Raw genomic sequence first — 144,179 nt, forward strand, 5'->3', positions numbered from 1 at the left:
TAAAAGGCCACAAAAAGTGGGTGGTCTGAAAGTAGAGGTTCTCTACATATGGCAAACAGTAGTTTCATTTCTGCCTTTATTTGCACTCCATATCTGCTATCAAGGAATCAAAAGTCCAATATTTATTGCAGAGTAAGCATTGTGAACACTGTCATGAATCCAAGTTCCTGCTGAAAATTAAAGACAACCTGTCACCATGAGGTGCATGCAGCAGGGTACAGAGCAGACTGATATATAGTCTGTATAACATGTCATTTATACATTTATATCTCTGCTCTTTCTGATCCCCGTTGCCCATGTGGCTGGTCTGATCGCTGATGGACAGCCATCTATGTATACACACTTAGACAGGGATGGACTCCTAAGCAAGTTTTACTGACTCCTGCTGCTCTACCGTACAACATGCTGCCTGTAGACTGCACTGCATTTCATGATTACAGCTTCTCTTTAACCCTTTCAAGGCCAAGTGATTTTCAGTTTTTTCTGTTTTCATTTTTTACTCCCAGCCCTCCCAAAGCCATAACTTTTTACATTTTTCAAAGTGTCACCTTTTCTCCTGGGTGTTAATCCACACCCTGTTAGCAGTTCGGCATCATCAAGTTCATAGGCGGCCTGTTTGCCTTTAGAGGGGCCTGAGTCCTCCAGCCCGGTTCAAACCTCAAATCCCAGCACAGCCCACTTTCAGAGGGAGGTAAATCCACCACAACTGGCAGTGCTGGCTGTTTTTTATGCCTGGCAAAACCCGGCCTGGAACATGGGGGGGGGGGGGGGGGTAGTCACCCACCCAGCACTTTGACTACTCCCAGTAAGAGCCGCCCCGGATCATCTATGACAGCCATGCTAACTCTCAAGGTGTCAATTAGCAATAGCTGCTGCTGACACATAAAATACCGGCTCTTACTTCTCCGAGGCCAGGAACCTCGGTGACACATACCTTCCATCCACGATGATTCCAGGTACCTTCTTACAAAGGGTAAATTAGCAAATAGTATACTTTATTCTGAACAGTTATTTGGACAACTTTTTTCCCCGCTGGACAACCCCTTTAAATCAGTTAAAAAATAGACTGATCTTCTTCACTAGGCTATAAAAAGGTATATATGGAATATATTTGATCCCTTTTTTGCAGCTCACCCATTCTCCGTAAAAAAAAAAATCCAATTTCAAAACCCAGTGTAGATGTATAATGATACAACAGCATTCCTAGCACAGAAGGTAAAATAGTAAACTAAGGCCTCTTGCACACGAACGTATATTCTTTCCGTGTCTGTTCCGTTTTTTTTGCTGACCGTATACAGAGCCATTCATTTTAATGGGTCCGCAAAAAAAATGGAAGTTACTCCTGTGTGCATTCCATTTCCGTGAGTCCGTATTTCCGTTCTGCAAAAAAATAGAACCCGTCCTATTATTGTCCGCATTACTGACAAGGATAGTACTGTTCTTTTAGGGGCCAGCTGTTCCGTTCCGCAAAATACGGAATGCAAACAGACGTCATCCGTATTTTTTGCGGATCCGTTATTTGCAGACCGCAAAATACATACGGTCGTGTGCATAAGGCCTTATCCAGGTTTTTTTGGGGCGGAGGACTTCTCCAATTAAAGCTTCAGTGACAATGTGTTAAGAAAGACAAGGAAAACAGGATCTTTTCTCGCCGTTCAGTAGTGATCTGTCACACACTTGTCTGGGGGACGCCCATTTATTGTGGCATGACGTGTCGTAAGTAAAAACTGCACACACCTGATTATGCAAACAGCACATCCCTATTGTGCAGCAGTCATTTATCTCCACGTTGTACAGCCGGTCACCCACGTGTTACAGCACATCCAACCAAGCCGAAATCCTGCTCGTCCTGCCCTAAGACACCTCTGGCAGTAAACACTAGAAGTACAAGCTCATGACCTTGATCCCTTGTCCTTCTTTTTTAGGCAGCATTCACACTGCTGTGTTTTCTGGTTCTAGAATCTACATCTTTCCAAACAGGTGTGGAACTCATAAGACAAAACCTATCTATTTGGATCTCACACTGATCAAAACTACAGCCATGTCTTGGTACAGCTGCATACATAGCCGTGTAAGACTACTTTCACGTGTCCGCAGTGAATTCCGCAGGCTGTTCTGGCAGAGAACAGCCTGCCGGAATCCTCCTCATCCGGCACTGCTGGATACATTAGGTATAATGGGGTCTGGCGGAGATCCGTACGTTCTTTGGGCAGACAAGCGGAGAGTCAGCCGGACACAAAGAGCTGCATGCTGCGGTTTGTGTCCGGACGATTCTCCGTTTGTCTGCTAGAACAGTGTGCCGGAAGGCTCCTGCGCAGGCAATGTGCCAGTGTGTATACGTTCTTATCTCATGGGTGAGTGTCCAGGATAGGTCATCAATAGCAGATTGGGGAAGTAGGTGAAGGGGGTCCCCACTGATCTGCTGTTTTGGGCAGCAGCCCGTGCTGGAATCTATATAGTGTAAGGACTTGGAAGCAGAAGGCTCCATACACTGTGTAGTGGCGGCTCAGTGAATGAAAGGTGAGCTGCACTGGAAACGTCAGTGGATGGAGCCCTCTGCTCCTCTTCTGACACTTCCCGAGTGTCCTGCTGCTCTCTATTTCCTTCTTGCTGCAGAAACGTGTCCATGAAGCCAATCACTGACCGCTGCAGGTAATGAATGGCTATGGTCACTATTGACCATGTTGAGAGTGTTCAGGAAGAAAAGACCAGAGAGGTATCTGGGAAACGTCAGAACGGGAGCAGCGGTGGATCAGTGAGATGAGTAACAAAAAAAAATTAATTACTCGGACCGGACCTCCATAAAAAAAAAAAAAAGGAAAATATAAAATTTTACTAGCTGGGCTTGTAAAATTGTCCAGCACATGGGTTGTATGAAGTGAATAAAATGAACCTGAACTGCAATATCACACACAACCTGTGGACAGGTGTGGTGCTGTTTTTGGAAAAATGCAGGCATATTTGTCTGATCCTGGACAACCCCTTTAAAGGGTTTCTGTCAGCAGGAAAATGGGTATTAACCTGGCTGACATTAGTGATGTACTAATGTCAGCTGAACATAACTATATTAGTGCTATCTCACTGCGTGTCGGCGTTATTGAGAAAACAAAACTTTTATAATATCCAAATGAGCCTCTAGGAGGGGGCGTTGATCCTGCTCCTAGAGGCTCCGTTCTCCCACCTCTGGCCACGCTCTGCTACACTTGATTGACAGGGCTAGGCAGCGTTGGTCTCCTACCTCCGGCCCTGTCTACTGTGGAAGTCTCACGCCTGTGCCGTCCCGTTCAGTATTCGGCGCAGGCGCAGTGAGTAAAGGACGCTCGCTGGCTGCCGGCTTCACTCACTGCGCCTGCGCCCAATACTGAACGCCGCGAGATTTCCACAGCAGACAGAGCCGGTAGGAGGAGAACAACGCTGCCTAGTCTTGTCAATCTAGTGTAGCAGAGCGTGGCCAGAGGTGGGAGAACAGAGTCTCTAGGAGCAGGAGCAACCCTTTAAATATATTCAATATACAGTATATACCACATGACTGTATGACACTGAATCCGTTCAGGAAAGTCTGCTGATTCAGGCTCACTAATTCTTAAAGGGCATCTGTCAGCAGATTTATCCCTATGACACCTGTTACATGTGCACTTGGCAGCTGAAGGCATCTGTGTTGGTCCCATGCTCCTATGAGCCCGCATTGCTGAGAAAAATTATGTTTTATTATATGCAAATGAGCCTCTAGGTGCAATGGGGGCGTTTACGTTACACCTAGAGGCTCTGCTCTCGCTGCAACTGCCCCGCCCTCTGCAGTGAAAATATCATCACTCCTGCCCTGTCAATCAAAGTGCAGAGGGTGTGGTAGTTACAGAGAGCTGAGCCCCTAGGTGTAACAGCAACGCCCCCATTGCCTTTAGAGGCTCATTTGCATATACCAAAACCTCATTTTTCTCAGCAGTGCGGACACATATGAACATGGAACCAACACAGACGTCTTCAGCTGCCAAGAGCTCATGCAGATGCCCTTTAAAAGTGTATCTTGGCTCACTTTTCAGGTGATCTTTGGCATGTCTCAGAGACATTTCCGCTAAAGCAATGCAAGTCCACCATGCAAATCAGATAAAAGGAATATGACAGTCACTGCGTGAAGCTATTTACAAGCCGGCACGTGAACAGAATTGAATTACTTAGTACATTTCACTTTCAATATTCTTTACTTTATATTTTACCTTGTGTTAAACGGATTAAGAGTGGCGTGCTTATTTGCCCACTGTCCCACTGCGGAGCACCAATGTGTATGATCTACAATTAATGGAAGTGCTTCAGACAGATGTGAGATCACTTCACTACCATTTCAGGAAACAGCTTCCTTTGTGTACGCAGGTTTCCTTACCGCACGGGGGTCCGCTGATTGAATTCCGACTAGCGAGCTCCGTAGTGTTAGGGAGAAGTGAGGAAATTAGATTACAAACTATTAGAAGAGGGCAATCAAAGCGAACAACTACAGGCAAAATGTAATTAAAAAGTTTACAATAGTCGTATTAAAAGTAAAGTGACTAAGGGGGTCATTCATTATATACAAACTGAAAAGAATGGCGTGGTATTAAACAGGCAGGAGGTGCTCAAACCCACATGCAGTCGTGCAGATATACAGGGGAGCAAATCCTGCACTTGTGGCCCATTGCTAATGGCGATCCCCAGCAAAATGCATACAGTGGAGGATGCCCGCGGCGAACCAGAAGTAGCACAATAGACATCTCACACAAGGTAACAAGTGCGGATGTAATAATCAATATAACAATATAACAAAACAACAACAAATACAGGTGCACTCTGCGGTCTCACTAAACCCTCAAACTGATTTTAAAATTGAGAGATTAGTCAACATGTCCTACGGTGTAGGACATGTCTGAGCCCGAGCACCGCGCCAAGGTTTCTCAAGTAGCTCGGGACCTAACACTCACCTACCTGAGCCGTATGGGCGATACCAGGAGCCAGTGGGCAAATTACAGGAGCATGAGGCCGACTCACAAACAACTCACCAGTTACCTCCAGCATGTAACTATGCTAGTAATGGGAGGAGGGAGGAGTCCGCGAGTCTCACGCCAGACTGGCTGATATGGCCCAGGCCTCACAGGTGCACCTAAATGTAGCCTGTGGATGGAATTACCTCCAGGCATCTCTATATACAAACTGAAAAAAATGGCGTGGTATTAAACAGGCAGGAAGTGCTCAAACCCACATGCAGTTGTGCATATATTTAGGGGAGCAAATCCTGCACTTGTGGCCCGTTGCTAATGACGATCCCCAGCAAAAATGCATACATCTACAGGCTACATTTAGGTGCACCTGTGAGGCCTGGGCCATATCAGCCAGTCTTGAGTGGGACTCGCAGACTCCTCCCTCCTCCCATTGGCTGATTTTAATTAGTGTGAGTATATAGTCTGGCCTGCTCCCCCTCACTCACTGAAGCCATTTGGCACCAGGAGTGAGATAGTTTGTGGACTCTCACTGCAGTCTTTGGTGGCCATTTGGCGCCGGGGGTATTGTGGAATGGGCCTGCATGCATGTTGGTACCTGCACTCATTTGATACAGTGGAGGCCATTTTGGCACCCAAAATGACAGTTATTGAAGCAGACCCAGCATGCATGTGGAACCTACACTCCCTGAAGTGTATGGTAGCCGTCATGGCACTTAACAGGTAGAATTTAGTGTTAGGAACCCGTCTTACAGAGATCGCCTTGACGTGCGGCAGACGGGCTCAAATAATTTTATACAAAACGATTTGCCAAGTATCTCTAACTTATAGTGTAGCACTTGTAATTATTATGCAATTATGTACGGTGTATGTGCAGTGAGTTGTCGCATTGCATGTTTTGTCTTTTAATGTTGTTCCCTGCCATAGCAATGTGCTCCTGCGGTTTGGTATGTGCTGACTGACCCCCTTTTTGTCTTTCTTTGTAGAATGGTTACATGCTGGAGGTAACTGGTGAGTTGTTTGTGAGTCGGCCTCATGCTCCTGTAATTTGCCCACTGGCCCTTGGTATTGCCCACATGGCTCAGGTAGGTGAGTGTTAGGTCCCGAGCTACTTGAGAAACCTTGGCGCGGTGCTCGAGCTCAGACATGTCCTACACCGTAGGATATGTTGGCTAATCCCTCAATTTTAAAATCAATTTGAGGGTTTAGTAAGACCGCAGAGTGCACCTGTCCTTGCTATTATTTTGTTATATGGTCATTCATTATTAGATCATGTGACCGTTTGTCATGATGTAAATGGAGCCGGTCACCTCTGCAGCGATGTCTAACCGAAGGAGCCCAGGGGAGCACTTCAGGCCTGGAGGAAAAGGAGCGTTGGGAAGGAGGTAAGTCATCTTTCTTTCACAGGTCCATTAAAGTGGGAGGTTTGGGTACCTCCCCTCACTCTTGCACAACCCTTTAAAGGGAATCTTTCAACACAATTCAATAATCCATACAGCAGTAGTAGAAGTCCAGATCACCATTTTTTATTGTCCTCCTGCCTTCTGTTACCTCACAGGGAGCATTCGAAGCAGCAGTGAAATACACAGTCCGGACTGCTGTGCTACGCTAACACAACGGAGAGGACTCCTGTGCGCAGGGCATGGCAGTATTTCAGCGCAGCTCTAAACACTGGCAGCAGACGAGCGAGGGGCAGAAAATATAAAATAGCAATCTAGGCTCCTTATCTACTACTGCTCATGTACTCCTGCAGTTAATAGTCCAGCATAGTGGTGGCACATTCCCTTTAATAATACCGCGCTGCTGCGATTAAAGGCAAACAGCAGAAGTTTACTTTAGACAAGATCCCAGCCCCTAACATCCATGCTGTCATAGCTCCACATTCCTACAATCTTTGACCTTAGTACATTGACTTGGCAGCAACACTTGGCCTGACATATGGTCAATACTGGAGCTGGCACTGGCCTGATTCCGCGGTATGTTTGTCACCACTCTACCGCAAGACATATGGATAGATCCCAGCACCGCACAGGAGTCCAGAGAAAGCACTCCAGTACATCGTCAATGCATATGCGGAATACACAGTATAGATGGCTCCGCGTTTCTGCAGAACACCTTCCTCAAAGTTAGCCTTGGCACACTCAGCCATCCTGGACACCGTGAATGGGAAAACCATAGTTTGCTCTAGGGGTTTTCACTTGTCATCATGATGTCTGGTGCCATTGCTCTCACTGGCAGGTTTCTGAATGATGTAATATAGGGCAATGCCAGCACCACGGTATAACAACAGATCAGGAATGTACTGGGTGACAACTTAATCTCCTCCAGGCTGTTTCCTGTAGATGATGTAACACTGTTACCGGCCAATTATATTGGCTGCTCACTGTGGTGGGTGGCGTTTACACATTGCCCATGCAGGCATGCTGCTGCACAAGGCACAGTCTGCTGCCTCTCCTGTGCATTAGCCCTGCACATGTGTTTCTCCAACATCCATGTATGATCTACAGTATACACTGCTAGGTTTTCTTCTATAGATGTGATCTTGTGATGCCTCACCAAGCCGTCATGGGAAAGAGATACTGCCTTTAAATGGTGGTTTCTACATATCGGACAGAAACTGGATTCTTCTTTAAAAACCTAAAGGCAGCGATATTCCTAAGTCACACTAGACTAGCCTGCATGCTGGAAAGAGCTAAGGGCTCCAGTTATATCATGAATGACCAGAGTGAACCCACCGTTTATAGAAATCAAGGATGAATTCAAGCATTTTTTCTAGAATTTTGACATTCCATGAAAAGACTCAACTGCTGAGGCATTGTCACGGACTTACCAAGACATACGGATGTCCCCGCGACAGTGGGTGACAGAAGATCTGTGAGACTGGCAACACGTGCTTTGATCTGACAGGTTTCCTTGTGGATCAATAGGCGTCTGTGTTGTTTCTGATGCTGGCCGCACCTCTAACCTCCAGGTTGTTATTGTGATCATTTAACTTATAGTTGCTTCTCCCGCAATGCTGTGCGGTTTATAGCTTCAGTTGTATCTGTGGTTTGCTGGTGTTTGGTTCTCGGCTGAGTTCCTGTTGCTGCCATAACTACTGGAAAGTTAAAGTGTAACTGTCATATTTCTTTTTATTAGAGCTAGGCATGTATACCTGAGTTAGTCTGTCAATGTTTGTCAAAAGATCTGTAATTACCTTATAATAACATTAATGTCCTCTGTCCCTTTCCACTGCCTCATTAAAAGACCGTTGCTAGGGCTTGTCTGTCTTCCTTTTAGTATAAACAGAAGAAAGAGGGGCGGTCCTCCACACTGCATGCCTACATTAGGCTTCAGAGTGAGGAGGCGTGTCTCTCAGTAATGCAATCTGATTGGCTGGCAGGGAGCTACTGGCTACAGCAAGTGTGTATGGGAAGTGTCACGACCCTTGGTCATGGTCGTGACTCTTGTGGCCGCATGCAGTTGCCTGCGGTCTTGGTGTTGTGTTCAATCACAGGTGAGGGCTATTGTATGTTGCCTCACCTGTGGTTGCCGCTGGCAACATTGGGTATGTGGCAGCAGAGCAGCCTGAGCGGTGTTAGGCAGCTTGCTGCAGTAGGCATGCGGTTGCACCTGGCAACCTCTCCTTATAGGTGTGCCTTTTATCAGTGTGCACGGGGTGTTATATGTGTTGTGTGCACTTCCCCTTTAAGTAGATGTTTTCCCTTCCCTGGTGTTGGAAGGGTTAACTTCCTTCCTAGTGTGTGTGTGCACTGGGTGTGTCTGACTGTGGGTGTGGCTACTTGGCCCTATATAGCCTCAGTGGAAGGCAGTAGTCAGAGAGGGTGCTTCAGCCATGCTTGCTGGAGACATCCTCCTGGTTACTTTACCATCTGCCAGTGGGGGGCCTCCCTTCTGGTCATAAAATATTGTTTCACGGTGTTAGCAAGGTTTGGGTGGGGTTTCCTTATCATTGCAGCTTATGGTCCTGGGTTCCTGTGTGATGTCTGGTGTGTGCTGTGTTTGTTGGTGATCTGAACTGCAGCACCTGCACATGGGTTCCAGGCTTTGTTGTCTGTGGCAGGTGAGTGATGTGTTGGTTGCATTTGCCTGTCACTGCCATAAGTTGTTTCTGTTTCCCCTTGTAGCTTGGCCAAGTTAGACTCCTGTTTCTCGGTGTCCAGGAGGAACGGGCTGTCTACTCAGCTCCTAGCTCAGGGTCCGACGGAGGGTCAGTAGGGATCCAAGGTTCCCGAGTATGGGCCCTCTACCTTTAAGGGCGGCCCATGCAGCTAGGAGTCAGGGTCGGATTAGGGAAGCGCTAGGAGGTGACCTGCTCCCTAATTCTGTGGTTTTGGCCAAGTGGCAACCCTACCATCTCCTGGCACCGCACGGCTGAGGGTTTTCCCCATCCTCAGCCGTGACAGGAAGTGAGGGATGTTAAAAGGAAATATTAATTATTATTATATTTTGGTTAAAATCAATAATTCAAATTCATAAATTGGTGTGCGTCATCTATTGATAACTCCGCCTATTTATACTATAGAATACTAATCTAACTAACTTCCTTCTTGTTGCACTTACTTTGAACTGAACTACTTGCGCTATGTTACTACTACGGTAGCGACTACTACAATAAATGACTATACGCTGTACTATGAACAAATAACGTTTCATGGGCGTCCTACGGCAGCACAAAATACATATGGGTTTTATTCCCCTAGGTACAACCAGAAGAGACAGGTTAACAAGCTTAATTAAAAAACTAAATTAATCAAGCAATCACATGCCAGGTCCACCCCTAAAACCCTGACACCAGGGAAGCCTCCTGTCACGGATGGTGTAACAGAAAACAAGAAGTTACAAATAAGGATCCGACTGGCTTGATCCGAAACTAAGGAACAAAAGCGTGACCCCTATTTAAGCCCTGAAACTCTCCCTGTCTTCTCAGCCCATGCAAAGATCTCTATGATAGAAAGTTGCATGCCCTCGTGCCTCGACTGTATGACACCTGAACACCCTATAATAGTGAGGGGACATGACCACCGTCTCCCTACACTTAATACGGAGGGAGTCAGGGTCACCTAAGATCAAGCAAACAGGAAAACACAAATAAATGAACTGACTTATCTGTAGAAGCATAAGTTTTAGCATCCAGCATGTAAACACTCCAGGAAGTTGTATAAACCGCAAAGTGATGCAGTATGGGAGGGGATTTAAAGGGATGCAATCAGTGCAACTAGATGACAGCGGAGAGAGGGAAAGGAGATGACAAAACGAAAGCAAAACAAAAGAACCTCAAGCAGGAGGTTCTTAAAAACGTCTGTCAGAGCTTCTCAGATGTCTGGCTGTGACAGTACCCCTCCTTCCATAAGTGGACTCCGGACACTCAGAGCCCACCTTCTCAGTATGGGACCTATAGAAAGCCCTGATGAGACGAGTGGCCTTAATGTCCGTCACTGGGACCCACATCCTCTCCTTAGGACCATAACCCTCCCAATGAACGAGGTACTGGAGAGAACCGCGGACAACACGAGAATCCACAATCCTAGAGACCTGAAATTCAAGATTACCATCAACCACAATCGGAGGAGGAGGAGGCAAAGAGGAGGGTACAATGGGTTGGACATAAGGTTTTAATAGGGACTTATGAAAAACATTATGGATCTTCCAAGTCTGAGGAAGATCAAGACGGTAGGCAACAGGATTGATGACGGACAAGATTTTGTAAGGCCCAAAAAACTTAGGACCCAACTTCCAGGAGGGAACCTTTAATTTGATATTCTTAGTAGACAACCACACCAGATCACTAACATTCAGGTCCCGACCAGGCACACGTCTCTTATCCGCCACACGCTTATATCTCTCACTCATGCTCTTTAGATTATCCTGAATCTTTTGCCAAATAAATGACAAAGACGAGGAGAATCTCTCCTCATCAGGTAAACCAGAAGACCCCTCTCCAGAGAATGTCCCAAACTGCGGATGAATCCCATATGCACCAAAAAATGGTGACTTATCAGAGGACTTCTGACAACGGTTATTTAAAGCAAACTCAGCAAGGGACAAAAAAGAACACCAATCCTCCTGATTCTCCGCCACAAAACAGCGCAGATATGTCTCCAGATTCTGATTGACGTGCTCTGTCTGGCCATTCGACTGCGGGTGGAAAGCAGAAGAGAATGACAACCGAACCCCCAAGCGAGAACAGAAAGCCTTCCAGAATCTGGAAACAAACTGCGTGCCCCTATCAGAGACTATGTCTGAAGGAATACCATGCAATTTGACAATGTGATCAATAAATGCCTGCGCCAGCGTCTTAGCATTGGGCAACCCAGGAAAAGAAATAAAATGCGCCATTTTGCTAAAACGACCACCAGAATCACAGTCTTCCCCGAGGAACGAGGCAGGTCCGTAATGAAGTCCATGGACAGATGTGTCCAAGGACGGGAAGGAATGGGTAATGGAAGAAGAGGACCTGATGGCCGTGAATGAGGGACTTTGGCACGAGCGCAGGTCTCGCAGGCTGCCACAAAACCCTCAACCGACTTACGAAGCGCCGGCCACCAGAATCTCTGAGCGATGAGATCCACTGTGGCTCTACCCCCCGGGTGCCCAGCAAGGACAGTATCGTGGTGCTCCTTAAAAACCTTGTGTCTTAAAGCGAGAGGCAAAAACAATCTCCCAGGAGGACAAAGATCAGGAGACTCTGCCTGGACTGCCTGAACCTCTGCCTCCAATTCAGAATAAAGAGCAGAGACCACCACACCTTCAGCCAGAATGGGACCCGGGTCTTCAAAATTCCCACCTCCCAGAAAACAACGTGACAGGGCATCCACCTTCACATTCTTAACCCCAGGGCGGAACGTGACAATAAAATTAAACCTTGAAAAGAACAAAGACCATCTGGCCTGTCTCGGGTTCAGACGCTTGGCTGACTCCAAGTAGGCCAGATTCTTATGGTCGGTAAACACGGTAATAGGGTGTCTGGCTCCCTCTAGCCAATGGCGCCATTCCTCAAAAGCTAACTTGATGGCCAACAACTCCCTATCTCCCACATCGTAATTTCTCTCTGCGGAGGAGAGTTTCTTCGAAAAAAAGGCACACGGTCGCCATTTGGCAGGAGAGAGACCCTGAGACAAGACCACACCCACTCCCACCTCAGAAACGTCCACCTCAACTATGAAGGGCAGAGAGATATCAGGTTGTACCAAGATGGGAGCGGAAGCAAAACTCTCCTTGATACTAAAAAAGGCCTTACACGCCTCTACCGACCAGGAGGAAAAATCTACCCCCTTTCTAGTCATATCAGTGAGTGGTTTAACAACAGAGGAATAATTCAAAATAAACTTCCTGTAATAATTGGCAAAACCCAAAAAACGCATCAGCGCCTTCTGATTCTCAGGAAGCTCCCACTCAAGCACAGCGCGGACCTTCTCGGGGTCCATGCGAAAACCAGAAGTGGAGAGAAGAAACCACAGAAATTGAATTTCTGGAACCGCAAACACACATTTTTCCAGTTTAGCGTACAATTTATTCTCCCTCAGGATGAGCAAGACCTGACGTAGGTGGTCCTTATGAGTTTTGAAATCAGGAGAAAAAAATCAAAATGTCATCTAGATACACTAGTACAAATCTCCCCATTAAATGATAAAAAATGCTGTTCACAAAATGCTAAAAGACGGCTGGAGCATTCATCAAACCAAAAGGCATAACCAAATTCTCAAAATGGCCCTCAGGGGTATTGAAGGCCATCTTCCATTCGTCTCCTTCTCTGACCCTGACCAGGTTGTATGCCCCTCTTAGATCCAACTTGGAAAAAACTTTAGCCCCAACAACCTGGCTAAACAGGTCCAGGATCAGAGGAAGCGGATAAGGGTCACGAATTGTGATACTGTTCAGCTCCCTGAAATCCAGACAAGGTCTTAAAGAACCATCTTTTTTCTTAACAAAGAAAAAACCAGCGGCAACAGGTGACTTCGAGAGTCGTATGTGTCCCTTTCTCAGGCTCTCAGAGATATAAGTACGCATAGCGACCCTTTCAGGTTGGGAGAGATTGTATAAACGAGATTTAGGCAGCTTGGCGTCTGGGATGAGATTAATAGGGCAATCATACTCCCTGTGAGGGGGCAGCTCCTGAACACCACTCTCAGAAAACACATCCGAAAATTCAGAGAGAAAAGATGGTACAGTCTTAGTAGAAACCTCTGAAACAGATGTCGTGAGGCAATTCTCTCTGCAAAAGTCACTCCAACCATTTATTTGCCTCGCTTGCCAATCAATGGTGGGTTTATGTTTAGTGAGCCAGGGTAGCCCCAACACTAGAGGAGTAGGCAACCCACTTAGGACGAAACATGACACATGCTCAACATGAGTATCACTCACAATCAAACGGATATTGTGAACTATGCCCTTTAACGATTTCTGAGAAAGTGAAGCGGAATCAATAGCAAAAACAGGTATATCCTTTCCCAAAGTGCCTACCTGGAACCCATGTGTTATAGCAAATTGATTATCAATGAGATTGACAGCTGCTCCACTATCTACACAAATCTCACAAAAATGTTCTTGCACTTTAGCGCCACCCTGGCAGGTAGGACAAAACGGGAATTACAAGCAAACGGAAAACCTTCAATTTCCGCATCAACCTTGCCAATAGTAACAGATGGAACGAAATTCTGAACAGTATATCTCTGCGGACTGTTTACCCTGGCATAAAAGACGTAGTCTAGACTCAGCCAGAGCAATACGATCCGGATCATCATATATCTGACCCAGGGCTAAAAAAAAAATTCATCCACTGAACGGAGGGGCCGTGCCCCGACCGGCAGCGAAAAGGCCCAAGACTGAGCGTTATCCCTGAGCAGCGAGATGATGATCCCCACCCTCTGCTCCTCATCACCAGAGAAATGGGGAAGTAGGCGAAAATTGAGTTTGCAAGCCTCTCTAAAACAAACAAAATTCTCACTACCCCCGGAGAACGTATCCGGGAGCGAGATCTTAGGCTCAGAACAACGCAAGCTGAACCGGTCACCTGAAACTGAGATACAGTTTTACGGAGATCTGCTACCTCCAATGAAAGACCCCGCATGTGTTCAGTCAAAAGTGAAACCGGATCCATGCTTGAGACGGTTTTGGCGGTTTATAATGTCACGGATGGTGTAACAGAAAACAAGAAGTTACAAATAAGGATCCGACTGGCTTGATCCGAAACTAAGGAACAAAAGGGTGACCCCTATTTAAGCCCTGAAACTCTCCCTGTCTTCTTAGCCCATGCAAAGATCTCTATGATAGAAAATTGCATGCCCTCGTGCCTCGACTGTATGACACCTGAACACCCTATAATAGTGAGGGGACACGACCACCGGCTCCCTACACTTAATACGGAGGGAGTCAGGGTCACCTAAGATCAAGCAAACAGGAAAACACAAATAAATGAACTGACTTGTCAGTAGAAGCATAAGTTGTAGCATCCAGCATGTACACACTCCAGGAAGTTGTATAAACCGCAAAGTGATTCAGTATGGGAGGGGATTTAAAGGGATGCAATCAGTGCAACTAGATGACAGCTGAGAGAGGGAAACGAGATGACAAAACAAAAGAACCTCAAGCAGGAGGTTCTGAAGAACGTCTGTCAGAGCTTCTCAGATGTCTGGCTGTGACACCTCCTTGTATTTTCTTTTTTCTCTTAGGTTCAGAAGAGACAGATGTTGTATCCTGGAGGGATATAAAACTTTCCAAGCTGTATACAGGGAGCGTGTACTAAGCATGAAGGTGTACTAAGATGGCGCCTTTCCCTTGGTGGTAATCAACCGCACATCTTTTACACAGGGCATGTCCCTTGCCGCACTGCGCTATCACTAACCTCCTCCTCGGTGTATGAGGCACCATAGTTTGTGCACACATGCCAGACTGAGAACGGGCATTACCCGGCAAGTGCAGGGACGCTGGTGCATGCGCTGTTTGGCTGTGGGGAGCCAGGACTAATAGAGATGGCCAGGCATGGAAGCCCAGCGGTCATGTGACAGGAAGTGTGGAGTAAATCCTCCCGGCAGATTCAAGCTGCAGATGCACTCTGCCAGACCACTCAACCCTAAGTATGGCCACCGGCCTGTGATGGCTTGTCTCAAGTCTTATTGCCCTGCTGTCCTGACTGTCTGCAGGTACTTCTCAGGGGTTAACCCTTTGCAAGGTGCTGTTTTCTGCCTCCTTACTGAGCCTTTCTGCTGGAATTGAAGCTGTCAGTATTATGTGTGCTTATAGAGCACAAGCTCCATTGCTGTTTGCAGAGTTATACCTGAAGAATTAACTCCTTCCTGTCTAGCATTATATGTCTGCTTATAGAGCTCAAACACCAAGGCTATTTGCAGAATTAAGGGGTATGCAGACTTAACTACTACATATTTTTGAACGATTAACTCCTTTTCTGTCTGTACTTTTGCGGCCCCATTGAAGTGAATGGGTCCGCATCTGAGCCGCAAAAACTACAGTCGTGTGCATGAGGCCTTAGACTCAGATGACCCAGAGGAGTTGTTTCTTCTTCAGAAGGACACATTACATCAACTTTTTTAAGCTGTCAAAAATAAAAAAAGTCCAAGTATTCTATTTTCCTCCTACTCAAGGCAGCTTCAGAATTCCTCTATGATGCCCCTTTTAGAATGTGAGAGGTTCTGCTCCAGGGCTGTGGCCCTGTCCCACTCTCAGATGTTCTTTATGGATCAAACAATGGCCTGGGGATATTTTATAAAAATAAATAAATACATAAAATTTCTGGAACCTGCCCTTTCATCGAGGGCACAGGTTCGGTCCACAGTTGGACTAGATATTGGAAGCCCTGAATGAGAGAAAAGGAGCTAAATTTCCAGATTTAAAAAGGTTTTTAGATTTTCCAACAACAAAGAAGATTTAGATACAAAAGAAAAGGCTCACCATTCAAGAAAAGGGGCAGCAATAAAAAAATCGGCTGATCTATGACGCCAATCCTCTAGGGCCTCCTGAAGGCCCGGTCTACAAAAATTCTGGTTCCAGTGGGCAGCCACTTCCTCAGACACCTGGGTGGTTTCCACACTACAAGAAAGCTAAGCACTAGAGTTCATTTCTCCTCCTCAGGACAAGTTCACAATAATAAGGATTAAGTCGCTGGTGGTGCCCAGACTATTCTTACAATGCGTTCAAAAGTCAGCCTAAAAGAAAGTTTTGCCATCAGAAAGAGTAAAAGGAGTAGACTCCAAGGTGTTCCTAGTGCCCAAGCCAGTAAAACAAATGGATGCTCATAATAGATCTTACCTACCTGAACAGATTTCTGGTCAGACAAAAGTTCAAGATGGAGACAATCAGTTCAGGGATGCCTCTATTATACAATAGAGATTATCTTGTAACAATACACCAAATGGATGTGTATCTACACATACCAATACTTTCCCAGCATCTCAAATATCTTCAGATAGCTCTACACTCAAGAACAGGTCTGCAACAGCTCCAATTCATATGTCTACCTTTTGGGATTGTGGTACCCCAAGAGTGGTGACTCTATCAGCAGTCCTGAGATTAAGAGCAGTTACTATGGCTTCCTACCCAGATAATTGGTTACTGAGAGCATCTTCTGCAACTCTACTGTTGCAGGATCTGCACAGATACAAGTTTTACAAGAACACGGTTTTCTGATAGATTTCAAGAAATCACACCTGATCCCAACACAGAACATCAGGGTTTTGGGCTTCATGCAGAACTCTCACACTATGTCTGTGAAACTTTCAGTAAAAATAAGATGGAAGATTGTACGAGAAATCGCTCACCTCTCCACTTGCCACACGATCTCCATCAGAAAAGCAATGAGAGTGCTATGGCTCCTTATATTATCAATCGATGCAGTTCCATGGGCCAAGGCTCACATGAGATAATCTCCAGAGCAACATCTTGGCATCATGGAATGGTGCTCACAAAGACCTGGACAATACGGTGTCCATTCATTCCTCGACCTGTTAAGACCTTCAGTGGTGGTTAATTCTGTCTCATCTCCAGAAATGTCATTATCTGTTTTCTCAGCCCTAGATTCTCCTCACCAAGGATACCTCATCATGGAGTCAGAGTGCCCATGTTGGCAATCATTGGGTAAAGAGCATTGCAAACAAGCCCTTATCCTTAAAGATGAAGTTAAGAGCAGTAACTTTAGCTGCGAAGCATTTTCGTTATCACTTGCAGGGAAATCATGTTCAAGTTCAATCAGACACCCTTACGACTGTCTTCTATATAAACAAACGGGGGTACTGGGAGTCCCCTACTGTCTTTGGAATGCAAATAACCCCCCGGGGAATGTAGTCTGAACTCTGAGGTCTTCAATTAATCTGTCCAGGAGATGGAAATGTCAGACTTGGATACCGTGGCATCAATGGAGTATGCAAAGCTACAACAGTTCTGCTCTCTCCATCAGGAGAAGCAAGCATTGGCTGCAGATGGTCTCTCTATCTGCTGGATGGGAAAACTGATATGTTTTTTTTCTCCTCTTCCTCTAATCCCCAAGATCCTGAGGAAAATATTAGAAGAAAAGACAGAAGCAATAACAGTACTCCCATTCTGGCTGTGCAGAACGTGGTTTTCTCTGGCATTGATGATGTCGTGAGGGATCTTCTGGAAGCTCCCACTGCGGCCTAATCTTCTATCCTAGAGAGGGATCCTTCATCCCAATCTGAAGATGCTCCATCTTATTAGTTAGTCCTCTCCTCTGAGGTTGTCAGCACAATTCTAGCCTCCAGAAGACCTACAACCATTAAAACCTAAATATAGAGTCTGGAAGATCTTGAAGTCATGGTGTACCAGGCAATCTTGGTATCCTAAAGCTATAACCACCATTCTTCAGTTCTTGCAAGAGGGTGTCACTAAAGGCCTCAAATTCAAGAATCTGAAGTTACAGTTTACAGCCATAAACACTCACCTTTAGGGATTATTCTCCAATATCTACCTGTTAAAGTCGTTCTTCAGAGCCCTAAAGATCGCTAATCCAGCAGTTCATTCTCTGCTTCCTTCCTAGGAACTTTCTCTTGTTTTGTTGGTGCTCTCCAACTTACCTTTTGAGCCTTTACAGCAAGCATTTATGCATTTGATGACCTTAAAGACATTCTTTATTTCTTTTTTTTATTTTTTTTATTCTTTATTTCTACATTTCAAAAATATGACAAAAATTGAAATATATTGATTCATATTTAGCAGAAAGGTAAAGTCGGAGCCAAGCCGACAAATAGACATGGATAACATGCTATCATCTACACAGCAAGGTCTGTGCGTACGTATTACATGAAATCCATAGTAGTACATGAATAACACGACGTATATAGTATGTAGAAAACAAAACCAAGAAGGCCAAACATAATGCGGCCTCAGCATCAGCATAAAAATAATAATAAGACTAAAGACAGCTAGAGGGGAAGACAGGACAAAACCACAAAGGGAAGGTAAGGATACAAAGGAATAAGTGTGCAAAGGAGATAGATTAAACAGACGAAGATGCTAAAGATGACTTTGTTAGGCCAGCAAAGATTGGTACTCCGGTGAATCTTGAAAGACAAACCAAGGGGTCCAGGTAGTAACAAAGGTTCTGTTATTACTCTTTAGGGATACTGTATGACATTCTTTATTTCTTGTGGCCGTAACATCAGCCAGAAGAATAAGTAAGCTCCAACCTGTCTATCCGGGATCCATAGCTCAGAGACCTGGGTCACTGTCTGGTTCTTCAAACAATGCCTGGATCCCTTCCAAAGGTGGCTTCCAGTAATAATATTATAAATCAAGACATCACCTTACCTGGGCTATGTCCAGATCCTGTTGGAGAAGAACAGGCATTACTTTATCTGTTAGATATAAGAAGAGCTTTCTTGTGTTATCTAGAGAAGACAGAACAGTTTAGATCAGCGGATAATCTGTTCATACAGCATCATGGTCCAAATAAGGGTAACAGAGCGAGCAAGGCCACTCTTGCCAGATGGATACACAATACAGTAGAAAGATGGAAGGAAGTTCAGTGTCGCCTTATGAAGGTCACTCAACCAGATCAACGACAACTTCATGGTCTGAGTTAGCGCAGGTGTCCCTTCACCAGATCTGCTTGGCGGCAACCTGTTCCTCGAATTTCATCTTCATGAAACATTATCAACTGGAGCTGATACAGGCAGAGGGCTCTACTTTTGGGAAAAGAGTGCTGGAGTTAGCATCTTCTATACCCCCCCATTAATTATTATTATTTTTTGCTTAATTATAATACAAGGAGGCTTCACTAGTGTCAGGGTTTTAGGGGTGGACCTGGCGTGTGACTGGTTGACAGCAGTGGCGTACCGCCCATAGAGGCAGACCACGCCACTGCTATGGGGCCCGCGGCACTGGGGGGCCCGTAGCGCAGAGGAAGCCCCGCCCATCCTATTTGGCCCCGCCCACTCATGACCGGCTGCTTTTCTCAACTCATCTTATCTTCTGCACAGAGTACAGACACCCCCCCGGGCCCCCCCTTGACCTGAGACTGTCTCAGACGTGACCTGACCCTCCTCCTGACCCGGCGCTCGAGCCGCTGGCCAATCAGCACAAGGCAACTCTCTGTTGAGGCAACTGCTGATTGGCCAGTGGGCGGCGCAAGGGGGCGGGCGGGAGAATCGACTCGAAATTCGCCGACGGCGACGGCTGTCACCCCACCAGAGTCAGTGCCTGCCCTGCCCCCTGAGCTGAGGAGAGACGAGCTGAGTGCTGACTGAGCCAGAAGGAGAGGGAGGAAGTACGGAAGATTCTGAATCTGAAGTGACTTGAGGAGGGTGACTGAGCAGTGTGCACCGTCCGTGTCCCTGGCTGGCTGGCCTGAAGAAGTAAGTCACAGTCTGGGGGGGGGGGCCCCCTCTATGTTTGGGGGTCTCCTCTGGCTCCGCTCCGCCTCCTTCCCTTTCTATCTGTCCACTCCAGGCACTGTAGGAGGAAAGCACACTGTCCTCTATGAGCCCCCTCCCCTGAGTCCTCTATGAGCCCCCAACTCCTAATGCCCCCCAAAATGCCAGGGGGAGAGGAGTAGAAGGAAAGCACACTGTCCTGAGCATTTTGGGGGGCATTAAGGGTTTGGGGGCTCATAGAGGACAGTCTGCTTTCCTCCTACTCTGTCCTGTATGAGCCTCCCCCCCCCCCTGAATCCTCTATGAGCCCCCCTTATGCCCCCATTACCCCAAAATGCCCAGGGGGAAGGAGGAGTAGGAGACAAGCACACTGTTCTGAGTCTCTCCGCCCCCCCCTGAGTCCTCTATGAGCCTCCTGCCTCCCAACCCCTAATGCCCCCATTACAGCAAAATGCCCAGGGGGGAGATGAGTAGAAGGAAAGCACACTGTCCTGAGCATTTTGGGGGGCATTAAGGGTTTGGGGGGCTCATAGTGGACAGTGTGCTCTCCTACTCCTCCCCCCGGGCATTTTGGGGGGCATTAGGGATTCTTTAATGGGGGTGTGGCATGGGAGGAGCCAGGACAGGAGGTGGGACGGGCCAGGGGTGGGTAATGGGCGGGGTTAGGGGGCCCAATTCAGATGCTTGCTATGGGGCCCAGTGATTTCTATGTACGCCCCTGGTTGACAGGGCTGTGGAGTCGGTAGATAAATACTCCGACTCATCAGTTTTTGGTACTTCCGACTCCGACTCCTCTGTATTTAATATGCAAATGTGTTTTATTCATTCCTTGAAGGAAAGAAAGGCAGCATACATGTCATTACCACAGAACTACTGGCTAGGAAGCTGCTGCCTTCTCCTTTGTGTCCTGATCTTCTGCTGAAGATAGGGCAGTGGGAGGATCCAGGAAGGGGCAGGGGAAGGGGCATTTATTATAAAACATGATTTCCCTAGTAGAATCCCATAGTCATGTTTAAAGTTTAAGCTAACAATCTGAGTTTACAAGTTTTTATAGCCTTAGCTGAATGACAGTTTTTCAAATGGTTTACAGCTTCAGTCTTGAACTATTGACTATCCATTCCTGTCACTTATACAAGTGTCTCTAGTCCTGCAAAAAAAATTATTACTTAATCAGTTATCAGTGAGAGGCTAGGTTAACCATGGGCGTTGCGTTCCCTGTAACAGCGGAACACAACACAATGGAAAGTATAAGTATTGCCACTCCTTGACTGTGCGTCGCTTGCCATATAGTGAAGCATATGAAAAGCATGCTTCTTCATGGTCACTTAACGTGTTCGTTTTGCGGTAACGTGACGCACTGCATGCATTGGCCTTTATTCTTACAGTAGAGAAGTACCGTATTTTTCGCAAAAGTGGGGGAAAAATAGCAGTGAGTCTTATGGGGTGAATGCTGCGACCGTCCGGTGAATAGGCTGAGAGGGAGGAGGGGCTGGGGGCCGGTTTCTGTAATGGCAGCGGGGCCCTGTGCAGTCACTGTATTCTACTACACCGGGCCCCGCTCACTGTAGTATACGGTAATCATATCTAACTTGTGGGTATTGTTAAAGTATTCCAATCATCTTAAATCTAGCGCTGTACTACTTACTACTAACTTCTTGGCAGTCATGAGGCCGGGCGGGCGCTCGTAGCATAGCTCACTACGTCACGCGCCTGCTCCGCCCACTTTATGAATGAAGCAGGCACCGGGCCCCGCTGCCATTACAGAAACAGATGCCGGCCCCCATTCACTACACAGGGACACTGTTATGGGGGGGGGGGGGATCTGTGGATGACACATAAGATAAGATGCTGTATATGTGTCACCTGCAGATGCCCCCATAACAGTGCAATCCACAGTTGCCCCCACAATGATCCCCCATAACAGTGCCATTCACAGATGCCCCCATAACAGTGCCATCCACAGATCACCATTAGTTCAAAAGCACACCTTTTGGTTAAAAATATTTTTTTTCTTATTTTCCTCCTCAAAAACCTAGGTGCGTCTTATAGGGCGAAAAATACGGTAACAAATTATAACTTTTTGTAAATTGGGACACACAAATCGGGGGGGAGGGAGGGGAGGGTTTTTCTAAATGTTATGAAAAGACGAGTTGAATATATTTATATTTATATATAATTAGTTGGGTCACTAAGAATTGAGAGATTTTAAAAACTTTTTATTGCAAATGTTTTGTAGTTTTCCCAATAAATTTTTTTTGAAAGCAAAAAAAAAAAAAACTTTCTTTTTTTTAAATTTTTATTCCAATTTAAATCTAGTAGGAGTCGGAGTTGGTTCATTTATTTGCCGACTCCAAGCCCAGAGTCGGGTCTATAATTGTCAGGCTTGGTTCTGGATCTTTAAACCGGGTGATCGGGTTTTGGTTCTGGTGCCGACCATGGACAGTAAGTTCCTGGCTAGGTGGCAGGGGCCCTACAAGGTACTCAAGAAAATTGGAGATGTAAACTACAAGGTACACAAGCCAGGGCGGCGAAAGCTGAAGCAGGTTTACCATGTGAATTTACTCAAACCGTGGAAAGATAGGGAAACCTGTATTGATAACAGCCCGCGGACGGGTTTTCTAGGGGAAGAGGTTCCGGCCCCTCTGTCTGATGCAAGAGAAGCGGCTGCCACAGTAAAAATTGCTGACATCCTTTCCTCTAAACAGACTCAGGAGGCCAGTGAGGGCGTTAGTCGGAACACTGATGTGTTCTCGGACCTCCCTGGACGCACTTCCATAATCCAGCATAAAATTGTCACTAAGCCTCAGGCAAAAGTCCGGTTAAAATCATACCGTGTACCCGAAGCTCGGCGACAAGCCATCTCGGAGGAGGTGCAGCTAATGTTGCAGCTAGATGTCATTGAGGAGTCAAAAAGTGAGTGGGCCAGTCCTATAGTATTGATACCGAAGCCGGACGGGACGTTGCGGTTTTGTAAGGACTTTTGTAAACTTAACGATATTACTTGACGCGTATTCCATGCCCCGGGTGGATGAGCTAGTCGAGAGGTTAGGATAAGCACGGTACTTATGGATCGTCCCCTCCTCACCTTGACTGACATTATAGCAATGAGCCAGACAACAAACTTAACAATAGTACTAATAAATTATAGTAATAATGCAAGTTAATATAAGTTAATAAAACCTAGTTATATAGGCCTAAAAATAAAAATGAGTCAAAAAGTATTTGACGTATCAGATTTGTATGCAGCTTGAGGAAGGCCTGTGAGCCGAAACGTCGCTATAATGAGCTTTTGCGCTCCTCCACTGAACAATTTATCAGGTGGTGCCTTGGACCCTTCTTGTACTATATGTTGGACTTTTATGATGTCTCTTAGGCTGGGTTCACACGGGCGAGATTTCCGCACTGTGGCTCCTACAGGCTACCTAGTCCTGTAATCTAGGGTCTGCTGGTAGAAATCATTTCATGCAGTATTCATCAAACTAGCAGATTTTTTTATTTTTGCTTTTGATTATTTCGTTCACCGTCTTCTTAATTCCTTTCCATGCAGTACGTTTCCGAAGTGGTTATCGGAGCGCCATATTCCGTCACTTCTGATCTTCTGGATCATTTCAAGTCATACATCACCGCGCACAAGATTTGATCTTCAATCAAAATGGCAGAGACCGTTGCAAGCAAATTGATGAGGTAAGTATGATTTATTTTTATTTTTACCACCATTCAGGGAAAATTTATTTGTTACCACTAAGCACGAAAAAATTTGGCTTTGAGGTGAATCGACTTTTCACTGAAACTTGGATTGATTCGCTCTATAACCAATTCATAAAAGAAATATGAGTTTTCAGAAAAAATATCGCTATGGCCTCATGCACACGACCGTTGTTTCATTCCGTGTCCGTTGTGCCGTTTTTCGTGATTTTCTGAAAACTCAGCTAATGCACCGTTTGTCATCTGTGTCCGTGATCCGTGGTTCTAGTCCGTCAAAAAAATATAACCTGTCCTATTTTTTCATGGAAAACGGTTCGCGGACCCATTCAAGTCAATGGGACCGTGAAAAAACGCGGAGGCACACATGATTGTCCTCCGCGTCCGTTTTTTTCCTATCATTTGCATGGCAAACTTGACTTAGACTTTTTTTTTACTTTACTTCATGTCTGGTGATCCTCCAAAAATAAAGGAAGACACACAGAAACAAAAACGGATCACGGAACAACGGAACCCTATTTTGCGGAACGGAACACAACAACGTGCTTGGTATCGTGCTCAGACCCATTCGCTTCTATAGGGCTGAGTTGCTCTTAGGCCACGTGTCTTTACACTGCCTAGGAAAAGCTGAGAGAATGCCACGCCGCAAATGCGAGCACCGCTGCCTTCTCAAACAGCTGATCCGACAGGGTCCCGGGTATGGGACCCCCACCGATCAGATACTTATGACCTATCCACAGTATAGGTCATCAGTAGTAAAAGCTCAGAAAACCCCTTTAAATGTATAACACATTGTCATCAAGGCCTCATTCACATGGGGCTCCATACTACAGAGCTGCAAGGACTCCATACAACGCTCTGTATGGAGACAATGGAACAGGCCACGATTGCTTTGCGGCCACATACCTGAGCCCAAACAAGAATCTTTTCTTTAGAAAAAAATGAATTCCAGAAAAAGTCCCCTCCTCCCCCCCAAACACATACACACTGTGTTAAAGAGAAGCTGTCCTCTCCCCTGACGTGTCTGTATTGGTAAATAATTCGGGAGGATTTATTCTTAGGACTCTTTATGTTCTGCTGTTCCTCTATTATTCCTGCTAGAAGTTTATGAATGGTCCAATCAGAGCTTCCAGTGGTACTGGTTCCCCGAACTGGTAATGCCTAGTTGTATATTTATTCATCAACTTCCAGCAGGGATAATAGAGGAAGGGCACAACATTATGGTTATTACAAGGGGAATGCAGGTGGTTACTGAAACTGACGTGTCAGGGGATGTGACAGCTCCTCTTCAAATGATAAAGCTGACAAGGAAGTTTTGTAACTTTTTTTCATCATTTTAAGAAACGCCTCGCTAGTTCTTTGGGACAGGAACATTTGCTGATTGTTATCTAGGCCAATATCGATTAGATTTGTAACTGCCCAGTGTGTAGAAGAATGAGGAAAGAAAAGCAATGTCCCCACATGTCAGTACGGGCCGCTAGATATCCATGTTCCACAAGGCCTTTTATATGTTGCATAGGATAGAAATAATGAGATTGTGTGTTTTTGGCAACACCCTTTTCTCCTATAAAAATAGCACTCACTAAGGGCTCATGCACATGGCCGTACTGCGGCCGTGTGCACCCCGTATCACGGGTACGGACCCATTCACTTGAATAGGTCCGCCATCCTGGAGATGCAGTGCGGAACGGAAGCACGGATCGGAACCCCACGGAAGCACTACGGAATGCTTCAGTGGTGTTTCTGTCCGTGCCTCCGTACCGCCAAAAAATAGAACATGTTCTATTTCTTTTTTTACGGTGCGGACGGATCACGGACCCATTCAAGTTGAATAGGTCTTAATCCGTCCCGGCGGCCGCACAGATGTTGCCCGTGCATTGGGGACTGCAAATAGTGGTCCCCAATGCACGGAACGGCCGCATGCATGAGGCCTAACAGGCATAAAGATTTAGCAATAGATCCTTCTGTCTGATTTGTTATCCACGTGGAGAGACACTGTGTGGTGATACAGTGTATCCAACCGTGTAGATGACGGTATTTGTGTGGGACAGAAAGGTGGCTACTTCATGAATGTTTACAACAGATGGTCGCCACTTTCCTGCACTCAGCCTGAATGGATTATTTTGGCAAGAAGCCACATTTTAATGATAACAGAAGAAATAAAAGAGTTTTTAAGCGTTCCTTTTCAGGCAGTAAGTTAACACCCTTCCCTCCTAGCCAGACACTATAGGAAAAATTGCTAGCCTCCCTGGTGGCCGGGACAGCGGGCATGCAGAGAGGACAGCGCCTTTTCTTATAGTGTTCCAGCACGTCCACTGCTGCTGGATTGCAGGGTGGTCGTAACCATGGAAACGAGAAGTGTATAATTCAATGGAAAAATGAATGAAGCCAGCAAAAGAGGCAACTTGGATAACAATACATTAGTAAGTGCCTTGAATTAACTTAGTCTACATGTTAAATGCCTTTTGTTGAAATGAAACAACCCCTTTAAGTGCACTGAGGGAGGGTCCAAGCAACTCTGTGCACCCTTGCGTCTCTGCCAACCTCTCCTAATTGATTGGCAGGGCATACCTAGTCACCTCGCCTGGCACTGTCAGTTCACTCCAATGGGGGCAGCACTGCAGAAACCAGCTCCCTTCACTACACAATGAACAGGGCTGTGTAGTTCTGGCGCTGACTTCTGGTGCTGGAGCTACTGCAGAACAGGTGACTGGCAAGGCTGCGAGGTGTCGAACCCCCACCAATTAGATACTGATGGGTTGTCTTAAAGATAGACAATTACTTAAAGTGTAAAACATGCCCCCCAATTCCCGGGCCCCTCATATAGATTATACTTAACCCCCTCCCCGGCACCTGCATCGATCCCGATCCTCGCACGGCCACCGCTGCATCCCTAGCGTCACCCATGATGCTAGGGAGGTTCGTCCCCATCAGAGGATGCTTTGATCTGCGCGACGAGGAGATGCAGCGGTGGCCGTGCAGGGATCAGGAGCGACGTGGGTGCCGGGAAGCGGGGTAATTATACTCTATATGAGGGGCCTGGGAATTGGGGGACATGTTTTAGACTTTGGATAACCCCTTTAATAAAAGTTGGACAATCTGTTTTGTGATGTAGCCTCCTAGTCTGAGGCTCCAGTAAAAAACTGGTGGCCATTAAAACGTAAAAAAACTGTCTCAAGATGTAAGAAAGAGATTAAGAAACCACTGGTGTGTTGAAAGCAAGTAGCAAAAATCATTCCTATGGGTATTGCTGCACGGTTTAAACTGGCAGTTCCACTTATGTTTCGGCTTCCTTTTCTTTTATGCACTTAGGAGACTTAGAAAATGTACTGGTATTTTTTGGACCACATGCTTCTTAATAGCTAGTATACTGGGAATTCAAATCACTGCCACACCGGCTTAAAACCCAGCTCTCCGCTGACTACAGATCCCACACGGCAGTCTCTGGGCTCCATGGACAGCACGCACATCCTGTGTGTGTACTCAGATGTCTGAGGGGGCCTTTTTTGCACACTGTTGGACTGAAGGAAAACCACGAGGGCATGCGCTACTGTGGTCTGTTTTGCGGAGAGAATACACCCGTGAAAACCACAGACGGCACATGGAGGCCATCTACAGTATGTGTGGTCCATCTTTCACTCATCTGTTGCTTTCACTTAAGTTACTTTTTTTTTTTGCATCTGAAAAAAAACACTGGCACAGGTTCTGAACTCGGCCCTCTGTGGATCAAAAACGGTCCGGGTTTTTACTTCTGCTAAACAGACACAGACAGAATAAGCCCTAAGGCTCTATTTATAGCAATACTAACATTTTCCATTCTTCTGCTCCGTTATAGGAGCAGAAGGAAAAAACGGAAGTCCCGGATTCGGCACATAACTGACATGAACGCAACCTAACTGATCCCATAGATTATAATAGGATCCGTTTGGTTTCCGTTTGGGAGAGTGTTTTTTTAGCGGAGAAGAAAGTCTTGCATGCAGAACTTTTCTCTCCGCTATTCTTGACTAACTCTTTAATGGAGCCTTCAACGCAGATGTGAACACAGCCTTAGGCCTCATGCACATGGCCGTTGTTTGGGTCCGCATCCGAGCCGCCGTTTTGGCGGCTCAGATGCGGACCCGTTCACTTCAATGGGGCCGCAAAAGATGCAGACAGCACTCCTTGTGCTGTCCGCATCCGTTTGCTCCGTTCCGTGGCCCCGCTAAAAAAATATAACATAACGCTTTGCGGACAAGAATAGGCATTTATATTAAATGGCTGTCCGTGCCGCTCTGCAAATTGCGGAATGTGCACAGACGCCATCCGTGTTTTGCGGATCCGCGATTTGCTGACAGCAAAACACCCCACGGTCGTGTGCATGAGACCTTTGGCCTGTATTGGACCAGCAGATGAGGCTGACCATTGTCGGGAAGGAAGTGTTTCTTCCCGACAATCGCCTGCTCGTTAGTGGAGGAGACTGCAACTAATACATGCAGCAGTCTCCTCCGTGGTATGGGAGGAGCAATCGCTGTAGCCATCACTCATCCCCATACAGAATTATTACTTGCTGGCAGCAGAATATGATTAGGCGGCACGACTTGCTGCCTGCAAGTTGTGCCTCCATGTGCCGTCTTTTTTAGTCTGATTAAAAACTGTAATTGCCTAATGAACGAGAGTTTGCTTGTAGATCGGTAATCAGTGGCCTGAGGAAAAAACATCCAACTTGCATTGAACATGGAAAAATTGTTGGTGCTCTGCTCTCGTCCTGTTGGAAACTCTGCAGATTTCTTTCTACAAATCCAATGGTGCCTGGTTGCCCATCCACCACAGAATAGATGAGGTTTTTTTTTACCGCTTTCAAAATTTTCTTTGCATCACCATAACTTTCTTTTTAATATTTCTGTCTATAGAGCTGTATGAAGGCTTATTTTGTGTGGGAAGAAAAGATTTTATTGGTACCACTTATGCGACTTTTTGATCACGGTTATAAAAAAAAAAAATAATCTGTGGGGGAGGAAAGTGAGTACAAAAAAGTTGTTTACATTTTTTTTTTTCCCCATTAGGGCATTAACTGTGCAGGAAAAATATTTTTATATTTTAATAGTCCAGACAGTTTCGGACATGGCGATACCTGTCATGTTTTTTTTTTATATGTAAAATTGGGAAAGGGGGTGATTAATATTTTTATGTTACTTTTTATATAGGCCTTAAGAGGCTAGAACCTAGGATCTTCTAATCTCTGCCTGGCTTCAGGGTTCATGCACAAGACCGTAGTTTCTATCCTCATCCGATCTGCATTTTTTGTGGATCGATGCGGATCCATTCATTTCAAAGGGGCCGCAAAAGATGCGGCCAGCACACAGTGTGCTGTGCTGTCTGTATCCGCACGTCTAGTCCGCTGCCCCACAAAAAAAAACTCCTGTTCCTTTCCATTTTGCAGTCAAGGATAGGTGATTTATACAGAAGTTAAAAACCAAATGGTGTCATGCACTTGGCCGGAATCTGTGTTTTGCGGATCCGCGATTTGCCCTCACAGGCAGTTAACCATGAGAGGTACCATTATTAGGCCCCAGGCTGTCATGGTAGTCCGCGCCCTCTGCCTGACTCCACAGATGCTGCTATCGATATCGACCGCAGTATCTGAGGGGTTAAATGACCAGGTTCAGTGTCATCGCCAATATCCGTCATTGCGGCCAGGTGCCGTATTATGCTGCTGTGCTAGGCTGTGCTCCATACATTTCCTCCAGGTACGTCTTGTGGCTGAAGGGGTTCCTACAGGTACGTCTTGTGGCTGAAGGGGTTAAATAGGTCTAGAGCTGTTGCTGCAGTTTTTATTCTAAAGGTCATATTTCTTAGAAATGGTGTAAACCTACTTCCTTGGCTAACCACTCCTACTTTCATACTCACTTTTCAAAAGTGGCAAGAGCGGTGTAGAATCACAAAAAGTAACAATTTTTGTGCAGAATTTCCATGTGCCAAAATCAGGAGACATCTTCATCAGGATTTGAACCCCAGACTTTCCGTAAAGGTTACCATTACACTATATAACTTCCCTTTTGAAAGGGCTGGATTTTCTGCGCTTAAAAAACTATTGTGACGAACTAAGACACTTGTACATGACAATATTCCTGCTTAATGCTGAGTTGTACAGTATTGGTTGTGAGGTGTGGTTTATGACCTCAGATTTCTTCTGAGACTGGGCAAGGCAGTGGAGGATTACGGGATGGCTGGGCACTATATTGCTTTTGTTCGAAGAGGATGAAGATGACACCAGACGGATCCGCTCCAAACGCAAGTGTGAAAGTAGCCTAACTTGTATGCACAAAGTTAAATGCTATGTACACCTTCAGAGACAATTTTTTTATGATTGCATTTTACTCATTTTGGGCTAAAAATTCATTTTTTTTCAATTAGTCTTTATTAAAAATATTGGCTGTTGTGTCACAAAGGATTGTTTCTCTAGCTGTGTGACTGGTACTTTCACTTTGTGCCTGTTATCTAGTAACCCTTATCTCTAAATTACTAAAAGGTGCTAAACACTTATTTAAGCCACATTCTTATCAGTAAGGTAGGAATTGGGCTTTAATGAGTGCTTATAAGGTCCAATATCAGAGATAAGGAGCCCATCAGCTCCCTGCCTGACTGAGCAGAGAGAAAATACAGATCCTACTAATAGAAAAACTGAAGGCTGTGCAGGATAAACGGCTCATCACTTTTAATAAAGAACATTTGAAAAAATTATTTTTAGCTCAAAATGAGTACAATGCAATAATTACAAAAAATTGTCACCAAAGTGTTCATAGTCTTTAAATTATATTAAACCGTTTAATAGCTGTTGTCCTGTTGACGGAACCTCTTTATATTTAGTATTGTAATCTAATGTGTGTACAGCGGTGTATTGGCTGGGCTGCAGTTGCGGTGCTGTAGGTGGGATAGTCCTAGCAGATAAGGATGTGGTCCTATAGGATAGAGTACTATATCCGGTTCTGTGTAGCCTGGGGTATTCTGGGGACAGCCTTCTATATCAGCCCACAGGGAAGCGAGCATAGGAACTTATCCGAGGGGTGAGTCGGGAAAGGTGGTATTTGGCATAGCGTGCCGTGACAGCTATATTCTTCACAGGCATAATACTAAATAAATTGTATATTATTGAAATGAAAGGTATAAAAATTTACTTTAATGGTTTTTGTTTTGTTCTTTTTTTTTAGTAATAATAACTTTGCAGAAAACAGTAATCTTTAGAAGAAAAAAGCTGGAAAGTAAAAAATTTTATAGAATTTTTATTTTATTTTACAGGTCTCAGTGAAATTTGAACCCCAGACCTTCTGTACAGTAAATGGCTGCCTATTTCAGGTACTTTCACACTTGCGGCAAAGGATTCCGACAGGCAGTTCCGTCGCCAGAACTGCCTGCCGGATCTGTCAAAACATATGCAAACTGATGGCATTTGACAGACGTATCAAGATCCTGATCCGTATGACAAATGCATTGAAATGCCGGATCCGTCTCTCCGGTGTCATCCGTAAAAACGGATCCGGCATTTTTTTTTCACATTTTTTGCAGTCTGAGCATGCTCAGACCGCAATGCCGGATCCGTTTAGCTGGAACACTCGGGGCCAGATCCAGCATTAATGCATTTCAATGGGAAAAATGCCAGATCCGGCATTCCAGCAAGTGTTCCGGAATTTTGGACAGAGATAAAACCGCAACATGCTGCGGTATTATCCTTGTCCTGAAAAGGCAAAATACTTGAACTGAAGACATCCTGATGCATCCCGAGTGGATTGCTCTCCATTCAGAATGCATTAGGATAAAGCTGATCAGTTATTTTCCGGTATTGAGCCCCTAGGACGGAACTCAATGTCGGAAAAGAATTACGCTAGTGTGAAAGTACCCTTACTCCACTCTATAGAAAAGTTCTGTAAAGATGGGATTTTTTTTATGCCCTATAGTAGTGTTGGCAAACCTATGGCACGGGTGCCAGAGGCAGCACTCTGAGCCCTCTCTGTGGGCACCCGTGCCCTGGAAAAAGTCTATGGTGTACCAATATGACTTCGATTTTTCCTGCCCTTCATCAGACAGGGCGCACTATGAACAGCACAGGCAGCGCATTGAATGTAGGCAGGCTATTATAGCTAAGTCATAAAGTATATAGAAGATATATATGTATTGGTATTCAGGTTACATTGTTGGGTTGGCACTTGGTGATAACTGGGCTTTGGGTTGCAGTTTGGGCACTCAGTCTCTAAAAGGTTCACCATCACTGCCCTATAGTATTACCGTTCTTTATTAAATATAATAAATAGTATTTGTTATTCCTGTAATCATAATTACCCGTACTATATATTTTTGGTGGTTTATAAAGTTATGGCTATTAATGTGAGAAGAGCTGAGCGGAGGTGGTGAGGGCAATCCAGCATTTATACAAGAAGCTGATTAACAATTAGCAGCAGCCATGCAACTGCACGCAGAGCAAGGAGAGGATGGGAGTTGTGGTGATGGCAAAAATGGGAGTAGTAATTCAACAAATAATGTTCCAATAAGAAGTAGTGGGGATGTGACAGACATGGGCTGCTGACGTAACATTTTCTTTGCATGGAAGGGATTAACAAGAGCAAATTGCAATGTATCTTGACTGTGAGATTCAGGTGTTTGTCTCATGGGAGCTGCTGCCCACCTACTGAAAGGAAAAAATGTCCTCCAGATAAGTAAGTAAGGCCTCATGCACACGACCATTCCATTTTTTGCGGTCTGGAACGGAACGGGCGGACCATTGTAGAAATGCCTACTCTTGTTCGCATCTTTTGTGGCCCCATTGAAGTGAATAGGTCCGCATCCGAGCCGCAAAAAAGGTGACTCGGATGCGGACCAAAACAACGGTCGTGTGCATGAGGCCTAAAAGAGTTTTCAATTCCTGGGATAAGCTTTTAATATCTCAGAGGTTTCTCCATTTGAAGTTGAGTAAATGCATGTGTTTGGAGGCTACAAAGGTTGAACGAACAGTGTCCTTTAAGTCTATCTCTAGAGAGAATTACTATTTCCAAGAGAAATCTCACCGGTTGTGTTTTTAGAAAGAATCCTTTCTGTTTTAGAAATATGCAGAGTGGTTGAATGTTTAAAACTGGTTTTAATGACACATCAGGCTTGAATATTGGAAATATGTAGTTTATCCAGCCCTTCTGTCCTGGACTGGTGTCTGAAATGTTCCCTGCAAGCAACGCCTCATGGTCTAGCCTCTCGTCTATCTTGAAGAAAGGCTACCTTCTTTGGGAAATTTTTCTAATGGCAGGTTTAGAGCAATTTTTATTATATTTAACTCCTTGCCGACCACCCGTTCACGCTATATGTCTGGGTCATTACATTATTGGTACATACAATACCTTTGCAAGGACATTTGAAACATGTCTGAGCAGAGACTGCAATGCTGCCTCGTGCTCTGGTCCCAGCAGTCATGTGATCGCCAGGGCCCAGAGTCTCTAGGATCAACAGAAGCTCTACTTCTGATAAAGTAACGGATAAGAGGCTCCGAAAATGATTTGTGAGCCCGATTCCTTTTCTTCATCTATTGCATGAACTCTGGTCCAAACATGTTTATCTTTTCCAAATTCAGATATTCATAGCACTTAGGTGCTTAGTCTGAAGTTTCTCATCATCTGGTCTGTGGTGTTGTCTGCTATTGGGGTGTCTCTAATTGACAGCAAGGCCAAGTCAATTCTGGGTGCCTGTGAGTCTGGGACAGCAATATTTATTTTACGCACTTATATAGCGCTGACATATTCTGCAGCGCCTCACAGACATTAGCATCAAGCTGTCCCCAATGGGGCTCACAATCTAAGGTCCCGACCAGTAAGTCTTTGGAGTGTGGGAGGAAACCGGAGAACCCAGAGGAAATCCACGGGGAGAACATACAAACTCCATGCAAATGGTGACCTTGGTCAGATTAGATGTTTCCTCAGAATATAGTACAGTGGATTTGTAAAGTCTTTGGAATCACTTTTTCACATTTTGCTATGTTGCGGCCTTGTGCTAAAATAAAAAAATAAATAATAAATAAAGTTTTCCCCATCGATTTCCACTCAGTACCCCATAATGGGAAAATGAGAAAAGAATTTTAGAAATTTTTGCAAATGTATTTAATATAAAAAAGGAAAAACTAAAATTGTGCATGGACATAAGTACTCAGACCCTTTGCTATGACACTTGACATTTAGCTCTGGGGGCCTCCCATTCCTTTTGATTATCTTTTGAGATGTTTGTATGCCTTACATCCAGCAATTGAGGATAGGTTTTTAATAAGTGGGTCAACGAAACAGTACAGAGTCCAGCTAGAGAATCAACCCTTCTATATAACAGTTACTTAAATATTTTACTTTATTAAACATCTCAATACACATACTGAATGTCCATGGTGGGTACCATCACTTCGTGAAAACTCAGCTCTGAAAAAGCTTTTATGCAGACGGATCTTCAGATCCGTCTGTATGAAAGTAGCCTACGGCCACGGATCACAGAGGCGGATGCCAATCTTGTGTGCATCCTTGTTCTTTCACGGCCCCATTGACTTGAATGGGTCCGTGAACCGTTGTCCGTCCAAAAAATAGGACAGGTCCTATTTTTTTGACGGACAGGAAACACGGATCACGGCCGCTGATGAACAACGGTGCATTTTCCAAGTTTTCAACTGACCCATTGAAAGTCAATGGGTCCGCAGAAAATCACGGAAAACGGAACAACGGCCACGGATGCACACAACGGTCGTGTGCATGAGGCCTAAAGCGAATGGTGTAATTTTTACATTGCTGACACTGATATATTGTCGGCCTCTATGCTGCACAGTGAGGTCTGCGATGTATCAGAGCTCTATCACGAAGGCTGGGGTGAGGGGCTGGAGGCCGGCAACTGCTGTTGCACTCGCGGTGGGGCCCGGTGCAGTCACTGTACTCCATTACACTGGGCCCTCTCACAGCAGTCTTCATATATAAAGTCTAATCATGTAATCCGGTGGCTCTGCTTTGTTAAACTACGGTAATCGTCTGTAGTAGTACTCACTAGCAAGCTAGCAGGCAGGCCGGCAGCGTAACACTCTCTCCGTCATGCTCCTCCGACTTCATTAATGAAGCTGGCGGAGCCGGAGCGTGACAGAGTGAGCAAGTGACGTAGCTGCCTGCTAGTTTGATAGTAAGTACTACTACAGACGATTACCCTAGTTTAACAAAGCAGAGCCACCGGATTACATGACTAGACTTTACATATGAAGACTGCTGTGAGCGGGCCCAGTGTAATGGAGTACAGTGACTGCACCGGGCCCCACCGCGAGTGCAACAGCAGTTGCCGGCCTCCAGCCCTCGCTCCCACCCCGCGATGGATAGGGCTTGTTTCTTCTGGTCGCGCAAAATTTCAGGTTATATAAGAAGGGTGCGCTCGGAATAATGCATTCTAGATTATCAGATACCACAAGAAACACGCCTTTAGGCTACATTCACATGACCGTATGTGTTTTGCGGTCGGCAAATTGCGGATCAGCAAAACACTGATACCGGCCGTGTGAATGTAGCCGGCCCTATGATAGAAATAACGATTCTTGTCTGCGATTGCGGACAAGGATATGACATGCTCTATCTTTTTTGCGGGGCCGCGGAACGGATCTACGGATGCGGACAGCACATTGTGTGCTGTCCGCATCTTTTGCAGCCCCATTGAAATGAACAGGTCCGCACCCGTTCTGCAGAATTGCGTAACAGATGCAGAGCCAAAAATACGGTTGTGTAAATGTAGCCTTATTGAAAAGTTCTCAGTTATATTAGAGTGGTGTGCTGGGAGCAAGTAAAGGATTATTAATTTTCTGGATTATCAGTTGGCAGATTAACAAATACTACAAAAAACACCCCTTTATTGAAAAGTTCTCAGTTATATTGGAGTTGTGTGTAGGGAGTACTACACAGACAAGCGGGGTCCGGTGTAATGGGGGTCACTATTTACACAGGGACATGAGAAGACAAAGAGGGGACCAACATAAGATGCTATATACCGGTATGTGTCATCCACAGATCCCCCCATAACAGTGTCATCCACAGATCCCCCCATAACAGTGTCATCCACAGATCCCCCCATAACAGTGTCATCCACAGATCCCCCATAACAGTGTCATCCACAGATCCCCCATAACAGTGTCATCCACAGATCCCCCATAACAGTGTGTCATCCACAGATCCCCATAACAGTGTCATCCACAGATCTCCATAAAAGTCTTATCCACAGATCCCTCATAACAGTATCATCCACAGATCCCCCCATAACAGTGTCATCCACAGATCCCCCATAACAGTGTCATCCATAGATCCCCCATAACAGTGTCATCCACAGAGCCCCATAACAGGGTCATCCAGAGATCCCCATAACAGTGTCATCTACAGATCCCCATAAAAGTGTCATCCACAGATCCTCCATAACAGTGTCATCCACAGATACCCCATAACAGTGTCATCCACAGATCCCCATAAAAGTGTCATCCACAGATCCTCCATAACAGTGTCATCCACAGATACCCCATAACAGTGTCATCCACAGATACCCATAACAGTGTCATCCACAGATCCCCCATAACAGTGTCCTTCACAGATCCCCATAACAGTGTCCTCCACAGATCCCCATAACAGTTCATGTACAGATCCCCATAACAGTGTCATCTACAGATCCCCATACAAGTGTCATCCACAGATCCCTCATAACAGTATCATCCACAGATCCTCCATAACAGTGTCATCCACAGATCCCCTAAAACAGTGTCATCCACAGATCCCTCATAACAGTATCATCCACAGATCCCCCATAATAGTGTCATCCACAGATCCCCCATAATAGTGTCATCTACAGATCCCCCATAATAGTGTCATCTACAGATCCCCCATAACAGTATCATCCACAGATCCTTCATAACAGTGTCAGCCACAGATCCCCCATAATAGTGTCATCCACAGATCCCCCATAATAGTGTCATCCACAGATCCCCCATAATAGTGTCATCCACAGACCACCATTAGTTCAAAAGCACACCTTTTGGTTCAAAATATTTTTTTCTTATTTTCCTCCTCAAAAACTAGCTGCGTCTTATAAAGTGAAAAATACTGTACCTGCTTTTCTCAAAGGGAGTGAGACTGAAGGAAGGTCTTTTCTCCACTGGAGTGGAGTGTGTTCCAGCCACGAGAGAAGGAGATGGTGCCTGAAGCTCTGAGAGAGTGCGAAACTCAGAACCTGCTAAAATCCTATAACCAGGGATCCCCTGCAGCCCTTGGCCAAGGAAGGACTCACTGAGAGGCCCTGGAGGGAATAATGGATTATAAAATAAAAAGGATTAGTCGGCTAAATAGCCTTGACAATATTGTTTCTTGTACTAACCTATTCCAGAGGTGTAATGTGATCTGTGCCGAAGAGGTGACTTGAGGTCTTTTGGGGGACTGTACCCAAGCAAGTGTTTAAAAAAAATGATTGTTCCAATAACACCCATTGTTTGACATGAGCTCTATAATGATAATCAAGGAGGTAGAATAGGTATACATCTATATGGTTAGAGAACACCCCTTTACCTAAATGTATAAAGTTTATTAAAACCTACTTTAAATGCTCTAAAATAATTTGTTTTCTTGTTTTCCAAGCAATATGGGCAACTGACATTTGGGTACCTATGCCTTTCAGCAATATGTACTCTGTGCACTGCAGTTTATGGGAGCGTTGTACGCTGCTCCTGTCTGTACCAGCGCTGCTTTCCTAAAGCCGGGCAAAGTTGTCCTATGCCGGGCTTTAGCAGAGTGGCCAGCGTGCCAGGCTGCCCTGCGCCCAATCTGCTAGACTGTACAGCATGCAAGGCTGTAGCGAAGCGGCATGAGCAGGGCAGGCGCTCACACAGCACATGACTCCTCTACCTGTGCCTGGCATAGGACATCTATCAAGGAAACAGGAACAAGGGTGGCACCAAATTACCAGATAGGTGGGCTAGATATTGGGCATATATAAGAATATAAGGAGCGTAATCTTGTCCTAAGATATACACTGCAGCTGCACAGCCGCAAGAAAAAAGATCTGGTTAAGGCCTCTTTCACACGACTGTCTATTTTTTTTTCCGTTTACGGGCTGTTTCTTGCGTTCCGTATACGGAACCATTCATTTCAATGGTTCCACAAAAAAAACTGAATGTGCTCCATATGCATTCTGTTTCCGCATTTCCATTCAAAGATAGAACATGTCCTATTATTGCCCGCAAATCACGTTCCGTAGCTCCATTCAAGTCAATGGGTCCACCATAAAAACGGAACACATACGGAAATGCATTCGTATGTCCTCCGTATCCGTTCCGTTTTTGCGGAACCATCTATTGAAAATGTTATGCCCAGCCCAATTTTTTCTATGCAATTACTGTATACTGTATATGCCATACAGAAAAACGGAAACACAACGGAAACAAAAAATGGAACAAAGGAGCCGTGAAAAACAGACCGCATAACACAAAAAGCCATAGTGTTGTGTGAAAGAGGCCTAAGGCATATCACCTACTAGGGGTGGACTGGGAACTTAAAGTGGCCCTGTCAAAAAACCTAAGGCCCCTTTCACACGGGCGAGTTTTCCCGCGCGGGTGCAATGCGTGATGCAAACCGCCCGCACGGAATCGGGACCTATTCATTTCAATGGGGCTGTGTACATATGCGTTAGTTTTCACGCATCACTTGTGCGTTGAGTGTAAATCGCAGCATGTTCTATATTCTGCGATTTTAAAGGGTTTCTACCACTTAGGTGTCACATATTTAGCTGTCAGACACTAGCGATCCGCTAGTGTCTGCTCTGGCCAACCATCCTAATATAATTGCTTTTGGGGCGGTGGTTTAAAAAAACTACTTTTATTAATATGCTAATGAGCCTCTAGGTGCTATGGGGGCGTCATTAGCACCTAGAGGCTCCGTCTACCTTCAGAAACTGCCGCCGCCCAGCGCGTCCCTCCAGCCCGCCCATCTCCTCCTGAATGCGATCCTCCTTGTGAGCGCCTGTATTCGGCGCATGCGCAGTAAATGTCTGACAGCTTCCCTGCTCAGACATCTCCACTGCGCCTGTTCCTCGGAGCACTATGGCGTCATCGCGCAGGCGCAGTGGAGATGTCTGAGCAAGGAAGCGGTCAGACATTCACTGCGCATGCGCAGAATACATACGGAGGATCGCATTCAGGAGGAGATGGGCGGGCTGGAGGGACGCGCTCGGCGGCGGCAGTTTCTGAAGGTAGACGGAGCCTCTAGGTGCTAATGACGCCCCCATAGCACCTAGAGGCTCATTAGCATATTAATAAAAGTAGTTTTTTTAGCCAAACCACCGCCCCAAAAGCAATTATATTAGGATGGTTGGGCAGAGAAGACACTAGCGGATCGCTAGTGTCTGACAGCTAAATATGTGACACCGAAGTGGTAGAAACCCTTTAACGCAACGCTGGCCCCATAGAAGTGACTGGAGCTGCGTAAAAATTGCATCGCATCCGCAAGCAAGTGCGAATGCGATGCCTTTTTCACAGATGGTTGCTAAGAGATGTTGTTTGTAAACATTCCGTTTTTTATCACGCGTGTGCAAAACGCATTAAATTTGCATTGCACCCGCTCGATAAAAACTGAACGCGATCGCAAACAAAACTAAATGGACTTTCTTGGGAACGAATCCGGACACGCTCGTCTGCAAGGGCCCACCTTGGCAGCAAAAAAGTGTGACACATCTGGTATCGCCGTACTCAGGAGAAGTTGGGGAATGTGTTTTGGGGTGTCATTTTACATATACCCATGCTGGGTGAGAGAAATATCTTGGCAAAAGACAACTTTTCCCATTTTTTTATACAAAGTTGGCATTTGACCAAGATATTTTTCTCACCCAGCATGGGTATATGTAAAATGACACCCCAAAACACATTCCCCAACTTCTCCTGAGTACGGCGATACCAGATGTGTCACACTTTTTTGCAGCCTAGATGCGCAAAGGGGCCCAAATTCCTTTTAGGAGGGCATTTTTAGACATTTGGATCCCAGACTTCTTCTCACACTTTCAGGCCCCTAAAAAGCCAGGGCAGTATAAATACCCCACATGTGACCCCATTTTGGAAAGAAGACACCCCAAGGTATTCAATGAGGGGCCTGGCGAGTTCATAGAATTTTTTTTTTTTTTTTGCATAAGTTAGCGGAAATTGATTTTTTTTTTTTTTTTCTCACAAAGTCTCACTTTCCGCTAACTTAGGACAAAAATTTCAATCTTTCATGGACTCAATATGCCCCTCACGGAATACCTTGGGGTGTCTTCTTTCCGAAATGGGGTCCCATGTGGGGTATTTATACTGCCCTGGCTTTTTAGGGGCCCTAAAGCGTGAGAAGAAGTCTGGAATATAAATGTCTAAAAAATGTTACGCATTTGGATTCCGTGAGGGGTATGGTGAGTTCATGTGAGATTTTATTTTTTGACACAAGTTAGTGGAATATGAGACTTTGTAAGAAAAAACAAACAAAAAAAATATATATTTCCGCTAACTTGGGCCAAAAAAATGTCTGAATGGAGCCTTACAGGGGGGGTGATCAATGACAGGGGGGTGATCAATGACAGGGGGGTGATCACCCATATACAATCCCTGATCACCCCCTGTCATTGATCACCCCCCCGGTAAGGCTCCATTCAGACGTCCGTATGATTTTTTATACATGGATCGGATCCGCAAAACACATGCGGACGTCTGAATGGAGCCTTACAGGGGGGTGATCAATGACAGAGGGTGATCAGGGAGTGTATATGGGTGATCACCCCCCTGTCATTGATCACCCCACTGTAAGGCTCCATTCAGACGTCCGTATGATTTTTACGGATCCATGGATACATGGATCGGATCCGCAAAACACATGCGGACGTCTGAATGGAGCCTTACAGGGGGGTGATCAATGACAGGGGGTGATCAGGGAGTGTATATGGGTGATCACCCCCCTGTCATTGATCACCCCCCTGTAAGGCTCCATTCAGACGTCTGTATGATTTTTACGGATACATGGATCGGATCCGCAAAACACATGCAGACGTCTGAATGGAGCCTTACAGGGGGGTGATCAATGACAGGGGGTGATCAGGGAGTGTATATGGGTGATCACCCCCCTGTCATTGATCACCCCCCTGTAAGGCTCCATTCAGACGTCCGAATGATTTTTACGGATCCATGGATCGGATCCGCAAAACACATGCAGACGTCTGAATGGAGCCTTACAGGGGGGTGATCAATGACAGGGGGTGATCAGGGAGTGTATATGGGTGATCACCCCCCTGTAAGGCTCCATTCAGACGTCCGAATGATTTTTACGGATCCATGGATACATGGATCGGATCCGCAAAACACATGCGGACGTCTGAATGGAGCCTTACAGGGGGGTGATCAATGACAGGGGGGTGATCAATGACAGGGGGTGATCAGGGAGTGTATATGGGTGATCACCCCCCTGTAAGGCTCCATTCAGACGTCCGAATGATTTTTACGGATCCATGGATACATGGATCGGATCCGCAAAACACATGCGGACATCTGAATGGAGCCTTACAGGGGGGTGATCAATGACAGGGGGGTGATCAATGACAGGGGGTGATCAGGGAGTGTATATGGGTGATCACCCCTCTGTAAGGCTCCATTCAGACGTCCGAATGATTTTTACGGATCCATGGATACATGGATCGGATCCGCAAAACACATGCGGACGTCTGAATGGAGCCTTACAGGGGGGTGATCAATGACAGGGGGGTGATCAATGACAGGGGGTGATCAGGGAGTGTATATGGGTGATCACCCCCCTGTAAGGCTCCATTCAGACGTCCGAATGATTTTTACGGATCCATGGATCGGATCCGCAAAACACATGCAGACGTCTGAATGGAGCCTTACAGGGGGGTGATCAATGACAGGGGGTGATCAGGGAGTGTATATGGGTGATCACCCCCCTGTAAGGCTCCATTCAGACGTCCGAATGATTTTTACGGATCCATGGATACATGGATCGGATCCGCAAAACACATGCGGACGTCTGAATGGAGCCTTAAAGGGGGGTGATCAATGACAGCCCCCCATTGTCCGATAGGTGCAGATCCCTCCTACACCGAGAACAGAGCGGAGAAGGTGGTGGCTAGACGACCCCAGGTCCGGCCACCACCAAACGCTCTCCCCATAGTAGCGAATGGGAGCTCACCGAGCTTGCGCGGCCACCGCTCCCATTAATTTCTATGGGGCGGCCCTATAGAAATGAATGGAGGGAAGCTACGCATGAGCGGTGCGCCCTCTTTCGCTTTGCCGGCTGCATCTAGAGGTGGGACCTGCACCTATCAGACAATGGGTGCATATCCTAGCGATATTCGACCATCGTCTGAGATGGGAAAACCCCTTTAAGTATAATGGGGTCTGGTGGAGATCCGTACGCATTCTGACAGACAAGAGGAGAAGCGGCCGGACACAAACCACTGCATGCTGCTGTTTCTATCCGGCCAATCCTCCTCTTGTCTCCTGGAATTTCACACCGGAGGTGCAAAAGTAGCCTAAGTCGTCATGAAATCCTCCTCCCAGATACTGATGCCAGGATATTTAAAGTAACTGATACTTGTTGATTTATATTGCTGCTTTTATTCCTCCTGATGAAAGGGGTTATGGTAGAACCACGAGACGCATTGAGAACCAATAAAGAACTACACCGTCCTCACTGAGAGTCTCTATTGCGTCCTGGGCCCAGGGAGAGTTCATCCATACAGCAGACTCGGCGCAAGAGGCAAAGATATCAGGTGACTTGAGCTTATCCTGTTTACCTGCCCCTTGGGTGAAGGGAGCACCATAATTGCTTAAAGGGGTTTTCCAGGAATTAAGAAAATGAAAATAAGTAAATATTACATTACTATAAATATATTCCCAAATACCTTACATTAGTTATAATGTCTCATTTTGTCTGGGGAGCAATCATTAGGAGAAATAAAATGGCCACTGTCCTATTAGTACACACAAAACCTGTCCTGATCACACATGACGACAAGTTACTTCAGAACACTGAGCTAAAGAGCTGCCTCATCCTCCTCTGCGTGTCAAGGATTATGATCCTGAATACAGCTGATAAGATCTTCAACTGAATCTCTGTAGGAATGGAGATCATGAGGAGACATGAAGTACAGAGAGGACGGACAAGACAGACTGTGGTAATGTGGGGCTCTGGTAATAGAGACTGCGTACAAGAGCTGCTGCTCATTAGCCATATCCCCACCATCCTCTCTGTACTTCATGTCTCCTCATGAACTCCATTCCTACAGAGATTTATCATATCAGCCGTATTCAGGATCATAATCCCTGAAAAGCAGAGCAGAGAGGAGGATGAGGCAGCTCTTTAGCTCAGTGTTGTGAAGTAACTTGTCCTCCTGTGTGATTAGGACAGGTTTTGTGTGTACTAACAGGACAGCGGCCAAAATTAGCCAATATAACTAGGGCTGCAACGATTAATTGACTTTATCGATAATATTCGATAACGGGATTCGTTGTCGACAAATCCTGTTATCGAATAATCGCCGATTCATTGCTATGCGGGCGGTCGGTTTACTTTAAATCAGCGCATCTTTATTTTACCTTACAATGAAGCTCTAGTAACAGGCAGAGCGGGCGGCGGCGTAACGTCACTTACTCACATGACGCGCCTGCTCCGCCTGCTTCATTCATAAAGTGGACGGAGCAGGAGCGTCATGTGAGTGACGTTACGCCGCCGCCCGCTCTGCCTGTTACTGGAGCTTCATTGTAGGGTAATAAAGATGCCCTGATTTAAAGTTCAAGTAAAAGTTTGTGCCAGAATAGTCTACTGCTGTGAGCGGCAGGGCCGGGGCTGTTATTGGGAGGCGGATCTGTGCACTGTTATGGGGAGGGGGATCAGTGGATGGCATAAGATGCTATATAGTGTCATCCATAGATCCCCCCATAGCAGTGTCATCCACAGATCCCCCTCCCCATAACAGTGTCATCCGCTGATCCCCCTCCCCATAACAGTGCACAGATCCCCCTCCCCATAACAGTGCCATCCACAGATCCCCCCCAATAACAGTGTCATCCAGATTCCCTCCATAACAGTGCTATCCACAGATCCACTCCATAACAGTGCCATCCACAGATCCCCTCCATAATAGTGCCATCCACAGATCCTTTCCATAACAGTGTCATCCACAGATTCAACCCCCGATAACGGTGTCATCCACAGATCCCCCCATAACAACACCATCCACAGATCCCCCATAATAGTGTCATCCACAGATCCCCCATAATAGTGTAATTCACAGATCCTCCATAACAGTGCCATACACAGATCCCCCATAATAGTGTAATTCAAAGATCCTCCATAACAGTGCCATCCACAATTTGTTTTAATATGGCCTTTGAACATAATTTTAAACCCCTTTTTTGGTCATTTTGGTGTTTTTTCCCGATTAATCGATGAAATTATTGACAACTAATCGATTATTCAAATAATCGTTAGCTGCAGCCCTAATTATAACTAATGAAAGGTATTTGAGAATATATTTATAATAAAGTAATATGTAAGTATTTTCATTTTTTTTTTATTCCCAGAGAACCCCTTTAGAGAGGACCTGTCATCAAAAAATGCAATTTGAAAGCAGCAGCTTATAGAGCAGGAGAAGCCGAGCGGATTGATATATATATATTTTTGTGGGAAAAGATTCCGTAAAACTTGTAGTTTATACATTTACTGTATTTTTCGCCCATGAGACGCAGGTTTTAGAGGAGAAGAATAAGAAAAAAATATTTTCCATTACACCTCAGGTCATACCAGCAATCAGACCCCCAAAGTTAATTGGACCTCAGCTTACAGCCCCAATCAGACCCCCAATGTCAATCAGACCTCAGATCAAACCCCAACCTTCAGCCATCTATTAGCCCCCATATTTAAGCCAGCAGCCCCATGTCAGCCATCAGCCACATATATTCAGCCATCAGCCCCATATATCAGCCCCTATATGTCAGCCATCATCCCTATATGTAAGCCAGCAGCCCCCATATGTCAGCCATTAGCCCCATATATTCAGCCATCAGCCCCATATATCAACCCCTATGTCAGCCATCGGCCCCATATATTCAACCCCTATATGTCAGCCATCAGCCCTATACATCAACCCCTATGTCAGCCATCAGCCCCCATATCTCAGCCATCAGCCCCATATATCAGCCCCTATGTCAGCCATCAGCCCCCATATCTCAGCCATCAGCCCCATATGTAAGCCAGCCAGCCCTATGTCAGCCATCAGCCCCTGTATGTCAGCCATTAGCCCCATATATTCAGCCCCTATATGTCAGCCATCAGCCCTATACATCAACCCCTATGTCAGCCATCAGCCCCCATATCTCAGCCATCAGCCCCATATATCAGCCCCTATGTCAGCCATCAGCCCCCGTATCTCAGCCATCAGCCCCATATGTAAGCCAGCAGCCCTATGTCAGCCATCAGCCCCTGTATGTCAGCCATTAGCCCCATATATTCAGACATCAGCCCCAAATATTCAGCCATCAGCCCCATATGTCAGTCATCAGCCCCTATATGTCAGCCATCAGCCCCATATATGTCAGCCATTATCCCCATCAATCAGCCCCTATATGTCAGCCATCAGCCCCATATATCAGCCCCTATATGTCAGCCATCAGCCCCATATATGTCAGCCATCAGCCCCCATATGTCAGCCATCAGCCCCATATATTAGCCATCAGCCCCATATATCAGCCATTAGCCCCCATGTCAGCTTTAGCCCCCATATGTCAGCCCCTATATGTCAGCCATCAGCCCCATATATCAGCCCCTATATGTCAGCCATCAGCCCCCATGTCAGCCAAAAGCCCCATATATATCAGCCCCTATATGTCAGCCATCATATGTCAGCCATCAGCCCCATGTCAAATAAAATTAAAAAAACTCACTAACCTCTCCTGCTCCTGGACGCCACTACGATCCTCTTCATCCTGCGTTCGGCTGTGTATCACGGCGCACAGTGTGAGGTCACAGAGCGCCCTCACACTGTGCGCAGCCCTGCACAGCCGATAGCCGAGCCTCCGGTACTAATGAAGCACTTCTGTAATGGAAGAGCTTCATTAGTATTTGACCCATAAGACGCAGGGGCATTTCCCCCCCACTTTGGGGGGAAAAAGTGCGTCTTATGGGGCGAAAAATACTGTATATCTGTAGCCCTTTGAAGAGCTATGGGTACAGGGAGGAGGGGTTATCAATGACTGACAGCTATCTCTCTATGTATACTTATATACACAATGCTGCCAATCACCGATAACTCCTCCCTCCTGTACCGATAGCTCTTCACAGGAGGTAGAAACAGCAGAGATGTAAATCTATAAATTACAGGTTTTCCTGAATCTTTTGCCACAAAAACGTACATCAATCTGTAAAATGCTACTTTCAGATTGCATTGCTTTTTTTGGTTCTCTATAAAATAATTAATCCCCTGCACCTGTTTTTATTACATTTTTAACATGTATTAAAATAAGGGGAGATCTAATAACTATGTATAAATACATCAGGGGTCAGAGATCTCTCCCATCATCTATTTATCCCCAGGACTGTGACGAGGGGACATCCTCTGCGTCTGGAGGAAAGAAGGTTTGTACACAAACATAGAAGAGGATTCTTTACTGTAAGAGCAGTGAGACTATGGAACTCTCTGCCTGAGGAGGTGGTGATGGTGAGTACAATAAAGGAATTCAAGAGGGGCCTGGATGTATTTCTGGAGTGTAATAATATTACAGGCTATAGCTACTAGAGAGGGGCCGATGATCCAGGGAGTTATTCTGATTCCTGATTGGAGTCGGGAAGGAATTTTTTATTCCCCTAAAGTGGGGAAAATTGGCTTCTACCTCACAGGGGTTTTTTGCCTTCCTCTGGATCAACTTGCAGGATAACAGGCCGAACAGGATGGACAGATGTCTTTTTTCGTCATTATGTACTATGTTACTAATATTGTTACTCCGATAAGTGTCAGAACCTATACTTATCCCAACTAGCGCGTTTAGTTGGTCACATCTATGCCAGGCTTTAGCAGGGCAGCACTAGCACAGAAATGCGCAGCAAAGTGCTATGAAGCTCCTGCCTGGACAGCGCAGCTGCAGGGGAATCTGTATACCAGTGGTCAGCAATCTCCAGTTGTGTTGAAAACTACAACTCCCAATTCTGTGGGAGTTCTGAGAGGAGCATGCTGGGAGTCGTAGTTTCACCGCAGCTGGAGGTACCTGAAGTAGGTGCCAATATTGCATGGAAAACAAAAATAAATAAAGTTCATTAGAAAAAAAGGAGGTGGGGGGGGGGAACCCTTATTTTAGGGCATTTACAGTAGGTTTCAATAAACTTTATTTAAAAGTTTGGAAACACTTTAGTAAATATTCTCCCATGGCGGCACCTACTACCTATGACGTGTCAAGGAGAGTGAGGGCTTTGGGGTGTATGCGCCCCGAGTCACGTCCGTCCAGGAGGGAGGGGAGACTCCGCAGCAACAAGTCGCGGGCGCAGCATTCCCCGGGACGCGCAGTTAGTTACCTCACAAGCTCGTCCTAGTCCTATGATTGACAAGCCGCTCAGCCAATCACAGATCTTCCCGCCTCCCGCATGCGACGTCCTGTCCAGCGGCCCAGTCAGAACGCACCACGAGCAGCTGAGCCGGTGATATAAAGCGCATGCGCGGAGAGCGGCCCTCACAGCGCCACGTCCTGTACACCGGAGCCGTCATGGTGCCTTCTGCAGTCCTCGTAGCGCTCTCCGCCCTGCTCGGCGCCTTTCTCGTGCGGGCCGACATCCCCGAAGAAAACGACGTATTGGTATTGACGAAGGGCACGTTTGACAAGGCGCTGGAAAACGACTACTTGTTGGTGGAGTTCTGTGAGTGAGCTGGGGCGGGGGGGGCGCGGGAGCTCATTCGGGTGTGAGCCCCGCCGTCACTTCTATCGGCAGAGCCCCCCACATTAATTCGGGTACACCTGGGCGGGATACGGCATCTCTACGTCCTGGCGGTGACTGACAGCGGTGTCAGCCAATCAGGGAGCGCGGTATGCAGTGGGGGGTGGGGCGTGAAGTTTGGTTGACGTGTACTTAGTGTAGGAGACATGTCATCCCTTTGCGTGGAGAGTGACGTCTGGGCTGCAGAGCTGACACTCTAGAGCTGCTCCAGTGATGTGTGATCCTCTTCTAGGCCCGTAGGTGCCAGTGTTGGGGCATTTCTGTGCCCTTTGTGCTGGTGTGGGGCCCTTGCATTCCCATGACTGGTGCAGGAATAGCCCTGACGTTACATGCTTCAGCTTGGTGTGTGTATATGGGTGATTGCTGTGTAAGCGTGATCACCCTGCCAAGGTGCGGCAAGTGGAAAGGGTTAAAATTTAACCAGTGAAATCTCATCTGCGGGGAGAGGGGGGGGGGGGGGGTCTGATAGCTTTATGTATCTAGAGGTCTACAGAACTGGGCCGCCTGAGTATTTAGGGTATGGGACTCCTTGTGCCACCCTCTTCCCTATAGAAGTCAGTGGAAATTGTTCTCTTGTGCATGACTTGGCTGTGTGTGCCTATCTTGTGCTGCATCAGGTTTGATGCCACTTGTGGGTTCCCTAGTCAGCCCCTCGATATGGAGTTGGTGATGTTGCTATCTGACAGGCTTTTTTTGTTTTGCGGCCATATACCTCCTATCTGTTCTCTGGAGGAGATGGCCGCCTTCCCCTCTGGAGTAGACTTTGCCTGCTTCTTGCTCGGACCTTGCGTAGATTGTCCGGATCTCCTCCCGTCGGGGGTGTTTATTGCCACCTGGGGCTGCATCAGGGACTGTAGCACAAGGGATGAGCCGTAGCCATGTAGAGTTAGGCTACTTTCACACTTGCGGCTGAGTGATCCGGCAAGCAGTTCCCTCGCCGGAACTGTCTGCTGGATTCGGCAAAGGGACAGCATTTGTAGATGGATCCGGATGCATATCAGTCTCACAAATGCATTGCAAGAACGGATCAGTTTCTAGCTTAAAAAAAATATATAAGAATTCCGGTCTGCGCAGACCAGAAGGACGGATCCGGTAAGTGTTCCGGAATTTTGGATGGAGATAAAACCGCAGCATGCTGCGGTATTATCTGTCCTGAAAAGACAAATGCTGAACTGAAGACATCCTGAACGGATTACTCCATTCAGAATGTATGGGGATGTAACTGCTCAGTTCTCTTCCGGTATTGAGCCCCTAGGACGAAACTCTATGCCGGAAAAGAATAACGCTAGTGTGAAAGTGCCCTTACTCCTGTGCGTGTCAGCGGTGTCATATTGCAAGATGCCTCTGGGCATAGTCTCGCTGTCCCCTGGCTCGTTCTGTATGAGTGCTGCCAGATCACTTCCTTGTGTCACAGATCACAGGATCTACTCCGCCCCCACGTCTGGTATACATAATGTACAGTCTACACTTCCGCACGTACTAGATGCCCAACTGCAGTCTCCAGCCTATGACTCTCCATCAGTTGAACTACAACCCCCAGCATGTTAAGGGGACAGTGCCTGCATAGCAGCACATGGAATAGTGTGGTTATATGGATGTATGGTGTCTTCTGCAAGGGTAGAATACCTCAATATGGCGCCTGGTTCTGTAGGAGTCCGCAAGAAAACCTGCCACAATGGTGGTGGTGCATTAGGGCACATACACTTCTGTGGGTACTGTTACTGCACAGGGTTACACATGGGGCGAGCCTGCCAGGTATTGCATACAGCCTCCGGTGTAAGGCCTCATGCAGGTTCTGCTGGTGGCCGTGGGCACAGCTGACACATCAGGTGGCTTGTCATGAGAGCCATGGCTTTCAGCTACCTTACTTCAGTAAATGCCTATTTCATGGTGAATACAAGCGTTCTGGAGCATCTTAGCGCTGTGCTGTTCCTTTGTTATTAAAGCGGAAAGTTTAGGAATAAATTAACTGGATGCAACGATATTGTCTTATCTGAGGGGTGTATTACTGTATAATCTTGCATTGTCTGTATAAGGACCCCCCTCCTTCCTCTCCCAAATGTCAGTTTGCCCATGGGTTTCTAGGAGGAATGTTCATCATGCCATTTAAATGGGGGGGGGGGGGGCAGACTCCAGTTATCAGCGGTTGAACCTCCCGCCTGTTAGACATTTATCCCCTGTCCTGTAGATACAGGATAACCCCTTTGTGACTGGCTGACCTTGCTGGGCGGATACGCTGGGCTGCACCCAAAATATATCACCTGGTCATGGTGACACAGCCATGCTCCTGCTGCACCCTCTGGTATTGGATTCCACATTTTAGATGCTACAGTCACTATTGACTTCTGCATCAAAGGTGTTTGAGGCTCAAAATCTGAGCCCCTACAAAATGGGCTGCAGTTCTGGTGTTCTTGATGTATAGCTGTCAGGTCAGACACTAGGCTCTGAACCAATTGCTAATGCTCTGGCCCTTGCAGCGTGAGCACTATTTGTGGTGTAGTGATCTGTGGTATGCCCCTTCCCTGAGGAATACACAAACTTGTTGCGCACAGCTGTCCTGCCTTTTTTTAGGACGAGGCATTAAAATAAAGCCATCTTCAGCAATGTCCGCTCTACGTAATGCTCCTAATGAGTGTTTAATGTGGGCACTCCTGCCCAGGCTCTGGTTGTCTGCCATGGCAGCTTTAACTTAACCACTCATGGGATTATCTGCACGATGTGGATACCAGCTCATCCTGTGACCCTGATGGCAGCGGTGTCCGGTGGGGATTAACGTTCACAATTGCATAGATTACTGATCTCTGACTTCTTCTTTCAGATGCTCCCTGGTGTGGACATTGCAAGGCTCTCACTCCAGAATATGAGAAGGCCGCCAAGAAACTAAAAGAGGAAGGCTCTAAAATCCGGTTGGCCAAGGTAGACGCTACTGAAGAAGCAGATTTGGCGCAACAGTTTGGTGTTCGTGGATATCCAACTATCAAATTCTTTAAAAATGGAGATAAATCTTCACCTAAAGAATATTCAGGTAACATTTTTGCTTGGTGACCTGTATGGGTATGCTCACATAAGGAAGCAAAATCTTGTTGCGCATTTTGGCTCATGCATTGTGAAGGGTCAAATAATTGACGTGCTGCAGCTTTACGCTCCAATTATACAAACTGAAAAGAATGGCGTGGTATTAAACGGGCAGGAAGTGCTCAAACCCACATGCAGTTGTGCATATATACAGGGGCTGCCTTTACACACAAGAAATAGCAACCCCATTCAGATAAAAGGAACTGATTTTTCAACTCTGCAGTGTCTCAATATTAATGAGTATATAACATCTGTCCTCACAGCTGGTAGGGAGGCAGCAGACTTCATTAATTGGCTGAAGAAGCGAACTGGTCCGGCCGCTGCCACCCTGGCTGACGATGCCGCTGTTGCTGCTCTAGTTGAGTCCAGTGAAGTTGCGGTTGTTGGTTTCTTTAAGGTAAGCTTAGCCTCCTCCTGGTCTCGTAAGACGGATGGGTTTACCTGCTTTTACGGGTTCCATTTGTAGGTGCAGAGTATTTGTCTGAATGTCCTCCCTCCTGCAAACTAGTCTTCATCTACAAACTGTACATGGCTCAGGAGCCCGTCCATCCCTAGGCGCAGCTCCTAGTCTCTCCCATTGAAGTGAATGGGAGTGCACCGCGTATGCGCAGCCACCATTCAAATTCATTTCTATGGGGCAGACGGAAATGGCTGAGCCAGCACTCAGCTATTTCCGACGGCTCCATAGAAATGAATGGAGGGCGGCTGAGCAGTGCGCCCTCAACTTTCTCCTGTTATCCTTGTAGGTGCGGGTCCTACCTCTATCCGACAATGGGGGCATATCCTAGCGATATGCCCCCATTGTCTAAGATGGGATAACCCCTTTAAAGGAATTCTGTCATCTGGATTTTGCCTATAGAGCTGCGGACATGCGCTGCTAGAACGTCCGCAATATACATTCCCCATGGCTGTGAGTGCTTTTATTTAGGAAAAAACATTTGAGGCAAGTAAGGAGCTGTTGCTAACTTTTCTGGAGCCCAGCATCGCCCGCATCCTCCAAATCTCCTCCTTGCTCCACAAGTTAGAGCACCGTAATCTCATGCCACGTACTCGCACATGCACGTCAGTAACAGCCCCTTGTGCTCCTTACTTCATTTACATATGTTTTTTGCCTAAATAAAAGCACTCACAGCTATGGGGAATGTATATTGTGGATGTGTTAGCGGCACATGTCCGCAGCTCTATCGGCAGAATCCCTTTAAATGACCAGTGCTTGGTTACTGGTATCTAGCAAAACATAAATGTTGATTAGAGGACCTGTTGTGAAGTCTAGAAATTAAGACTCGCAGTAAAAGTCACTAGTATACATATCTGTAGAAATGAAGACTGCCTCTTGTCTTTACTTCTGCCATCCTCCGGATTGAGATTTCTTTACTCGCCTACAACCCCACACACCATAGCTATGGACCTTAAGTGTTTGGTGTGTCCTCTGACAGACTGGTTTGGTTTGCCACCGGAGTGCCAACCACTGCTTTTTCTTTAGCTAGCATCAGCATCACCTACCATGTCAAAGTGGGCAGCCTTTGAGTGATGCAGAAGTCCAGTGTGATCTAATTCTGGGATTCGCTGCCGGGGAGCAGCGGTACCTTCAGCTCCTTGGTGATGCTGCCGTCAAGCTGGGCTTCTGCATCACTCGGCTGTGACTGGACAGAGTCAGAGCTATGCTGTAGTCCCCACCTAGAGAAGAGGTGGCTGATGGCACTCATTTGGCAACTAGAGTCCCAAATGCTTTCAGGGGCCATATCTATGGAATGTGGTTTCATGGGAGAACAAAGCACCATCCTTGCTGTGGGGATAAGGATTTCTATGCAGTTTAATTTGTGCAGTCTCTCCCTGAAGGCTATTAGGAGAGATTGTTAAACAAGCCTTGTATACAGCAAATTATCTGTAGTTAGAGAAACATTGTGTTCCTAGGGAACTTGTGTCCCCCTGGAGAGTACAGTGTGGTGACATTACCCAGACATTAGATGGTATATTGTCTCCCAGGAGAAAAGGGGTGCAGTGCACTTTGGTTATGAATACAAAGCCTAGTTAGTGGCATAATGGATTGCAGATGGGAACCCTTTAACTTTTTAACAATATAAAGTGTTGCATTACAGCAGCAGAATTGAATTTTTCCTGGAACCACAAAATGTGGCTTCTGAATTTTACTTGGAGAGATTTATCTACCTGTGCCACTTTGACATAAGTCACAAGCCTTGTGTTTGACGTTTTAGACGTCACTTGTGACATTGAAAGTGGTTTCTGCACTACATGTGCCACTTTCTTGAAAAGGAGCAGGACCAGGTGGCCTGGCACTTATCTTCACCTATGCCAGTTTTCCAGCAGGAAAGACTGAACTACAGAAGCGCTGAGCAGCCGTAGATTTCATTCTGGCTCGTGGCTGGCCTGACTTATGATGAGGCCTGCGCCTTGTTATAAATTAGTCCCATCTTCCAGGAATGCTGGAGACTTGAAAGACAGATGTAAAACACTATTCTCCTCCCTTAAGTCATGACTCTTAATGGAGAACATACTACTATTGTTCATGAGCAAGAATAGGGAGGTGCTCTGGCTCCATTCTGGTGGACTGAATGGCAGCAATGTAGCACTGGAGGATGAAATGCCTGGCTGTCACCACAAGCTGCAGCCAGTTAGCGGCTTTCTGAAAGCAGGTCCTTTGGCAGTCAGCTGATTTGCTGTGTTGACTGCATTTTGAAATGGAGGTTCTTATGGCAGAATGTCCTTTAAGGGGTAATACTGCACAGTAATATGGAAAGCGTGACTTATTTTTCTCTCCTCCATCCACAGGACCCAGAGTCTGAATTCGCCAAAGTGTTCCTGCAGGCAGCAGAGGCCGTGGATGAATTGCCATTTGGGATCACTTCTAGTGATGCTGCTTTTTCAAAGTATGAAGTTGAGAAGGACAACGTTGTCCTCTTCAAGAAGGTGAGGAGCTCATGTAATGTGGAGTACGACACATAGTTGGCCACCAGACTAGTGCATTCCTGAAGAGGTGTCCATATCTGCTGGTAATGGCTTCTGTACTTAGAACATGTGGTACATACACTGACTGCCTAAAATTGTCTCAGGCCTAGCTCACTTGATGCTTTAGGTTGACTTCTGGGAACTTACTAGGAAATATGGGAACTGGTCTGCAACCCTTCCTAACTACTCACCTGGCTCATGTGCCTGCCACGTCTGCATATTCTAGCAGGAAGTTGGGCAATCCTCTGGCACAGTTTGGCTTCTGATCTAATTTGCCCTTTTGTAACTAGGTGACATATGCAGTTGGCATATTGAAGTTTTCAGGCAGCATTTGTCTTTAAAATAAATGTGCCATCAGAAAATGACTGACTTGGTTAAATTAAGTGTTTATCACACATTTAATTGGTTGTAATTACAATTTTGTATGTTCCAATTTATATTGGAAAACCCCCCAAAGTCTTGTAATTTTTCCACTGAACCTCATGATGATGATATCTTCTCAGCAGTCATCACAGGCAGGATTACAATGACTGGTATCATGTGGGTCTATAGGTGGCACAGGATCCACAATTCATGATGGTTTATCACAGCTCGCCTCCTCACTGGCAATAACATGGGTCATAGATCTCGTTTAGAAACTTCTACCATAGAAGTCAGAGGTGCCCTCTAGTCTATGGTGTCAGAGCTTAATATGGTATATGCAATATATTTGACTTTAAAGGGGTTGTTCACCCTTTTTTGGGTGTGTTCCTTGCAACCCCACTCCTCCTGGGGAAACCTGGTTCCTGGCATCTTTACTCCCCAGCCTCAACTGTTCTGTTGGGCTCCCTGGATGTAACCTTCCTGTTGCTGTGGCTAATAGCTGGCTGCAGTGGTGATCTGCTCCCCTTGCGTCATGTCAATTGGTCACAAGGGGAGCAGGTCACTGCTGCAGTTAGTGACTTGCTTTGGAGGTGTCAAAGCTTACATCCAGGGAGCCCAGCAAAGCGGCCAGGAAGCAGGTAATGTACTTCACAGGTCTGCCCAGGAGGGGGTGTTTCTCCCTCTAAGACTATAGGTACCTTTTAATAAAATAAAAAAAAAGCCCCAAGGTAACTGGTTTTATTGGCATTGCCTGCCTCTCCATAGCTGCTTGATTAACTGGTCCCTTTAGAAATTGCTTATTTTCCTACACATTTAGTTATTTTGCTGCATGTGAGAACTATAATGGGTGCTTCTCATCTTTAGTTTGATGAAGGAAGGAACAACTATGATGGGGAGGTGACAAAGGAACAAGTCTTGAACTTCATAAAATCCAACCAGCTACCTCTGGTCATCGAGTTCACTGAGCAGGTAAGAGATGTCTCCTAAACTGTATGCCGAATGGCCACAGTAATATAAAAGATGTTAAGTCATGTAAAACATCTCGGGATTAGGGATGAGCGAGTTTACTTTGATTTGCATAAAGCTAAATTTGAATACTGTACAGAGCGAGCGCTCTAACGTATCGCATGTATTTGCTCTGAGCTGAAGTTATTAGTTCAGTCTAACGAGACTTCGGGTAATAACTTCTTAAATTTTTACTGTAAAAAATCTTGGTACCAAACTCTGGTTCAGTTCCAAGGTACCACCTCAAACTGTACCAGTGTTCAGTACAAAGATTTTTTTACAGTAGAAATTAATTTACAAAGTTATTACCTGAAGTCTCATGAGACTTCCAAAGTAATTTTGGCTCACTGGAGCTAATACACTCTAATACTGTACCAGAGCACTTGCTCTGTACAGTATTCAAACAAAGTTTTATGCAAATGGACTTCAGATGAAGCATCCATAGTAGATTCGCTCATCCGTACTCAGGATACTAGTCTCATCCCAGGCATAAGACTACCTCTGATTATATAAAACGTCCTGTTTTGTAGACTGCACCAAAGATCTTCGGTGGGGAGATTAAGACTCACATTCTGTTGTTCCTGCCAAAGAGCGCATCTGACTACCAAGTGAAACTGGACAACTTTAAGAAAGCCGCTGCAGACTTCAAGGGAAAGGTTAGCATGGGTGCAGATGTGGACGCAGCTACAGTAACCTTGTTCTATCGGAGCGTTGGGTTTTAATGGTTGCCGTTTCTTTTCCAGATCCTTTTCATCTTCATTGATAGCGATCACACAGACAACCAACGTATTCTGGAGTTCTTTGGATTGAAAAAGGAAGAATGCCCTTCTGTTAGATTGATCACCCTGGAGGAGGAGATGACCAAGTACAAGCCAGAGAGCGATGACCTCTCTGCTGAAGCAATCAAGGATTTCTGTGACCGTTTCTTGGATGGCAAAGTTAAGGTAAGATCTATTGCTTTGGGTCAGTGTAGTAGCTTAAATGGGTTTTTGAAGAACAAAATATTGACCTGTCCTTCAGTATCTGAACTGTCTGATGTCCCTGCCAAACCACTTTCTGGTACTCTCCACACAAAGCCCATGTGAAGTAACAGGCAGGGGCTTCAGTGCTCACCTGAGAAATGACAGTAATCTGGCATTGCTCAACAATTGGATATTGAAGGCCTCTTCTGATTATAGGTCATGGATATCTAAGTTCTGTTTAATGCTGATACTGTGTGGGTGAAGTTTTGGGCTAAATAGTCTTTATAGAATGTAGCAACTTCAGGTGACTCTTCTTCCCTACATAGCCCCATCTTATGAGCCAGGAGGTCCCTGATGACTGGGACAAGAGCCCAGTGAAGGTGTTGGTCGGGAAGAACTTTGAGGAAGTGGTCTTTGATGAGGAGAAGAATGTATTTGTTGAGTTCTGTGAGTATAGGCTGAGTCTGATCCTGCAAAACTCTGGCTTAAATACCTAAAATGACAGACTCCTCTCCTTCAGATGCTCCCTGGTGTGGACACTGCAAGCAGCTGGCACCAATCTGGGACCAATTGGGGGAAAAGTTCAAGGACCAAAACGACATTGTCATTGCAAAAATGGATTCCACAGCCAACGAAATTGAAGCTGTAAAGATCCACAGCTTCCCCACCCTGAAATACTTCCCAGCTGGACCAGGAAAGAAGGTTGGTCATTAACCCTGTAACACCCTTGTGTTCAGTGGGCACATCTGAGTCTACATGGTTTGGCTAATGAACCTTATCCTTCCAGGTTGTCGATTACAGTGGGGAGAGAACATTAGAAGGATTTTCAAAGTTCCTGACAAGTGGAGGGCAAGATGGAGGTGCTGAGGTGAGACTTGCCTGTCTATTCCCATGTTTGGGTATTCAGCATGTTATCACAATGTTAATTCCTCTTGTGCTGTTTTGCAGGACCTGGAGGATCTAGATGAGGCTGATGAGCCAGATTTGGAGGAGGATGAAGATGACCAGCACAAGAAGGATGAATTATAAGGACCATAAAGTAAAAACTGCAACAACCAGAATACACTAAGAGTGGAGGGGGATTAAAAATGTCTACAAGTGTTTCACATTGTCTGAGCTCTGAAAAATCCAGGGAAATGCTTCACCCCAGTCTGTACATTAGGGTCTTTACTTTGGGAGGGGGGGAAATTAAGGGAGTTTTGTCTTGTGTTTTTTTTTATATATTTTTTGTTTATGGTGAGCAGAGTTTTTTTACACTGAGCTTTTATTTTTAACACTGTAATTTTGCCCTAATGTAAGTTTGGCACTTGTTGCTTTTTTGTGTTGTCATATATAATTTTTATTTTCTTTAATTTTGAATGTTTTGTCGATGGAACGAATGCAAATCTGCATGGCTGACTCAAAGGGCTGTCCTACCCCCCCCCCATTTCAGCCACTCTTAGATTAGAAGTGGGACCCCATAACAAGAGCTGTTATATGCAGTAATGTCTCCCCCACTTCAGCTCCTTTTCATGCTGCCCTTCAGTGGCCTGTGGGTGTCTGTGGCAGCTTTCAGTATTTGCAGTATGAAGTGCCCCCTGGTAAAAGGCTCCCAGTGGATGCTGCCCCTCCACCGGTACGTTTAACACATTTAATGCCATTTGTGTTTCTTGTCCTGTCCTTGCAGGACCCCAAACTTTTGAGATTGCTACACAACACTTTTTTTTTTATTTTTTTTATTTTTTGTCACTAGAGGTCTGATTCTGAAAGCATTCCATCATATTTAAGTTGGGGCGTGTTGGCCAAATAAAATAAATTTTAATACAACCACTTGGGTCTTATTTTCTCCACTCTGGCCATTATGGCAGCTTGGTTGGTGCCAGAGTAGGCTCTCTAGACCTGTGCCTTAAACTCTCAATATTTGCTTCTTATCCAGGATACTGATGGGTTCTTGATGGACTGGAGGAGTAGGTACTACTCCATTGACACAGTAGCGCTGACTGTCCTGTTTCTTCAGGAACACATGCCAGTAGTTTTCTGGTGGCAATTGCCTTAGGATTGGTAAACTGGTAGTCTGGTCCAGCAGAGGAACGGACTTCAGGGGTTAATGTATCTGGCATAACTGGCTACCGTTCTAGTCAGTGGGGATGTGGTGGTCTGGGCCTCTGCTGTAGGACTACTGGATTACCTCTAGCAAAGATGTGACCATTAGCCTTGGTTTATAGTAGATGTGCTCTCTAGCTCATTATGTAATAAAGCTGCACACCATGGATGTCTTGTGTCGGGATGGTGAAGACAATCGCTCATACTTCACATTGACTAAACTGCAGACAGTAGCACACACTAATGTGGATGGGATCCTCCATCAGCAGCCATGTAAACATGAATTAGCTGTTCTCTGCACGTGTGCAGCTAGTAATATAGACTAGCCTACCAATTTTACAAGGGCACCTGTTGCTGCTAGTCTGGTTTTGTAACTATCTTACACTATTGCATTCTGATGCTGTGCCTGCACAAACCAGCAGGGAAATGCACTGAGGACCCCTCACCACTATGTGCATGAGCTCAGGTGTCCTTGCAATGCATCTCACTGCTGGTTTGTGGGAGCAGTGTCAGAATGCAAGGGACTAAAGCTACGTAACATAGGTGCACTCACCACCCCTTGTGCTATACACTTACCCTAGTTTGGGGGATGTGTTAGAGCTAGCACGTCCTCTTTAAGTAAGTGATTAAAATCTGACTGTCCACTAGTGTTTAAAGGGAGTCTTTCACCATTATAGAACACTAACATCAGGATCTCCATTACATTCCACCTATTAGAATCCTACCTTCCATATAGCTGTCCATTGCCAATTTTCTCAGAAAAAACACTTGGCTAATATGTTAGCTTTAGAGATCCTGATGTTACTGTTCTAGAATGGTGATTTTAGGTGAGACTCCCTTTAAAGGCTATTTACACATTTTTGGGGGCAATATTTTGTAATAGTCTATTGTACTCATTTTGAGCTAAAATATATTTTAAATTGTTCTTTATTACAAATATGGAGGCTTCCCCCTGTACAGTACTGAGATGCTCTAATAGAGGTATCTGAATGTTCTCTCCGGTCAGGGCTTCTTATCACTGCTCTGATGTTAAGTACTCTATTATAGCACAGTTCTTATCTTACTGATTGTGGCTTAAATACATATTTGTGCCCTCATCTAATAACCCTATCTCTAATTTACAAAGAGGTTATAAAGTGGAAGTAAAAAGTACTAGTCACATGGCTAGATTAACCATTTAACAAAATGGTCTTTATTAAAAAAAATTGAGCTAATTGAAAAAACTACTTTTATCCCAAAATTGGTAAAATGAAAAAGGCCTCCAAAGGTGTACATAGCCTTTAAGTGCAGTCTTCTCTTGCTGTTTGCCCTTCTGGGACAGGAACTGGCTGTTATCTCAGACATAGTGGTTTTTATGGCTACCTACTACAGACATTAAAAGGATTCTGTCACCAGATTTAACTCTATTCAGCTAGCAGACATTCACAATGTGCTAATGTCAGCTAAACCTAACTAGCCTACTCCTATCTATGCCCCTGTTATGCCAGATATCTGACTTTTATATTATGCTAGTCTCTAGGGGTGGGGAGCGTTGTTCCTGCTCATAGAGGCTCTGGTCTCCCATCTTTGTTGCCTCCCTCCAAGTCCTGACTGACAGGGCCAGGCAGCGCTCGCATCCGTCTGCCACCCCTGTGCTCTGGTGAAATCTCGTGCCGGTCAGCATTCTGCGCAGGCGGGGTGAGGGAAAGACGCTCGCAGGTTGAGAGCTGCCTCACCGTGCCTGCGCCAAATACTGAACGGCGCAAGATTTCACCAGAGCACAGGGGTGGCAGACATGTGAGAGCTGCCTGCCCCTGTCAATCACGACTTGGAGGGAGGCGACAAGGTGGGAGAACAGAGCCTCTAGGAGCAGGAACAACGCTCGCCCCTAGAGGCTAATTGGCATAATATAAAAGTAGGAATAGGCTAGTTAGGTTTAGCTGACATTAGCACATTGTGAATGTCTGCTAGCTGAATAGGGTTAAATCTGGTGACCGAAACCCTTTAAGAGAACCCATAAGTGACCAGACTTTTAGAACCAGAACAAGCAGGATTTCTCATTTTCTTGAATCTGCTCCCAATTTTGGGCTAGTAAAATGTGTGGAAAATACTGGGGAGAGCCTATGAAAGGCTCTTTAAGGGGTTGTCTGTGGGGATACTTTTTTTTTTTTAGAAAATTGGACAGAATGGGTTAAAATTCAATATACTCCAGTTCCAATGTGTTTTTTTTTTAAATATATACCTGCGGTGGTTTTCTGTAGCAGTATAAGGCTACTTTCACACTAGCGTTCGATCGGATCCGTTCTGAACGGATCCGATCATAATAATGCAGACTGAGGCTCCGTTCAGAACGGATCCGTCTGCATTATTTTTAGCATATAACAGCTAATGTGAAAATAGCCTCGTACGGATCCGTCCAGACTTTCAATGTAAAGTCAATGGGGGACGTATCCGCCTAAAGATTGAGCCATATTGTGGCATCTTCAAACGGATCCGTCCCCATTGACTTACATTGTAAGTCTGGACAGATCCGCACAGCCAGGCGGACACCCGAACGCTGCAAGCAGCGTTCAGCTGTCCGCCTGTCCGTGCGGAGGCTGAACGCCGCCAGACTGATGCAGTCTGAGCGGATCCGCTCCATTCAGACTGCATCAGGGCTGGACGGCTGCGTTCGGGTCCGCTCGTGAGCCCCTTCAAACGGAGCTCACGAGCGGACACCCGAACGCTAGTGTGAAAGTAGCCTAAATCACGTCTGTGACTCAGTTTGTTACTTTTTGCTTTCTTAGGCCCCTTTCACACGGGCGAGAATTCCGTGCGGGTGCAATGCGTGAGGTGAACGCATTGCACCCGCACGGAATCCAGACCCATTCACTTCAATGGGACTGTGCACATGAGCGGTAATTTTCACACATCACTTGTGTGTTGCGTGAAAATCACAGCATGTTCTAAATTCTGCGTTTTTAATGCAACGCAGGCCCCATAGAAATGAATGGGGATGCGTGAAAATCGCAAGCAAGTGCGCATGCAATGCGATTTTCACGCATGGTTGCTAAGGAGATGAGGAATGAGTTACCCGGGAACCCATTTACTTTATTATTTTCCATTATAACATGGTTATAATTGGAAATAATAGCATTCTTTAATACAGAATGCTAAGTAAAAGGTCCATTGTGAGTAAAATAATGTAACTCACCTCATCCACTTGATCGTGCAGCAGGGCTCGTCTTCTTCTTGCAGGACCTGGCTGGAAAAGGACCTTCGGTGATGTCATCGAGCGCGATGATGTCAGTGCAGGTCCTGCTGAATGAAGATAGAAGAATTCAGAACGCAATCGCAGTCAAAACTGACTGGAATTGCGTACCTACTCGCACGATTTTTCGAGCGACCCATCCGGACACGCTCGTCTGCAAGGGCCCTTAAACATTTTCCTACTCAGCGGATTGAGGCTTCATGCCCATGACAACTGTATTTTGCATCTGATCAACTTTTTTTTGTGGCTTGCTCACAGGCCCATTCATTTCTATGGGTCTGCAGAAGGGAAAGAAAAAAAAAACCACGGATGTCATCTGTGTTCTGTTTGCATGTCCGTTCTAGAAAGTGTCCTATTCTTGTCTGTTTTGCAGGTCATAATAGCCGGGAGTGAGAAAAACGCGGGCTGCACGTAGAAAGCATCCGTATTTTACAGACTGCAATAGGGACTCAGTCGTGTGCATGAGGCTTAAGACTAAACCTTCCTTTTGGGCTATACCTTGCTTGCAAAGGTCATCTGAGACACTCCAGTCAGTTGGCAATGGTTGACCCTGACATCAGAAAGTATGTGCAGAATTTATCTAGATGCCTCATAAGGTCAAGCAAAAATTAGCGAAAGGGTGAAACCATTGGAGTCCACAGCGAAGTCATGTCCATAACCAGTTCTAATAAAAGCAAAAGATATATAATTGATGATTCAGACGGCCATTTAGGACAAGGACCTGAAGACCCCCAGGAACAATTGTGTTCAGTGGTGTCCATGAAACGCAGACCATTGTAGCGCATAATGGAGGTGTAAATCGCACCATTGTCTTCTATGGATCCGTGCGCCTGCCAATAGAAATATGGCCTCAGGAACAAATGAGGATGAAGACTGTGGTGATATGTAGCTGTACATAAGCTTTTAGCTCACATTTTTGACTATGAACCAGAAACAAAACCTCATGAAAAATGCATTAAGACAAAAAAATAAGTCAGTATAAAATAAAGCAATGTATCTGAAAAGTTAATCAAGTTTTTATGTAGATTTAAACTGCCTACAACAGTTTAAAGATGAATGACCCGCCATCCGCTGTTTTATAGCCTATTTTTATTTCTAAAAGCTTTTGTCATGTGACTGCATCGATATAGAGAATTTGTGTGCGTTTTATATTGTGGCTTATTCATTCTTGCAATGGATTGAAAGATTTTTTTTAAACATAAAATACAAACATGTTAAGACACAACGAGGGTCATTTATCAAGAGCCTGCGTTTTACAGGCCTAATTTTTACGTCAAGGTGAAAGCCTCATCATAAATTTAGGCGAATCCTCATGCCGTCCATGTGACTAGGTCAGTGATGGCTAACCTACGGCTGTGGTGAAACTACGACTCCCAGCATGCTCACAGCCAAGCAAGTGTGCATTTTAGGAGTTGTAGTTTTACCACAGCTGGAGGTTGGCCATCACGGCTAGGTTGAAATCTACTCCATTCCCTGTCTAGAGTACATTTCCATTGCCATTTTCCTAATTTCACATTAGGGAAATTGCCAGGGCTTATGGCCCCTGCCCAGCCCCCACCACTCCCCAATGTTGAGTATATTTAACCAGTTGCAAAAAGGGGTCTTGTGACTTTTTTTTACGTCTAAACTTGGCATGTCTTAGTAAATGACCCCCAACTTGTATGCTAGTAAACAATAGGGACGTGCTGTACAGTGTGCAGGCAGGAGGTGAGCGACCTTACCAAACTGAGAATGACCTGGACGCTGGGGTCACATTTCTCAGAGGGGGCAGACGCCAGACTTAAAGATTTGGGTTTTAAATACCAAACATGCGGCATCTGAAGCCTAGAGAATCTATCAGTTCGTGTATCACCCTGTAGGATCTGTGGCACGTATAATGGAGATGCTCTGTATAGGAGGATCTTTAGCTGCATGAAAAAGAAGAGTAGTCTGTAGGAACTGCTTAAGGCCTCCTGCACACGACCTTTTTTTTTCCGTTTACGGTCCGTTTTTTGCGTTCCTAATATCCATTCATTTCAATGGTTCCGCAAAAAAAAACGGAATGTAATCCGTATGCATTCCGTTCCGTTGAAAGATAGAACATGTCCTATTATTGACCGCAAATCATGTTCCGTGGCTTCATTCAAGTCAATAGGTCCGCAAAAAAAACTGAACACATACGGAATGTACTCCGTATCCGTTCTGTTTTTTGTGGAAACATCTATTGAAAATGTTATTCCCAGCCCAATTTCTTCAATGTAATTATGGTATACTGTATATGCCATACGGAAAAACGGAACGGAAACATAAAACGGAACAACGGATCTGTGAAAAATGGACCGAAAAACACTGAAAAAGCCATATACAGTCGTGTGCAGGAGGCCTAAGGAATAGGACAAGGAAAACCAACATGTATACCAGTAAGGCCCCATATTTCTGGTCCGCAACCGATCCGCATTTTTTGCGAACAGTACACCATGTACTATCTGTATGGCCATTCCACCAGCCGACGAAAAAGATAGAAAGTGTCCTATTCTTGTCCATCCATTTCTACAGGGGTAAAAAAATTGCGACATGCACAAGGCTGGTATGTGCGGTTTGCAGACCGCAAAACACATCCGGTCGTGTAAATGGGGCCTTACCGTGGAGAATAACGGAATGGCTGCCCCTGTACAGTGAAAGTGTGTATGATGGGAGTTCGTGACCTAAAGGGTATGAATGTACAGTCGTTGCGAAAAGTTGTGAGAATGACACAAATATTAGTTTTCACAAAGTCTGCTGCTAAACTGCTTTTAGATCTTTGTTTCAGTTGTTTCTGTGATGTAGTGAAATATAATTACACACACTTCATACGTTTCAAAGGCTTTTATCGACAATTACATGACATTTATGCAAATGTCAGTATTTGCAGTGTTGGCCCTTCTTTTTCAGGACCTCTGCAATTCGACTGGGCATGCTCTCAATCAACTTCTGGGCCAATTCCTGACTGATAGCAACCCATTCTTCCATAATCACTTCTTGGAGTTTGTCAGAATTAGTGGGTTTTTGTTTGTCCACCCGCCTCTTGAGGATTGACCACAAGTTCTCAATGGGAATAAGATCTGGGGAGTTTCCAGGCCATGGACCCAAAATGTCAACGTTTTGGTCCCCGAGTCACTTAGTTATCACTTTTGCCTTATGGCACGGTGCTCCATCGTGCTGGAAAATGCATTGTTCTTCACCAAACTGTTGTTGGATTGTTGGAAAAAGTTGCTGTTGGAGGGTGTTTTGGTACCATTCTTTATTCATGGCTATGTTTTTGGGCAAAATTGTGAGTGAGCCCACTCCCTTGGATGAGAAGCAACCCCACACATGAATGGTCTCAGGATGCTTTACTGTTGGCATGACACAGGACTGATGGTAGCGCTCACCTTTTCTTCTCCGGACAAGCCTTTTTCCTGATGTCCCAAACAATCGGAAAGAGGCTTCATCAGAGAATATGACTTTGCCCCAGCCTCAGCAGTCCATTCACCAAATTTTCTGCAGAAGATCAATCTGTCCCTGATGGGTTTTTTTGGAGAGAAGTGACTTCTTTGCTGCCCTTCTTGACACCAGGCCATCTTCCAAAAGTCTAAGCCTCCCTGTGCGTGCAGATGCGCTCACACCTGCCTGCTGCCATTCCTGAGCAAGCTCTGCACTGGTGGCACTCCGATCCCGCAGCTGAATCCTCTTTAGGAGATGATCCTGGCGCTTGCTGGACTTTCTTGGACGCACTGAAGCCTTCTTAACAAGAATTGAACCTCTTTCCTTGAAGTTCTTGATGATCCTATAAATTGTTGATTGAGGTGCAATCTTAGTAGCCACAATATCCTTGCCTGTGAAGCCATTTTTATGCAACGCAATGATGGCTGCACGCGTTTCTTTGCAGGTCACCATGGTTAACAATGGAAGAACAATGATTTCAAGCATCTCCCTCCTTTTAACAGGTCAAGTCTGCCATTTTAACCCAATCAGCCTGACATAATGATCTCCAGCCTTGTGCTCGTCAACATTCTCACCTGAGTTAACAAGACGATTACTGAAATGATCTCAGCGGGTTCTTTAATGACAGCAATGAAATGCAGTGGAAAAGTTTTTGGGGGGATTAAGTAAATTTTCATGTTTTCATGGCAAAGAAGGACTATGCAATTCATCTGATCACTCTTCATAACATTCTGGAGTATATGCAAATTGCTATTATAAAAACCTAAGCAGCAACTTTTCCAATATTTATGTAATTCTCAAAACTTTGGCCACAACTGTACTTAAAGTAAATGACTATGGATAGGTCACCAATATAAGATTAGTGATGATCTACTTTCCAGCACTGGCACCGGTCACCTAGATCAGGGATCAGGAACCTCCAGCACTCCAACTGTTCTGAAACTACAACTCCCAGCATCCTCCTTTCAATTCTATGGGGGTTACAAACCAGTGGAGTAAGTGTCCATGCTGGGAGTTGTAGTTTCACAGCAGCTAGAGTGCCAAAGGTTGCTGACCATTGATGCGTAGATGAAGGTGCTGGGTTTCTCCAACTTCCCTTCATTATTTACTGTGCACAGCGCCCATATATTTAGGAGTGGCTGGGGCTGGTATTGCAGCTCTGTCCCAATCACTTCAGTAGGACAGAACTGCAGTACCTAACACAGCCACTACAAAATGTATGGCGCTGCTCGTCTAAGCGTAGCTACCACTTTAACCAGCTGCTTGTGTGGGTGTCAGCAGTTGAATCTTCACTGATTTAATATTGATGGCTAAATTTAAAGGGAACCTGTCACCATGAAAATAATCTGCAGGCAGCATGTCATAGACTGATATGTAGTTTTGTGGGAAAATATTCAGTTTAAGGGCTCATGCACACGAGCGTATTTTCGTTCTGTGTCCGTTCCGTATTTTTTGCGGACCGTATGCGGAACCATTTATTTCAATGGGTCTGCAAAAAAAACTGAAGGTACTCCGTGTGCTTTCGTTTCCGTATTTCTGTTCCGCAAAAATTAGAACATGTCCTATTATTGTCCGCATTACGGACAAGGATAGGACTGTTCTATTGGGGGCCAGCTGTTCTGTTCCACTAAATACAGAATGCACACGTCATCCGTATTTTTTGTGGACCACAAAATACATACGGTCGTGTGCATGAGGCCTAACTTGTATTTCATTCATCTAAATCCCTGCTCCTTCTGGGCTGTGAAGTCCAGGAGGCGGTCCTATCAGTGATTGACAGCCTTCCCTCTATGACTGTGTATACAGAGATAGCTGTCAATCACTGATAGGACCGCCTCCTGGACTTCACAGCCCAGAAGGAGCAGGGATTTAAATGTACATGTATGTAATTTTTCTGAATCTTTTCCCATAAATCTATATATCAATCTGCTCAGCTCCTCCTGCTCTATAGGTGTTCAATCAATCATTGCTAAGTCACTCTGTGTTTTGTTCAGTGACATACCATTATCTGTACGTACTGTCAGAATGAAGATCAAATACTGATGTCCACATCTTAAAAAATAAAAAAATACTATATGGGGGGGGGGATTCAAACTTTTTTACATTACTGTAGATTCTACCGGAAAAAGGCAAAGTACATAAAAAATAGTATACATGTACTAGTTCCATGTGTATTACTAACTACCAGGTTTGTGGCCTGGAAAATGTCTGCTGGTCCTATCAGCTCTGCAATGGCCGTGGCTTTGGAAAGTAGTTATCATCACTCAGATCCTGAGCACAAGAGTCAAGGTCCATGCTGCTCTCTGCTCAGCATTTGTGTTATACAGCTAGAGGCGGTTGAGGCCAATGATTGGCTGCAGCGGTCACATGTGGTATACGGCCGGTCACTGCTGCAGCCCAGCAGGGAGGACTGAGCGGTGGCGCTGGAACAGAGGAGGTTCAGGACAGCTAGTATAACATTTTTAAAATTATTTTAATAGGGTTCCTGCCGTTTAAAAGAATTACTCCCCCTAGGAACCCTAATTTCCTTGTGTAAAATTGAGCAAACTAGCATTTAAAGGTCTCCTTGTTAGGGCAGGTTCACACGTGGCATTCCTTGGTTGATATATCAGAAAATTATATTTTTAATTCTTTTTTAAAAAAAAAAAGCAAAAACATTACAAAATTACAATTATTTGTATCTAGAAGGATGAGTCAAAAATGGTCTGCACTCCGGCTGTAGAATTTATTTTAATAAACTTTCAGAAAAGACAAATACATAATTTTCATATACACTTTGTCCATAAAAAATTTGTTTTGGCGCTCATACACAAGGCCGTTGTGCTGGCGTTCCGTGCATTGGGGACCCCAATGCACGGGCAACATCCGTGCGGCGGCCAGGACGGATCACGGACCCATTCAACTTGAATGGGTCTGTGATCCGTCTGCACTGTAAAAAAAATATAGAACATGTTCTATTTTTTTGTGGTGCGGAGGCACGGACATAAACACCACGGAAGCATTCCGCAGTGCTTCGGTGGGCTTCCGATCCATTCTTCCATTCCGCATCACATGAATGGGTTCGCATCTGCGATGCGTGGTGCACACGGCCGGTGCCCATGTACTGCAGACCCGCTGTAAGCGGGCCGCAATACTGCCACGGCTGGGCAACGTCCGTGTGCATGAGCCCTTATGCTGAGCTGTAAGCCATAAATGCAACGCTGTGTTCTCCTCTTCATCAGATGTGAATCTTCATCCTTGTAGGAATTTTATGGGGGATCTGCCACATAATCCATTGTCATAGTAACATAGTTTATAAGGCTGATAAAAGACATCTTTCTATCCAGCCTGTTATCGTGCAAAGTTGATCTAGAAAAAGGCAAAAAAAAAAACTGGGAGGTAGAAGCCAATTTTCCTCACTTTAGGGGAAAAAAATCCTTTCCGACTCCAATCAGGCAACAGAATTAATTCTAATAAAAATCATTTTTGAAAGAGTAACTCCCTGGATCAACGACCCCTCTCTAGTAGCTATAGCCTGTAATATTATTACACTCCAGAAATACATCCAGGCCCCTCCTGAATTCCTTTATTGTACTCACCATCACCACCTCCTCAGGCAGAGAGTTCCATAGTCTCACTGCTCTTACCGTAAAGAATCCTCTTCTATGTTTGTGTACAAACCTTCTTTCCTCCAGACGCAGAGGATGTCCCCTCGTCACAGTCACAGTCCTGGGGATAAATAGATGATGGGAGAGATCTCTGTACTGACCCCTGATATATTTATACATAGTAATTAGATCTTCCCTTAGTCTTCTTTTTTCTAAAGTGAATAATCCTAATTCTGATAATCTTTCAGGGTACTGTAGTTGCCCCATTCCAGTTATTACTTTAGTTTCCCTCCTCTGGACCCTCTCCAGCTCTACTATGTCTGCCTTGTTCACAGGAGCCCAGAACTATACACAGTACTCCATGTGTGGTCTGACTAGTGATTTGTAAAGTGGTAGGACTATGTCCTCATCACGGGCATCTATGCCCCTTTTGATGCAACCCATTATCTTATTGGCCTTGGCAGCAGCTGCCTGACACTGGTTTTTACTGCTTAGTTTGCTGTTGACTAAAATTCCTAGATCCTTTTCCATGTCAGTGTTACTGAGTGTTATACCATTTAGTATGTACAGGTGACTTGCATTATTCCTTCCCATGTGCATAACCTTACATTTGTTAATCCTCATCTGCCACTTCTCTGCCCAAGTCTCCAATCTATCCAGATCCCTCTGTAGCAGTATAGTGTCCTCTGTAGTATATATATATATTTATATATACACACAATATACTGCCTTCTGTAGTATATATATATATACACAGTATACTGTCCTTTTCTGTGTTAATTGCTTTCCACAGTTTAGTCTCATCTGCAAAAATTGATATTTTACTGTGCAAGCCTTCTACAAGATAATTAATAAATAATATATTGAAGAGAATAGGGCCCAATACGGACCCCTGAGGTACCCCACTAGTGACAGTGACCCAATCTGAGTGTGTACCGTTAATAACCACCCTCTGTTTTCTATCACTGAGCCAGTTACTTACCCACATACAGACATTTTCTCCCAGTCCGAGCATTCTCATTTTATATACTAACCTTTTATGTGGTACAGTGTCAAATGCTTTGGAGAAGTCCAGATATACGACATCCATTGATTCGCCGCTGTCAAGTCTAGAACTTACCTCCTCATAGAAACTGATTACATTAGTTTGACATGACTGATCCCTCATGAAGCCATGTCACTTGTCTATCCAACAAAACCAGTTTACATGCACTCTCAATATTGTCATCAATCGTGGACGGGCGTCTGGCTCCTTCTTTATGGCTTAAACTTGTAGGACCTTCCTTCTACTTCCCTACCCAGTCATACACACTTCTTGACGACAAAGCCCTTTCTCCATACTGTGCACTGTATCATTGATAACTATCAGCACCAGACACACCTTCAGACGAATCAGTGTGTGCTGTTCTTTGTGCAAGTCACAAGTGGGGCAGCCATTGTTTCACGCAGTCACAAATGTCATGACATAACACGTTCAAACCTGCACAGCAGCGACTGCGGAGATTGTGTCGAAAAATGATTTTATCTTTTCTGAAAGTAAAAAAAAAAAATTGGACTGCCAAGTGCGGGTAATTTTTGACTCACCCTCGTAGTATGCACAGTGGAAGAAAGAAGTTGGGGCCCATGTAGGCCTGGAGCCAGCCCTGACTGAAATGTCTCCACTTTCCTTACTGATGACCTATAGGATAGGTCATCAATATCAGTTTGGCAGGGTCCAACTCTTAGCTTGTGAAAACAGCTGATTAGCAAGGGGTGCCAACCCAAGATCCTGCAGCTGAAGGCATCTGTGTGGGTCCCATGTTCATATGTGCCCGCATTGCTGAGAAAAGTTAAGTTTTAATATATGCAAATGAGAATTGGCGTTACACCTAGAGGCTCTGCTCTCTCTGCAACTGCCGCGCCCTCTATTGTATCCCCTGCACCTTGATGGACAGGGCCAAGCGTAATGATGTTTTCACTGCCTGTTCCTGTCAAAGTGGAGAGGGCACAGCAGTTGCAGAGAGAGCAGAGCCTCTAGGTGTAACGGCAACACCCCCATTGCTCCTAGAGGCTCATTTGCATATATTAAAACTTAATTTTACTCAGCAATGCGGGCACATATGAACATGGGACCAACACAGATGACTTCAGCTGCCAAGCTCACATGTAACAGGTCAGCCAGTGTCATAGGTACAAAACTGCTGACAGAAGCCCTTTAAGAAAGTGTGAGTTTTGCTAGGGGGCAACATATTGTCACCATGGTAGTTTTATCAATGAAAGAGTTTGGGACCAGGACTTGCATTTCCGTGATGCAACCTGTCCATGGGTCATCATCAACAGGTGCTCAATCAAGCAAGCAGGTCAGATGTCACTGCGGCTGTTGATTTCAGGTTTTTTCTTTACCAAATTTTTTGGCTATCGATCCCACTACTCCTGGTCGATTCGAAGCGCTTCAATATATATTTAGTCTCATGGGGTTATCCTTCACCAGACGCGTTTCGGAGTTAACTGGACTCCTTCCTCAGTGGTACCACCTGGTATAAATAAAATTACTGTCTAGAAAACTCTCCTATGTGTTCAAATCAACCAGGAGTAGTGGGATCGATATCCCAAAAATTTGGTAAAGAAAAAACCTGAAATCAACAGCCGCAGTGACATCTGACCTGCTTGCTTGATTGAGCACCTGTGCAGGAACTAAACCACACAAAACCACTGAAACGGCACTCCTACAATTGATTGCTGCAGATCCCTGAATCTATCTCCTGGAAGTTACATCGCAGCCTGTAAGCGTACTATACGCGGGATGCCACGTTAACCGCAGTACAGCCGGCTCAAACCTACAGAACTATAAGTAAAACCAATGCCGTATGAATGTATACACAGGCAGAGTGATTGGATGTATTGCTAAACTTGTGGCAAAAGAAATGTGAATGACTCAACCACACATCCTCACTTCGGCTACATTGAAACTAACCTGTGAACTTTCTAGAATCCTGATTACTACGGACTACGTCCAAACAGTGTGGATATCAGGTCCACTGGACAATTAATGTAACACGGACATTCAGAGTAATAGAAAGGAACAAAAAAATCTGAGATTCTAATAGGACATTTCCTCCCTAGGATTTGCTACTTAATTTTATATTTTAGTGTTGCTTTTTATGGATGGTTGCAATTTTAATCAATTTTAAAGCGATTATAAGTCTATATAGCATGCAAATATATGTTTAATATTTGATGTATTACTATATTTCTGGTATAAATAAAATTACTGTCTAGAAAACTCTCCTATGTGTATCTGAATGTAGGTGTGCCCTACTCCTTCAATTTATCTATACAATTCTCTTGAAGATTGGGTGTAACCTTCTTTGTAGGTGCACCCACTCCATTTTTTGTCTAGGAGGTGAGCCTTCTCTAATTACATTTTAAATTTTGACTTAAAGTTACTTTTATTCAACCAGCGAGTCATTTTTTGACGGGAAATAACATAGGTGTCTCCCAATAGATAATAAGACAATGTACAAGAGGCATTATTGTGGACAAAAAAAAACATTTCTCAGCTTTTATTTACATTTGAGCAAAAAATACAAGATGTTCCGCACTGCGGAAAATCTCAGAGGACGTGGTCAGAAGCCAAAAGTGACACCTGTGCTGTCCAGGAGGATAGTTAGAGAGGTGAAAAAGAATCCAAGGATCACCACCAAGGCCATCCTGGTGAATCTGGCTCTGCTGGTGGCAATGTCTCAAGACAGACAATCCAACGGACACTGCACACTGCTGGGTTCCACTTCTCCAGATAAGGCACACAAAAGCTCGCTTGGCCTTTGCAAAAGCTCATCTGGACAAAGAAGACTTCTGGTCTTCTGTGTTATGGTCAGATGAAACAAAAATTGAATTGTTTAGTCACAATGATGTTTCCTTCATTTGGCGTAAAAAAAAGAGAAGCCTTCAACCCAATGAACACCATCCCCACTGTCAAACATGGTGGTGGGAACCTAATGCTTTGTGGGTGTTTTTCAGTCAATGGACCAGGGAACCTAATCACAGTAAACGGCACCATGAAAAAAGAGCAATACATAAGGATTCTCAACAACAACATCAGGCAGTCTGCAGAGAAACTTGGCCTTGGGCACCAGTGGACATTTCAGCATGACAATGACCCAAAACACACAGCAAAAGTGGTGAAGAAATGGTTAGCAGACAACAACATTAACGTTTTGGAGTGGCCCAGCCAGAGTCCAGACTTGAATCCAATTGAGAATCTGTGGAGGGAGCTAAAGATCAGGGTGATGGCAAGTTGACCCTCCAACCTGAAAGATTTGGAGGTCATTGCTAAAGCTGAATGGGCAAAAATACCTGTGGAGACATGCAAAAAGCTGGTCTGCAATTATAGGAAGCGTTCGATTGCTGTAATAGCCAATAAAGGCTTTTCTATTGATTATTGAGAAGGGTATGAATAATTTTGGACTGGACACTTTTTGCTCAAATGTAAATAAAAGCTGAGAAATGTTTTTTCCCCACAATAATGCCTCTTGTACATCGTCTTATTATCCTTTGGGAGACACCTATGTCATTTCCCGTCAAAAAATTACTTGCTGGTCTAATAAAAGTAACTTTAAGTCAAAATTTGCCAGGGGTATGAATAATTATGGGCAGCACTGTACATTAGGATAATCAACATCCTCTTAGCGAATATCTTTCCATAGGAGTTTTAAGCTTTTGGTTCTCTACCAAAATGTATTTGTAGAAAACTCTGACTAACTTAGGCTCCATTCAGACGTCCGCAAATGGGTCCACATCTGTTCTGCAATATCGGCCCAATCATTCTCAATGGGGCAGAACGGGATGAGGAGAGCACAATATGTGCTACCCGCATTTCCGGAGCGCGGCCCCGAATTTCTGGGCTTCGGCCCCGGAAAAAAATAGAACATGTCCTATTCTTGTCCGCAATAGCGGACAAGAATTGGCAGTTCTATGGGGGGTGCAGGCCGGGTGTATTGCGGATCCGCAATACACCATGGACGTGTGAATAGACCCTAAGGCTACTTTCACACTAGCGTTTTTTGCGGATCCGTCATGGATCAGCAAAAACTCTTCCATTACAATAATACAACCTCATGCATCCGTCATGAACGGATCCGGTTGTATTATGTCTTATATAGCCAAGACGGGTCCGTCATGAACTCTATTGAAAGTCAATGGGGGACGGATCCATTTTCTATTGTGTCAGTTCCTGTTGACTTACATTGTGTGCCAGGACGGATCCGTCTCGCTTCGCATCCCAGGACGCACAGAAGCGGAATGGAGACAGAACGGAGGCAAACTGATGCATTCTGAGTGGATCCTTTTCCATTCAGAATGCATTAGGGAAAAACTGATCAGTTTTGGACCGCTTGTGAGAGCCCTGAACGGATCTCACAAACGGAAAGCCAAAACGCCAGTGTGAAAGTACTGTAGCCTTAAAATGTTACAGCTCTAAGGCGGCCAAACTGCACTTAACTTTCTCTGCCGTCAGCACAGTTTTAGGCTGTGTTCATATCACATTTAGAGCCTACACGTCATAAGGAGCTCGTATAAGATAGATTGGTTGCTAGGGAAGAGTTGTAGCAACCGTTTCCATGATGTAGTTCAGCATTACATCATTAGCAACCAGCCTGGTACAGATTAGTCATCTCTCCAGCAGAAGGACAACCTGGTACTGAAACAAAACCAGCAAAAGGGTAAAGACTCTCGTCAGTACTGAAACTGTAAAAAAATAAAAGTAGCTGAGAGCTTTAAATGTAAATACCAGTCTATGAGTTTCTTCTACAACTTCCCAGATACGTCGTCCACTTGTCACTTTAGTCCCATTGCCGAGTTCACCGAGTTAAAATACCTCCAACAGCGGGTGGACTTGCTCTCGAAACGGCTTGTGCCTCGTTTTGTAATGCCGTCCTTTCAAGTCATACGCATTAAAGGCTTCTAATTCTTTTCTTAATCTGTCTTGCAATTTAAACCGTGCACCATTTGTCAGCGGGGAGATTTAGTTTTTGGCACGAGGGGAGCCATTTTGCTTCGGCATTAAACCTTCGCTTTGCACTTCGTTGTTACGTGCATCGTTCCGGCCGGCCCTGGCTAGACAGATTGACCTAGCTTTACTGACCCCTGTTTAGTGAGCCACCTTCTAAGTTCCTTACCTCGTGGGTGGACAGATAACTGTCTGATCATGTCTGCCCGTACTGTCACTGATTACCGTGGTAGCACTCTCCCCACCCTAAACTTGCAGCCAATTTTTTGTATCTTGCTTGTGACCCAGCGAAGCTCTGAGTAGCAGCTGCTCTCACGATCAGTTGACCTGGTAAGATGAGCCTCTCTTGAACTGCAGTGGGCGTCTGCGCTGGTCGTTTGCCTTACAGTGCGATGAGATGAGAGTCCCTTAAATAGATGGGAAGGCAGAGCTATAAAAAGGGGGGTTTTGTGTGCCGCTGCTCTATGCGTGGAATTGGTAATCAGCCTTTGGATCTGTCTTGCACACTTTCCATCCCCAAAAGTGGCTCCCCGATTTTTGTCGGAAAGGAAATCAACCTGATTCTGCTGAAGTGGAAATAACTTCATTGACAGCGCTGGCGCTAAGTTCACCTTCCGCGGCCCCCGATCACGGCATCCTCAAGAAGATGAGGTACTACCCTTCCCATAGGACTTCACGCAGCCTGAGGTCGGCGCGGACGGTGCGTTTTCCAAACGACGTGCTTTTTCTGGATCATATCCGACAGGGTGACCTGGAGCAAGTCGGGAGGTTTATACGAGCTCGCAAGGTGACGTTGGATACAATCTACTTAACAGGTGAGGGGGTTACAGAGAAATATACTACATTTCACTTTTTTGAGCAAGTAAGGAAACGGTGTACCCATGAGTAAAAATAGCCGGAGGTGTTATGCACCATGGCTACCCGTCACCTGGGACTTGTCCTGACTTGGGTATATTGGCTAGGGCTTCTTCACCAATGACATCTTTGACATATGTGACAGTTGTTTATTTGCTGTTTTTGACTTGAACTCCTACGAGCTAACCTTACACTGAAATTTATTGAAAGTCCTGTGGTCTAATTCAGATTTCCAACAATCTGGGTACAGAAGATAAAGTGTCCTTCTAGTAATATGAGCAGAATGATCCATTCTGCAGTTGTAGACTCCATTTTTAGTGTGTTATTTAGTACTGTTTACTATTGAGACCTTATACCTCCAGAATGTTGGTACTCATCAATATAGCCTCCGGCATCTACCATGTAACTGTGGTGCATAAAAGGCCTTTCCCCAGGACCCAGCAAACCCACCTTAATTACTCACAATCTCACCTGCAGAATAGAGTTTCTAATTTACGTACCTTCTCGAAGTTGAGTAGAATGATTGGCTGATCGTGACGCTCCTCTAAGGCCTCTTTCACACTACCATTTTTTATTTTTTTCCGCTTACGGGTCGTTTTTTCCATTCCATACATGGTATGCATACGGAACACATTCCATTTTTTTTGCAGAACCATTAAAGTGTTCCGTATGCATTCTGTTTCTGTATTTTCTTTTTTTCCGTTCAAAGATAGAACATGTCCTAATATTGCCCGCAAATCACGTGGCTCTATTCAAGTCAATGGGTCTGCAAAAAAATGGAACACATACAGAAATGCATCCGTATGTCTTCCGTATCCGTTCTGTTTTTGTGGAACCATCTATTGAAAATGTTGTGCCCAGACCAATTTTTTCTATGTAATTACTGTATACTGTATATGCCATATGGAAAAACGGAACAGAAACGGAAACACAACAGAAACAAAAAAAAACAGGACAACAGATCCGTTAAAAAAAACGGAACACAAAACACTGAAAAAGCCATACGGTCGTGTGAAAGAGGTCTAAACAAGATGAAAATGAACAGGACTTCCCTCTTTTATAGCTATCCAGAGAGGCGCCACATTTTCCTGCTGCATCTACCGATACATGGTTGATAAAGGTCCCTAAAGGAGCGAAACGTCCATTCATTCTGTATGGTGTCTGGTTTCTACAAATCAGATTCCCAAAAAGTTGGGACACTAAACAAATTGTGAATAAAAACTGAATGCAATGATGTGGAGATGGCAAATGTCAATATTTTATTTGTAATAGAACGTAGATGACAGATCAAACGTTTAATCCGAGTAAATGTATCATTTTAAAGGAAAAATACGTTGATTCAAATTCCCACAGTGTCAACAAATCCCCAAAAAGTTGGGACAAGTAGCAATAAGAGGCTGGAAAAAGTAAATTTGAGCATAACGAAGAGCTGGAAGACCAATTAACACTAATTAGGTCAATTGGCAACATGCTTGGGTATAAAAAGAGCTTCTCAGAGTGGCAGTGTCTCTCAGAAGCCAAGATGGGTAGAGGATCACCAATTCCCACAATGTTGCGCAGAAAGATAGTGGAGCAATATCAGAAAGGTGTTACCCAGCGAAAAATTGCAAAGACTTTGCATCTGTCATCATCAACTGTGCATAACATCATCCGAAGATTCAGAGAATCTGGAACAATCTCTATGCGTAAGGGTCATGGCCGTAAACCATACTGGATGCCCGTGATCTCCGGGCCCTTAAACGACACTGCACCACAAACAGGAATGCTACTGTGAAGGAAATCACAGAATGGGCTCAGGAATACTCCATAAACCATTGTCAGTGAACACGATCCACCGTGCCATCCGCCGTTGCCAGCTGAAACTCTACAGTGCAAAGAAGAAGCCATTTCTAAGCAAGATCCACAAGCTCAGGCGTTTTCACTGGGCCAGGGATCATTTAAAATGGAGTGTGGCAAAATGGAAGACTGTTCTGTGGTCAGACGAGTCGCGATTCGAATTTCTTTTTGGAAATCTGGGACGCCATGTCATCCAGACCAAAGAGGACAAGGACAACCCAAGTTGTTATCAATGCTCAGTTCAGAAGCCTGCATCTCTGATGGTATGGGGTTGCATGAGTGCGTGTGGCATGGGCAGCTTGCATGTCTGGAAAGGCACCATCAATGCAGAAAAATATATTCAGGTTCTAGAACAACATATGCTCCCATCCAGACGTCATCTCTTTCAGGGAAGACCCTGCATTTTTCAACAAGATAATGCCAGACCACATTCTGCATCAATCACAACATCATGGCTGCGTAGGAGAAGGATCCGGGTACTGAAATGGCCAGTCTGCAGTCCAGATCTTTCACCTATAGAGAACATTTGGCGCATCATAAAGAGGAAGGTGCAACAAAGAAGGCCCAAGACGATTGAACAGTTAGAGGCCTGTATTAGACAAGAATGGGAGATCATTCCTATTTCTAAACTTGACAAACTGGTCTCCTCGGTCCCCAGACGTCTGTTGAGTGTTGTAAGAAGAAGGGGAGATACCACACAGTGGTGAAAATGGCCTTGTCCCAACTTTTTGGGGATTTGTTGACACCATGAAATTCTGATTCAACATATTTTTCCCTTAAAATTGTACATTTTCTCAGTTTAAACTTTTGTTCCGTGATTTATGTTCTATTCTGAATAAAATATTAGAAGTTGGCACCTCCACATCATTGCATTCAGTTTTCATTCACAATTTGTATAGTGTCCCAACTTTTTGGGAATCCGGTTTGTACGTTATGTAAACCTTGTTATCTGGATCAAACTTGGAAATGAATTACATTGCCAATAAAGGACTGATATTTGTGAGACAATGTACAAGAGTGAAGGTTGATTTTATCTTGTACTTGTACTACGACTGCCAAGTCCTCAGCGGGCACCATCGGTTTTGGTGTGCAGACTACATTTTTTGCTGTATCTGCTAACGCCACGTCCTTTACCAGGTTTCCAGTCTGGGCTAGGGATGGGCACGTTACTTCTGCTGCTTAGGACATAGTCGGAACTGTTCATCCCCCTGATGCATGCAAAAACGCCTAAATCCACTTCATCTGCGCAAGTGCCAGAAAGACGAAAAGTTTTGGCCGCGTTCACAGCACCTCTGGGTGCTGGGTTGTAAAAGGGCCGTTTCGTCCATAACCTAGACCTGAAACCTGGTAAAGGACAAGACGTCAGTCTATGCAGGATTTTCAGAAGAGGAGTGTCGCACAACTGGGTTCCCGAGCGGCCAATCCTCGCAGCTTCGAGATAGGCAAGATATCAAAAATTTACGTGGGTTTGCAGGGACCCTTTAAGGTGTCATTCTGTTTGCATTATTCTATTAAAAAATTATATAAGGAACAGCAATCCACTAAATAATCCAGGGTCAGAGCAGAAAGATTGCGTTCACCTTCTGTGAAGTAGTTGATATTGATGAAGTTTGATATTGGCAACCCGCTTCAGGTTTTAGACTAATTGCTGCAAATTATCGCCTGGGAAATAATTGGGAAAAGACTGGATGTGGGCATTTAGAATTCTGCTGCTGAGGAGTAAATGTTCAGTTTCTTAAGGAGACAGTGTGGGAGTATTAGAGTGCCTTCACACGCGGCAGATTTTGCGGCAGAAAATTCTGTGAAAATCGGTTCCATCCACCTTAATGGGGATTACGGAAATCCATGAGCTCACTGGCCCATTCAAATGAATGGAGCTGAATTTTCTGCCACAAAATCTGCCTCGTGTGAAGGCGCCCTTAGTGCGCACAAACATGGAGCTACAATCTGAATTTGTCTTGACTTTTTCTTTCAAGCATGTGCAGAGGTTCTTATTAAACCCCCATCATTAGGACGGTGGTGTGGAGGCATTATCACCTATGATACAGTCATCCTGAAGGAGCTCTCTCTATACACATGGACACATAGGACACAGATCATGATGGCATCATCAATGGTGACAGATAAGGTCCTCAATGTTAGATGGCTGCACACGGCATAGGCTTTGAATCACGACTCTAAAATTTAGAAATGTGCAATGTCTCTGATTATAGGCTGATCTTAAAGGGAAACTGTCACATTGCACATAGTTTCTGAGCTGCAGGCAGCAGGTTATAGAGCAGGAGGAGCTGAGCAGACTGATATATAGATTTATGGGAAAATATTCAGTAAAACTTGTTTTTTTTTCCATTTAAATCACTGCTCATTCTGGGCTGTGAAGTCCAGGAGGCGGTCCTATCAGTGATTGACAGCTTTCCCTCTATGACTGTGTATACACAGATAGCTGTCAATCACTGATAGGACCGCCTCCTGGACTTCAAAGACCAGAATGAGCAGTAATTTAAATGAAGGAAATACAAGTTATACTGAATATTTTCTTACAAAATTATATATCAATCTGCTCAGCTCCTCCTGCTCTATAACCTGCTGCCTGCAGCTCAGACATGACAGGTTCCCTTTAAATGGGTTGTCTGACTTACTAAAAAATCCCCCTTACCCCAAGGCAGCAGTGGTGATAAAATAATAAAAATAACAAAGGGGAGATTTATTAAAACTGGTGTAAAGGAAAACTGGCTTAGTTTCCCCTAGCAACCAATCAGACTTCAGCTTTCATTTTGCAGAGCTCCTTTAGAAGATAAAAGGTGGATTCTGATTGGTTGCTGTGGGCAACTAAGCCAGTTTTCCTTTAGACAAATTTTGATAAATCTCCCGCATTGTACTGATCCATTTCACCTCCCGGGCGAGAGGCGCTCAAAGAGGCGGACTTTATGTTCTTTTACAATATCACAACTGTCGGCTTGGGGGCGTTCTTTAAGTTAGACAATCCCTTTAAAATTGCATCACCATTGTCCTTGTGCTATCTGCAGAGATTTCTGAAAATCACTTCCGTTTTGCTGAATGGTGGCAAGCAGGTGGGTTTCTGCAACCACGCTCCGATAACTGGGGCCGTCACAGAAATCACATATCTAGGTCGCCCCCTTATGTGAAGATGTCGGCCCACATTTATTATCCTATCTAATATTTAGACAGCGTAAGGCCTCATGCACACGACCGTTTCACGGTCTGCAAACTATGGATACTGTCCATGTGCATGCCGCAATTTTGTAATAGAAAAGCTCATTCTTGTCCGCCAAACAAACAAAAATAGGACATGTTCTATAATTTTAAGAATGGCCATGCGGATGTGGACCCATAGAAATAAATACGGGCGCATTCACACAAGCAGTCAACAAACCATGGATTCACAAAAAACACGGATACCAGCCGCGTGCATGCCGCATTAACTCCAATGGGTCTGTGGTCTGCACGTTGCGGTGAACTATAGGACATGTCCTATCTTTTGCAGAGCGGAGAAGTCAATGGGGCACATTTATTAAGGGACTTGCGACTATTTTAGTCGAGAAATAGTCGCAAGTCCCCTTTTTAAACAGCCATGCGACAATATTTAGTTGCATGTCGGGTTTTACCATGTGTTCACCAGTTGGGTGGGACAGGGGTGGAGTGGAGATGTGTCGGGGGCCGGGACACCAGCCCCATCAGATTCACTAACATCTACGCCTGGAAAAAGGTGTAAATGCTGGCAAAAAACTAGCCTGCCAGAGTAGTTTTTTCACCAGCTGCAAGGACTGCCATAGATGCACCTAATTTAGAACGCGATGCACTCCTTGTTATAAATGAGATGAATTGTAGGGCAGTGCAAGGTGGAAGCGCGAAAAGCCGGTCTTAGTACATGTGCCCCAATGGGTCTGCAAAAACTTGGATGCAACATGAACAGTAGCCATGTTTTGCTGATCCGCGATCTGCAGACCGCAAAATACATATAGTCGTGTGCATGAGGCCTAACAATGTACAGATCCTTGCAGATGTGTGACCACCTGAACCAGAAATGGAAGCCCCACTTGTCTTTTTTTATGGCATCTGCTGTCTTTATATCAGAGTGGTCACGTTTTACGTACTTAGACTTGGCAGGTAATGTTGAATATGAGAATATCCTAATTAATATAATGTAATATTATAGATCCTATAACTAAAGGAACTAAAAGGGAGGAAACTTTGCAGCTGACGCTTGTTTTCAACCATCAGGCATGGGCGCTATTCATGAAGCGGTCCTCTCAGGGAATCTAGAGTGCGTGAAGCTGCTAGTGAAATACGGAGCGGACATAGAACAGAGGGATGAAAACGGCTGGACCCCCTTGCACATGGCATGTAGTGATGCACATCCGCACATTGCCAGGTAAGGTGACATCACGTGACTCCAGAATGACATCATATTCTCTTCCTCACATTTACATGTCAAACAAACGGTATTCTGTATTCTGCCGTGAAGATCAAAATACCTCCCCAGAAGCAGTCCCTCTGTGGTGGCCTTCAATTACTGCCATGTTATGTCCTCCTCCAGTTGTCTCTAATATTGATATGGAGCAGGGGGCTTAGAAGGTGAGATGTGGACCAAAACAGCAGGCCAGCCCTATCTTCAGTACACTGCATGAACTTCCTCTAATAATGACCCCTATAGTTACCCCAGTAGTATGTACCTAGCCAGTGTCAAGGAGGACCTATGGGCATCGGCCCACCAGGAAAATTCCCTGTAGGGTCCGTCCACCCCGATTCTAATAGAACTGTAGCTCAGGCTGTTGACATAGGCTTTAGGAACCGGAGGGCATTCAACACCAATTATCCTTGTTTGGGCTGATTTTTTATCATCCTTTACAGGGTGTAGGTTATTTCTCTCTTGGCATATACACTCACCTAAAGAATTATTAAGAACACCTGTTCTATTTCTCATTAATGCAATTATCTAGTCAACCAATCACATGGCAGTTGCTTCAATGCATGTAGGGTTGTGGTCCTGGTCAAGACAATCTCCTGAACTCCAAGCTGAATGTCAGAATGGGAAAGAAAGGTGGGCTACAACAGCAGAAGACCCCACCGTGTACCACTCATCTCCACTACAAATAGGAAAAAGAGGCTACAATTTGCACAAGCTCACCAAAATTGGACTGTTGAAGACTGGAAAAATGTTGCCTGGTCTGATGAGTCTCGATTTCTGTTGAGACATTCAAATGGTAGAGTCCGAATTTGGCGTAAACAGAATGAGAACATGTATCCATCATGCCTTGTTACCACTGGTGGTGGTGGTGGTGTAATGGTGTGGGGGATGTTTTCTGGGCACACTTTAGGCCCCTTAGTGCCAATTGGCCATCAGTTAAATGCAACGGGCTACCTGAGCATTGTTTCTGACCATGTCCATCCCTTCATGACCACCATGTACCCATCCTCTGATGGCTACTTCCAGCAGGATAATGCACCATGTCACAAAGCTCGAATCATTTCAAATTGGTTTCTTGAACATGACAATGAGTTCACTGTACTAAAATGGCCCCCACAGTCACCAGGTCTCAACCCAATAGAGCATCTTCGGGATGTGGTGGAACGGGAGCTTTGTGCCCTAGATGTGCATCCCTCAAATCTCCATCAACTGCAAGATGCTATCCTATCAATATGGGCCAACATTTCTAAAGAATGCTATCAGCACCTTGCTGAATCAATGCCACGTAGAATTAAGGCAGTTCTGAAGGCAAAAGGGGGTCCAACACCGTATTAGTATGGTGATCCTAATAATTCTTTAGGTGAGTGTAGATGTCCTCTGGAGGACTCAGTATGAGCAGGTATAACATGGTGGCCCATTCATTTGGCTAGGCCACACCACATTTCTCCTGTAGATGTAGTTGCTGGGCAGCATTAGTGTAACTAAAAAGGACTGGACCCCACCGCAAATTTTTGAACAGGCCTCCCCTACACCCAACAACCCCCTCCTCCTGTGCAACCCTCACCCCTGTGGCTAGTCAAGATAGTTCTCTCAGACCAGGCCCGGCAACCACTACATACGTTTCCTACACGTATATACTGTATGTCATGTATATAATGTCATTGTATAATGCTGTTGTGAGCGCCCTGACAATAAAATCTTTTAGTCCTTCTCCCAGATGGGCCTCTTCTGAGTTCAGCCCTGCTTCCACTATAGCTACATCCCTGCTGGGCGGTTTTAGCTGTCAGACCTGCAGCGTGTGACATAACGCCACCCTAAAAAAAATCACCACTGCGGCCACATTGTAACACCAGGAAATAGGACACCAGAGATGGGGGACAGAGGGACAGCCCTAGCAGTAAAGGTGGCCATAGACCTTAGAAAACTGTCCTTAAAATGAGCATGCGGCTAACATTTGTTTCTCCTGATACCGCCATACACATGCACACTCAGCCAATCATGCATGTGTACTCGGGGAGTAAGCCACTGCCAGACACATCTAAAGGTGGATTATCTTCTGCAGGAATGACACTTTCATATGCTTCAGGAGGAAAGATCATGTGTTGTGATAGTTCTGTCCTCTCAAACTTGGCATCACATGATAGTCTTCTGCTTAAGGTCGGTCGTAGTTTCAAGAATAGGCTGTACATACCTTTCCACTTCTTAAAATGCCTGATGGTATTTCCCCCACCCATCTCCTGTTCCTTCTCCAAGTAAATCATATGTTTAAGCAGAGTACACATAGTCTATAGCACCATCTAGTGGACACTGTAGATACTATTGCTTATTATTGTCAAGCCCTAGTAAAACCAGCTTGTTTAAATATATATATATATATATATATATATATATATATGATGAAAAAATAGAGCAGCACTCCAAAGTAGCAGTAAAAAAATGGTATCTTTATTCACCCATAGGTGATGCAACGTTTCGGCTCCGACCTGAAGCCTGGCTTGAGAAAGGCTTCAGGTTGGAGCCGAAACAATGCGTCACCTATGGGTGAAAAAAAGATACAATTTTTTACTGCTACTTTGGAGTGCTGCTCTATTTTTTCATTATACATTTGGGTAAGCTTTTTCCCTTTGAGCTAGCACCCACCTGTTTTTTGGTTGGTGCTGCCATATTTTTACCATATATATATATATATATATATATATATATATACAGTACAGACCAAAAGTTTTCTTTATTTTCATGACTATGAAAATTGTAGATTCACACTGAAGGCATCAAAACTATGAATTAACACATGTGAAATTATATACATAACAAAAAAAGTGTGAAATAACTGAAAATATGTCATATTCTAGGTTCTTCAAAGTAGCCACCTTTTGCTTTGATTACTGCTTTGCACACTCTTGGCATTCTCTTGATGAGCTTCAAGAGGTAGTCACCTGAAATGGTTTTCACTTCACAGGGGTGCCCTGTCAGGTTTAATAAGTGGGATTTCTTGCCTTATAAATGGGGTTGGGACCATCAGTTGCGTTGTGGAGAAGTCAGGTGGATACACAGCTGATAGTCCTACTGAATAGACAGTTAGAATTTGTATAATGGCAAGAAAAAAGCAGCTAAGTAAAGAAAAACGAGTGGCCATCATTACTTTAAGAAATAAAGGTCAGTCAGTCCGAAAAATTGGGAAAACTTTGAAAGTGTCCCCAAGTGCAGTCACAAAAACCATCAAGCGCTACAAAGAAACTGGCTCACATGCGGACCGCCCCAGGAAAGGAAGACCAAGAGTCACCTCTGCCTCGGAGGATAAGTTCATCTGAGTCACCAGCCTCAGAAATCACCGGTTAACAGCAGCTCAGATTAGAGACCAGGTCAATGCCACACAGAGTTCTAGCAGCAGACACATCTCTAGAACAACTGTTAAGAGGAGTCTGTGTGAATCAGGCCTTCATGGTAGAATATCTGCTAGGAAACCACTGCTAAGGACAGGCGACAAGCAAAAGAGACTTGTTTGGGCTAAAGAACACAAGGAATGGACATTAGACCAGTGGAAATCTGATGAGTCCAAATTTGAGATCTTTGGTTCCAACCACCGTGTCTTTGTGCGACGCAGAAAAGGTGAACGGATGGACTCTACATGCCTGGTTCCCACCGTGAAGCATGGAGGTTGTGGGGGTGCTTTGCTGGTGACACTGTTGGGGATTTATTCAAAATTGAAGGCATACTGAACCAGCACGGCTACCACAGCATCTTGCAGCGGTATGCTATTCCATCCGGTTTGCGTTTAGTTGGACCATCATTTATTTTTCAACAGGACAATGACCCCAAACACACCTCCAGGCTGTGTAAGGGCTATTTGACCATGAAGGAGAGTGATGGGGTGCTGCGCCAGATGACCTGGCGGACCTGAACCCAATCGAGATGGTTTGGGGTGAGCTGGACCGCAGAGTGAAGGCAAAAGGGCCAACACGTGCTAAACATCTCTGGGAACTCCTTCAAGACTGTTGGAAGAGGTGACTACCTCTTGAAGCTCATCAATAGAATGCCAAGAGTGTGCAAAGCAGTAATCAAAGCAAAAGGTGGCTACTTTGAAGAACCTAGAATATGACATATTTTTAGTTGTTTCACAATTTTGTTATGTATATAATTCCACATGTGTTAATTCATAGTTTTGATGCTTTCAGTGTGAATCTACAATTTTCATAGTCATGAAAATAAAGAAAACTCTTTGAATGAGAAGGTGTGTCCAAACTTTTGGTCTATACTGTATATATATTCAGAATACTGAAACTCTACAGAATAATATAACTAAACCAAGCCAGTGTGGTTCTAGCAGCAGTGAATGTTCACCAGCAGTGATGCCGCCAGGGTTGCTGTGGATGGGCTTACCAATGTGAAAAACTGCAGTTCTCATGATTCCTCTCTCATCTCACAAACTTTGTCACTAGCAACCTGTATAGCCCTCTATTATAATCTGCTCTGTTATTCTATTGCTCACTGACTCCACATCATCTGCTGCCAAGCATGTGAACCAGGATCTTTTCAGAGACAAGGAGGAAATAGCCACTGAATACTGCAGTGGGTGGGATTACCAATGTGAAGAACTACAGTTCTCATGATTCTTCTCCCATCTCACAAACACTGTCACTATTTCAATGTACCTGCATGATCCTCTATTGTAATTTGCTGTGTTGCTCACTGACTCTACATTAACTGCTGCCAAGCATGTGAAACAGGATCTTTTCAGAGACAGGGAGGAAGAGTTTCTGAGGAATTTACAGGGAGAAAAAGCTGTTGAGTGCTGCATATAAGTTGTACTGTGGCTGACTGGTACTCCTGGATGGAGGGAGAAAATAATGTGTTGGTGATGTCGCCACGTAATTATTTATACAAATATATGGTTAATGTTGGAGTGATGGGCAGAAAATATATCATGATTTAAAGTGGTTGTTCACCTTCAGGGGCCAGATCTCTACACCACCAACGCCAGACCTGCGGAGGAAACTATACTTACGTGCTCCCCGCTGCATGTCAACATTTAGTTTGACTGGGGTTACGTGAGAGCTGCAAACAATGATTGGCCACAGAGGCATGTCATTGCTGTGACCAGTCATGGCCACATGACCCAATGTCAAAGTCAAACCTGACCCAATGTCGAAGTTGACACAAAGAGACTGGAGTGAGACAGCGGTAGTGGGGGACCTAAGGAGCCAGAACCCAGCAATGGGTAGAAGGTAAGTATGCCTTATTCTGCAGGTCTGGCGACGTGGGATGGGGGCTTTGGCAGAAAGGTCCCCAAAGAGAACAACCCCTTTAAGCTGAGTAATTTCAGATTGTAGAGATGTGTCTGACTACCAGACTATTCATGTAAGCGGTGACTAGACGTTCAGAAATGAGCCAGCTGATTAGCTCAGTAAGACTGGCATTGGGATAGCAGTAGAGGGCAAGCAACTTGGCAGCAGTCTTGGCAAGCAGTTTCACTCAAGCAATATTAGGGCCCTCTGATTTACATCCAAATTAGATTTGTATTATTCTTGCTGAAATCGAGGATACTAACCGCTTACTGTAATGTCTCCACCCAGGTATCTACTGTCTCTTGGAGCAGAGAAAGACGTTGTGAACAGCGATGGAGAGAAGCCATGTGAACTGATAGACTCTGACTGTGAGGAGCTCGTGCAAATCTTCTCGACAAATGAGAGCAAATGATGGACGTCTGAACTGTAGGCTAGCAGGGTGGCCATTTTTTAACCTTTTTTGATCCGTTAAGGTGAGAGAACGCAGACTCCAGAGATTTCTAACTGAGCTCTCACCTTCTCAAATTGTCTCATGCCTGAGGAGTTTCCTGTCAAGCTCCAGTCACACAAATACTGGAAAGGACAGGACGGTGACAGATCAACGCTAATCCTTACTGCCAAATAGAAAACCTGTTTGGATTCCCTCTGGAGGCATGGTGACCATCTGTGGACTCTTCACTGGTATGGAGGAGGCTCTTTTTGAAGGTGCTAGAAAACGAGACAGATGACATCGCTCCTCCTTGTGTACAGGGATGTTTGTGCACTGTGTCCTGGAATGTACATACATTTATATTTAACCTTGTGTTTAAATAATCTGGGACTTCATGTTAAAAGAACAGGGTCGGCCATGTGTAGAATATCTACAGAGAAGCCTTGGGAAACTTAAGCTGGCCACAGACAGGAAGGTAACTCTAACGGTCCATCTAGGATGGAGCAACCAGAGAGATTACCTTCACGTCTATGGTGGGGATCCAAGTGATTCAGAGCCAGAGATCTGGTCATGTGTGGGTCAAAGCAATCATTACAGTTGGGACAACCTTCTATGGACAAAATTGTCCCAATCCTGATAAAATATCCGGCCTTGCGATGGTACTGGACGAACTATCCGATACCAAATACCAGATGTAAACCTTCCCATATTCCCTCTACATTTTTATAGGTCAAAAATAGGTATGGGTGGAAACCCCACTGTCCTGATACTGCAGAGGTCCCAATAACCATTCTCATTGCTCTCACTCCTATAATGGAACGTGACCAAACATTAACAGCCACTGTGGTACAAAACCTTCTCATTCTCAAGAACTGTAGGGGTCACGGCAGCTGAAACGCCAGACTGAGGCTAGTTTCACACTAGCGCTAAAATCTTCCGGCACGCTGTTCCGGCAGAGGAACAGCCTGCTGGAGTTCATCGTATCTGACGCAGACAGATACTGCCGGAAACAGGCCGGAACCCCACCAAGTCCCCTTATAGTCAATGGGGCCTGGCAGTGCTCCAGCCCTTTCCGGCAATGAACTCCAACTAGCTGCTGGAAGATTTTAGCGCTAGGGTGAAACTAGCCCAAGGCCCCCCATATACATTAGATTATTACATATGTAATGCATATGGGGACCTCCCAACTGCATGACAGATGATGTTAGGGGAAAGAAGGTTTTTTCAAGTTGAATTTTAACACCAGCCTTTTGTTGTGGCAGGAGGTAAGTAGCCACCAGAGGTGTCTGGCAGCAACTTTCTCCTGTCGTCACTGAAAACATGTGTATGCTTGGCCGAATCAAGCACGCATATGCTGAAAATGTCTCTGGATTCACACTGATGGTAAAAGACTCAACTGAAGGACAAATGCAGGTTTTTATAAGTTGTTGCAGGTAGCGAAAGTGACAAAATGACCCAATTTGTACTCACTATGCCAACTTTCTACATATACTACATAAAATGCTTATCATAGAGTTAATAGCAGTATTCCTAATAATCTTTTGTGGGCTACAGTGGTTTAAGGGTTAATACTTAAAGTGGTTTTCAGAGCTTGTAAAATAAACTGAAAAGTACCTATATGTTCCTGAATGATCACTAGGTGATGCCACCGTAGCTCAGAAATCGTTACTTTCAATGTTCATTATTTTTACCTGTTCTGCGCTTTTGTAATGATGCCACTATGGCTTGCTGTGGGCGGCATTACCAATGTGAAGGAGTGAGGTTCTCATGATTCAGATTCCTTCCCTCCTCACTGAGGTTGCCCCTATTTACAGCTGCCTGCATGCCCCTATATTACAATCTGCTCTGTCAATCTGTTGCACATTGAATCAGCATCATCTGTTGCCCAGTATGTGAAACACAATCCCTCCAGAGACAGAGGTAGGGAGGGGAAAAAGCTAGGGAGCAGTGAAGACAAAAGTCACGCGATGTGTGACCTCTGTGTGTCTGGTGGGGAAGAGGGAAGATAACCGTATGTTTAATGTAAGGGACGTCATGTAAATCCAAGGGAGGCTGACTTACAGAAACATCTCATCTACAGACAGTACGGCACTGTGCCGTGTTATTGAATGGAGGCAGCTGGAGTACCTCTGGGGTCACGTGCCCCTCCACCAGCAGTCGTGTACCAGATGAGAGGGTCATGCGGGCAGCTGGGATAGTGCTTTAGAAATGAAGACATCAGACCTGATCTCCTGATAACATTATATTACAAAGCAACTTATATTGCTGTTTCTCCAAAGGGACTCTGTCACCAGCGGCCTCCCTATCCAACTTTTTCCATAGACACATAGCTGCGGTTCACCTGAATAAAACACTGCTTTCCTTTTATTTATCTGAAGCTCCATTCCCGAGTTATGATACTTGTTTTTAATATGCAAATTAGGTGTTGGTGCAATGTGGGCACCACCGTTGCTCTTGTGGCACCCAAGCGCCTCCCCTTTCTGTGGCCAGCCCCTTTCTTGCTGTTTTGATTGACAGGGAGCAAGGGGCTGGCCACAGAAAGGAGTGGAGTTTGGGTGCAACGAGAGCAAGGGTGACGCCCTCATTGCACCACAGGCCTAATCTGTAAATTGAGAAAAAGTATCATAGCTCGGGAACGGAGCTGCAGATCAACACAGGAAAAACAGCGTTTTAAACCAGTGAACCACAGCTATGAGTCTATGCAAACAGCTGGATAGGGATGTCGCTAGTGACAGATTCCCTTTAAGCTAACGCGTTATGGCACCTAGTATATGACAGCTGCTCCTCCGAGGACATATTCTGCATGCTTGCCTCTTCTTTTCCACCGCATTGCGATGCTGGAATTCTCTTACCCTAGGCATTACACCACACCCATGCTACAGGAAGTTTAGATTCAGAACCTGCCACAAAGTAGGCACGGAACGGTCCACGGTTTTGTAAAAATATTTTGGTAGGACACTACCTCTGGAGGAGAAGATAGAGCTCAATGTCAATGTGAAGCGGAACCAGCTCATCCGTCGGTGGGTGAGGGTCACTTACTACTACAGTTTATGTCTGTGTGCTTATTTGGAAAGTGCATTGCTCTAACATGCTATTTTGTAGCCAGACTTTGTAAGTAATGAAAAACCAAAAAGCTGGAAAAAAATAATTCTGTTTCGTTACAAATATTTCATTTTTCTTTGAATAAACCTGCTTTCGTGTGCACCCTGCTGAATTCAGAATGGACTGCATTGTGAGAACGCATGTATCCTGAGTTATCAGGCTGCTTCACCTCTATATGTGTAGGAAAAATAAGAATTGATTAAAAATAGGATGGTGACAGTAGGTGACATTGTCCTTAATAAATATGATGCCCGTCAAGAGTGATGCGTCAGTGAGGATGGGGTGATGTCGGCATACAGGACTGGTGGCCTGTGCCTAAGAGCATGCGGTGGGGACAGGATTGAAAAGTATATGAATATTTATTTTTTTATTGTTATATTGTCAGCAGCACCCACAAGGACATCTCTAATGCTGCACCCTCCTACATCACCCACCTCTGTATACCACCACATCCGCGGCCACTGTTCTGCTACAGACCGATCACTACCATCTTCCCATATCAAAACCTTCCACCCAAGTCTCCAGGACTTGCCCCAATACTGCCCTTGTACTCTGGAATGCTCTTCCTCGGTAAATCTATCTAAACGCTAACATTCTCACTCAAAGAGCACCTGTCAGTAGGATCAACACTTAGAAAGCAGGCATACTGGCTGACAGGGTTGATTCTGCTGTTTAAAACGATACCTGTCTTAGCGTTCTCGAGAAAAGAGACTTTAATTCTTCATGTAAGTGAGGGCTTCAGTGCACCAAGCGGTGGGACCAGCACTGAAAAGCTGAGGGGGAGGCCCTGCCCTCGGTGCACTGGAGTCCAAGTTTGCATAAAGATGAACAATCTTTTTTTTCTTTCTGGGGAACAACACAACCAATTTTTACAAGACAGGTATCGGTTTAATCAGCAGAATCAACCCTATCAGGCAGAATGCCTGGTGTAAAAGAGTTGATCCCGCTGACAAGTGCTCTTTAATAGAATATAATTCTTATGTAAATTATCCCACAATGCGTGCGTATATATATTCCCCAATACCTGTCATTAGTTATAATGGCTTGTTTTGTCTGGGGAGCAATCATCAGGAGAAATAAAATGGCCGCCGTCCTATTAGTGCACACAAAACCTGTCCTGATCACTCATTGAGTTCATGAGGAGACAGCTGAGGTACAGAGGACGGATGGGTGGCGGCGTGACTAATGAGCAGCAGCTCTTGTATGCAGTCTCCAATACCACAGTCTGTCCGTCCTCTGACAAGTAGAGCAGAGGAGGATGAGGCAGCTCTTTAGCTCAGTGTTGTGAAGTAAATTGTCCTGCTGTGTGATTAGAATAGGTTTTGTGTGCACTAATAGGATGGCGGCCATTTTATTTCTCCTGATGATTGCTCCCCAGACAAATCGAGCCATTATAACTAATGTAAGGTATTTGGGAATATATTTATAATAAAGTAATATTTAAAGGGGTTATCCAAGGCCTATAATGCCCCCTTATGGCTAGGCCCCTCACACAGATTGGGAGCCTCTTTCCCATCGCGGCCTGCTATTGGTGGTCCCCTACCCCCAGGCACACGTCGCTGGATGTTTTCATCGAATGCAGCGGCGGCTGGACCGTAATTTTACATTCAGCGCCTGTGAACGTGCAGAGGGAGGGACGCACGCAGGGAGGGGAGGAACAACCAACCTGGGTACCGTAATTTTACTTTTAGCGACTGTGAACGCACGCGGAGGGAGGGTACCGTCGATTTACGGGCCACTGCGCATGTGCGAACCAGATTGTTCACAGGCGCTGAATATAAAATTATGGTACCCAGGTTGGTTATGCGCAGGCGCCAACATGCCTTCTTTTCAGCCAATCTGGGGACAACTTCAACGATCACACCTCCTTTTCAAGCGGTATGTCATAGCGGAAGTGACGAGGGTACCAGATTTTAACAGGTACCATAATTTAATGGAACACAGGCATCAGAAGCAACGCGGGTGTCGTAGAGCGAGGTAAATACTATCTGTGTGAGGGACCTGGACATATGGGGGGGGGGGGGCATTATAAGTCTTGGGCAACCACTTTAAGTTTCTTCATTTTCTTAATTCCCGTAGAACCCCTTTAAAGGCTATGTAAACCTTTGGGGCAATTTTTTTTTTTTACATTGTACTCATTTTTAGCTAAAAATCTTTTTTTCAATTGGTCTTTATTAAAGATATGGCCTCCTTTTTTTCTGTACATAGCTGGGATGCCGTAGTAGCAGCCTGTGGATTTTCTCTCTTTTCCGTCAGACTAGGAGCAGACTGACTCCTTATCTCTGCTCTCTGACATTATAAACACTCATCATAGATCAGTTCTTATCTTACTGATATGAATGTGGCCTAAATAAGTGTTTATGACCTCTCAGTAGTTTAGAGATAAGATTTATTAGATGACTGATACAAAGTGAAAGTGAAAGTACCAGTCACACAGCTAGAAAAACAGTTAACCCTCTGTGGCAGAATGGCTCAATATTTTTAATAAAGACTGATTGAAAATATGATCTTTAGCCAAAAATGAGTAAAATGCAATCATAAACAAAAATTGGCTCCAAAGGTGTACATAGCCTTTAAGGGTATGGCCTCACTGCATGGCCATGCTGTCGTTGCGTGGAGGCTGAGTACCGTGCGGCCGTAGGGGCTGCAGTGGGCTCCAATTTACTAATTAGGGTGGCAGTAGGTCTTCATTGTTATTGGTCATGCAGTTTTGCGGGTACTGAGCAGCCACTAACAATGTTATCGCAATCTGCGGCACAGCGGCACCGTGTGGTCGTGTCCTCATATTCACATCTGTAACTACTTCCCTGTCACATCCTCCTAGCCTCCCCCATGTACCTCCCTGAACAGATCACAGATTACGGATTTCTATCAGTGATTATGAGCCAGAACCAGGTGCAGATCTTTCCTTATGTCTGCAGAGGCTCCAAACCTGGTTTTGGCTCGCAATCACTGTGTGAAAGCAACCTTAAAGGGGTTGTCCCACGAAAAATATTCTACAGTTTTCAAACCAGCACTTAGATCTGAAGACTTTTGTAATTGCATTATTCTTTTCCGGCACAGAGTTCCGTCCTAGGGGCTCAATAGCGGAAAAGAACTGATCAGTTTTATCCTAATGCATTCTGAATGGAGAGCAATACGTTCAGGATGCATCAGGATGTCTCCAGTTCAGTCTTTTTGACTGTTCAGGACGGAGATAATACCGCAGCATGCTACGCTTTTATCTCCGTCCAAAAATCCGGAACACTTGGCATTTTTTTTCATAGGAATGTATTAGTGCAGACCAAAAGTGTAGATCAAAATACCCCAATGCCGGATCCGTCCTTCGCATGCGCAGACCTAAAAAATAAATGCCGGATCCGTTTTTCCGGATTACACCAAAAAGGCGGATCCGGCATTTCAATGTATTTGTAAGACGGATCAGAATCCTGATCCGTCTTACAAATGCCATCAGTTGGCATACGTTTTGACAGCGACGGAACTGCTTGACGGATTACTCTGCACAAGTGTGAAAGTACCCTAAGTTATTCAATAAAATATATCTGTATAGCGCCACCTGCTGTTTGTTTATTTCTTTGACCTGCTCACTGAGATGGCCGAGCATGCTCAGTTTCATCCTTCAACTGTCTCCTGAGCTGTGATAGGTAGAGCTGAGACACACCCCCTCAGCTGTGATAGGTAGAGATGAGACACGCCCCCTGAGCTGTAGCAGATAACACACTCCCCTTGAGCTGACAGCTTGATATAAATCTAGAGCAATGAATGGGGAGATCTCTGGATCCATGTGAGGTCCAGGGCTGGTTCTGGCTTTGTTAGAAATAGGCTATGTGCTATAAAATGTCAGATTTTTATTTTTTACACTAGTCATGGGATAACCCCTTTAAGGGCTCTTTCAGAAGGCCGTATGCTGTCCGCCAGAATGCGGATACGGATTAGATGCTGACCCATTCACTTCTATGGTGCCCTTTTCTTCCATTCCACGGCTCTGCAAAACAAATGAAACATGTCCTATACTTGTCAGTGAAAATCAGGACATGGCCCCATTAAAGTCTATGCGTCCGCAAAAATACGGAATGCTATCTGTTTTTTGCGGACATGCTGAACTGTCCACAAAAAAACGGTACCGCCTTTTAGTGGACAGCTTACAGCCAAGTGAAAGAGCCCTAAGACTGTATTACACAGCCCGATGTGGCAGACGTTCCTTCATGGCAATCGCCTGCTCGCTATTGGAGGAGACTGCTGCCATTACATGCATTGATCTCCTCCGCAGTATGGGGAGCAGCGATCGTTATGCCATCACTCGTCCCCATGATGTGCAGATCGTTATTAGACACCGCGATCTGCTGCTTGCAAACGTTATTTTTTAAATGTTCGTGTGCAAGTGGCCTTACACTGCCAGATGATCGCTAACAAGTGTTCATGCGAAAGCTCGTTAGCAATTATCTGCCGAAAAAATCAGGCAGCTGCTGAAGGCCGAATGCACACGGCTGTGAGCGGTCCGTGGTATCCCGGCCTGGCATCCTGCTGACAGCGGGAGCGCACGGCATAATTGGTTGCTATGACGCCGTGCGCTTCATGCCGCCGCTGCACTACAGTAATACACTGGTATGAGCTATACGAGTGTATCACTGTAGTGCAGCGGCGGCATGAAGCGCACAGCGTCATAGCAACCAATGACGCCGTGCGCTTCCGCTGTCCGCAGGATGCCAGGCCAGGATATCACGGACGTGTGCATTCGGCCGAACTCTGGGAGGTTTCTGTCAGTAAGGCTAGTGCACCATGTAGAGAAACCAATCTGCACAGTGCACATGCAGTACAGGGCTGGAGATCGCCATCCACATGGAATCTGTCTGTCCACCTGCCCGGCCATTTCTAGGCCACTACTGCGCATGTGCGGATTACATCTACACTGGGCTTTTTGCACCATGGGGCTGATTAGCGTATCATAAATAGACCCTTTTCTCATAACTGGGACCACCGATCAGGATGGTAAAAAGTCCATTGTATTCAGAGGGAAAGCACATATCTACAACGTGCATTGTCTTCATGGTGTAGCCCCGGCCTAGCGTACAGGGAGCCTTTTTTTTCCATTTTTTCACATACTGAGACAGATGTTTTAAACTCAAATTTTGTTGCCCATAGCAACCAATCACAGCGCAGCTTCCACTTGGTATTCTGCTCTCGAAAACTGAAAGCTGTGCTGTGATTGGTTGCGAGTCTCATAAATCTTCCTGTTGCATTAGTTTCTATAGAATTTCCCTATTTCCAGATCACATCAGTGAAAAAAAACTGCCAAGAGGGAACCACTAAAACCACAGCCTCCTGAGCAGCCACAACCGGGAGGCAATCAGAGGCGCTGACCTGACCGCAGACTACTGCGCATGCTCGGCTACCCAACCAACGTCCCTCCTCTTCGTCTACGGAGAGCGCCCGCGCGCGCGCTAGCCACCTGGTGGCACTTCCGTTAGGGGGCGCGCCTGCCGTGACGTCACTTCCGCTCCGGGCCTGCCAGCTGGGAACCGGAGAAACAACAACAATAACAGTAGTGGTAAGACGCCGGAAGTTGCGGCTGTAAACCGGAAGATGGCGGGTGAGCGGGTCGGTACAGTGTGAAAAGCTAGTCCGGGGGAAGTCACTGTTGCCGCGGTGTATGCGCCGTGGCCGTGATTTTGTGTGAGCCGTCAGGTGTGTGGTGACTACGACTCTCAGCAGGCTTCCCTAATCCAGGACTGTGCAACCCCTGCTGCAGGCCTGGATTTCATGACTGTTGTACTAGCCATGGCATATCTGTCCCCACTCAGGACTGTGCACCCTGAGTCTGTGGCACTGGTGAGTGTGGCACAGCTGATCCTGAGTGTGATGGCTCAATCACTCCTGAGGGTGTTGGCTCAGCCTGAGGGTGGCACGGCTGCCCCTGAGGGTGGCATGGCTGCTCCTGAGGGTGGCACGGCTGCTCCTGAGGGTGGCACGGCTGCTCCTGAGGGTGACTGCTCAGCCTGAGGGTGGCACGGCTTCTCCTGAGGGTGACTGCTCAGCCTGAGGTTGGCACGGCTGCTCCTGAGGGTGACTGCTCAGCCTGAGGTTGGCACGGCTGCTCCTGAGGGTGACTGCTCAGCCTGAGGTTGGCACGGCTGCTCCTGAGGGTGACTGCTCAGCCTGAGGTTGGCACGGCTGCTCCTGAGGGTGACTGCTCAGCCTGAGGTTGGCACGGCTGCTCCTGAGGGTGACTGCTCAGCCTGAGGTTGGCACGGCTGCTCCTGAGGGTGACAGCTCAGCCTGAGGGTGGCACGGCTGCTCCTGAGGGTGACTGCTCAGCCTGAGGGTGGCACGGCTGATCCTGAGGATGACTGCTCAGCCTGAGAGTGGCACGGCTGCTCCTGAGGATGACTGCTCAGCCTGAGGGTGACACGGCTGCTCCTGAGGGTGACACGGCTGCTCCTGAGGGTGACACGGCTGCTCCTGAGGGTGGCACGGCTGCTCCTGAGGGTGGCACGGCTGCTCCTGGGGGTGGCACGGCTGCTCCTGAGGGTGGCACGGCTGCTCCTGAGGGTGGCACGGCTGCTCCTGAGGGTGGCACGGCTGCTCCTGAGGGTGGCACGGCTGCTCCTGAGGGTGGCACGGCTGCTCCTGAGGGTGACTGCTCAGCCTGAGGGTGGCACGGCTGCTCCTGAGGGTGACTGCTCAGCCTGAGGGTGGCACGGCTGCTCCTGAGGGTGACTGCTCAGCCTGAGGGTGGCACGGCTGCTCCTGAGGGTGACTGCTCAGCCTGAGGTTGGCACGGCTGCTCCTGAGGGTGACTGCTCAGCCTGAGGGTGGCACGGCTGCTCCTGAGGGTGACTGCTCAGCCTGAGGGTGGCACGGCTGCTCCTGAGGGTGACTGCTCAGCCTGAGGGTGGCACGGCTGCTCCTGAGGGTGACTGCTCAGCCTGAGAGTGGCACGGCTGCTCCTGAGGGTGACACGGCTGCTCCTGAGGGTGACACGGCTGCTCCTGAGGGTGACACGGCTGCTCCTGAGGGTGACACGGCTGCTCCTGAGGGTGACACGGCTGCTCCTGAGGGTGGCACGGCTGCTCCTGAGGGTGGCACGGCTGCTCCTGAGGGTGGCACGGCTGCTCCTGAGGGTGACTGCTCAGCCTGAGGGTGGCACGGCTGCTCCTGAGGGTGACTGCTCAGCCTGAGGGTGGCACGGCTGCTCCTGAGGGTGACTGCTCAGCCTGAGGGTGGCACGGCTGCTCCTGAGGGTGACTGCTCAGCCTGAGGGTGGCACGGCTGCTCCTGAGGGTGGCACGGCTGCTCCTGAGGGTGACTGCTCGGCCTGAGGATGGCACGGCTCGGCCTGAGGGTGGCACGGCTGCTCCTGAGGATGACTGCTCAGCCTGAGGGTGACACGGCTGCTCCTGAGGGTGGCACGGCTGCTCCTGAGGGTGGCACGGCTGCTCCTGAGGGTGGCACGGCTGCTCCTGAGGGTGGCACGGCTGCTCCTGAGGGTGGCACGGCTGCTCCTGAGGGTGACTGCTCAGCCTGAGGGTGGCACGGCTGCTCCTGAGGGTGACTGCTCAGCCTGAGGGTGGCACGGCTGCTCCTGAGGGTGACTGCTCAGCCTGAGGGTGGCACGGCTGCTCCTGAGGGTGACTGCTCAGCCTGAGGGTGGCACGGCTGATCCTGAGGGTGACTGCTCAGCCTGAGAGTGGCACGGCTGCTCCTGAGGACGACTGCTCAGCCTGAGGGTGGCACGGCTGCTCCTGAGGGTGGCACGGCTGCTCCTGAGGGTGGCACGGCTGCTCCTGAGGGTGGCACGGCTGCTCCTGAGGGTGGCACGGCTGCTCCTGAGGGTGGCACGGCTGCTCCTGAGGGTGACTGCTCAGCCTGAGGGTGGCACGGCTGCTCCTGAGGGTGACTGCTCAGCCTGAGGGTGGCACGGCTGCTCCTGAGGGTGACTGCTCAGCCTGAGGGTGGCACGGCTGCTCCTGAGGGTGGCACGGCTGCTCCTGAGGGTGACTGCTCGGCCTGAGGATGGCACGGCTCGGCCTAAGGGTGGCACGGCTGCTCCTGAGGGTGACTGCTCGGACTGAGGGTGACGGCTCAGCCCGAGGCTGGCACCGCTGCTCCTGAGGGTGACGGCTCAGCCCGAGGCTGGCACCGCTGCTCCTGAGAAGAGGAATTAAGAGACCTAATAGAGGGTTGTAGACCCGCACAGTACTATTACACAGGACTGGACGGTCCATGTAAAGGCTATGGAGACGTCTGATCACACCGGCCTAGGAAGAGGCCGCAGTACCTGGATTTGGACCCCTCCCCGATTAGATACTGATGGCCTATCCTGAGGATAGGTCATCAGTATTACACCCTGACCTCCTCTTTAACATCCTACTTACTGACTCTCTCCTTACTCGTCAGCACATTCTGTCTGTGGGTTATATGATCTGCTCTCTGCCATGTACATCTGGAACCTGCTGCGTCTCTGAACACTGTCCTCTTCTTCTCAGAACCTCAGGCCTTCTGACCAGAAAGTGCTCATCTCTTTCCAGATACAAACCCTGACTGCTCAGCAATGACCAGGTGACTATGTGAGCAAGATAATATATAGATGATGTCTTTTTTTATTTATTAACAGGGGTGTTGTGAATAAGATAAAGGGTCTGATTTTATTCCAGAAACAGCGCCACACTTGTCCACAGGCTCTAGATGGTATTGCAGTTCAGCCCCTTTTACTTGCAGACACTTCTAAAAAAAAAAATCACACAATGACAATTTCTAGTGGTTTATTTAAAAAATAAAATCTATTTTTTTCTTCTAGCTCCCCAGTGTCTCGTGTAGTGTATAACGGGAAGCGGCCCACGAGCAGCACGCGCTCTCCCAGCAGCAGTGAGATATTTACCCCAGCTCATGAGGAGAACGTGCGTTTTATTTACGAAGGTAAGTGCAAGGCTGGTTCTAATCATTAGATGAATATCAGCAGATCTTGTCGGTTATCTTATGTGTATGGGAGCGCCACCATGTCTGCTGTCAGGGGAGACAAGGGCCGAGCTTGTTGGATTTCAGCATGGCCAGTCCTTTGTTACTTCCCTAAGGTGGCCATACACTCTAGATCACTGGCAACGGAACCCTTGTTTCACCGACAGCTGTTCCCCAGATTGCACATGAACAGGACGGGAGAGGAGGATACGCTGCTGGCAGACACCCCTGCAAGTGACATGCCTTCCTTAGGAACGAAAGGATTGGGCATGTTGAAATCCCACATACCTGACTCTTCTTCCCCAGATATCAGCCCTATACATATCAAATGATTGGCGGATCCTGCAAAAATTGTCAGGATTGCATGTGTATAGCCATCTCTAGATAAGTATGTGAGTGGCTTATCTCCCTGCAGTAAACACGAGCACTCAGTCAGGCTGAAGCATAGAAGACATAGGCTACTTTCACACTAGCGTTTTAGTTTTCCGGTATTGAGATCCATCATAGGGGCTCAATACCGGAAACCAACACTTCAGTTTTGTCCCCATTGATTGTCAATGGGGGCAAAACGGAACAGAGCGCTCCAAAATGCATCCCGTTCCATTTAGTTGCGTTCCCATACCGGAGAGCAAACCGCAACATGTTGTAGTTTGCTTTCCGTCCTGGGATGCGGAGCAAGACGGCATGACCCCCAATGCAAGTCAATGGGGACGAATCCGTTCTTTCTGCCACAATAGAAAACTGATCCGTCCTCCATTGACTTTCAATGGAGTTCATGACGGATCCGTCTTATAGAAACATAGAATGTGTCGGCAGATAAGAACCATTTGGCCCATCTAGTCTGCCCAATATACTAAATACTATGGATAGCCCCTGGCCCTATCTTATATGAAGGATAGCCTTATGCCTATCCCATGCATGCTTAAACTCCTTCACTGTATTTGCAGCTACCACTTCTGCAGGAAGGCTATTCCATGCATCCACTACTCTCTCAGTAAAGTAATACTTCCTGATATTACTTTTAAACCTTTGCCCCTCTAATTTAAAACTATGTCCTCTTGTAGCAGTTTTTCTTCTTTTAAATATTCTCTCCTCCTTTACCGAGTTGATTCCCTTTTATGTATTTAAAAGTTTCTATCATATCCCCTCTGTCTCTTCTTTCTTCCAAGCTATACATATTAAGGCCCTTTAACCTTTCCTGGTAAGTTTTATCCTGCAATCCATGTACTAGTTTAGTAGCTCTTCTCTGAACTCTCTCTAGAGTATCTATATCCTTCTGGAGATATGGCCTCCAGTACTGCGCACAATACTCCAAGTGAGGTCTCACCAGTGTTCTGTACAGCGGCATGAGCACCTCACTCCTTCTACTGGTTATACCTCTCCCTATACATCCAAGCATTCTGCTGGCATTTCGTGCTGCTCTATTACATTGTCTTCCCTCCTTTAAGTCTTCTGAAATAATTACTCCTAAATCCCTTTCCTCAGATACTGAGGTCAGGACTGTGTCAAATATTCAATATTCTGCCCTTGGGTTTTTACGCCCCAGGTGCATTATCTTGCACTTATCCACATTAAATTTCAGTTGCCAGAGTTCTGACCATTCTTCTAGTTTTCCTAAATCCTTTTCCATTTGGCGTTTCCCTCCAGGAACATCAACCCTGTTACATATCTTTGTGTCATCAGCAAAAAGACAAACCTTACCATCGAGGCCTTTTGCAATATCACTTATGAAGATATTAAACAAAATTGGTCCCAGTACAGATCCCTGTGGAATCCCACTGGTAACATGACCTTGTTTTGAATGTTCTCCATTGACTTCAACCCTCTGTTGTCTGTCACTCAGCCACTGCCTAATCCACTCAACAATATGGGAATCCATGCTCAATGACTGCAGTTTATTGATAAGTCTTCTATGTGGGACAGTATCAAAAGCCTTACTAAAATCTAGATATGCGATGTCTACTGCACCTCCACCGTCTATTATTTTAGTCACCCAGTCAAAAAAATCTATAAGATTTATTTGACATGATCTCCCTGAAGTAAACCCATGTTGTTTTTCATCTTGCAATCCATGGGATTTTAGATGTTCCACAATCCTATCCTTTAATAGGGTTTCCATTAATTTGCCTACTATTGATGTCAGACTCACTGGTCTATAGTTGCTCGATTCCTCCCTACTACCTTTCTTGTGAATGGGCACCACATTTGCCAATTTCCAATCTTCCGGGACGACTCCTGTTACTAATGATTGGTTAAATAAATCTGTTAACGGTTTTGCCAGCTCACCACTAAGCTCTTTTAATAATTTTGGGTGTATCTCATCAGGCCCCTGTGACTTATTTGTCTTCACTTTAGACAGCAAACTTAGAACATCTTCCTCTGTAAAGACACATGCATCAAACGATTTATTAGTCATCCTTTCTAGTGGAGGTCCTTCGCCTTCTTTTTCTTTTGTAAAAACTGAACTGAAGTATTCATTAAGGCAGTCCGCTAGCCCTTTATTCTCTTCTACATACCTTCCGTCCTTTGTTTTTAATTTAGTTATTCCTTGTTTTAATTTCCTTTTTTCATTTATATATCTGAAGAATGTCTTATCCCCTTTTTTCATAGACTGAGCTAGTAATTCTTCTGCCTGAGCTTTAGAAGTTCTTATAACTTGCTTGGCCTCTTTCTGCCTAATCTTGTAGATTTCCTTATCTTCATTGCTCTGGTTTTTTTTTATAATTACAAAATGCTAGCTTTTTATTTTTAATGATTTGGGCCACTTCTGCTGAGTACCACAGTGGTCTCTTCCTTTTTTTACTTTTACTGACAAGTCTAATGCAATTTTCTGTTGCCTTCAATAATGCACCTTTTAAGTAGTCCCATTTCTCCTGGACTCCATGTAATCCGTTCCAGTCTGATAAGGACTTATTTATGACTAATTTCATTTTTGAAAAGTCTGTTTTTCTAAAATCTAAAACTTTTGTTTTTGTGTGGTGGGACTCTTTCACAGTTCTTATATTAAACCACACTGACTGGTGATCACTAGATCCCAAGGTTTCGCCTACAATGACATCATATACCGAATCCCCATTTGTGAATACCAAATCCAAAATGGCCTCCCTCCGGGTTGGCTCCTCAACCATTTGTTGTAGGGATAACCCCAGTAGGGAATTTAGAATATCTGTACTCCTGGTAGAACTTGCTATTTTGGTTTTCCAGTTTATATCTGGAAGATTGAAATCTCCCATGATGATAACTTCTCCTTTCATTGTCATTTTAGCTATTTCTTCAACTAGTAGATCATCTAGTTCTTTAACTTGACCAGGTGGTCTATATATCACACCTACACGAGTTACTGCATGATTAGCAAACTGCATCGTAACCCAAACTGACTCTATGTTGGCCTCACCAACTTGTATTAGGTTAGATTTAATGCTATCTTTCACATACAGGGCCACTCCTCCTCCTTTCTTGCCTTCTCTGTCTCTTCTGTATAAAGAGTACCCTGGTATGGTTATGTCCCAGTCATTTCTTTCATTAAACCATGTCTCCGTAACAGCCACTAAATCTACATTCTCAGATGCCATTATTGACCCAAGTTCATTGATTTTTTTTTACCTAAACTGCGAGCATTTGTAGACAGGACTCTGAGCTTATCATTTCTTAACCTCTGTGCTTCTGACCTGTTCTGGCATTGTTTCGGGGGGCAATTGGACTCTTTTATTTTCACTCTTTTGCCCCCCCTTCCTAGTTCAAATACTCTTTCGCAAATTCTTGGAGTTGTTCACTAAGTACATTTGTTCCTTTGAGAGAAAGATGCAAACCATCTTTTTTGTACAGTTCCTTTCTATTCCAAGTAGAGCTATCATGAGAAACAAAGCCAAATCCTTGCTCTTGACACCATTTACCAAGCCATATGTTGAACTCCTTTATGCGCCTCTGCCTATCATTCTGACCATTATGCACAGGCAGAACTTCAGAAAATGAAATGGTGGATGCAAAAGTCTTGGCTATGTTAAAGAAAATACAACCGGATCTCTTCATAACGGAAGCGTTCTTTGCTGAACCCTGCCGGATCCAGCAAAAACACTAGTGTGAAAGTAGCCATAGCTGTCGGCTGTCAGATATCTCATGTCTATGATCGGCGGTAACTTCAGTGCTGTCCATAGATATAAGGTAATTGTTAGCAGATCAAATCAACTTTGGTGGGAATTGCAGACAGTCAATTGTCTTCAGTGGACCTTAGGCTGAGCATACCCCAGCTCCGTACACATGCAGACTCTGCTTGGGTGAGCATGCCTGTGTCCTGAGTGGGGAGAAAGCTGCTCTTAGACACCTGGCAGCAGCATATCTATCCAAAAATAAAAGGATCAGGCGTGTTGACATCCAACTGTCCGATCGATATCTCTCCCATACACACAGAACTACACAGGTGGTCAGTTGGTTCCACCAAAGTTTGCAGGTTTGGCCGACATTTATTTTCTGTATAGGGCCAGCTTTAAACATTAGGTTGCTTGCACTTCCCACCACCTATAATTGACTGAATCTGCGAAAAAGAAAAAAATCTATATTTTATTCCTAGAGACATTCATTTTATCTAGCCATTTCTTCAGCTTCAGGAACGTGCTCCTCAGGCCCTGCACTAGGCATATTGGAGGGCTTCTACTGTTTCAGGAGTTGTCAGAAGCCCTATTGGAGGCTGAATTTTCTTCTCATGTATCTGTAGGTTTTATTGTTCTTAAAACTTAAAGGGCTTCTGTCACCCCCCAAAACTCATTTTTGGGCATATTAAAATCCTTATTGGACGACTATTCCCTATATATGGCTCTTACCTTGTTCTGTGGCTTGGTTTCACAAAAAATCGATCTTTTAAAATATGCAAATGACTTCACTACCAGCAAGTAGGGCGTCTACTTGCTGGTAGCTGCCGCATCCTCCTTTCAAAATAACACCCCCTCCTCCTGCTGATTGACAGGGCCAGGGAGCGCTCTCCTCCTCCGGCTGGCCCTGTCTGCAATTCAAATCCCGTGCCTGCACCTCATTCGGCGCAGGCGCTCTGAGAGAAGGACGCTCGCTTCCTCGGCACTCGCTCAGTGCGCCTGCGCCGATGACGTCACCTCTAAACCCGAAAGAGAAGACGTCATCGGCGCAGGCGCACTCAGGAAGACTATTAGTTTGGGGGGTTACAGAAGCCCTTTAAAGGGTTTCTTAACTTAAAGGGGTTGTCCAAGTTCATAAAAAATCTCGGCCAAGCCCTCCAATTACCTTTTAAAATAACATATGATGATTTACTCACCCCTCCCTCCATTGCAGTTCTCTGTGGTGCAGGTCCGGTCTTCTTGCCGCTGCCACAAACTGCAGCGCTGGCATGGTGGTATGGTATACATCATGTGATGACTAGCACCAATCATTGTCCTCAGCGGTCTCATGGTTAGTAATTGGCTGCAGAGGTGGCGTGTCATACACTGTGACATGTACAGTGACGTGCAGGTGTATGACAAGCAGTGACAGGAGGACCGGGGTACGTCACTGGAGGAAGTGGTGAGCATATCATGATTTGTGATTTGAAGTCGATTGGAGGAGGCGTCTGAGATTTTGAATTGTCTCAGACAACCCCTTTTAATGTTATTGTGTAAAGACGTTTTGCCCCTAAGAACATTTATCACTTTTCTGCCCCATTCACAGTGTATAGGGGCTGACCGAAACAGTCACGCACCGTACTTTGCTATCTCAGTCAATCCCATAGACTTTGAATAAAGCGGTAGGACACATGCTCGCCTTGTGCGCTATCCCAACTCCTCCTGACCGCGGTCTTATAGTGAGTAGGAACTTGAGCCGGGCCCCCCACCATCAGGCCTTTATCGCTTGTCCTGTGGATAGGTGATAATGTTCTTAGTTGGACAACCCTTGGACTTGCAGTGCATTGTGTGACACGAGGTTGATAATTCTACACTGATTTAGCAATTTGTCTCCTGTATGTTTTACCATCCCAGCGTGGCAATCTGTGGAGCGGGACCTAAGAAACCAAGTATCTGGTGTGGACCGAGGACTTGTAGAAGAATATGTGGAGAAGCAGCCAAGCAACAACTTGAAATGTGAGTATTGTCCATGTAAAAATAAGAAACCCTTTCAGCCCAACAGTTACTGGGGTGAAAATATAATATTAATATCCTACACTTACCGTATGTTTCAGACTATAAGATGCAATCTTTACAAAGAATTTAGCAAAAAAGTCTGTGCATCTTCTAGCCTGAAGCCAGGTGAACCCAACAGCACCAAGCATCCCGGACAGCTTCTGCTTACTGTGTTGCTCTTCTCACATCTAGGGCTTCCACCTGGCTGGTAATTACTACCGGAGGGCCACATTGATTGCTGGTAATTTTCCTGTCAGTAGCCAATGGGGTATGAGAGATCTCCTTGCTACAATTGGCATTTTCCGTACCATACCAATAGGTAAAGATTTCCTGGATAAGACTGAAGGCCTTGAGAAAATTACAGCCAGCCTCCTTGCTTTTTTATAAGGCTTGATAAAGAAGTATACCACCTTTAATATGTATTCTGTCTCAGCGGAAGGGGTCTCAAGAGCCCCGGGGGGGGGGGGGGGAGGACTTGCCCACAAGAGGATCCTTTGGTGACCCAAAGCCCTAACATGATAATGGGCCCTAGCCACAACAGGGCAATTACAGAGGATATGCACCTGCTGTATATAGCTGTAGGGTGGGCCACCAGTGTTATCACCTCTCCACTCAGGATACAACCCCTTGTGTAATGAGCAGTAATACATTTGTGTTCAGTATCCTTTTACTTCTGACTCTCACTGATATATTTCACTGACTGGGTAGTGGTTCATCAGTGTCCATTAGCAGACCACACCCGTGGCCCCCTCGTACGTCTGCTGAGTGTGATTCCTCCCAGTTGGTTGTGAAGGATTGCAGGGACAATGCATCTACTGGGGATTTCTTCCAGTGTCATTGTGCTCTTTTGGGTTGAACTTTTCTATTTTCCATGTTAATTATATTTTGCTTTCCATCTTGCTAGCTTTTAAGCCAGTTGATCTCAATGATCTGAAGAGACGAAGCACACAAGACCCGAAAAAGTCATAATTCCTTTTTTTCCCTGCGGCTGATTGTTCGTTCCACTGGCTCAGTTTGGACTCAACATTCATTCTCTTCCATAAAAATGAATCGATGACATTAAAGGACAACTTTGGGACTGTACTGTGTGGACTTAGCAGAGTTGTCCTTCTCTTGATCCCCCCCCCCCCCCCCCCCCCCCCCCTTAAACCCCCAAACCCTTTCCCGTTGACATGTATGTTCTTCCCTTTACCCCTCCAAGCATCTGATGCCCACGTTCTGGTGGATCGTTGCAAACCCTTTTGAGGAACTGATTTTGCAGGCGGTATGTAGTAATGCTGTTTTGCATTGTGCTATACCTGGGTTACTACTTACCCCTACACCATGCCCTGCAAGATCGTCAGGCTATTAAATGGCTTCTATCACAGTGTCCGGCTTTTGTCTGCAGTATGATCCACAAGATGTGGTCTTCCCACAAAATCCCGGTGGCACCACACACCAGTGGAGTTCTACAAGTGTGTTGACTTGACAGTGCTTCATTATGCTCTTTTATAATTGTCCGATTCATTTTCTCTTTTCTACCTGTTCAAATGGCCAAATAAACCTGGTAACTTTGGTCATGGCTGTTTAACCCCTCAGATGCCTGGCAGCCACAGCATGTAAGGGGTGAGAAAGAGAGTGGGTGTCCTTCTGTCACTCCATTGGGGACCCATACCAAGATACTTCATTATTGGCAGCACATTGGCCTGTGTAATGTGGATGTGCTGCCCATAACCAATAGAAGTGAATGCAGTCTGCCAAGTGTAACAGGCCGAAACAAACGAGCACCGATCGGCATACTTACACGTGATCAGGCGGTGTAATGCTACCCAAGTCTAAGGCCACTTTCACACAGTCAGCATTTTTCAACACTATTTGTAAGCCAAAACCAGGAGTGGAGCCTCCAGAGCAAAAAATATAATGGAAAGATTTGTATCTTTTCTGTGGTCTGGACCCACTCCGAGTTTTGGCTTACAAATATTGATGCAAAATACTGACCTTGTGAAAGTAGCCTAAGGGAGAAGAGAGGCGATAAATGATTTCTGTTGCTATTTTAAAAGGTTTGTGCCAAGTTTGGAAGGTATCCACAGTATAGGGGAAAATTAGCTGATCACTGGGGCTCCAAACACTGGTACCACCACTGATCCCAAGAACGGGGGTCCCGTTCACCCCAATGTGATGGAGCAGCAGGCCAAGCATGTGCTGTGCCACTCTACTCATTCTCTATGGGAGCACCAGAGATACAGAAAAGAGACAATGCAACAGCACCCTGCATACCAGATAAAGTACAATAATGCCATAGTCACAAAAAATATTCACGTGCTAATGCTACGCCTATTTATAAAGTGAGATGCTTGGCAAATGCATTTTGTACAAAACCATTTGAGCCCGTCTGACAAACGTCAAGGCGATCTCTGTAAGACAGGAACCTAACACTAAATATTACCTGTTATGCGCCATAATGGCCGCATAAAATTCAGGGAGTGTTGGATCCACATGCATGCTGGGTCCACTATGCCTTTTGCCATTTTTGGTGCCATAATGGCCTCCATTACAAGGGATGCACGTACCAGCAGGCAGGCCGAGCCCACTCCATACCTCTCCTGGCTCCAGACGGCTTCCAATGAATGTAGTGAGAGCAGGCCACAGCTTTATACTGAAACTAATTAAAATCAGCCTATGGGGCAGACATGCTAATCAGGAATGCACGACTCGCTGGAGGGCCACATCTCCAGCATTGTAAATCTGCAAAAAAAAGGGGGTTAGTCAGCACCTCACAATGCGCAGGTGCACGCTGCCATGGCTAGAAACATAGAGAATGGCCGCCATAAAGGTACCCCTGGAAGTAATGCAGGCCATTATGGCACCAAAAGTGGTAAAAGGCAGAGTGGATCCAGCATGCATGTGGAACCAACACTTCCTGAACTTTATGGCGCATAACAGGTAGTATTTAGTGTTAGGGTCCCGTCTTACAGAGATCGCCTTGACGTTTGGCAGACGGGCTCAAATGGTTTTGTACAAAATGCATTTACCAAGCATCTCACTTTATAAATAGGCGTAGCATTAGCACTTGAATATTTTTTGTGACTATGGCATTATTGTACTTTATCTGGTATGCAGGGTGCTGTTGCATTGTCTCTTTTCTCTGTTTCTAGCCATGGCAGCGTGCACCTGTGCATTGGGATGTGCTGACTAACCCCCCCTTTTTTTTTTTTTTTTTTTGCAGCACCAGAGATAGGTGAACACAGCACTTGCCTATTTCTGGCGGGCCCATAAAGAATGAATGGAGCAGCAGGATGCATGCTCGACCTGCAGCTCCATCAGCTCGGCGGAACTGGACCCTCGTTCTCAGGATCGGTGGGGGTCCCAGTGGTTGGGCCTTCAGTGATCAGCTAATTATCCCCTATTCTGTGGATAAGGGGCAAACTTGCCACAACCCTTTTAACATCCTAGTTATCACTTCTTTTTTTTTTATAGAAGCCTTAGTCAGAACATAACCTATATTTATGATTAATATTTCTACATTTTTGCAACAATGTCATTGTTAATATTTCTGCAACAGGTCCTGCGTTTATTAAATCCAACAATATTAATTATTTCACATTTTTAGTTTGAAGCCGTATGTGGTATATTTCTATGGCCCTGTATGTGTCATGCTGTACATTAGGTAGAACTCTTACCAGAACATTTGTATAGTTGGAGGTCCTGAATATTACAAGGGTTCTCCTCTCGCAGCCATAACTCCTGATAATAATGACGTCCATTGCCTGTGGAATGTACTAAGCCGTGACCGGAACATTGCTCCTTGCTTCATTCTTTGCCTAATTCCCAGTTGTCACATTGCCTGGCACAAGTATTGGCAGTGTTCCCCCGCTTACTAATGGATCTTAAAATGTTGTCAAGGAAAGTGACAAGAATAGACCTAACAGGTCTGATGACACTATTTAGTCATCCTCATTGATGTCTGGCCACCTTCCAGTACCCCATTATTTCTGGACCTACCTTTGATGACACCCACTGATGATGCTGTGTACTGGCTGGGGGATATACATCCGGGATGTCTAGTCAGGGTTACTCCTAGCGTTCAATAAGAACTTGCTCCATAGCGACAGCCCTTTTGGATGGTCGCGTTATAAGGGACAGTTTAGGTCTTGTATATGGACAGCTAATTGGTTTCCCATACGTTTCACAGTTACTTCAGGTAACAGAGATCTCAAGTCATCTGGAATCGAGGTTGAGCACCTGCTTACTGCAAACTACTGCAGCCGGGGTAACAAGTGACCGGGTATCACGACTTGGCATCTGCAACCAATGATGATCTTTTTATTTATTTTTAATCTCCAGGGTGTTAATTTATGCTTTGGATTTCCATGGAAAATCTGCAGCAAAAAATGTTGAGAAATGCACATTTAATACATTTTAGGCCTCCTGCACACGACCGTAGGTGTCCCGTTGTCGTATTGCGGACTGCATTTGCGGATCTGCAATACACGGGCACCGTTCCGTGTGCATTCCATTCACTTCAATGGGTCCGAAAATCCGGAAATGCGGAATGGTGTGGAACGGAAGCACGGAACTGAGTGCTTCTGTGGGGTTTTGTCCCGTACTTCCGTTCCGCAAAAGGATAGAACATGTCCTATCTTTTTGCGGAACGGCCGGATCGTGGACCCATTAAAGTGAATAGGTTCGCGATCCGCTGCGGCTGCCCCACAGTCGGTGTTCGTGCATTGCGGGCCGCAGCACGGCCATGGGGCACACACATTTCGTGTGCAGGAGGCCTTCGATTTTTGACATGGATTTGTTGTGGAAATGCTGCAAAATCTGCAGCGGAAACCCATCCCCGTATGGACTTAAAGGGGTTATCCGGTTTCTGATATTGATGACGTATCCTTAGAATAGGTCATTACAGGGCATCTATCAGCAGATTTGTACATATAAAACTGGCTGACGTGCTACATCTGCGCTTGGCAGCTGAAGGCATGTGTTGCTCCCATGTTCATATGTGTCCGCAGTGCTGAGAAAAGTTATGTTTTAATCAATGCAAATGAGCCACTAGGAGCAATGGGGGCGTTGCCGTTACACCTAGAGGCTCTCCTCTCTCTGCAAATGCTGCGCCCTCTGCACTTTTATAGGGCCATATAAAAAAGTCTCGTCTGCACTGGATACGTGCGGCGAGCCAATGGACTTAAGGCGCAAATCACAACCCGAGCTTGGATACGAGAATTTTTTTATTTTAAAAAGACGACGCGTTTCGGGGTACTCAGGACCCCTTTATCAAGTCTAAAAAAACATATATGGTTGTTACAGCGGTCTGTAGTGAATCAAAGGTGTAAATAATGTAAAAGTATAAATATACAAAAATTAATATTAATAATTGAACAGTAGCTGAAACTGTGTGTACATACGTGCGTACAAGCACACATACACGCATTTATATCTAAACAATTTTCTATATATACAGATATAAATGCGTGTATGTGTGCTTGTACGCACGTATGTAAACACAGTTTCAGCTACTGTTCAATTATTAATATTAATATGAATTTTTGTATATTTATACTTTTACATTATTTACACCTTTGATTCACTACAGACCGCTGTAACAACCATATATGTTTTTTTAGACTTGATAAAGGGGTCCTGAGTACCCCGAAATGCGTCGTCTTTTCAAAATAAAAAAAATTCTCGTATCCAAGCTCGGGTTGTGATTTGCGCCTTAAGTCCATTGGCTCGCCGCTCGTATCCAGTGCAGACGAGACTTTTTTATATTCCAATACCCACCCAAGTGGCGGTCTGGCCCCCGCCCAGGGTTACTTCGGACACCATCCGGCAGCACCAACCCAGACAACCTCAACTCTTCAAACTTCCCTCCACCAAGGTTGCACCACAATCAGTGCAAACCAAACCAGGTGAGTAAATTCACTCATCTTGGTTAGGGGGAAGGGACATCTATCTGTTTACCCTCACCTATGAGCGCCTTCTCTCCTCTCTTGGCCATCTGATCACTTTTATAGGGCCAGGCAGTGTAAGGGCTCATGCACACGACTGTTGTTTTTGTCCGCATCCGATCTGCATTTTTCACTTCACTTCATTGGGGCCGCAAAAGATGCAGACAGCATCCGTTCGCAGCACCTACAAAAATAATAGAATATGTCCTATTCTTGTCCGTATTATGGACAAGAATAGGACATATTCTATAGAGGGCAGGAAGTTCAGTTCTGCAAAATGTGGAACAAATACGGCCTGTATCTGTGCAACGGCTGTGTGCATGAGCCCTAAACAGGATCATGCCTGCCCCGCCCCGTCAATCAAAGTGGAGAGGGCATGGTAGTTGCAGAGAGAGAAAAGCTTCTAGGTCACGGGTGCATAACCCGTGGGCCGCATGCAGCCCCCGTCCTGCTGGGCTGAAACACAGCTGATTGTGTGATCAGCTGTGTTTCTGCCTGAAGCTCCGCACAATTGCAGGATTGCAGCTCCTGCTCCCGCACTATAGCAGTAGCAGGACGGGTCCCTGGCAGTTGGTGACAGCAAAGGAATCCCAGCGGACAACGGCTTCTTCAATTCATATGCTTGGTATTTTTTCCATCAATATTTACAGTAATTGGACGCGTTTCGCCCCATCCAGCCTTAGTCAGCAAACATGCCTGCTGACGAAGGCTGGACGGGCTGAAACGCGCCCAATTACTGTGATATTTATTCCATCAATATTTACAGTAATTGGGCGCGTTTCGGCCTGTCCAGCCTTCGTCAGCAGGCATGTTTGCTGACTAAGGCTGGATGGGGCGAAACGCGTCCAATTACTGTAAATATTGATGGAATAAATACCAAGCATATGAATTGAAGAAGCCGTTGTCCGCTGCGATTCTTTTGCTACTAACTTGGAGTTCACTCTTTTCCCGTGCGGATGATAAGTCGAGTGCCGATCCTTCCTACTTGGCAGTTGGTGACAGCGGGGGAGCCGAGGGGAAGGCATAGGTGAGCGGTGCGCTGTGCAGTTTAGACCCGGTGATCGCCGGGTGTCAGAGGAGTGCAGAGTCTGATCAGCTCTGCCCTGTACAAAACCTCAGCCTAAGGCCTCATGCACACAACAGTATTTTTTCACGGTCCGCAAAAACGGGGTCCGTAGGTCCGTGACCATTTTTTCGTCCGTGGGTCTTCCTTGATTTTTGGAGGATCCACGGACATGAAAAAAAAGTCGTTTTGGTGTCCGCCTGGCCGTGCGGAGCCAAACGGATCCGTCCTGAATTACAATGCAAGTCAATGGGGACGGATCCGTTTGATGTTGACACAATATGGTGCCATTTCAAACGGATCCGTCCCCATTGACTTTCAGTGTAAAGTCTGGAGTCCCTTTTATACCATCTGATCGGAGTTTTCTCCAATCCGATGGTATATTTTAACTTGAAGCGTCCCCATCACCATGGGAACGCCTCTATGTTAGAATATACTGTTGGATATGAGTTACATTGTGAAAACTCATTTCCGACAGTATATTCTAACACAGAGGCGTTCCCATGGTAATGGGGACGCTTCTAGTTAGAATATACTACAAACTGTGTACATGACTGCCCCCTGCTGCCTGGCAGCACCCAATCTCTTACAGGGGGCCGTGATCAGCACAATTAACTCCTCAGGTGCCGCACCTGAAGGGGTTAATTGTACTATCATATCCCCCTGTAAGAGATCAGGGCTGCCAGGCAGCAGGGGGCAGACCCCCCCCCCTCCCCAGTTTGAATATCATTGGTGGCCAGTGCGGCCCCCCCCTCCCTCCCTCCATTGTAATAAATCGTTGGTGGCACAGTGTGCGCCCCCCATCGGCCCCCCTCCCTCCCTCTATTGTAATAAATCGTTGGTGGCACAGTGTGCGCCCCCCCCCTCCCTCCCTCTATTGTAATAAATCGTTGGTGGCACAGTGTGCGCCCCCCATCGCCCCCCCCCCTCCCTCTATTGTAATAAATCGTTGGTGGCACAGTGTGCGCCCCCCATTGGCCCCCTCCCTCTATAGCAGTAACAACATTGGTGGCCAGTGTGCGGCCTCCCATCTCCCCCCCCCCCCCCGATCATTGGTGGCAGCGTAGTTCCGATCGGAGTCCCAGTTTAATCGCTGGGGCTCCGATCGGTAACCATGGCAACCAGGAAGCTACTGCAGCCCTGGTTGCCATGGTTACTTAGCAATAGTACAATAGTAGAAGATTCATACTTACCTGCTGGCTGCTGCGATGTCTGTGACCGGCCGGGAGCTCCTCCTACTGGTAAGTGACAGTTCATTTAGCAATGCGCCGCACAGACCTGTTACTTACCAGTAGGTGGAGCTCCCGGCCGGACACGAACATCGCAGCAGCCAGCAGGTAACTATGAATCTTCTACTATTGTACTATTGCTAAGTAACCATGGCAACCAGGACTGCAGTAGCGTCCTGGTTGCCATGGTTACCGATCGGAGCCCCAGCGATTAAACTGGGACTCCGATCGGAACTCCACTGCCACCAATGATCGGGGGGGGGGGGGAGATGGGAGGCCGCACACTGGCCACCAATGTTGGTAATGCTATAGAGGGAGGGGGGCCGATGGGGGGCGCACACTGTGCCACCAACGATTTATTACAATAGAGGAAGGGAGGGGGCCCGATGGGGGGCGCACACTGTGCCACCAACGATTTATTACAATAGAGGGAGGAAGGGGGGGGGGCGCACACTGGCCACCAAGCTATTATTACAATAGAGGGAGGGGGGGGCCGCACTGGCCACCAATGATATTCAAACTGGGGAGGGGGGGGGGTCTGCTGCCTGGTAGCCCTGATCTCTTACAGGGGAATATGATAGTACAATTAACCCCTTCAGGTGCCGCACCTGAAGGGGTTAATTGTGCTGATCACGGCCCCCTGTAAGAGATCGGGTGCTGCCAGGCAGCAGGGGGCAGTCTTGTACACAGTTTGTAGTGTATTCTAACTAGAAGCGTCCCCATCACCATGAGAATGCCTCTGTGTTAGAATATAAAGCTTTTATGCAGATGGATCTTCGGATCCGTCTGTATGAAAGCAGGCCACGGATCACGGACACGGATGCCAATCTTGTGTGCATCCGTGTTCTTTTACGGACCCATTGACTTGAATGGGTCCGTGAACCGTTGTCCGTCAAAAAAATAGGACAGGTCATATTTTTTTGACGGACAGGATACACGGATCACGGCCTCGGCTGCAAAACGGTGCATTTTCCGATTTTTCCACGGACCCATTGAAAGTCAATGGGTCCGCGAAACAAAACTGAAAACGGCACAACGGCCACGGATGCACACAACGGTCGTGTGCTTGAGGCCTAAGGCCGAATGCACACGGCCGTGAGCGGTCCGTGGTAACACGGGCTGGATTCCTGCTGAGAGCAGGAGCGCACGGCGTCATTGGTTGCTATGACGCCGTGCGCTTCCTGCTGCCACCGCAGTACAGTATTACACTGGCATAGATCATACCAGTGTATTACTGCACTGCGGCATCAGCAGGAAGCGCACGGCGTCATAGCAACCAATGACGCAGTGCGCTCCTGCCCTCAGCAGGAATTTAGCCCGTGTCACCACGGACCGCTCACGGCCGTGTGCATTCGGCATAAGGAGGCTGATTTCCCCTGTAACTGGGGCTCCTTTTGGATGCTCCAGTTTCAGTGGAAATAGTGCAAAACAAAAAAAGTCTGCGTCCCCAAAGGTCTTTTATGGACCTTTTGGGGACAAATTACGAGGCAAATATATATAGTTTAAAATTTATAGTTTAAGTTTAAAATTGAAAGAAAAAAAATATGTGAAAACACAAAATAAAAATACAAATAAAAGGAAAAAAAGTCAGTGGCCTTTTAACCTGTTCCGGACATAGAGCGTACCGATACGCCCTGATTTCCCGATCGTTAAGGACACAGGGCGTACCAGTACGTCCTATGTATTTCTAAACACCGCCGCTCGGCCGGCGGTGATCGGAACTCGGTGCCTGCTGAAATCAATCCCCCCCCCCCCCGGTATCGGCCATCGCTGCAGACCGCAGGTCAATTCAGACCTGTGGTTGGCAGCGCTTTCGGGAGGTTTCTGTTCCCCCGCGGTCTGTGACCACAGGGTTAAGAAACTTCAAAATCGCTTTATTTTATGTTTAACCCCCCCCCCCCGCAGCCCTCTGTGTTATGTGCTGGCGGGCGCAGCGCGGGGGGGGGGGGGGCAGTGTGGGCGGGAGGGCCGCGATCATCAGGATGGCCGAGCGGTTTGCAGAGTGTAAGTACATTGCTGACACTCTGCTTGAAACGCCTGACATCTGTGCTGGCACAGATGTCAAGCGTTTAACCCCTTCCATGCTGCGGTTCTCAGCTGCCTCCTCCCATTGGGGGATGCTGTGCCTTTTCAGCCCCATCACCCACTGCTCTGCTGTGGCAGCGAATGATGGTTACCATGGCAACCGGACACCTTCACAGGCGTCCAGCTGTCCATGGTGCTGATCAGAGGCTGTCCATGGTGCTAATCAGACCTTGTAAAGTGAAAATACAGTACAGTACACTATATAGGGTACTGTACTGTATTATACAGACCTCAGACCCACTGGATCTTCAAGAACCAAGTGGGTCTGGGTCAAAAAAAAAAAGTAAAAATAAAAAAACATTTATCACTGATTTAAAAATTTAAAAAAATCTGATCTATAAAACGGTCATGTTACTTTTCCCGCGCAGTGAACGCCCCAAAAATAAAAACTATGATGAAATTGAAATTTTGCCCACCTTACTTCCCAAAAAAGGTAATAAAAGTGATAAAAAAAATTGTATGTATGCCAAAATAGGACCAATTAAACCATCACCTCATCCCACAAAAAATGAGCCCCTACATGAGATAATGGCCCCCCCCCCCCCCAAAAAAAAAAAAAAACTATGGCTCTCACACTATAGAGACACTAAAACTGTGATATTATTGTGTAAAACTTACATAAATAAAAAAAAGTATACATATTAGGTATCGCCGCGTCCGTAATAACTTGCTGTATAAAAATATCACATGACCTAACCCCTCAGGTGAATACTGTAAAAAAAAAAAACGGTGTGAAAAAGCTATTTTTTGTCACCTTACATCACAAAAAGAGTAATAGCAAGCGATCAAAAAGTCATGCACCCCAAAATAGTGCCAATCAATCCGTCATCTTATTCCGCAAAAATTATACCGTACCAGAGATAATCGCCCAAAACATAAAAAAAACTATGGCTCAGAATATGGAGACACTAAAACATCATAAAAAAAAAAAAAAGCTTTTATTGTGTAAAACTTACATTAAAAAAAATTACATATTTGGTATCGCCGCGTTCGTATCGGCCGGCTCTATAAAAATATCACATGACCTAACCCCTCAGATGAACACAATAAAAAATAAAAACTGTGCTAAATAAACAATTTTTTGTCACCTTACATCACAAAAAGTGTAATAGCAAGCTATCAAAAAGTCATTTGTACCCCAAAATAGTGCCAATCAAACAGTCATCTCATCCCGCAAAAAATGAGACCATACCTAAGATAATCGTCCAAAAACTGAAAAAAACTATGGCTCTCAGACTATGGAGACACTAGAACATGATTTTTTTTTTTTGTTTCAAACATGAAATCATTGTGTAAAACTAAAACATAAATAAAAACATTGTATACATTTTAGGTATCGTCCGAGGCAACCTGCTCTATAAAAATACCACATGATCTAGCCTGTCAGATGAATGTTGTAAATAACAACAAAAAAAACGTGCCAAAACAGCTATTTCTTGTTACTTTGCCTCACAAAAAGTGTAATATAGAGCAACCAAAAATCATATGTACCCTAAACTAGTACCAACAAAACTTTCACCCTATCCTGTAGTTTCTAAAATGGGGTCACTTTTTTGGAGTTTCTACTCTAGGGGTGCATCAGGGGGGCTTCAAATGGGACATGGTGTCCAAAAAAACAGTTCAGCAAAATCTGCCTTCCAAAAACCGTATAGCATTCCTTTCCTTCTGCGCCCTGCCGTGTGCCCGTACAGTAGTTTACGACCACATATGGGGTGTTTCTGTAAACTACAGAATCAGGGCCATAAATATTGAGTTTGGTTTGGCTGTTAACCCTTGCTTTGTAACTGGAAAAAAAAACTTATTAAAATGGAAAATCTGCCAAAAACGTGAAATTTAGAAATTGTATCTCTAATTTCCATTAATTCTTGTGGAACACCTAAAGGGTTAACAACGTATGTAAAATCAGTTTTGAATACCTTGAGGGGTGTAGTTTCTAGAATGGGGTCATTTTTGGGTGGTTTCTATTATGTAAGCCTCGCAAAGTGACTTCAGACCTGAACTGGTCTTTAACCCCTTTAGGACTCAGCCCTATTTCACCTTAAAGGGACACTGACAGGCCCAATAACCATAATTAGCTGTACATATCCATGCACAGGTCTTCTAATGTGCATTAAAAACATATAAGTATAACCCCTGTCCACATTATGAATACAGTAAACTCATGTTTTATAACCTGAAGTAATCGCTTTTCTTTCTGCCCAAGGGGCGGGGTTTCAGCTCCACTTGCGCCCAGCCAGCCGCCCCCCAACCGCTGTTTTGAAGCGCCGCCCAGCTCATCAATATTCACTTCGCTGGACGGCTTCTGCTGTCCCCGACCTTCCGAGATCCGGCGCATGCCCAATAGAAAGCTATTGGCATTGGACTCGCTTTCAGCTTCTGCGCATGCGCCCGGCACCCATAGCTTTCTATTGGGCATGCGCCGGATCTCGGAAGGTCGGGGACAGCAGAAGCCGTCCAGCGAAGTGAATATTGATGAGCTGGGCGGCGCTTCAAAACGGCGGTTGGGCTGATGCTGGCTGGGCGCAAGTGGAGCTGAAACCCCGCCCCTTGGGCAGAAGGAACAGCGATTAGTTCAGGTTATAAAACGTGAGTTAACTGTATTCATAATGTGGACAGGGGTTATACTTATATGTTTTTAATGCACATTAGAAGACCTGTGCATGGATATGTACAGCTAATTATGGTTATTGGGCCTGTCAGTGTCCCTTTAAGGACTTGGCCATTTTTTGCCAATCTGACCAGTGTCACTTTAAGTGCTGATAACTTTAAAACGCTTTGACTTATCCAGGCCATTCTGAAATTGTTTTTTTTTTCATCACATATTGTACTTCATGACACTGGTAAAATAAAGTAAAAAATAATAATTTTATAAAAAAAAAAAAAAAAGAACAAATTTACCAAAAATTTGTAAAAAATTGCAAATTTCCAAGTTTCAATTTATCTACTTCTATAATACATAGTAATGCCTCCAAAAATAGTTATTACTTTACATTCCCCATATGTCTACTTCACGTTTAGATCATTTTGGGAACGATATTTTATATTTTGTGGATGTTACAAGGCTTAGAAGTTTAGAAGCAAATCTTTAAATTTTTCAAAAAAAACAATTTTTAGGCACCAGTTCAGGTCTGAAGTCACTTTGCGAGGCTTACATAATAGAAACCACCCAAAAATGACCCCATTCTAGAAACTACACCCCTCAAGGTATTCAAAACTGATTTTACAAACTTTGTTAACCCTTTAGGTGTTCCACTAGAATTAATGGAAAATAGATATACAATTTCAAAATTTCTCATTTTTGGCAGATTTTCAATTTTAATAATTTGTTTTCAGTTACAAAGCAAGGGTTAACAGCCAAACCAAACCAAACTTAATATTTATGGCCCTGATTCTGTAGTTTACAGAAACACCCCATATGTGGTTGTAAACCGCTGTACGGGCACACGGCAGGGCGCAGAAGGAAAGGAATGCCATACGGTTTTTGGAAGGCAGATTTTGGTGGATTGTTTTTTTTGACACCTTGTTCCAATTGAAGCCCCCCTGATGCAACCCTAGAGTAGAAACTCCAAAAAAGTGACCCCCATCTAAGAAACTACACCCCTCAAGGTATTCAAAACAGATTTTACAAACATCGTTAACCCTTTAGGCGTTCCACAAGAGTTAGTGGCAAATGGAGATGAAATTCCAGAATTTAAATATTTTGGCAAATTTGCCATTTTAATAAATTTTTCCCAGTAACAAAGCAAGCGTTAACAGCCAAACAAAACTCAGTATTTATGGCCCTGATTCTGTAGTTTACAGAAACACCCCATATGTGGTCGTAAACTAATGTACGTGCACACGGCAGGGCGCAGAAGGAAAGGAATGCTATACGGTTTTTGGAAGGCAGATTTTGCTGGACTGTTTTTTTTTGACACCATGTCCCATTTGAAACCCCCCTGATGCACCCTTAGTGTAGAAACTCCAAAAAAGTGGCCCGATTTTAGAAACTACAGGATAGGGTGACAGTTTTGTTGGTACTAGTTTAGGGTACATATGATTTTTGGTTGCTCTATATTACACTTTTTGTGAGGCAAGATAACAAGAAATAGTATTTTCTTTTTTGCTATTTACAACATTCATCTGACAGGTTAGATCATGTGAAATTTTTATAGACCAGGTTGTCACGGATGCGGCGATACCTAATATGGATACTTTTTTATTTATTTATGTAAGTTTTACACAATAACAGCTTTTTTAAAACAAAAAAAATGATGTTTTAGTGTCTCCATATTCTGAGCCATAGTTTATTTATTTTTTTGGGTGATTGTCTCAGCTAGGGGCTTGTTTTTTGCGGGATGAGTTGACGGTTAGATTGGTACTATTTTGGTGGGCAAGCGCCTTTTTGATCACTTGCTGTTGTGCTTTTTGTGATGTAAGGTGACAAAAAAATGGTTTATTTAGCACAGTTTTTATTTTTTACGGTGTTCATCTGAGGGGTTAGGTCATGTGATATGTTTATAGAGCCGGTCGATACGGACGTGGCAATACCTTTAATATGTATACTTTTTTTTTTTTTTTTTTACTTTATTTGGGGAAAATGACGTTTTTGTTTATTTTTACTTGAAACTTAATTTTTATGGGGAAAACTTTATTTTTTCAAATTTTTTGTTTCACTATATTTTTTGGAATGCATTGGGTGTATGAGTAATACAGTGTGTATTACTCATACAGCTTCTGGCCTGTGAGATCCAGGGAGCTGGATCTCACAGGCTCTTCACCGGAAGGCAGCGCAATGCCTTCCTTAGACATCGCGCAGCCTTCCATGCCATTGGGTCCCCCCTACAGCCGCATGGGGACCCGATGGCACCACCCGCCACCGCAACCGCAGGTAAAAGCCGCAAACTGCAGGCCTGAATTGACCTGCGGTTCGCGGCGATCGCCGATACGGGGGGTCACTTGACCCCCCTGTTGTGACAGGATGCCCGCTGAATGATTTCAGTGGGCATCCTGTTCCGATTAACCCCCGCCGCGCCGCAATCGCTTTTTAAAGTTAGGACGTACCGGTTCTAAACTTCTAAGCCTTGTAACGTCCCCCAAAAATAAAATGTAATTCCCAAAATGATCCTAACATGAAGTAGACATATGGGGAATGTAAAGTCATATTTTTGTAGGTATTACTATGTATTATAGAAGTGGAGAAATTGAAACTTGGAAATTAAAAAATTTTGGGCAAATTTTGTATTTTTTTTTTATAAATAAAAATGTTTTTTTTTTTTTTTTTTACTCCATTTTACCAGAGTCATGAAGTACAATATGTGATGAAAAAACAGTCTCAGAATGGCCTGGATAAGTAAAAGCGTTTTAAAGTTATCACTACATAAAATGACACTGGTCAGAAAAAATTGCCTGGTCCTTAAGGTGAATCAAGGCTGTGTCCTTAAGAAGTTAAAGACCTCTTGGGGGACATACAGTGCTGCAATAATATATTTAAAAAACATTTTTTATGAAAAAGTGCAAACTAAAATTGTTCACTGTCCACGAATGGTCTTTTTATGACCTCTTGGGGTACATATTATGTGGCAAAAATATATTTAAAAAATAAATAAAGCGATAAAAAAACCACTAAATAAATAAAATACAAATAAATGGAAAAAAAAGAATGTTCAAAATAAAAAGTCAGTGTTGCCCAAAGGTCTTTTTGTAGCAGAAATATATTTAAAAATCTAAGTAAAGAAAATAATAAAATACATAAAAGAAAAAATCACCCACACCATCCAAAACCATTACAATTATCACCCCATTCATGTGAAACTAAACATATTATATAATAAAACGTTCCAACACATATAGGAAACTAATTATGAGAATTTGCATATTTAAATAATGAGCTATAGTTTGAATAAAAATGACTTTAAAAAAAAAAAAAATGGTACACTTTCCCCCTAATAAAACTAGAAAATATATTATAAATCCCTGTGTAATGTAAGAAAAAGCTGCAAAAGTTATTTTGTTAGTAATATAAAGAAGTTACAAGTGTTCGAACCACGTGCGCTAAATCACAAAAAAGTGACTGGTCATTAAAGAGGACCTTTCACTGGATTTTATTAATTGAGATAAGTACCTGTACTTGCAGGGTACCCCCCGCTGATGCTGCCACCCTGCCTGTTTTGTTTAAATAGCACTCCTATGCCGTGCTGTGCCCCCCGGTATTTTCCCCACTCAGTATGCAAATACTGAGCATCGGAACAATGAGGAGGAAACTGAGTCTTTCTCCGTGGGCGTCTCCTTCTCCCTGGCTGTAGCGCTGTCCAATCGCAGCAGAGAGCGTCACAGCCAGGAAGAAGGAGACGCCAACAGAGAAAGGCTACATGCACACGAACGTTGTTTTTTCCGTGTCCATTCTGTTTTCTATGCGGATAGGATGCGGACCCATTCATTTCAATGGGTCTGCAAAAAATGCAGACAGCACACCGTGTGCTGTCAGCATCAGTATGTCCGTTCCGTAGCCCCCAAAATAGATAAAACATGTCCTATTGTCCAATTTAGGCATTGTTAAAATACAAAAATAACGGATGGCATACGGATGTCATCCTTTTTTTTTTTTTTACGGATCCACAATTTTCAGACCGCAAAACACATACGGTCGTGTGCATGTAGCTAAAGACTGCCTCCCCATTGCTCCGATGCACAGTATTTGCATACTGAGCGGGGGAAATACCGGGGGGCACAGCACGGTGTAGGAGCGCTATTTAAACAAAACAGGCAGGGTGGCAGCATCAGCAGGGGGTACCCCGCAAGTATAGGTACTTATCTCAATTAATAAAATCCGGTGAAAGACCCTCTATAAGGCCTTTTCAGGCCTGTTAATTAAAGGGTTAACCAATAAGTGTTTTTCCCGCTAGTAAGGCCTCATACCCACGACCGTGCTGTGTTTTGTGGTCCGCAAAACACGGATACCAGTCATGTGTGTTCTGCATTTTGCAGAATGGGGTAACGGATGTGGACGGCACACAAAAAATGCGTCTCGGATGTGGAGCAAAATAATGGTTGTGTGCATGAGCCCTCAGGGAAAGTACTTACCGGTTATTGCAGGACACCTACAGTACAGGGAGTGCAGAATTATTAGGCAAGTTGTATTTTTGAGGATTAATTTTATTATTGAACAACAACCATGTTCTCAATGAACCCCAAAAACTCATTAATATCAAAGCTGAATATTTTTGGAAGTAGTTTTTAGTTTGTTTTTAGTTTTAGCTATTTTAGGGGGATATCTGTGTGTGCAGGTGACTATTACTGTGCATAATTATTAGGCAACTTAACAAAAAACTAATATATACCCATTTCAATTATTTATTTTTACCAGTGAAACCAATATAACATCTCAACATTCACAAATATACATTTCTGACATTCAAAAACAAAACAAAAACAAATCAGTGACCAATATAGCCACCTTTCTTTGCAAGGACACTCAAAAGCCTGCCATCCATGGATTCTATCAGTGTTTTGATCTGTTCACCATCAACATTGCGTGCAGCAGCAACCACAGCCTCCCAGACACTGTTCAGAGAGGTGTACTGTTTTCCCTCCTTGTAAATCTCACATTTGATGATGGACCACAGGTTCTCAATGGGGTTCAGATCAGGTGAACAAGGAGGCCATGTCATTAGATTTTCTTCTTTTATACCCTTTCTTGCCAGCCACGCTGTGGAGTACTTGGACGCGTGTGATGGAGCATTGTCCTGCATGAAAATCATGTTTTTCTTGAAGGATGCAGACTTCTTCCTGTACCACTGCTTGAAGAAGGTGTCTTCCAGAAACTGGCAGTAGGACTGGGAGTTGAGCTTGACTCCATCCTCAACCCGAAAAGGCCCTACAAGCTCATCTTTGATGATACCAGCCCAAACCAGTACTCCACCTCCACCTTGCTGGCATCTGAGTCGGACTGGAGCTCTCTGCCCTTTACCAATCCAGCCACGGGCCCATCCACCTGGCCCATCAAGACTCGCTCTCATTTCATCAGTCCATAAAACCTTAGAAAAATCAGTCTTGAGATATTTCTTGGCCCAGTCTTGACGTTTCAGCTTGTGTGTCTTGTTCAGTGGTGGTCGTCTTTCAGCCTTTCTTACCTTGGCCATGTCTCTGAGTATTGCACACCTTGTGCTTTTGGGCACTCCAGTGATGTTGCAGCTCTGAAATATGGCCAAACTGGTGGCAAGTGGCATCTTGGCAGCTGCACGCTTGACTTTTCTCAGTTCATGGGCAGTTATTTTGCGCCTTGGTTTTTCCAGACGCTTCTTGCGACCCTGTTGACTATTTTGAATGAAACTCTTGATTGTTCGATGATCACGCTTCAGAAGCTTTGCAATTTTAAGAGTGCTGCATCCCTCTGCAAGATATCTCACTATTTTTGACTTTTCTGAGCCTGTCAAGTCCTTCTTTTGACCCATTTTGCCAAAGGAAAGGAAGTTGCCTAATAATTATGCACACCTGATATAGGGTGTTGATGTCATTAGACCACACCCCTTCTCATTACAGAGATGCACATCACCTAATATGCTTAATTGGTAGTAGGCTTTCGAGCCTATACAGCTTGGAGTAAGACAACATGCATAAAGAGGATGATGTGGTCAAAATACTCATTTGCCTAATAATTCTGCACTCCCTGTATATCTGGGGGTGCAGGAGGCAGTAAGAATTAGTGAGCGCTTCCTCTGCAGTGAAGGAAAGCACCCTTTTGTGAATAGGAGGCAGGAAGGAAATGTCGCCACTTAAAGAGGTTTCCCAGTAAAAATAATTTTTTAACAATTTCCTGCAGTATGGTCCCTGAAATAGAAGATTTCTGCTCCGTGCTGCTCTCACCGTCTCCCCATAAGTTCACACCTGAGCGTTTTACAGCGCGTACGATCGCGCTGTAAAACGCCCGACGCTCAAACAAGTTCTTGAGCTTTTTTTGGGGCGTTTGTCGCGCGTTCCCGCACATAGATATTCGGGAACGCGCGACAATGTGTGCATGCCTGTCTCTGTATGTGCGATTGTAAACGCCCGTACAATCGCGCATACAGAGCGCTCGTTTCAGAACGCTCAGGTCTGAACCCAGGGTCCATCTTCCGCTCCCAGTAAATGACTGACTTTAGCGGTGAAAAAAGGCAATGCAGAAGCACTCTGCAAGCACAAATAACGTACAATAATCCCATAATTGGTGCTAATGCTAAGCTTATTTTGCAAATTTGAGATTCTTGTCAAATACATTTTGTACACAATTATTTGGGCCCGTCTGCCAAACGTCAAGGCGATCTATATAAGACGGGAACATCACACTAAGGCCTCATGCACACTGCCGTGTTTCACAGCCGTATGCGGGCCGTGGAACCGCGGCCTGGATCCCTCCTGAGAGCAGGAGCGCACGGCGTCACTGGTTGCTATGACGCTGTGCGCTCCCTGCTGCCGGCACAGTACAGTAAAACACTGGTATAGATCATACCAGTGTATTGCGGCGGCAGCAGGGAGCGCACGGCGTCATAGCAACCAGTGACGCCGTGCGCTCCTGCTCTCAGGAGGGATCCAGGCCGCGGTTCCACGGCCCGCATACGGCCGTGAAACACGGCAGTGTGCATGAGGCCTAAGGCTGCTTTTACACTTGCGGCAGTGTGATCCGGCGTGCAGTTCCGTCGTCGGAACTGGCCGCCGGATCCGCCGATCTGCCGCTGACTGAAAGCATTTGTGAGACGGATCCGGATGCGGATCCGTCTCACAAATGCATTGCAAGGACGGATCCGTCTCTCCGCTTGTCATGCGGACCGACGGATCCGTCTTGTACATTTTCTCTCATTTTTACCGATCTGCGCATGCGCATGCCGGAACGACGGATCCGGCGCTAATACATTCCTATGAGAAAAAATGCCGGATCCGGCGTTCAGGCAAGTCTTCAGTTTTTTTCGCCGGAGAGAAAACCATAGCATGCTGCGGTTTTCTCTTTTGCCTGATCAGTCAAAACGACTGAACTGAAGACATCATGATGCAAACTGAACGGATTACTCTCCATTCAGAATGCATGGGGATTTGCCTGATCAGTTCTTTTCCGGTATAGAGCCCCTGTGACGGAACTCTATGCCGGAAAACAAAAACGCAAGTGTGAAAGTGCCCTAAATACTACCTGTTATGTGCCATAATGACCTCCATTAAATCCTGGGATGCAGGTACCAACATGCATGCTAAGCCCACTCTGTACTTCTCCTGGTGCTAAATGTTTTCCAATAAGTACGAGAGCAGGCTACAGCTTTAGGCCTCTTGCACATGAACGTTGTGCATCCGTTCCTTGCATTGGGGACCGCAATTTGCGGTCCTCAATGTACGGGCAACGTCCGTGCGACGGCCGGGACGAATTTAGACCTATTCAACTTGAACTGGTCTGTGATCCATCTGCACCGCCAAAAAATAGAACAAGTTCTATTTTTTTGCGGTGCGGAGGCACGGACAGAAACACCACGGAAGCACTCTGTAGTGCTTCCGCAGGGTTCCGATCCATGCTTCCGTTCCACATCTCCGTGATTGCGGACCCATTCAAATGAATAGGTCCGCATCTGTGATGCGGTGTGCACATGGGGCAGTGCCTGTGTATTGCTGACCCGCCGTATGTGGGCCGCAATACGGCTACGGGCACACAGCGTTTGTGTGCAAGAGGCCTTAGGGCTCGTTAACACGAACGTGTGAAGCCCGTGCTGTGGACTGCATATTGCGGTCTGCAATGCAGAGGCACCGTCTGTGGGGCAGCCGCATGGGGATCGTGGACGTATTCACTTGAATGGGTCCGGGATCCCTCAGTTTCGCAAATAGATAGAGCATCTTTTTGTAGTGCAGAGGCACGGAACAGAACCCCAGGAAGCACTCCGTAGTGTTCCATTCCGTGCTTCCGTTCCGCATCTTCGGATTTACGGACCCATTGAACTGAATGGGTCCGTATCCGTGATGCGGAATGCACACGGAACAGTGCCCGTGTATTGCAGATTTGCAATACGGCAACGGGCAGCACACATTCGTTTGAACAAGCCCATATACTTACTCTAATTAAAATCAGCCTATGGGGCAGCCTGGCTAGTCAGGGGTGCAAGACCAACAGGAGTCAGCCACACCTCCAGCTCAGTACAACTGCAAAAAGGAAGTTAGTCAGCACATCCCAATGTGCAAGTGCATGCTGCCATGGCTAGAAACATGAAGAAAAAAAGGCAATGCAGCAGCACTCTGCAAAAACAAATAAGGTACAATAATCCCATAATTATAGAAAATATTCTGGTGCTAATGCTACGCTTATTTTGAAAATTTAAGATTCTTGACAAATACATTTTGTAAAAAATTATTTGGGCCCGTCTGCCAAACGTCAAGGCCGTTATGCCACCAAAAATGGTAAAAAGCAGAGGGGACCCAGCATGCATGTGGAACCTGCACTCCCTGATTTGCATATTTTATCAGATTATCGTCAGCACATCTCCCTGTGTAATCAGGAATGTGCTACCGATATTCAGTAGAAGTGAATGAGAGAGGAATGACAAGCACTGATTAACTTTTTTTTATTAATTTTTTGCAGCCCTTGAAATAAAGTGATGTGACAATGCGCCCCAAAACCAAAAGAGGTTATGCACCCCTGCTCTAGGTGAAACGGCAACGCCCCTGTTGCTCCTACATTTGCATATAGTAAAACATAATTTCTCTCAGCAATGCGGACACATATGAACATAGGACCAACACAGATGCCTTCAGCTGCCAAGCGCACATGTAACAGGTCAGCCAGTACGTTTTCTATCTCCGTTCAGTGCTGGATTCACAGCTACGCTGCTCAGCATGCTTGTATAATGTCCTTCATGCTGCTTCTAAAGGGAGTGCTCCATAGAGACAGGAGAGCAGATTCTCCTGTTATCTGTGTGCTGTGTATGGGAGACATCATAGCAGCTACCCTACACCCATTCTTGAGTTACAGGGGAAATTTACAATTTAGAGTTAAAGCCCAAAGAAGGATGGACGCTGTGGATAAACTGTGATAAAATCGCCAGATATAGTCTTATTCCTCATGCACACACACAACAGCTCATGCTGAAAAGTCACCGGAAATGACAGTGAACTGTCTCCTACGCTGGGGTATGCCAAGTGGTGGACATGGTACAGGGGTTCAATGAACACCAAAGTCATGTACTGCCCCCTCCTGGACTGCAAAAGGTATAGGTTTGGTATACAATGCCAAAAGTATACCTTAAAGGGGGTGTCCCAGTTGTTTCAAGCTAGCCCCTATCCACAGGATAGAGGATAACTATTAGATCGTGGGGGTCCTACCGCTGGGTCCCCAACCGATCATGAGAATGGCAGCCCCTTAACCCCTGTGGCCACCCTAAAATAAATAGAGCGGCAGTTCGCACATGCTTGCGCTAGCTCCATTAATTTCTATGCGAGTTCTGGAGATAGGCGAGTACATCGCTTGTTTGTCTCCAGAGTTCCCATAGGAATGAATGGAGCGGACGCACATGTGGGCTGTAGGGGGTACGTGGCCTCTGTTCTCGTGATCGGTGGGGGTCCCAGCAGTAGGACCCCCACTGAGCTAATAGTTAACTATCCTGTGGATAGAGGATAACTTGAAACAACTGGAATACCCCTAAATTAAACCATTTAATTAAAGGAGTTGTCTCATTAAGACCACCCCTGTTCATATGCCCTATTCTGGACAGGGAGGCTCTTCTTCTGAATGGGCATCATGTAATACTACATTTCCATGCTTGGCTCTCCATGGCTTTACCCAGCGAAATCACCTGTTTTATCTGTGAGGGCGACCCTGGACAATCCGCTGAATGCCCTGACGGTCACATTTGTGAAATGGGCTGCCTCTGATGAAACAACCCCTTTTATACACACGGGCCTTGTGTATTACGGGTGCATGGCGTGATGTAGTGTGAAAGAGGCCTTAAGATGCTTGATACTGCAGCCTGAAAGCGGGATTCACAGGCGGCTGATTTTACTTCAGACATTTCTGCAAATCTCCCATTCACGGGAATTAGAGATGAGCAAATCAATTCTAACGAATTGATTTATCTCATTAGCGGGAGTGCTTCACCTGTGAGGGGCTGTCCCCACAGGTGTAGAAGTCCCGCCTCCCATTTCATTGTCAATCGTAGCGGCACAAACATAAATGTGCTCTTTCGGCCTTGGGAGGAGCACCTGCGTGTGTGCTGTTGCACTTCCAGGTGGTGGCACACATGCAATCCTTGTACCCGAAGACAAATCAGAGCTTCAAAATGCTTTCAGTGTTACTATGGCACCCACGACGCTATTAAAGTCCTGGTTGCCATAGTAGGAGCGGGGAAGCGGTATACTTACCGTCTGTGCGGCTCCCGGGGCGCTCCAGAATGACGTCAGAGCGCCCCATGCGCATGGATGACGTGCCATGCGATCACGTCATCCATGTGCGTGGGGCGCCCTGACGTCACTCTGGAGCGCCCCGGAAGCCGCACGGAAGGTAAGTATGCTGCTCCCCCGCTCCCCCGCTCCCCACTACACTTTACCATGGCTGCCAGGACTTTAGGTAACCATTCAGAAAAAGCTAAACGTCGGATCCGGCAATGCGCCGAAACGACGTTTAGCTTAAGGCCGGATCCGGATCAATGCCTTTCAATGGGCATTAATTCCGGATCCGGCCTTGCGGCAAGTCTTCAGGATTTTTGGCCGGAGCAAAAAGCGCAGCATGCTGCGGTATTTTCTCCGGCCAAAAAACGTTCCGTTCCGGAACTGAAGACATCCTGATGCATCCTGAACGGATTTCACTCCATTCAGAATGCATTAGGATAAAACTGATCAGGATTCTTCCGGCATAGAGCCCCGATGACGGAACTCTATGCCGGAAGAAAAGAACGCAAGTGTGAAAGAGCCCTTAGTAGAAAGTGTTCCGGCAAATGTCAATCTTTATATAATAATTGCAAACTGGACTGGCTGGAGAGGCATTTGTGTCCTGCACAAGGTAGATTGTAAGATATATACCGGCATATAGGTATGTTGTTTTTTTTTTTGGGGGGGGGGGGGGGGGGTGTTCTATGTAGTCTTTAGCCAATTTTTCCGATTTTTATATGAATGTGCTGCCTTTAATAATCTCAGTGCCTGTGTTATTAAAGTGTCCACAAGGTGGAACTACAGTATTAATAACACACCAGTAGAAATTATTTGTTCCAATAACGCTTGTCCCTCTACATACCTGCAGAACCGCACACAACTGCCGCACAATACAAATGCACTATAATATATTTTCTAACATAGAAAGTATATTATAACATTGTACAAGGAAGGCAATCCATTAGAATATACATAAAGATAAAACGCAACCTTTAATAATGTTACTATGAGGGTCCATTCACACATCCGTAAGTGTTTTGCGGATCCGTAAAACACGGACACCGGCAATGTGCATTCCGCAATTTGTGCACCGCACATCGCCGGCACTATAATAGAAAATGCCTAATCTTGTCTGCAATTGCGGACAAGAATAGGACACGTTCTATTTTTTTTGCGGAAACAGAAGCGCGGAAGTGCGGATCCGCAAATGCAGATGTGGATCCGCGGATGCGGACAGCACATTGAAAATGAATGGGTCTGCACCCGTTCCGCAAAATTGCGGAACGGATGCAGACCAATTTTGCGGACGTGTGAATGGAAAAGATATCTCTCAAAATGATAATAAATTAAATTATTAAAGTTAAGCAAAAAGCATAGATGTGGTAGGCAATAACAAGTGCTCGGCGGCACCAAATCAGAAACCATATGTCCTATCACAATCCAGGGGGTTCCAGTGCACATCCATGAATCCAGGAGGGAAAGCAAACACCATCCATCCCTGGGCTAGCTGATGATGTGGTACTGAAGGACAGGGTGGGCAGAGAACTGTCCCTGATATTTCCCTACAGGGCGGTGCTATTCTGGCCCTTATAGCCTAACCACAGACCACCCGCCCTGATAAGAGCGACCCCGTCTGGAACCTTACCCTATGTAAAAATGGCCCTAGTAAGCCCCTAGCCCCTGGTGATCACTACAGGGAGTGCAGAATTATTAGGCAAATGAGTATTTTGACCACATCATCCTCTTTATGCATGTTGTCTTACTCCAAGCTGTATAGGCTCGAAAGCCTACTACCAATTAAGCATATTAGGTGATGTGCATCTCTGTAACTGAGAAGGGGTGTGGTCTAATGACATCAACACCCTATATCAGGTGTGCATAATTATTAGGCAACTTCCTTTCCTTTGGCAAAATGGGTCAAAAGAAGGACTTGACAGGCTCAGAAAAGTCAAAAATAGTGAGATATCTTGCAGAGGGATGCAGCACTCTTAAAATTGCAAAGCTTCTGAAGCGTGATCATCGAACAATCAAGCGTTTCATTCAAAATAGTCAACAGGGTCGCAAGAAGCGTGTGGAAAACCCAAGGCGCAAAATAACTGCCCATGAACTGAGAAAAGTCAAGCGTGCAGCTGCCAAGATGCCACTTGCCACCAGTTTGGCCATATTTCAGAGCTGCAACATCACTGGAGTGCCCAAAAGCACAAGGTGTGCAATACTCAGAGACATGGCCAAGGTAAGAAAGGCTGAAAGACGACCACCACTGAACAAGACACACAAGCTGAAACGTCAAGACTGGGCCAAGAAATATCTCAAGACTGATTTTTCTAAGGTTTTATGGGATGATGAAATGAGAGTAAGTCTTGATGGGCCAGATGGATGGGCCCGTGGCTGGATTGGTAAAGGGCAGAGAGCTCCAGTCCGACTCAGACGCCAGCAAGGTGGAGGTGGAGTACTGGTTTGGGCTGGTATCATCAAAGATGAGCTTGTGGGGCCTTTTCGGGTTGAGGATGGAGTCAAGCTCAACTCCCAGTCCTACTGCCAGTTTCTGGAAGACACCTTCTTCAAGCAGTGGTACAGGAAGAGGTCTGCATCCTTCAAGAAAAACATGATTTTCATGCAGGACAATGCTCCATCACACGCGTCCAAGTACTCCACAGCGTGGCTGGCAAGAAAGGGTATAAAAGAAGAAAATCTAATGACATGGCCTCCTTGTTCACCTGATCTGAACCCCATTTAGAACCTGTGGTCCATCATCAAATGTGAGATTTACAAGGAGGGAAAACAGTACACCTCTCTGAACAGTGTCTGGGAGGCTGTGGTTGCTGCTGCACGCAATGTTGATGGTGAACAGATCAAAACACTGACAGAATCCATGGATGGCAGGCTTTTGAGTGTCCTTGCAAAGAAAGGTGGCTATATTGGTCACTGATTTGTTTTTGTTTTGTTTTTGAATGTCAGAAATGTATATTTGTGAATGTTGAGATGTTATATTGGTTTCACTGGTAAAAATAAATAATTGAAATGGGTATATATTTGTTTTTTGTTAAGTTGCCTAATAATTATGCACAGTAATAGTCACCTGCACACACAGATATCCCCCTAAAATAGCTAAAACTAAAAACTACTTCCAAAAATATTCAGCTTTGATATTAATGAGTTTTTGGGGTTCATTGAGAAAATGGTTGTTGTTCAATAATAAAATTTATCCTCAAAAATACAACTTGCCTAATAATTCTGCACTCCCTGTATATAGATCTATGTGTTTTTTACTCATTATAAAAGTATATTACAGTCCTGATCAAAAGTTTAAGACCACTTGAAAAATGGCAAAAAAATCAAATTTAGCATGGCTGGATCTTAATAAGGTTCCAAGTAGAGCTTTAACATGCAACAAGAAGAAATGGGAGCGAGACAAAACATTTTTGAGCATTCAATTTAATGAAAACAACGAATAAACTGAAACAGGCTGTTTTTCAGCTGATCAAAAGTTTAGGACCACAGCTCCAGAAAACCCCTGCTCCACACAGCAACCTCTCCCTACACTGGCAGAACACTAAAAAGTAAAATGGCAGCCAGATCGGGTTTATTTATAAGGTAGAGGGTATGTTTTTGTGCTGAAATGTCTCAATTGGCTGTCCTGTACCACCTGATGGATGTGTCATGGGTCAAAGTTCTTAAAAGAATATGGCAAGCGCGAATATCTCCATATGGTCGCATGTTTGGCGAATCGCGAACACGCAAAGTTTGCCGCCAAACGACCGCCGGGCAAACCGCAAGGCCATCTCTACTCGTGACGTTAGGGGACGTGTCCTGGCACCAACAGCAGCTTAGTTATATGGGAACTTGCTGGAGATAGTAGAAACGCTGCCGTAGGCATCTGGTCAAATCAGGTCTGGTTGTTTAGGGGTTAAATACAAGTTTCATATGGCTGTGTAGAGACTTGTGTAGGCGATTCACCCAACTTCAGGTTCACGGGTTCTTCTGAGCGGAGCTATCCAGTTCCGGACGCCTGGGAGACCAGCAGGACCTGCTTCCAACAAAATATGAGTGGAGGGTGTCATAAAGACCACTTACCAGTTAGGCCTCATGCACTCCAACGTACTTGTTGTCCGTGTCCGTTCCATTTTTTTTGTTTTTTGTGGCCCGTTTGCGGAACCAATCATTACATTGGGGCTGCAAAAAAATAAAAAAAAACAGAAATGACGTGTGCATTCCGTATCCAAATGTCTGCAAGTCCGTTCTGCAAAAAAATAGAACATGTCTTATTCTTGTCCATTTTGTTACAATGGATCCGCAAAAAAAAAAAGGATTTTACACTGATGTCATCCTTTTTTTTGCGGATCCGGGTTTTGCAGACTGCTAAATCTATATGGTCGTGTGCATAAGCCCTTATCAGTTATATTGTGCGGAATAGGTAATTCTTAAGGCTCCGTTTGGAGATCTTGTTTGCTGATCCGGCACATATGCTGGCCGTTCGTCAGACAAAAAAATTTATGCCGGAAATTGAACCTCATTGAGTCCTCAGATCCGGCGGTGACATAGAGAATTCGGAAGAGGCCTGTATCACATTGCTGCCAAGGAGGTAAGTATAAGTGTTTTTTTTGTTGTGTTGTCAATACTGGTGGCTATTGGCACATGATGGGGGGCTCTGGCTACTGGCAGATCATCAGGGGGGCCTATGGCTTCTGGGTCATTATAGGGCGGGCCTATGGCTACTGGCACATGTTGATGGGGGGGCTCAGGCTACTGGCACATGATAGGGGGGCCTATGGCTACTGGCACATGATAGGCGGGCCTATGGCTACTGGCACATGATGGGGGGCTCAGGCTACTGGCACATGATGGGGGGGCTCAGGCTACTGGCACATGATAGGGGGGCCTATGGCTACTGGCACATGATAGGGGGGGCTCAGGCTACTGGCACATAATATGGGGGGCTCTAGCTACTGGCACATGATATGGGGGGGGGGCTCTGGCTACTGGCACATGATATGGGCGGGCTCTGGCTACTGGCACATGATATGGGGGGGGCTCTGGCTACTGGCACATTATTGGGGGACATCTATGGGGCACTTCTTACTGGCACATTGGGGGCACTTCTTACTGGCACATTATTGGTGGGCACTATAGGGGCATCTACTGAGGCCACAAAGAACGGTTATTTTATATGGGGGCTCTGTATAGGGGCATTTTATACTGGGACACATTATGGTGGGTCCTTTGGGGAAGGTGGGAGAGGAATACTATGGGGTCACCTACGGGGGCACTGTGTAGGGGTATTTTATACTTACAAATTATGGGGGACACTGAGGGCATCTGCTGGGGCACTATATATGGGGCATTTTATACTGGTACATTATGGGGGGCACTAGGAGGGAGGGGGGAGAGGAGCACAATGGGGGCACTATATAGGGGTATTTTATACTGGCACATTATGGGGGCACTATGGGGACATTAGCTCAACTGGGGGCATTACAAGGGGGTATTTTTTGCACTGTCACATTATAAGGAGAATTATTTCTACTGGGGGGGGGGGGGGGCATTATAGTGGGCCCCATGGTATGACCCCCTAGATGCAGCACCAGCCTCTCCCTGCTCTGAGACCCCACTGCCCCTTCTCCAAATACTTATTATGAAATCTTTCTCATTAGGATAAAACACATCAGCTCCACTGAGCCCCCGGCCAAAGTGTGGAAGTGGTGTCCGAGATCCCCAAGGGCCAAGCCAAGTAACTGTAAGTTTTCATATAAAATATGTTTCTGTTATACACATATAGCATACACCGTGCCCCACAATATACAGTTTCTTCTGTAAAAGTCATCAAGTGTCATTGTTTTTCGTCCCAGGGCCCCATTTCACCTAGAACCGGCCCTGATAATAATTGCAAACTGGACTGGTTGGAGAGGCATCTGTGACCTGCACAAGGTAGATTGTAAGATATATACCGACATATAGTTATGTTTTTTTTTAGTCTTTAGCCAATTTTTCTGATTTTTATATGAATGTGCTTGCTGCCTTTAATAATCTCAGTGCCTGTGTTATTAAAGTGTCCACAAGGTGGCACTACAGTATTAATATGACTGCAGCATCTAAGAGACCAGGAGGAAGCCCTGGGTGTTTCTGGAAGCTCATTGAACATTGTGCCAAATTCCCTTTAATTCCCTGTGCCTTTAAAACTGCCCCTTAGAGTTGACCTTTGCACTTTCTGCATGTGCTGGTTGGTTTAGCTTTGGGTAAAGTCAATTTGTGGCATGCTAGAGAAGCAATTCCCTAATATCAAGTTATTATCCTGTGCCTGTAAGCAAGGCACTGTCAGTGGGGGCGCTATTGAGCACTGACTGGCACTGTTATGAGGGCGCTGTGGCTCACACCTTTATGGGAGTCTGTACACTCACTAAAGCTTGGCATTGTTACTTGTGACGTTAGGGGACGTGTCCTGGCACCAACATCAGCTTAGTTATATGGGAACTTGCTAGAGTTTAGTAGAAAGAAAAAACAAAATGATGTCAACTGGAGATAGTAGAAACGCTGCCGTAGGCATCTGGTCAAATCAGGTCTGGTTGTTTAGCGGTTAAATACAAGTTTCATATGTCTGTGTAGAGACTTGTGTAGGCGATTCACCCAACTTCAGGTTCACGGGTTCTTCTGAGCGGAGCTATCCAGTCCCGGACGCCTGGGAGACCAGCAGGACCTGCTTCCAACAAAATATGAGTGGAGGGTGTCATAAAGACCACTTACCAGTTAGGGCTCATGCACTCCAACGTACTTGTTGTCCGTGTCCGTTCCGGTTTTTTTTTTTTGTGGCCCGTTTGCGGAACCAATCATTACATTGGGGCTGCAAAAAATAAATAAAAACGGAAATGACGTGTGCATTCCGTATCCAAATGTCTGCAAGTCCGTTCTGCAAAAAAATAGAACATGTCTTATTCTTGTCCATTTTGCGGACACGGGTAGGCATTGTTACATTGGATCCGCCAAAAAACCCTGGATGTTACATTGATGTCATCTTTTTTTTTTGGCGGATCCGTGTTTTGCAGACCGCAAAATCCATATGGTCGTGTGCATAAGCCCTTATCAGTTATTTTGTGCGGAATCTGTAATTCTTAAGGCTCCGTTTGGAGATCCAGCTTGCTGATCTGGCACAATTGCTGGCTCTCCGTCAGACAAATAAAAAAAACGTTGCATGCAATGCTAAAAACCCAGCATTTATGCCAGAAATTGAACGGATCACCGCCGGACCTCATTGAGTCCTCAGATCCGGCGGTGACGTAGAGAATTCGGTAGGCTGCTCTGTGCCGGCACAGCCTTCCGGATCTCCGAACCAATGTGAACGAGGCCTAATTGTCATCATGAATGGTATGACAACTAATAGAGGGACTGTAGCATTGCTTGTGTGAACCAGTAAGGTTCTCGTGTAGTCCTCTCTGTATTGCCTGCTTATTGTAAGGTCAGTGGTTCCTAAGTGACAGCTTACAGTATATATGTGTACAGCTTATATACACTACTCACAAAAAGTTAGGGATATTTAGCTTTCAGGTGAAATTTATGGAAAACTTAAAAAGTTTTCTCTACAGTGATATAATATTATGAAAGTCGGGCATTTAAGTAGAAGCAGCAATGGTGGTGATTTCTCAAACAATTTATTGAAACAAAAGCCAACACCAGTGGTAGGTAAACCCCCACAAAAAATGTCAATGTATCAATAACTTGTCTTGTGGCCTTGAGCATCAATTACAGCTTCACAACGACGTCTCATGGTGTTCACAAGTCGACTTATTGTCTGCTGAGGCATGGCATCCCACTCTACTTGAAGGGCGGTCCTCATGTCATTGAGGTTCTGGGGTACAGAGTTACGAGCCTCTACATGGCGACTCAGCTGATCCCATAGGTTTTCAGGTATTATAGGGATTCAGGTCTGGAGAAAGTGCAGGTCACTCTATTTGAGGTCCCCCAGTCTCCAGCAGCCGTTCCCTAATGATGCGACCTCGATGAGCTGGCGCATTGTCGTCCATGAAGATGAAATTAGGCCTGTGTTGTTCATGCAGAGGCACAATGACTGGATTAATGATGTTCTTCAAGTAGTATGGGCTTGTCACTGGACCATTCACAAAGTGTAGGGCAGTTCTGTATTGACTAAACACACCTGCCCACACTGTAAGACTACCACCACCAAAGGCAAACAGTGGCTCTCCTTGACGTCCCCACCATCGTTGGCGGCCACCATTTCTGCTTAGCGTGAATTGACTTTCATCAGTGAACAGCACTAATGCCCATTGGTCCCTCATCCAGCATAGATTCTCCCTGGTCCATACAATGATGACACCTCTGGTCAGGAACCCTTGTAGGTCGTCTAGCATATAGACCACGCTGATGTAAATTGGTTTGAATGGTCTGACATGACACTTGGTTGCCTCTCACCTCCCTTAAATGTGCCTGGAGTTGCGTGGCATTCATCATCCGGTTCTGCAGGGCATTGTTCACAATGAAGTGGTCATCAGTGTGGGATGTGGCCAAAGGAAGTCCACTTCTATGCCTTTCTGTGATCTTCTGGTCTCTCTGTATTTCTGTTACAACCTGCTGATGACACAATGTAACACTCTAAGCTCAGTGGCCACTTCTGGCTGAGAACATCCTGCTTGAAGACTCGCAATGGCGAGGTACTGTTGATCAATTTTTAGGTGTCATCTTGGTCTCATGATGTCAAAATGTGAACAGCATGATGAGGAGGACTGTTTAAATACCAATTCTAATTGAACTAGGATTGGTGATTCATGGGCAATTCATGGATCAAACACCTGTTGGGAATTTTACCGTTAAGCTCCTTGTTAGAGAACAGCAAGTTGTGCAAAAGGTACTGAAACGTTGAACAGTTAGACATGTGCATTCAAAAGTTTAGAGAAGCTCACATTAAGTTCACCTGTAAACATTAGAGTGCATTTTAGGCTCATCTTTGACATTTCACCCACAAGACAAATCCCTAACGTTTTGTGAGTGGTGTATGTAAACTATACATATATATATATAAACTGTACACATATATAAGCTGTATACATACAGTATGTGTACAGTTTATATGTGTACAGTTTATATGTGTGTACAGTTTATGGATAGATCTGCCCAAAAGTAAAGGCTTTACATGCCTTGAATTCGCTTTTCTCGGTTAATTCCCCAGTCCAGACTGGAAGCTGGGGGCAGCACTTGATGAGATAGCTTCTAGTTACAGCTGCAGATCCTGATGAAACTACATTAGAGGGCCATAAAGTCATCATCATGGGCCCTTCTCCCATCTCCTGATTGTGTTTGTGGTAAATAAATTTAAAGTAATCAGCCCCCGGGGGCCCATTGAGTTTAGTCATTAGACACAGGAGCTGCCCGCACTCCGCAGCAGGGCACGCACACTGCGCCGTATAATAGTCCACAGTACATGTCACATAATACCCACTATAGCACAAATAAGCCAGGAAGAGGAGAACTAAGCATTGATTTCTTCCTTAGAAGCAGCATTTCCAAGGCCGCCCGATACTGGGCTCGGAGGAGAACAATGGGCAAGCCTCTCCCGGCTGTTCTCGTCCATTCTTTTCCAATTATTTAGACTTCAGTCCATCTGAATCATGAATCTAGTTTATCACAATAACAGATACGCACTTAATGGTGAATTTCACGTCTTAAGTAGAAATGTGGCCAGCTGCCATTTTGGGGAATAACACCAGAAGACCGTACTATATTCCGTAACAATGATGTCACAGGGGTGTCTGGTTTAGAAAACCCACTGCAAATACTCCTTCGGGTCCTCCCATTTGGAGAGCGGCTACAAATACACTAGCGGAAAATGAAAAAAAGATCACCTAGAAAACTTTAAGGAATCGTGTCACGAAACCAGCACCTGGATCTGAATACTTTTGTAATTGCATGTAATTAAAAATGTAGTATAGCCACTGAGTTATTCAATAAAATGTATCTGTATAGCGCCACCTGCTGTTTGTTCTATTACTTATTTCTAGTCCACCTCACTGAGCTGGTCGGACATGCTCAGTTTAAATCTTCAACTGTCAACCAGCCATATGTTCTGTTAGAAGCTGTGGCAGTTACAGGGAGAGAGCTGCAGCAGAAAGGACACGCGCCCTGAAAAGATAATTTAGCAGAGCTGTTAGAGCAGTGAATGTGCAGATCTCTGCATCCATGTGAGGTACAAGGCTGGTTCTAGCTTTGTTACAAAGGTATTGTTATGTACTGTATGACATAAAAAATGAAAATCAGACATCAATCGTGGCATAACCCCTTTAATGGCATATCACTAGGATATCACCAATGGGACCTGCTCCTATTTTCAGACAGCCTATCCTAGCGCTATACCACCAATGTCTGAAATGGGAATACCCCTCTATTAATGCGATTTAACTGAAATTGACAGTATAAACTGCTAGTGGTGCTCGGTCAATGATCACGCAACCGAGTTAGTGCCCCCTTTGTTTTGGGTTCTGCAGCAGGGTGGTTTTAAATTAGAGGGGCAAAGGTTTAAAAGTAATATCGGGAAGTATTACTTTACTGAGAGAGTAGTGGATGCATGGAATAGCCTTCCTGCAGAAGTGGTAGCTGCAAATACAGTGGAGGAGTTTAGGCATGCATGGGATAGGCATAAGGCCATCCTTCATATAAGATAGGGCCAGGGGCTATTCATAGTATTCAGTATATTGGGCAGACTAGATGGGCCAAATGGTTCTTATCTGCCGACACATTCTATATGTTGAGGCAGGATCACATTAATAATGTGTGGCATCTTCTCTTGCTGCCATACAGGCTCGCCCTCTGGCATGGTCATGGTCATCCAGATGCTGGATATCCTCCTGTTGTCATTCCAAACTCTTTCAACTTGGACCTGTATTTCATACAAGGTGGTTGTTGGCTCCTGTGCATGGAAGATCCATCATCTCATCCAGTCCCAGACCTTCTCCATGGGAGAAAGATCTGGACATTGAGCTGGCCAGGGGAGCTGCTGGAGACCCTGGAGAGCACATTGAGTAGGGTGGGAAGTGAGGGGGAGGACATTATCTTGTTTGAGTCAGTAGCAGTAGGACTGGTTCCACAATGTCCTGGTCATACTGAAGGCTGGTCAATGTTCCCTCCAACACCAGGCAGGAACTGCCATGGTAACTAATGGCGTCCCACACCAGACACCCCGTGTTTGTCCTGTATGTCTCTGAACTATGCATGATGTTGTAGCCACTCTCCAGCCCTCCCGAGAACTCTAATGTGGCCATCAAAGGAAAACAATAGTGTTCACTGATGAAAGCAGGTTCTGCTGTGTTACCTGAAGTTCATTATAGAAGATACTAACTTTTTGCCAGGCTTGTGTCTAGCCAAGGCCACATAAAACTTCATTATGATAATGGTGGTATGGCTCTGTCAAGGAAAGTGATATTTGTTGGAAAAGATTGAACGTGTAATGGTGATGGCCAGGGTGTTCCTTACTTTTTCTTCAGAATTTCAGGCTTATTTCTTGTGATAATGAGCTTAGACGGGTATAAACCAAGTTTCCATTCACATCAGATTGCTCTGCTAGGCTAGTGCTAGATGAAGGCCTCGAGGCTAATGGCCTATTACTGCACAATTATGTGATTTATCTCTCGAGAGATACCGAATGAATATTTTTGCCACTTTCTGCTTTAGATACAGTCTTTCTTGGTGGAATAAAAGTGAATTAGATTGTTTCCTTGCAGTCAAGACAGACAGGAGAATAAGAAGTAAAAATAATGCAGGTGTTTAGAGTGTTATCCTATAACAGAGAGAATGTGACTGTCCTGGGGCCCTGGTAGTAGGGGGCCCAACACTAAACTGCAGATATCTACAGCTCCCATCGAGTTCAGTACTAATTGTATACATTCATATGCAGTTAGCTCCCTCTAGTGGTGGCCGCAGTTACACAAAATTATATAATTTTATTTCCTTTACAGCAGAGGTCATCGACCTTTTGTACTCTAGTGATCATCGGAAACCAAATTGAACTAAATAACGGAGAAGATAAATTTATGGAGAAACAAGAAATCATGAAATTTCAAACATTTTTGGGGGAATTTGACACCAGTATTATTGGCACAATTTGGTGGTTGGGACAGGTCTACAATATTGTGAATTGCTAGTGCATATGATTCTAACTGGGGACTTCCATGGTAAGCCACACAGTAGGAGGTGTGGAGTTTCGATCTGGTAGATAGGGTAAGCGGGCGCAGTACAGAGGCAGAATACAAGTTCTTAACTCAAAACGTCAGTGTTTATTCACACTTGAGGCAATTGCACAAAACAGCACGTAAATTTGCAGTCTTGGTGTTAATTCACACACAATGGAAAGTTCATATAACACAAGTCACCAGTTCTGCCTCCAGTAGTCCACAGCAGGCTTTAGGGGGCCTGTTTCCCCAGCATGCGGCTCTCAGCCCTCCAGCACGGCACAAAGCCTCAGATCCCAAAAACAGAGACATGTCTGCTGAGCCCAGCTGCCTATTTAAGGACAGCCAGGTGCTGCCAAAACCCGGACCGGCACTTAAACTCCGGTCCGGTATTTGACCTCACCTGGCTTGAAACCAGCCCAGCCGCACATACTGGGAGGAAAATGCCTGCCTTGCCAGACACAACTCTTCACTGTGTCACAGAGGTCACAAGCCACTGGTTTGGGACCACTGCAATACAGGTATATTCTAAAATTTAAAGCATATTCCTATCTGGACATATATAATAACCAGGAAGTTTCACTTCAATGCAGTGTTTTCTGAAAATTATTTTGATAATATCATATGTGGGAATTTCGAATACTGCACCTCCATGATAGAATTCTTTAAGTGGCAGCACATAGTTTTATGAGATCCTAAATGCTCTAGATACGACCAGCAGAGGGCAGAGGTGATCAATCACTTACGCCATGCTCTCCATGACTGTCGCTGTGTATTTAGTCTTGAACCTTATTGATCGGTGACCCTGTTACTTGTTAATATTTGTGTTACAGATATGACTTAACCATTAATATCCATTAACGTCCTGCCAAGATGTTGGTGTGTTTGCTCACCACACGTCTCAGTATATATGATACTCACTGCAATGTATGTCACACTTGTCAGTACATGTTCCTTCATATTTACCTACACAAGTGTCTGATTTAGGCTACATGCACACAACCTTCCCCCCCCCCCCCCCCCCGTGGCCGTATTGCGGCCCGCATACAGTGCGTCCGCAATACACGGGCACCGGCCGTGTGCATTCCGCATCACGGATCGCGGACCCATTCACTTGAATAGGTCCGCAATCATGGAGATGTGGAAAGGAGGCCCTACGGAGTGCTTCCACTGTGTTTCTGGCCGTGCCTCCGCACCGCATGCACTACTTTTTTGCGGTGCGGATCGTCGGATGCGGATCGCGGACCCCATTCAAGTGAATGGGTCCGTGATCCGCATGCGGCTGCCTCATGGTCTGTTTTCGTGCATTGCGGACCGCAATTTGCGGTCCGCAGCACAAGCATGGAGCCCTAACGTTCGTGTGCATGTAGTCTTAATATGGTTCTATATCCATAAGGGCACTCTTGACACTTTATGTAATATTATAGATATAGGGCACAATAGGGTGGCATTATAGATACTAGGGGACACTAAGGGGAGTATTATAGATACTGGGGGCACTTTTAGGGACAATATATATTTTTGGGGCACTACGGAGTACAATACAGATACTGGGGGCACTATGGAGTACATCATAGATACTGGGGGGGGGGGGGGTCATTATAGATATTGGGGACATTAAGAGGGACATTACAAAAATGGATGCAAAATGGCTTTTAAAAACAATTAGACACCCATAAAACGGATGCACACACTGATACAAAATGGCCATGAAAAACTGACAGTGTACCTGTTTTTAACAGATGTTAATTTTTTTCCCCCACTGTCGTGTGAATGTAGTATGACGCCATGCCTCTCCATCATGGAAATACCTGAAAGCTTCTGAGGTGTAGGATGTGCCAACCGCGGGGCGTGTGTTGAAGGTGCGGGATGTTTGCCAGGGAATGAGAGCCGTATCAGGGAGAGATAGTATGTGGCATGTAAAAGTGTGCCAGGGCATTACCATAAAACATTCAGGGAACATGGACTTTAGCGATCTGTCCAGGAGGATGTGATGGAAGAATAAGAAGAAGAATCAGACCTTCTGCCAAGTCTCTTGCTAAATTAAACTCAGACAGATGGCACAAATTAAACATAGACCAGCTTATGACCCGAGCACTCAGTGCAAACATGCGGGCAGCGAACACACCTGCAGCACAGGCAGCTCACGCCAAGAAGGCGGTTCACACATAGGACGGATTTATCACATGATACTTAGATATCCCACACCTATATGGACACATACTCCCAGCGGATATGTTAGTGGGGGCTATGAGCATTGTCCTCTGTGGATACCCATTGACTGTCAGGGAGCAGTAATGTAAGAATTTCCTTAGCCATGGGAGGCCATTCAGTTTGGCGTCCTCCATTGATAACATATCAGGTCCTTGTATGATATGGTATTACGTATCAATATATGGTGAATGGAGAATTTCTTCTTTAAGATGACTCAAAGTAGGTTTACCTGCCCTCCTGATATCATGGTGAGTCTTGCTGCATCAAACATGATGTGACCAATGACTGCAGCTTAGTCTAATGGAAGTCTGTAGTAGTCTGGGTCATCAAAAGCTCAGGCTGCAGCAAGCCCCTGAAGAGCCGATGCAGAGGATGAGAGTGGTAGTGACCCTGATGAGGTGTTGTGTCACGGTGTACTCCCTCAAGTTGTTGCTCCCTGAGGATCAGTGCAATGGAAATGTAGTTTGAAGAATCAGGACAGAAGTGAACGCAAAACAGTTCCTTTTTACTTAGCACGAAATATAAATTGCGAGACGTCCAGTAGCAGGAAATTCTCATAATGTAGTTTTCTGGCACCAGTGGAGGAGGTATGGTGATAGGTTGGATGACTGTATTTTGGCACATGTGGGAATAGGTGTCCACTGTAAGGTTCAGACTTGAACTTAATCTGGCCTATTGGAGGATTGGGTGATGGGTGTCTGGGCCGTAGTCCCTCACCCTGCAGCAGTGTCCATAACACAGTATTTTGCTGATTAGGGTCCATTCACACGTCCATATGTGTTTTGCGGATCCGCAAAACACGGACATTGGCAATGTGCGTTCCGCATTTTGCGGACCACACATCACCGGCAATTGCGGACAAGAATAGGATATGTTCTATTTTTGGGTGGAACGGAACTGCGGATCCGCAAATGCAGATGCAGACAGCACATTCCGG

At 45.4% G+C, this 144,179-nt stretch overlaps 3 protein-coding genes and 1 long non-coding RNA gene across 6 annotated transcripts; 3 read left to right on the top strand and 1 right to left on the bottom strand.

Annotated features, from left to right (window-relative positions):
* Window positions 1-32,592: 32,592 nt before the first annotated feature.
* On the bottom strand, window positions 32,593-47,208 carry LOC122940136. Its single transcript, XR_006390249.1, has 3 exons — window positions 47,089-47,208; window positions 36,616-36,802; window positions 32,593-33,511 (listed from the first exon to the last, which is right to left on the bottom strand). It is a non-coding gene; the product is annotated as an uncharacterized LOC122940136 (long non-coding RNA).
* Window positions 47,209-47,220: 12 nt separating this feature from the next.
* Window positions 47,221-57,683, top strand: P4HB (prolyl 4-hydroxylase subunit beta). Its single transcript, XM_044296523.1, has 11 exons — window positions 47,221-47,427; window positions 50,324-50,530; window positions 50,844-50,977; window positions 53,371-53,508; window positions 54,775-54,879; window positions 55,446-55,571; window positions 55,659-55,859; window positions 56,204-56,324; window positions 56,398-56,579; window positions 56,665-56,745; window positions 56,826-57,683. Exons 1-11 carry the CDS (start codon window positions 47,226-47,228, stop codon window positions 56,904-56,906), a joined length of 1,578 nt encoding a protein of 525 aa, XP_044152458.1. The 5' UTR covers window positions 47,221-47,225; the 3' UTR covers window positions 56,907-57,683.
* Window positions 57,684-74,653: 16,970 nt separating this feature from the next.
* Window positions 74,654-90,244, top strand: PPP1R27 (protein phosphatase 1 regulatory subunit 27). The gene is made up of 3 exons (XM_044297764.1): window positions 74,654-75,017; window positions 81,136-81,286; window positions 86,896-90,244. The coding sequence occupies exons 1-3, from the start codon at window positions 74,849-74,851 to the stop codon at window positions 87,017-87,019; spliced, it is 444 nt and encodes a 147-aa protein (XP_044153699.1). The 5' UTR covers window positions 74,654-74,848; the 3' UTR covers window positions 87,020-90,244.
* Window positions 90,245-95,560: 5,316 nt separating this feature from the next.
* On the top strand, window positions 95,561-106,768 carry MCRIP1 (MAPK regulated corepressor interacting protein 1). Of its 3 annotated transcripts, none has more exons than XM_044299201.1 (5): window positions 95,561-95,687; window positions 98,626-98,698; window positions 98,937-99,055; window positions 105,073-105,174; window positions 106,118-106,768. In XM_044299201.1, exons 2-5 carry the CDS (start codon window positions 98,691-98,693, stop codon window positions 106,180-106,182), a joined length of 294 nt encoding a protein of 97 aa, XP_044155136.1. In that variant the 5' UTR covers window positions 95,561-95,687; window positions 98,626-98,690; the 3' UTR covers window positions 106,183-106,768. The 3 variants fall into 3 exon arrangements, with proteins under 3 accessions (XP_044155136.1, XP_044155138.1, XP_044155137.1); XM_044299203.1 differs by having other exon boundaries at window positions 95,646-95,729; XM_044299202.1 differs by lacking the exon at window positions 95,561-95,687 and adding an exon at window positions 95,688-95,824.
* The last annotated feature ends 37,411 nt before the right edge of the window (window positions 106,769-144,179 follow it).

This window comes from Bufo gargarizans, chromosome 6, assembly GCF_014858855.1.
Source record: "Bufo gargarizans isolate SCDJY-AF-19 chromosome 6, ASM1485885v1, whole genome shotgun sequence".
Classification (NCBI taxonomy): domain Eukaryota; kingdom Metazoa; phylum Chordata; class Amphibia; order Anura; family Bufonidae; genus Bufo; species Bufo gargarizans.

Coding starts and splice junctions, on each gene's coding strand:
- P4HB (XM_044296523.1), top strand. CDS start 47,226: ATGCGCGGAGAGCGGCCCTCACAGCGCCACGTCCTGTACACCGGAGCC. Junction 53,509..54,774: donor ACGTTGTCCTCTTCAAGAAG/GTGAGGAGCTCA, acceptor TCTCATCTTTAG/TTTGATGAAGGAAGGAACAA. Junction 54,880..55,445: donor TCATCGAGTTCACTGAGCAG/GTAAGAGATGTC, acceptor CCTGTTTTGTAG/ACTGCACCAAAGATCTTCGG.
- PPP1R27 (XM_044297764.1), top strand. CDS start 74,849: ATGAGGTACTACCCTTCCCATAGGACTTCACGCAGCCTGAGGTCGGCG. Junction 75,018..81,135: donor GGATACAATCTACTTAACAG/GTGAGGGGGTTA, acceptor TTCAACCATCAG/GCATGGGCGCTATTCATGAA. Junction 81,287..86,895: donor GCACATCCGCACATTGCCAG/GTAAGGTGACAT, acceptor GTCTCCACCCAG/GTATCTACTGTCTCTTGGAG.
- MCRIP1 (XM_044299201.1), top strand. Junction 99,056..105,072: donor CGTGCGTTTTATTTACGAAG/GTAAGTGCAAGG, acceptor TTACCATCCCAG/CGTGGCAATCTGTGGAGCGG. Junction 105,175..106,117: donor GCCAAGCAACAACTTGAAAT/GTGAGTATTGTC, acceptor CCATCTTGCTAG/CTTTTAAGCCAGTTGATCTC.